The sequence below is a fragment of the Odocoileus virginianus genome, chromosome 22 (genome assembly GCF_023699985.2).
Source record: "Odocoileus virginianus isolate 20LAN1187 ecotype Illinois chromosome 22, Ovbor_1.2, whole genome shotgun sequence".
Lineage (NCBI taxonomy): Eukaryota > Metazoa > Chordata > Mammalia > Artiodactyla > Cervidae > Odocoileus > Odocoileus virginianus.
In genome coordinates this window covers 12,363,083-12,507,261 of record NC_069695.1, presented here as the reverse complement: position 1 = coordinate 12,507,261, position 144,179 = coordinate 12,363,083, and the positions used below count along the sequence as shown (strand labels likewise).

At 40.6% G+C, this 144,179-nt stretch overlaps 1 protein-coding gene and 1 long non-coding RNA gene across 6 annotated transcripts; one reads left to right on the top strand and one right to left on the bottom strand.

The window, feature by feature from the left end:
- Positions 1 to 54,183: 54,183 nt before the first annotated feature.
- Positions 54,184 to 136,406, bottom strand: SMAD2 (SMAD family member 2). Of its 5 annotated transcripts, none has more exons than XM_020898533.2 (11): positions 136,323 to 136,406; positions 105,212 to 105,500; positions 79,497 to 79,586; positions 78,254 to 78,447; positions 76,734 to 76,868; positions 74,389 to 74,463; positions 62,124 to 62,177; positions 60,700 to 60,912; positions 58,196 to 58,333; positions 57,736 to 57,880; positions 54,184 to 54,913 (listed from the first exon to the last, which is right to left on the bottom strand). In XM_020898533.2, the coding sequence occupies exons 2-11, from the start codon at positions 105,445 to 105,447 to the stop codon at positions 54,790 to 54,792; spliced, it is 1,404 nt and encodes a 467-aa protein (XP_020754192.1). In that variant the 5' UTR covers positions 105,448 to 105,500; positions 136,323 to 136,406; the 3' UTR covers positions 54,184 to 54,789. The 5 variants fall into 5 exon arrangements, with proteins under 5 accessions (XP_020754192.1, XP_070308697.1, XP_070308698.1 ...); XM_070452596.1 differs by lacking the exon at positions 136,323 to 136,406 and adding an exon at positions 135,669 to 135,998; XM_070452597.1 differs by lacking the exon at positions 136,323 to 136,406 and adding an exon at positions 135,225 to 135,486.
- Positions 136,407 to 136,474: 68 nt separating this feature from the next.
- Positions 136,475 to 137,648, top strand: LOC139030365 (uncharacterized). Its single transcript, XR_011482707.1, has 2 exons — positions 136,475 to 136,563; positions 137,239 to 137,648. It is a non-coding gene; the product is annotated as an uncharacterized lncRNA (long non-coding RNA).
- The last annotated feature ends 6,531 nt before the right edge of the window (positions 137,649 to 144,179 follow it).

The window sequence follows — 144,179 nt, the reverse complement described above, 5'->3', positions numbered from 1 at the left end:
GGCCCCTAGCAGTACATCTGGTCCGACTGACTGGCTGCCTGGCAAAAAGGACGGAAGAAAGTAGAACACAGGACTCTTGGCCTCCCCAACCTGAACATCCTTCATCAGAAACATGCAAAGCCAGTCCAGGCTCTTGACCTCAGTCAACCCAAGCCGTGGGTACCAAGAGAGGAGTCAGGGGTACTGAGAAGACGGAGTGTTCATCTCCACTGGGGAGACTGGCTCCACAACTGTCTGTGTGGTCTTTGTGTGGTCTCTGGCAAATCATGTCACCTCTCGGGGCCTCAGTTTCTGCATCTTTGAGTTGGGTGTAAACAGTGCCTGCCTCTCAGGATAGAAGTGGAGTGAAACAATTAGTTCAAGGGAAGTCCCCTGAAAGATGCAGAGCTCAGCCTTTAATCTGAAGTCAGGGTCAGGGTTCCTCAGCCCTTCCATCCTCATGTAAGCCTGGAACTCCTCCCCTCCCACCCACAGCCTCTGTTGGCGCACTGTCCCACCCGACCAGACCAGGCTCACTTGGTTCCCGAGTCTGGGCTCCCAAGATGCCTCTCAAGGGGGCGCAGGGGAAGCTGAGTGCAGAGCAGGTGGGTGGGGAAGAGGTGATCCGACCGTCCACGCCTTTCCTTCCAGCTTTGGACCAGCACTGTTCTCATCCCCCTGAAGGGGAAGGCAGATGCACTCAGATTCCAAAACCTCCTTTCCGGGTCGTCTCCTAGGATTTGTCCAGCTGGAAGTCAGCCCAGGGATGTTCCCATAGCCCAAAGGATGCTATGCACCCCAGCACCACCAGGTGGCCTCAGGGAATCAGACCCTGCCTGTATCTCCACTCCTGGGACTCGAGACAACTCACTATTTTAAAAGCCCAGAAACCTCGAGTGGAAGGGACCTTAGGAGTGAGAATTCAGGCCAGGCTTCTCAACTGCTTAAGAAGCTGATGAAAACCATTGACCAGTCCCCAGGAAGATGCCCCAGCATGTATACTCAGTATTGTCATACAAGTTCAGAACAATCCTGGACACCCCTTCCCCCGCCCCTCCCACCAAACACCACCACGGAAGCCGTGGAATTTCTCGCAGTTCATCCTAGGAGTCCCTGCCCCGATCTCGGCCACCTACCTCATTGTCTGGATGATAAGTGAGTCCCACTACCTCCTCTCCCCGAGATCAAACCGCATGCCGATGCTCATCCTGGTGAAACCTGAGTAAACTTCTCCACTATGGAAACTGAAAAGAGAGTCACCAGTGCTTAGCCTATTTGAAAGGAGGAGTTTATAAAAAATGAGGAGGGATTTTAGTGGTTTGGGGAATTATGGACTAATTGTCCAGGAGCCCCAGGCATGAGAAGTTTTTTAATCAGTAACTGACACTCCTTTTCCCAAGAGAAACCATGGTTTCACCTGCATATTAGAGCACAGAGATGGGGGGCTGATTGGAGAGGGAGGAGGAGAAGGACATGGGGGAGACTCCCCCTTCCTGATACCCTGTGTGCCCTAATCGTGTCAGGTCCGCACAGACACACCGCCATCCCAGGATGGCTGGTTTATCCCTAATAAAACTGCAACTGACCAAGAGTCTAGGAGAAGGAAAAAAGCAAACCAAAAACCTAACCATTGGAAGAAGGTGGGTGACAGAAGTGAAGGAAGACCAGTAGAAACAGTTCCCAGGCACCTCCCCGCCTTCTCCTTGGCAGCTTCCACAGCAGGTAGCCTGGTCCAGGAGTCAGCTCGTGAGCAAGCAGGCCCTTGGGGCTGCTGTGAGTCAGGGACCCGGCCCCTGTCCTTCCAGGGCTCCCCGCAGAGTGGGGAGGTCAGACACTAACAAAGAATGAGTGTGAGTGGTGTGGCAGTGGCCGTGTGAGTCAGGCCAGAGGAAGGATGCCGTCCACTTGGAGTGTCGGTGAGCCCTCCAGTGGGATGGGACTTGGAGAAAGAAGGTCCAGAGACGGTGGTAGGTGAGACTGCGTAATGGTGGCGCAGAGGCTGGAAGACAGGAGGTGCAAGTGGGTACTGAGGGTGCCAGGAGGCAAAAGACAGGACACAGAACACTCTCCCCGTGACCAGCCACCTTTGGCGTCTTCCTGCCCCAGAACCTTGACTGTACTCTGGCCCACATCTTTCACTCTCCTCATCCCCCAGCCGCCAATACCCCTCACAACGCACGTTTGGGACTCACTGGAGGAGACCAAGCCTGCCCACTTCACGTTCACTCTGTAAGCTGCTCACGTGCGTTCACCACGTGCCAGACACCCCTGGGGGCGCTGTTCCAGCACAAGACACACAGCAGGGCGAAGAGAAACAACGTTGTGCCTCTTCTGTTCCTGGCAAAGAGCTTCTTAGAGTTAGGTCTTTGTTCCCAGCTCCCTCTCCGGTTCCCACCCTCTTCGGTCTGCTATCAGCTGGAGAAAGGAACCGTTGGGTCCAACCTGAGTCAAAGTGCTCACCGCTGGGCCTGTCAGTAGCTGAGATCAGGATGAGACCATGGGTCCTAACACAACATCATGGATGGAGTTGAGGAGAAGTAGTTCAATGCAGAGGGCAGTCTGACCAGTGTCCAATGCGGGCCCTCGGGATAGCTAGTCTAACCTTTCATGTTTCAATGAAATAACTGCACCCATAATTAATCCCAGTGGGGACACAGAGGCCAAGAAATATGACGCTCTGGAGACACATAAGGGGGATCCAAAAGAAAGGGGGGGAAGAAAGTCTTCTTTGAGGAAGTGATGTTTAAGCTGAGATCAGAGGGGGAGAGTAGGAGGAAGCAGGTGGAGAAAAGGGGAAGGACAGAGCTTTTGGGGAGAGGGAGCAGCAAGGGTGAGGCTGGCTGGAGCAGCGGCCCCGTAAACAGTGGTTATCAGTCTGCACCGTTTCAGAGGTGCCCTCCAGGGTACTGAAGACATTAGGGACCAGGCGGAAACACTACCACCTTGGAAAAGGCGGGCAGATACCTGCCCTGTCAAACCCCAGAAGAGACATCCACTATTCGTGGAGTGTTCCCCAGTGTGGGTAGCAGGTGACAGAACTCACATGGGTTAAGAGAACCATATTCTGTCCGGTTTATGCTATTCAGAACTGCCAAAACCCATAGAATAATAATTCTGAAGAGCAGCTCTAGAGCAGGAGTTGCAATCCTGGCTGTACAACTGAATCACCTGAGACACTCGGTGATTGTCTTTGCAGACCAAGCAAATCACGATAGCTGAGCACAGGACTTCGTCATGGGGACTGAAAAGTTCGTGCGTGCGTGTGAGCTCAGTCATGTCTGACACCTTGTGGCCCCACGGACTATAGCCCACCAAGCTCCTCTGTCCTGGGAGTTTCTCAGGCAAGAATACTGGAATGGGTTGCTATTTTCTTCTCCAGGGAATCTTCCCGACCCAGCAATTAAACTTGCATTTCTTGCATCTCCTGCCTTGGCAGGCAGATTCTTTACCACTGCACCATCTGGGAAGCGCTTGAAAATCTCCTAAAAGATTTTGATTTCTAACGAGCAGCCAGGGTTGAGAATCACTATCCTAGTGCAATACTTTTTTTAAAAAACAAGTGGAATAACTAAGACCTTCTACACAATTATTTATCTTAGAAATGTACCCACATTTCTAAGTTCACATTACACACATATAAAGTGAAGATACAGCAGTGGTCATAGAAATTTCATGTTTAAAATAGGGTTGAACTTCAGGGAAAGTGGGTCCTACTTTCTCTTGCTTAGTCCAGGAAAGCAGTTATTAAAAGTTGATCTATAAGGTTTATCATTTAAAAGAAAATAGTGTTATGGGTTACCACAAGCAAAAGAACGACGTTAGATCCCTTCTTTACATGTACACAAAAATTCACTCAAAATGGATCAAAGACTTAAATGTAAGAGCAAAAACAATAAAACGTTTAAAGACAAAAAACATAGGAGTAAATCTTCATGGCCTTGGGGTCTTGGGCTGAACAAGTTTCTTAGCTATGACACCAAAAGCACAAGTAACAAAAGAAAATATTGATTAATAGGCTTCATCAAAATTACTAAGTTTGTGATGCAAGCAATACCATTGAAAAAATGGAAAAAGCACTCACAAAATAGGAGAGAATATTTGTAATTGCATATATGATAAGGCACTTGTGTCCAGAATAAATAGAGAACTCTTACAACTCAACAATTAAAAGATAAATAACCCAAATAAAAAGTGAGCAAAGGATGTGACTAGACATTTCTTCAAAGATTTATAATAGCCAATAAGAACATGAAAAGATGTTCAACATCACCAGCCATCAGGAAGATGCAAATAAAAGCCAAAATGAAATACCACTTCACACCCACAAGTATGGCTAGAATCGTAACGACAGAGGATGTGGCAAAGATGTGAAGAAATTGGAACCTTCATACATTGCTAGTTGGAATGTAAAATGGTGCAGCTGCTCTGGGAAACAATTTATCAGCTTCTCAAAATGCTAAACACAGCGTTACTTACCATATGACCCAGCCATTCCACTCATATAGATCCAAGAGAAATGAAAGCATATGACCACACAAAAACCCGTATGTGAAAGTTTATATCAGCATATTTGTAATAGCCAAAAATACAAACAACCTAAAAGAGCATCAACTGATGAATGGTTAAGTAAAATGAGGTATATCAAGGCAATGAAACATTATCCAGCCATTAAAAGGAATGAAGAATTGATACATGCTCCAAACATGAATGAATCATGAAATCATGCTCAGTGAAAGAAGCCAATTACAAAAAACCACATATTGTATGATTTCATTTGTATGAAATGTCTAGAACAGGCAAATCTGTTTGAGATAGAAAGTACATGGGTGGCAACCTGTGGCTGAGAGGTTGGAGGGAGATAGAGAGTGGCAACCAGTGGATACAAGATTTCTTTCAGAGGTAATGAAAATGTCCTAAAATTGACTGTGGTCATCGTTGCACAACTCTGTGAATATACTAAAAAATATTGAGTTGCACAATTTAAGCAAGTGCATTGTGTGGTATGTAAATTATATCTCAATAAATCTTTTTTTAAAAAAAAACAGCATTAATCCTCACTTCCTTATTCCGGGTGGGACTGGGTCACTGCTTTCTTACATTTCGTGTTTTCCATCCCGTTACTCTTTCTGTATTCTCATCCCACTCGTCCGCCTGGGTTTACGCCTCTTATCTCGGGTCTGCTCTGTTTTTCTGTCTCTCCTCCCTCTCTTATCCTTCCCCTGCTTCATTCCTCACCCCCCAAGAATTCCAGAAAATTCTCAGAAGCGCTGCTTTTGCAGGTTTGCTCGTGCAGAGAGTTGATAAGTCACGAAGCTGGTGGTTTTCCAGCGAGTCGGCCAGCTTCACAGTTTTCCGCTTCTCACAGTCATGAGTGACCCCAGTACACTTCGCACATCACGTAGATTGTGTCTTCCAAGGAAAAACAAGGCCGGGGACCGAGTCCGGGGAGCTTCCTGTGTCAGAGCCTCTGGCCACGTGGATTCCCCCGGAAGTGGAACAGTTCAGGAAGCAGGCTTTTCTGAAATCTCTTAGCCAGTTACCCCATCCTCTAAAGGGGACCAACAAGAGTAAGGCAAATCATGACAGAGGGGACAGCTGACAAAAACAGGAAGGCTGAGCTCCCCAAGTGTGAAGATCGCATTTTCAAAAAACGGCCGCAGAGATAGTTTCTATCCTGCCGGCTTGTCCAAATTCTAGGTCAATCCTCTTACAGAAGATAGGGTCTAATTCCCCTCCTTTTGAATATTGCTTCCCTATAGAATCTTTCTTCTAATGAATGGAATCCAGAAGAAGCGGTGCTTTTTGATTTCTGAGGCCAGGTTGGAAAATGTGATGTGTTCTGCCTCTCTCTCTCCACTTTCTTGGAAGCCCAGGCCTCATAGAAAGGCCACACATGTGTTTCAGTCAACAACCAGCTAGAGTCTCAACCCAGAGCCAGCATCACGGAGGGTGGGAGGGAGGGAGGAAGGAGCCTTCGCATACTTTCAGTTCCCAGCGTCCACACCCAACCAGCTGACAAGTTGAAGAGGGATGAGCTATCCCCAAGTCCTCCCCATATGGCAGATTCCTGAGATGTTAGTGATCTATTACTGCACAACAAATTACCCCATAACATTGTGGCTTGAAACACTTATTTTCCCACAGCGTTTGTAGATCAGGGGTTTGGGCATGGCTTGGTTGAGTTCTCTGTGTCAGAGTCTTTCAAGGGCTGTGATCAAGACGTCGGCTGGGACTTCAATCATTGCGAGGTGCCACTGGGGGTGGGGGGGCGGACTACACCTCCAAGCTCGTTCACGGGGTTGCTGGCAAGACTTGGTTCCTTGAAGCTTGTGGAATTATTGCCTTCAGGTCCTGGACAGGTGGGTTTCATGTCATGTGGAGGCTTACTTCGTGCAAGCCAAGGAGGAAACAGTAAAAATGGAGCAAGGAACATCACAAGTAACCGCTCATCATTCTTGCCATATTCTCTGTTCATTAGATGCAAGTCATAGCAGAAAACGCTTTCACACTGAGCAAAATTAACATCTTGTTATTTTAATCCACTGGGCCTTGGGATGGTTTATTGCACAGTGTTAGGTAACTAGAAAGCACCAAAACACAGGGAGAGGGGAAAACTGAGTAGGAAAACTGTATTTATTGAATATTTGCTGTGTATCAGGATCATTTGGCAAGCTGACGCTTAGACAGGTTCAGGGAGCTGCCACAGCTATTAATGGCATAAGGAGGATGAAACCAGTTCTTTTAGATTCCACAACCTTTTCACTTTTCCACCCCACCTCCTGTCCTTTGAACAGAAACCACCTCAAACCATTGGAATATCAAATAATGTTTTACTGATGGCTTTTGTGTTTTCCAAATTTCTAAATTTAACCAGCAGAGACTATTTCTAGGTGTATTTCCCCTCTCCCACTCCTTCAGCTCTCAGTTATGAAGAACTTTTCCTGTTAATCTGTATTTTCCTCAAATTCTATATTTTATAAAGCTGGCAGGACCAGTCCTCCAACCTTAGCTAGATTTTCCTCCATAAAAACAAGCTTTCTGGAATACTATTGCTTGCCCATGGTGAGGACATAGATTCCAGGAAGTTGCTTTTAATGCTAAAAAAAGAACGTGAGGCAGACATCTGCTTGAAGACAGAAGAATGTAAAATCCAACTGCTCCTACTACTGGTGTCTGTGTCAGCACCCACGACCCCCTCCAGTCCTGCAAGAGGGGCTTCGGGCTGAACGCATAAAAACTGTGTGCTCACTGATTCAGCGACCCAGGATCAGAGGGAGGTAGACTTTTCACTGCAAACCTTTTTGCATAGTATTTGAAATATATAGTGTGCATGTAAAGTACCTTTAAAAAAAAAACTGCTTAAAAATTAATCTCAGATGAGAGATTTCTGTTAAGAGAAATGGAGGTATTTGTCAGGATGGAGTCAGTGATCACTACCCTCTCCGAGGGGCTGCTTCTGGGCCACCCTATGTGTGATTAAGACTGTCCTGAAAGCTTCCAAGGTGAGCTCAGGCCTGGGAACTCAGCAGAGATGGAAAGAGCATGGAGATGTTCTCGTTAGGGCCTCCTGCCTGTTGGGGAGACCAGGAAGGTTTTTCCAAAAGTAGTGGTGCATTAAGGGGGACCTCTCCCAGGGCCCAAGAGTGGACTCTTTGTCTAACACTCTGAAATGAATTATCCGAGGAAACACTCGAGTAAATAAAGCACAAGACTTTATTGGGAAGGGGCACCTGGGCAGAGAGCTAGAGGGTAAGGGAACCCAGGAGAACTGCTCTGCCACACGGCTCGCAGTCTTGGGTTTTATGGTGATGGGATTACTTTCCAGGCTGTCTTTGGCCAGTTATTCTGACTCAGGGTCCTTCCTGCTGGCTCACACATGGCTCAGCCTAGACGGATACGAGCAAGAAGGATTCTGGGAGGTGATAGGGCATGTGCTGTCTCCTTTCGACCTTTCCCAGATTCTTTCAGCTGATAGTGGCTTGTTAGGTCCGTGTTCTTTACTAAGACCTCCTGTCATAACATAACACATGCAGATGGTTACTATGGTGCCTGGCCTGGGTGGGTGGTTTCACTCAGTGTGTTTCTCCTAAGAGTAGCAGATAATTCACAGTCATGCCCTAGATGCTCAGGGGTTGAATGATAATCTAAAAGATGAGTCAAATCAAAGGATGGTCCCATTCTTTTGCAGTCTAAGTTATAATGACATTAATGATAATGAGAATTACTATTGTGAGTGCTTAGTCAGTTAACATTTAATTAAATCAATGATATGATTGAAATTACATCTACCATTTTATTATTTGTTATCTGTTTCTTGGTTTTCTGTTCCTCTCTTCCTTCTCCCTCCTAGTTTAGACTATTTAAAATACATTTTAGAATTATTTTATGTACATATTGATCTTTTAACTAGAACTATTTACATCATTTTTAAAGGTTACACTAGGAATTACACTCTACACCCTTGATTTTTCACACTGTTAATATTGTAGCATTTCATATAAAAACATAGAAAATTTGCAGTTGTATTTTTCCATTTATCCCTCATACTACTCCACCCACAGCACTTTTCACGGTTACTGCCATGTGCATTACAACTACATATACTGTAATCTGTAAAAAATATTATAATTTCCTTTTAAAGAGTCATATGTATTTCAAAGAAATGGAGAGAAAAAACAGCTTTATATATTACCCAGATATTTACCATTGCTAATGTTCTTTAATCCTTCCAGGCAGTTCAAGTTTCCCTCTGGTATAGTTTCCTTTCAGCCTGAAGAAATTGCTTGGTCTTTCTTCCAGGGAAGCTCTGTAGGCAATGTAAAAGAACACCTACTTTGCCTTCTATTTTATAGGATATATTTACTGGATATAGAATTTTGAGCTGACAGTTCTTTGTCTTGACACTTTAAAGATGTTTTTCCACCATTTCTAGCCTCCATGTTTTCCCTTATAAACTTGGTGGATGTTAAAATTATTGTTGTCCAGGATGCCATGTGCTGTTGTTCTCTGGTTTCTTTCGAATATTCTCTTTATGTCCAGTTTTAACTCTAACGAACCTAGATGTGATATTCTTTGCCTTTGTCCTATGTGGGCTCTCTGGGTTAAATCTACAAATTTATGTCTTTTACTAAATATAGAAAAAGTTCAGTCCTTATTTCTTCAAATATCTTTTTGAAATATTCTTTCTTCTTCCTCTGAGACATTTATATGAGAATTTTTGATATTGCCCTAGAGGTACTGGAGACTTTGTTCATGTTTTAAAATCTTTTTTTTCTCTTTCTTCTTCAGATTGGATAATTTCTATTGGTATACCTTTACATTCACTGACTTTTCTCTGTCATCTGCATTCATATTAGTCCTGAGAGTTAGAGTTCTCATTATTGGACAATGAAGTTACAAATAAGCAAGAGAGGAAAGCTGAAATGAACAGGTTGATTCCTATCACACTGAACTAGGGTTGGACATCAGTAGAAACTCATTTATTAGGATGATGGGAAAGAGAGAGAAATAGATGTGTTCACATAAGTTAGTGTACATACACACAGTCCCAAATCTATTCACTGACTTAGAAATAATGACATCCTCATAGCAATGAGTGCACCTAGTGTCCAGATCTTGGTTTGAAAGGAACAGGACCCCTTGGAGAAATGATTCATTCCAGGGCTAGGGCAGAGGAAATAAAAGAGAAACTTTTGAGCATCTTGTGAAGTAAGGAAGTGCTCAAAAAAAAAAAAAAAAAAAAGAAATTATAGGGGCTTCCCAAAAGACACAAGACCCTGGAAAGGCTCCTAATACATTAGTTTTGAATTATATCCCAAATAATAAAATAAATATGTTTTGTCCCATAGTAATATAAATCAATTGTTGACTAAATAAATGGGTGAAAGATGAGACAATTTCTGCCTTCTAAGAATTCCAAATAATCAATGTAGAACAAAAGAAGAAAACAGAAAAACACCATGACATTACAGTAACAACAGCTGCAGACAAGATTCAGCAATGAATGCTGAAAAAAATGGGTGAAGGTTTAAGAAAACCCAGGGTGTGGCTTCCAAATATCTTCTTCAAATATTTATTCATTCTTGTCGTGGAATATGTTCACAAATTCTTAAACACTTCTCCCTCCAGGAAGGGGACTTTAATTTTTCTCTGAGTGTGGGCTGGATGTAGACTCTTAGTCAACAAACAGAGTTTAAAATGAGAAAAAGAAAAAAATAAATAAAATGAGAAAAAGACTAACAGTATAGTGGAGAAGCCTGCAGGCACCCCTAGAACAAATTTGCTCCAAGTCAACATCACCAGTAATAAGACACATTGACACCATGTACCCTCTGAAATGATACAATGAAGACATGTCACCTCCCTGGTATCTTCCCCAAGTTGCTGTTTAGATGCTGTCACGTCTGACTCTTTTGTGACCCCATGGACTCCTCTGTCCATGGGATTGCCCAGGTAAGAATACTGGAACGGGTTGCCATTTCCTTCTCCAAGGGATCTTCCCAACCCAGGGATTGAACTTGTATTGCCTACATTGGCAGGCAAGTTTTCTTTACTGAGCCACCAGGGAAGCCCCTGGCCTCCCCAGAGTCTAATCCTGAGAAAGCTTTAGACTAATCCAAATTGCAGGAAATTCTGCAAAATATCAGACCAGTACTCCTACAAAGTGTCAAGGTTATGAAAGACAAGGAGAGAGTGGGAGTCTATCACAGATTGGAGCTAACTAAGATAAATGTGAAGATTAATGCACTGTAGTGTCTTGAGCTGGATCCTAGAAGAGAAAAGGAGCTTTAGTAGAAAAATTGAGATAAACCTTCCCTTTAAAATGTATAACTTCTTGAGCAACAGGACAGAGTTATTCAACTCCCAAGGCCTTAATGTAAAGCTTTCAACACCGACTTCTTGATGTGTTTAAGTCAGACATAACAATAATAATAGGGCCATTTACTGCACGTTAATGGAGGCCAGATACTCAGCTCAGGATTTCACATGCAGTGTGCCATTTAATCCTCCAAACAACATCATCAACAACATCGTCAACTCTGTTTTACAGGTGAGACGTCGAGCTCAAAGCAGTATAGTAATTTGCCCAAGGTCACACAGCTAGTAATTGCAGGAACCAAGACATGAACTCAAGGAGTTTGGCTTCAGCCCTCAGACGCTTTAACTACTATGCTTGGTCTGTGGGAGTGTTTACTAAATTATTGCCTTGAGGAATTAGGAAACTCCATTACAGGAATACTTTGAATCATCCAAAATAAGAACCATAAAATACAAGAGGAAGAAATGTTTATATAATTCTTTCTGAAGCAGCAAAATCTATACCCTTGTTTTCCAAGCTTTAGTCTTCCTCCAGCCAGCTCCCGGGTTTCTGCCATGGCTGACATAACCTGTGCTCTTAGTCACTTAATATCTTTTAAATCGACTCAATTGTTTTTGCTTAAGTAAATTATTCAGAAAGGAAAGTGACCTCATGTCACTATTGTAAATGGAAAAGCAGTATCATTTACCTTAAGTAAATGGTAACCTAAAAATAAATACCATAGAAACAAAACAATGTCGATAGATTACAGTTAGATACTGGTGCTTGCCAAGGGCCTGAGCCTGAATGAGCTGTGTTCTCTCTTTACTGAAACAAGGAAGACTTAACAAATGTTGGAGACCTGTCCGTGGCAGACCAGCACCAAAAGGTAAGCAGAATTACCCAAAAAACTGCAGTCTTCTTTGTCATTTTGGAATTCAGTGACAGAAACCCCACAGAAACTTAAACAAAGTAGAAACTATTTCTGTCTTACACAAAAGACCACAGGTAGGAGGAATGGCTAGTGTGACACCCAACAGTGCTGAGAAGAGGCACACTCTATCTTGTGGTCCCATCAGGGCAGCCCACATGATCACTTCAAGGACCAAGATTGCTGCTCCAATGCCAGCCATCACTTCTGCTCTTCAGGGAACAACAAGAGGAAAAAAGAAGGAAAAGGGAATACCTCTGCTGTTTGAGAATACTGCTCCACTTTCACTTGCATCTCATTGGCTAGAACTTATTTACATAGACTGGGAGACAGGGAAATGTTGATTTTATTTTGGGCAGCCAAGTATCTAACTTCAAAAAGGGAGGGGGATGTTGAAGCTGAAACTCCAATACTTTGGCCACCTGATGCAAAGAGCTGACTCATTTGAAAAGACCCCGATGCTGGGAAAGATTGCGTGCAGGAGGAGAAGGGGACGACAGAGGATGAGATGGTTGGATGGCATCACCGACTCAACGGACATAGCTTTGGGTGAACTCCGGGAGTTGGTGATAGACAGGGAGGCCTGGCGTGCTGCGATTCATGGGGTCACAAAGAGTCAGACACGACTCAGCAGCTGAACTGAAGTATCTAACTTCAAAAAAGGAAGGGGGAAATCTATTATTAGGGGAAAAGGGGGAAATGGATAGACAGTAGCAATGTCTGTAATTTTATGATTCTCCATGCCCCACCCATCTTCCAGGACTCATCTTAGGAGAATCACCTATGTGATTCCAAGCCCAGGCCTTCAGCTGACCCTTCCACTTGCTTCTGAGGTTGGCCTTGACCCTGCTGCTCCTCGGCCCATCTGATCTAGGAAAGTACTTCTCCCTCCACTAAGGTTACACTTTGTTAGTAGGCCCCATAAACCTACCCTGCCTCAGAGCCCATCTCTTACAGGGCTCCCCGTGCTAAGTGGGCTGTGAGATGAGCACTGCTCAGGGAGTCATCTGACCTGGGGTGCTTTCTGACTGCCCCTCTCTGGCCATGCTGCCATCCTTGATTCACTCCCAGAAACTCTTCATCACTGAATGTAACACTGAAGAGCCAGAGGCAGAGGTCCTGGCCATGGCCTGGAAGAATCCATGGCCCCAGACTGAGTTGTGGGCTCTGATAACTCTGCCCTGACACTTGAGGAGTTTCACACGTTATAGGAAAGTTACACCACATCCAACACAAAGACATACACAAGAGGCCTTCTCAACATGAAGACAGAGACAACATTTGCCAAGGATGGTGTTTGCAACCATAAGCAAGTTGGAGATGGAAATCCTCTTATATCAAGTGACCTTGAATTATAGTCTGCAGAGGAGAGATGTGACTTGACCAGGGAAAGGAGGGAAGTTATGGGCCAGAGATGAGTCACAGATGCTGGGGTTACCACCCACCTGGACCACTGAGACTGGTACCACCACCCCAGGCAGGGTGGAGATCATAAGGTTTTAGAGCAGGAGGCCATCTGAAGACCCCCCAGCCCCATAAGTCTCCACATTTTCAAAATCAAAGACATTTTTAAAAAATCATCAACCCAACAGACTTTTGTTTTAATAGTTCCATGACAATTAAGTTGTACAAATTAATAATTAAATCACGTTTCCTGTATTTTGTGCCTAAGACCCATATCTGCTGGTGAGAGGGCCTGGTGAGCCTGGGCAAAATGATAAGACCAAGCTGAGCTTCCAGATGCTGGACAGTTGCCTCCCACGCAGGCTCAGGCTAGAGGAAAACCCATCGCTTTAGGTGGGAGGTTGAAAAACACCAGGAAAGAAATGGTAAGCCAACCCCGCGCTTGGCATCTTTGCTGGTCTCCAGGCTCCCACCAGGTTGGAAAGAGCTAAACTTCACAGTCAATCTCCTCAATTTACTGGTGGGAAAACAGCCCAGGAGGGGAAATGGCTCAGCCAAAGTCACCCAGTTACGGATGGTGAGCCATGTCGCACGCCTCCTGACTCATGACCACTGTCCAGCCCACTTCTACACCCTCCCAGTTGCTCAATCCCAAAACTCCAGCCAACAGTCTCAGAGCATGGTGTGGGAACCAGCTTAGCAGAGTCATGGGGAAGACAGGGGTGTTCCCAAAGAAAGGTGAATCATCCACACCCAAGTGTACCAAGTAGCAGGGATGCCTGGATCAGAAAGCCAAGCCTGAGCCAGAATGCCATGGGTGCCATAAACAAAGCAGCCAAACGTGCCAGACTAGTTGTGATTACCCTGATGGTGTGTCTGAAGGCTGAAGTCTGTGACAGGTCCCAGGACACTCACCTGGCTTCTTAGATGATCTTATGCCGGTGATAAGTGAAAGCATTGTTTTCCCCAAACACTATCCAGATATAACTCAGGAACAGATCACCCAGAAAGTAGTTGTAACCTGTCATGCTTAATAGGAGAATAAATTGCGATATGTTTTTATTCCCAGGGCCTGATGAAGTCACTGAGTCTCTCAGAGAAATTGTCAAACCAGCCTGTGACACCATCTGGGAAACCAATGCATTAGCTCAGCTTTCTTAGTAGCCACGTGACCTTGAGCAGGCTCTGGGGGTCCTCAGTGCCTCAATCTTAAGTGGGAAGATTTGTCCCTGTAGTGGTTTGCTAGGACTGCCAAGACAAAGTAACCACAGATGGGGATTTAAACAACAGAAATGTATTCTCTGTTCTGGAGGCTGAAAGTCCAAGGTCAAGGTATCGACAGAGTCGGATCATTTTAAGGGCTGTGAAACAGTTTCTGTTCCCTGCCTCTCCCCTAGCTTCTGGAGGTTTGCTGGCAAATTTTGACGTTTCTCCCCTTGTAAATGCATCACTCTGATCTCTGCCTTCATCATCACATGGCATTCTTGGTGTTGTGTGTATGTGAATCTGTCTCCAGTTTCCTTTTTTTGTAAGAGCATCAGTCATATTGGATGAGGAGTCCACCCTAGTGACCTCAACCTAATTCATGACATCTGCAATGACCCCATTTCCAAAGGAGGTCATATTCTGTGGTGCCAGGGAGTAGGACTTCAACATATGAATTAGGGGAGGACCCGACCCAACCAAGAACCGCTCCCAGCTCTCCATCTCGGCACCAACTGTAAGGGTCACAGAAGGCCTCGCATGTGAAGGTACCTAGAGGCAGGTAAGGCCAACAGGATGGAAAAGTCTGTGTGGTTCCTTCGGGCTGTGGGGGCCACTGAGATGTGGCTGTAACTCTGAGAAGCAGAAACCCGGAAGCACAAGGGTTTCATGGCTTCTCTGGACAACTCGGCAGACAGCCTGGTGGCCATGTTTCCATAAATGCTTGGTATAAAAAGGCACACTCAGGCAACGGTTTTCACAGAGGCAGGGCCTCTTGGTTTGTCCGTGACTGAGGAACATTTGGTTAGTTTTCTGCTCCATCCGAGGGTCTGCTGCCATCAACAGCACAGTTGCTTTAAGTGGGACTGATTTGATGCCCCACCTCTCCTCTATCCCACTCATGTTAGAACTGAAACAGAAAGAACTGAGGCTAAAATAACTCAAACCCCCACATGGTTTGGGGTGAGTGGACAGAGGTTTTCCATTTCCTATTGCCGTGTATAAATAAGCACTGATCACTCTGTAGGAAGCAGCCAATTCCCACACAAGATGAGGGTCACCAGACCCCCTGAGATGCCCCTGTTCACCCTGCCAGCTGCCTGGGCCACCCTCTCCTCCACCCATGCTCCCTCCATCCTATGGCACAAAGAATTGGCGTAATTCATCCAAGGCCCCTCAGGTAAGTGGCAGAAACAGCATTCAGACCCAGCCAGTCTGGCTCCGAAACACCATAATTCCTTGCATCAGACTGAAGCTGGACCACTACCCAGACCAAAGGCTCAGATGCATGATGTGGTATTGACTCTGGAGACAAGCTTGGCCTGGGGGATGGGTAGAATTTTCCACATTGTGCTTTAGAGTTTTTCACCTAAGTGTCTTGAAGAAGGGAGGCCAGTGGTGGGTGCAAAGGCTAGACCCTCTGGAGTGAGAGGGATCCTTCATGTCCCCTTGGAAAACCTATTGGAAAATATTTCAAGCATATAGACAAGGGTAGAGTATTAAAATGTACATACTATTTAGCTTTATCAAATTTAACACCAAGCCATTTTTGCTTTAGATGTTTTACTTTTAAGAAATAAAACAAGAGATGAGTTGAAGTTTCCTGCACATCGTTCCCCTCTCCTCAGAAGAAACCACCATCATAAGGTTGTGTTATCATTCCCATGAGCATTGTATACTCTCAATACCCATGTATGCACCCATACATATCTTACAGTACTGATGTGCAGGTCCTAAAACTTTTTCCCAGTGGAATCATACTGGACATTCCTCAGTCACTTCTTTCCACTCAACATTTTGCCTTTGCTTGTCTCGTGTTGATCCCTGTGGCTGCAGTTCACTCATTTTAACTTCTATAAAAGTAGGCCACAGTTTTAACAATTTGTTTTCTGGTTATTTTGCATTTTTTTTTAATGTTAGAAATGACCTTGTATTCTTGTACCAATGAGGCTCCCACGCTGTTCTGAAGCAGAAACCTAGAAGTAGGATGCCTGACTCATGGGGGAGGAGCATCTTCAAGTCTTCAGACAGTCACTAGACTTCCCTCCAGAGTGGTTCTACCGATGTAGCCTCCCACCTGTAGAACTTTGAACTCTCCACATAGTTGCCTACACTTGGTATCATCAGCCTTTAAAATTTCTTGCCAAGCAAAATGAAATGGCGTCTCCCTGAGATTTTAACTTGCATTTTCTTTTACTAGCAGTGAGATGGAGCATCTTTTCATGGCTTTATTTTATGGGCGTGAGTCTTCAGGTGTCTTCCTAGTGAGCTTCAAGGGGAAGTGCAGAGTAGCCAGAACTTAGATCTTGGGCCTGGTGCTCGTTAACTCCAGAAGCTCTCCTAACTCCTGGGTAAGAAATTCACTGTTGTCTGAATAGCCTGGAGGACCTTGTGAAGGGTGAAGAGAGAGAGCAACAGGGGAGAAGTGGCCTGTTTTGCCCTATCTGTCTACTAAACAATGGAAGTCCCACACAGCGCCCCAGGCGCTGACCTATTGCATGACTGCCAGTCCAGGATGGCAGCTGCTATCTTCTCTACAGAAGCCTTCTGGGGAGGATGTGAGCAGAGGAAAAGGCAAGATCAAGAGACAGCTGCCCTCATAAACCAAGGTCATATTGTACAGCTCAGGGAACTGTGCTGAATATTCTGTGACAAACCATAATGGAAAAGCACAAGAAAAAGGGACTCAGAGGGCGAGGCTGAAATGAATGAAAGCAGCTCAGTCAAGTCTGACTCTTTGCGACCCCATGGACTGTAGCCCGCCAGGCTCCTCGGTCCATGGAATTCTCCAGGCCAGAATGATAGAGTGGGTAGCTGATCCCAAGGCTGATGGATGTTTAATTTTGTCCCATAGATTTGGCAACACACAGATCCATGGAGAGCTCCACAGGGCAGTGCCAAGATAGCGTGTTCAGGCTCAGGGTCGGAAACCCGCCCGGAGTGAGCTGAGGGAGCCGAAGGGTGTGCATACGCCGCTCTTGACAAGCTCAGCTGCAAATGAGAGCAGAAGGGCAAGGAGTCGAGGGAAGGTGTTCTTTCGCAAAGAGAGAGACAAAGCATGTAGATTCAAGGGAGAGAGAGATGCAAGGACGGGGCTGCGAACCACTGGAGCGAGGCTTCGGGCGACCCACCACCCACCGTCACAGGAGGTGGGGGAGGTCGCGTAGTGAGGCTGGAAGGCTCGGAGGCCAGCGCTCACCTGATGGCTGTTCTGCTGTCTTCTTGGGGCAGGATGCTTGGTCATCAGACCCACAGGAAAGTTGAGACTGAAGCCAGCTTGAAACAGTCCTGGAGAACAAACTTGTTAAAGACTGCCGCCTCCCCACCACCACTTTGCAAATGCCTGTTCTAATTCTGCTGTTCTGACTCTGCTTGGATGCTCAGGAGGCTCCGGATGAGGAAGCCGTGCAGTATGGCAACCCTGCGCTCAAGTTGGAAGTCCCTGAGACACCGAAGAGAGGGGAACTATCTCCCTCGGAGCTGCAAGCCATCTCTGAATAAGAGCCGGGGTCAGGACTCGAAGCAAGGACCCAGGAGTGGCCAGTGTTTCTGTGTGAAAATGCCTTCATGCCATAGGGAAGATATGGAAGGGTCAAGGACCAATGATGACAGGCTTGATTCAATAGTTTAGTGGTTTGCTTTCTCTTGATTCCACAAGTAAACACTTTTACTGTGTTCTTTTTTCCATCAGCTGAGTACATAGTATGGCAGAAGAAAAAAGAGGTGGCTGATATTTTTTTGGTTAATTACTAATACTTATCTCCTGATTTCTCTTTATTGCTTAAAAAATTAATATTGACTTAAATATTTTTCACTCCCTCTCCTTTTAAAGGTTTCTCAACCCCTCACTGACTGTCTGGCGAGACAGAGCAGCAGTTTTAAATTTTTTTCCTTTTCATCCCCATTTAACAGACAAAGAAGCTGGGGACCCTGAGGAGATGTGATTTGCAAAGACTATGCAGCTTGTGAAAGGCAGGGTTTCAACTAAAGGCCATCATCTCTGGCTCGCAGGGTTGGGGTCCAAGTGATCAGGGGCTGGGAGTTCTAGTGCTGGCAGAAAGGACACCAGGATGAGACATCTCCAGGATGCCCTGGCGACTCCTTGGGCGCCCTCTCCTGGTGGTCGGTGTATGAGCAGGATATCTTCTCCAAAGAGGGCGGCCCTCTCAGGGCAGAAAGCTGTGGAAAGCACCTCTGATGCCAGAGAAAACCAGAGGCCTGCCAAGCTTGGCCTCTGCTTAGAGGGCACCAGGCCAGAACAGAACTTGGCTTTCACTGAGCCATGAGCAAAGAGCCAAAGAAAACAATGAGGGGACCCACAGCCCCTAGAAGCCAGCCCCCTGCTCCCAGCCCCTCTGCAGACAGCTCTAGTGACTAACTCCTCCCCAGGGAGCGGCCGGGGAGGAAATAGTGCAGGAGCGCACGGGAGAAAGTCTGTATGGATGGACGTCAAGCAGGTCCTGGTCTCCAGGAAGGAAAAACACCACTGAAATCACCACGGTTGGCAACGGCGCTGCTCTCCAGGGTCCCAGGGTGTCTGGTGAGTGGCGTGCAAGAAGGAGAACGAGAGAGGGGGGCACGGGCTCAGCCACACCCAGGAGTCAGCTTCCCGGCCACAGCTGGACAAAGGGTCTGCTGCGACAAGCCCGGGATCGTGGACCGTCAGCCACCACAGGGCCAGGAGTGATTAAGATGCTATGGAGAGAATCGTTTAGATTTTGCCTGCCCCAGGCTAACGTTTTTAAGGACTGTCATTTTGAACTTTTTACTGAAAGAAGAGTCTGAGGCCTGATTCTCTTCTGTGTGAAACGTCATCTTTGCAGCAAATAACAATAACAAAAAAAGATAATGAATCAAACAAGGAAACAATGAGGATATTCAAACCATGCTCTCTTATTGCCGGAGCCCACCGAGCTTCAACCCCTGATGCTCCGAATGTTACCTAAACACACGCTTTTGCTCCTCGGTGTTGGCACAGTTAGGAAAGGAGAATGACCATGCTGGCAGGCCAGGCTCCCTAGAACTTCCCAGCTGATCAGCTTCCGGCTTGAGAGAGGGGAGTCCAGAGATGGAGTTCTTGGGATGCAGGGCACTTGGCTGAAACTTAAGGCTCGTCTGCTTTTACTGGACCACCTGGGCACCTGGAGACCCACTCTACAGTGTCCAGCACAGGTCCAGAAATTCACTCATTGCTCCCTTGGTCTGTGCATTCATTCTCCTGCTGTCCTACGAGCATGTGCCAATGGCCGTTTTGTGCCTGATACGGGGTTGGGCTCCTGGGTGGATTCACAGAGCAGAGATGTTCTCCGCCTTGAGTAACTGCAATGTGATGCAAAACAGGCCACCGAGCTGTGCTGTGGGGACACACGCATCTCGGGCTCCTGGCCTCCGTCTCCCCTGCCAAGACACCTGCTCCCTCACTTCCTTTGGGTCTCTGCTCACACTCCTCTGTCCCGGAGGTCTTCCCACATCACACGCCATCACTCCCTGTCTCCTGACCTGGCCTTATCATGGCGCTTACTCGTCCTGATCTCGCATGTATTGATGGTCTTGCCCAGAGTGTCAGCTTCATGGAGGCAGAGACCTTGTCCTGCTCTCTTTCGAGTTCTCAGCTCCTATACAGGGCTTCTCACCAACAGTGAAAAGTAAATGTGAAAAGAAAGAGCAGGAGGAACGGACACTGCTGTGACTCACCAACTGTGGCACATGTGAGAGGGCTTCCAGGTGGAGGTGTCCTAAGGCCGGGACTTACAGTAGGATTTGCTTGGGGTGGAAAAGAGAGGACCAGACAGCCAAGCAAAGGAAGTGGTACCTACAGGATTAAAGAGGTTGGAAGGAGGCAAGCCTGGGGGCAGGTGGGAATACGGCTGAAGGCCCTTGAGGCCAAAAAGGGGTCATGGCCTCATCCCTGAGCTGTCCGGAATGATCCAGAATGATTAAGCAAAGGACAATAAAGGGACGGGTGTGCTGGGGTGGGGAGAGATGGAAGGAGGCCTGTTGGCCAGGAAGCACTTGATTTCGCAGTTTTCAGATGGCGCCAGCAGGGAGGCAAGCTCTGGGGAGGGGGCAGGGGGTCCCCAAGTACGGCCCAGGTGGGGCCTGGAGGGCTTCATGGAGGAGGTAAGCCCGGTGCAGGCTCTGGAGCCCACACCAGATGGTAGGGTGGCCGGAAGGGGGAAGAGGGCAGGGCAGGGCACCAGGCCAGCTCCCCACAGCTGACATGCCCACTCCTCCCACCTCTGCCTCCCCGTGATCACCAGCATGTTCACTCCAAACAGTCAGTATGGACTGAGCCTAATTATCCAGCCAGGAAATGCCTGTGTGGACAAGGCCACGTCTCCTGAAAGCCCCGGCCCCGCCCGGGCGGCCTTGAGTGTTCCCTGCCCGCTCTCCTCGTCTGGTGCCAGCCCAAGGCCGGGGACTCGCCCCAGACACAACTCGGCCCTCACCCCGCTCTGGACCTTCTTAGCTCCACCCTGACCCTCCACAAGCCTGGCCCCCTCCCCATTACTGACCCTCCCCACCCTCAGAGGAGGCTTGGGGTTTCAGTCTCTCTGGGACCAGCAGGGCCTGAGCGAGAAGGGATGCAGGGCTGGGCTCCTCCTGCTTCTGTCCTTCAAAGGCCCCCCTTGGCTCCACTGGCCTCTCTGCGCTTCCTTCCACCTGCACACAGGGCCTCCTGGTGACCCACCAACAAGCCCACGCCAGGCCTTGAGGAGGAAGACAAAGTCTGAAAATTAGCATGTCCAGAGATACCACCCACCTCGCTTGGGGCCGGGGGAGACACATCATACTTACACAGCACTGCTCCTTATAGCTCCAAAGTCACTTTTTGGTGCAAAACCATAAAAAATGCATTATGTATGACTTGGTATCACATTTGATATATTTAGATAATTTTTCAGAAATGAAAACTAGCAAAACCTCTCTGGGAAAAGAAATCCCCATTTCTCCCTCCCCCCCGCCCCCCCGCCCGCCACCACCACCACCGCCACCAAACTTTCAGGTTATTTTTGTGCTTTCCCGGCTCTGCTCCGGGGAGGGAAGGAGTTGGAGACACCACCACCACCCCCCCCACAACCCAGGAGCCCACCCCTGGGAGAGGGGAGCGTGCAACTAGCTCTTCCTGGGTGTGTGGCCCCACCAGGGATGTCAAATTGATTAACTTCATCATGGTAGTGAGCTGCCTAATGTTTTTCGTTGCAGTATCTCGGCTCTAAACGATCGTGACCCAAGGCAATCTACAGTTACTTCCATTTTTTTTAATGAAGTCTGATTTAATAGTCGGAATGGTTAATGGCATCGTCTGTCACACATAATAAAACAGAGCCTAATTGTATTTTAAAAAGGCCCTTTTGGAATGAACAGAAGCAACAACTTGATTGCCTTGTGAGAGAGGGCTTTGCTATGTGCTAAGATGGCTACCCAAGGGCGCCACTTTCTCCCTGGGTCACTGTTTCACCCTCCCCCACAGTGCTTCCTTCTAAACAGGCATTCCTAATTCCCCAGCCAGTTAACACCCTTGGCCATTCTGCCAGCTTCCTCAGGCTGCCCCATCCTTGGGCTCCCAGGGTTTTACACACCCCTGCATACGTACAGCCCTTCAGGCCCTCCCCTTAGAAGTAAATGGCCCAACACCCATTTTACAGCTGGGAAAACGGAGACCGGCTCGCCCTACTGCCCCAGAGCCCCAGGGTGGTGAGTCAGGGCCTCTCTGGTCTGGCTCTATCTCCAGCTCCCACCGCTGACCCTCCCCACCCAGGCAGCCCGCCCATGCCGGCTCCTCCCCTGTGACAGAACAGGGCCCCTGTGAACAGGCCAGAGCCCTGGCCTCTCCGAGTCACCATGCTCCGTGGGGAAACTGGGGCAGGGATGAGTGATTCACCCGAGAGCCCAAGGCTTGTTCAAAGGGACCTGAGATCAAGTTTCAGTCCTTGAGCAAATAACATGCTTACATGCTTGCCTCCTATAAAATAAGAAAGCTTGGGAAATCCTACAGAAATCTGGCCATGGCCACTCCCCCATCCCTGCCTCCCGAGTCTCCTGGTCTTCTGTCCTCAGCAGCCTGTATTCAGGGCCCTGCCTCCTCCAATCTCTGCACTCCCTGAGTGAGCCCACTTCGGAGACTTCGGCGAGGTTTACCAGTTGGCCAAGCAGGTGTCCCAGGGAGGCCAGGCAGCTTAGCTGATGCCACCCTGAATGCATAGTAGCCCTCCCCTGGGAGTGACGGAGATCTCAGACAGGACCGTGGACTTGGTGCTGTGAGCCATGTGACCTTGAACGTGAACTCCCTCTGTGAAACTCAGTCGCGCCTGGCTCGCCCTCCCCTCAACAACCTCTGGCTATGGGGGCATCTCCACAGCCCTCCCTTCAGTGGGCTCTTTGTTGAGGGCAGGTGGGGGTGCCAGTTAGGCCCACAGAGCCCCTGTGGGCTGGAGAGAGGCCAGAGTCCCATAGATGAAGTGTCTGGCGAGGGGAGCGGCTTGAACCAGTCACAGTGTGCACCCTGCAGGCTTGGGAAACAAGGCCTGTCTGGACACTCCTGCCCTTCATCCTGGAGCTTCTTTCAAGTGCCCGAGGCTGAGCAGAGGCTGAGAAGCAAAGAGCATGTGGACTCTTGTCCAATGTCGTGGCTGGAGGCGGGATGGGTAAGCTGGGAGATGCAACTGCCGCTGCCCCTCTGAGCTGGGCGCGGGCTGGGGCCCATCTGGCTTCTCTGAGAAGGGGAAGGAGGTTGTGGGAATGGGGACCCTTCTAGCCCCTCGCAGTAAAGTACAGGGAGAGGGGGGCTTAGAGTCGAAGGACCGGGCTTCAGCCTGCCCAGCCTCCAAACTGTGTGGTTTGGACCCTGCTCCCGTCTGGAATGGGCAGGTGGTGATCATCCGGAACTGCAGGCTGTGGGCAGGCCACACGGGACTGTCCTCACCCGCGCCCGCGGAGAATCTACAGCAAGCAGAAGTCCTCCCCTCCCAAAGGGCAAAGTGGGAAAGGAACCTGTGTTCTCATTCGCTCGCTCTCTCCCTCCTTCAATCTGAAAAGGACAAAACAAAAGTCGGTGCCTAGAATAGCTGTGGCAGAGGCCCCGCTAGAATTGAAAAATTAAAATTCCTCTCCCTCGTGGAGAGAAAGCTCAGGGCCCTCACTGTTACCGGAGCTGCACCTGGACACGGGGGCATCTTCTCCTCAGGGATGTGAGGAGAAGTGCTTCATCCTGACTGGCTCTGGCCGCCCTCTCATAAATATCAGGGAGGAGCCTTGGGGTGAATCTAGCATCTCCCTTATCTCCCTCATCATCCAGTGTAGGCTTCATTAAACACACCCTCAACGTCCTCCCTTCCCTCTGTCAGGCCTCCCTAGCAAAACCCCAAGGCTGGTTACACCAAGAGTCTGTCCTCTCTGGACCTGCACTCAGGTAAGATAATAGAGCTGAAGAAAAGCAAGCAGTATCAGTCAGCATAGGTCATTCGTTGTTCAGTTGCTAAGTCGTGTCTGACTCTTGGTGACCCCATGGACTGCAGCATGCCAGGCTTCCCTGTCCTTCACTATCTCCCAGAGCTGGCTCAAATTCATGTCCACTGAGCCAGTAATGCCACCCAACCATCTCCTCCTCTGTCGCCCCCTTCTCCTCTTGCCCTCAGCGTAAGTTGTGCGGCAATAACAAGCAACCCCAGGTCTCAGCGCCGACAGAGAGCAGCTTCACTCCACGTCGATGTGGATCTGCTCGCCAGCAGCATGTGGCACCATCATTCCGTGTTGCCTGAGATTTGTTCTCAAGGACAACACTTTCCCTTTGTTCTCCCCCTACTTCACTGGTCATCTCCTGTTAATCTCCTTGTGCTGTGCTGTGCAAAGCTGCTTCAGTCGTGTCTGACTCTCTGCAGCCCTGCGGACTGTAGCCCACCAGACTCCTCTGCCCCTGGGATTCTCCAGGCAAGAATACTGGAGTGGGTTGTCATTCCCTCCTCCAAGGGATCTTCCCGACCCAGGGATTGAACCCATGTCTCTTACGTCTCCTGCATTGGCAGGTGGGCTCTTTACCACTAACCAGAAGTTTGAGATGAGTTGAATCTCCTTACTAGGAGCTTTGCTGTCAGTGTCTTTAACTTATCTTTCCAACCCTTAGACTTTGGAGAATCCAAGGATTAATCCTCATACGCCTTACTGCTCACACTCACTTCCTCAGTGGGCTCGTCAGGCATAAGCATTGAGCACCACCTTTGCCAATATCTCCTCCGCTTACATCTTTGCCCAGTCATCACCATTAAATTTTAGATTTGTACATCCAACTGCCAAATCAACAGCTCCACTTGGACAAGTGAAAGATATTCAAAACTAAACTCTTGATTTTAACCCCCGAACCTACTACCCCTGGCCCCTAGTCTCCCATCCTAGTTATTGGCAGTTCCATTCTTCAAGTCATTCAAGTCAAAAACCTCCAGCATGTCTTGACTCCACATCCAACTCATCAGCAAACTCTGTTCGCGCTGTCTTCAAAATACACACAGAATCTGAAATTTTCTCATCGCTTCTGCTACCACCTTGATTAAAAACAACCAACCTCTCTCTCCTGGACTATTACTGCAAAAGCCCTTTAACTGAGTTCTCTGCCCCTGCCCTTGCCCTTCTTCAGGAGAGAGTGATTCTTTAAGTTAAATCAAGGCACTCCTCTTCTGAAAATCCTCCAAGGGCGTCTGTCGCTGAGTGAAATCCAGTGTGCTCACCACAGTCTACGAAGACCTGTGTGACCTGGCCCATTGTAGCTACCTCTGTGTTCTCACCTCACACCATGCCTGTGTCCCCAGACTCACCAAGCAACTTCCACGTCACTTTGGACTGGCTCTTCCCTCCTCCTGGAATGTTCTTCTCCCAGAGACCCACATGGCTTGCTTCCAGGGGTCTCTGCTCAAATGTGACTTTATTAGGGAGGTCTTCCCTAACCTTCTATACAAAATAAGATCCTCACAATTTCAGACACTTTATATTCCCCTGTCCAGCTTGATTGATTTTCATATTATTTGTCATCATGGCCCTTTTCTGTCTCTCTCCCCAAAATAGAACGTAAATACCAAAGAGAAGTGATTTTATTTGTTTTGCTCATTGGTGTAGCTCCAGCCCCTAGAGCAGTGCCTGGCATGAAGCAGGCACCTAATAAATATTAGTATTTGTTAAATGGATGAATGTGTGAATGAATTAATGGGGGAGAGAGCAGAGTACAGTGACAGGAAGTAACTTACTCCCTTGCAACACAGGGTAAACGCTATTTTAGGCGTCTATTTTGTGAGACATTGAGCTTCTTCACTATTTAGTCTAGTTTCAATTGAGTTTCTGTTCTTTCCAGCCAAGGGTATCCTAGATGAATCACTGCCATTCAGGCCAATTGGCAGGGAGCAAGCGTGCACGGGCCCCAGCAGGGCACTCCTGCCAGCCGTCCTCTGCGGCAGCGTGGGGTCAGCGAGCTGCCCCTTCTAACACACTTCCTGGGCCTCTGCCCTAGCTTCTCATCTAATGTGCTGGGACAATGTCTCAGAACACGCCACCAAGCTGGCTGTGCACCACAAAACCCATAGCCACCCAGCGTTCTGGGTCCCTGGGTAAGAAGCTTGCAGATACGGGAAAGGTTATAATAGAACTCTGGTACTTTCCCCTGCACACCTAAGAACAGCCTCCTCAGCCCTTGCCCATTCTATTACAGGGACCAGGTCAGTGCCAGCCTCCCCTGGAGAAAGATGGGAGAACCAGGCAGTAGCAGGCCACTGCTGTGACCCAAGCATGCTACGCGCATTTTACCTAGAAAGGAGTCTGCCATAGCGTGCTGGTTGTCTCCTAACACCTACCCCTCTTTTTTTTCTATTGTTGAACTTCTCTTCAGCTCACCCTGTTTAGGCTTTCACTCCCATCACTTCATCAATCGGCTCCTATCACCGTCACCAGCGACCTCCAGGATGCAAACCTGGGGATGACTTCCTGGTTCCCCCTCCAACTTAATCTCTCAGCATCAGCAGTACGTGGTGGTCTGACCCTTCCTCAAAGCTCCGCTCTCACTTGGTTTTCTTTCTTCCTCTGCCTGTTCGCCTCTATCTGCCTGTTGGCTCCTCCTCAGTTTTCTACACTCTTGATATAGGAGTACTTAGAAGTACTTCTGTCCCTTCATAACCACCTCCTTGAAGCTCTTGTCCCATGACTTCGTATTATCTCACTGCTATGGATTGAATGTATGTGTTCTCCCCAAATTCACATGCTGAAACCCCCAATGTGGTAGTATCTGGAGGCAGGGCCTTTGGGAGGTGATTGGGTCATAGAGGTGGAGCCCTCACGATGGGATTAGTGCCTTATAAGACGGTGAAGAGACCAGAGCCCTCTTTCACTTTGCCTTTTGAGGACAGGACAAGAAGGTGGCCATCTGCAAGCCAAGAGGAGAGCCCTCACTAGATCCTAACCCCGCTAGCACCTTGGCCTTGGCGTTTCCAGCCTCTGGAACTGTGCAAAATAAGTTTCTGTTGTTTAAGCCACCCCAACTATGGCATTTTGTTACTGCAGCTCAAGCTAAGACACTCTTATATTTACCACTTCCAATATTCTTCATCCTTTTCTACTGGTATCATTTCCCTTCAGCCTGAAGAGCTTCCTTGAACATCTTTTCTGGTATGGGTCTGCAGAAACAAATTCTCTAGGCTTTTGTTTTTCTGAAAATGTCTTTATTTCACTTTCATTTGTTTTTGAGATATATTTTTGTAGGATATAGAATTCCATGTTGACACATCTTTTATCTTTCAACACTTCAAAGGTTTACTCATTGTCTTTTAACTTTTATTTTTCTGATGAGTCAGCTGTCATTCTCACTGTTTTGCCCCTATATGTAACATGTCTTTTTCCTCTTGCTGTTTTTAATACTTTTTTCTTTATCTTTGGTATATTGTTTAACAGTTAAACTATGTGTAATTAGTATTGGTTTTCTTTGTATCCATTTGACTTAGGATTCACTGATATTCCTAGATCTGTGAGTTGCTGTTTTTGAGGAAACTTGGAAAGTTTTGGCTAATATTTCTTCCAATATTTTTTCTGTTCCATTCTTTCTCTTTTCCTTCTAGAATCCCAATTACATGCAGCCCACACTTTTTTTATACAAGTCACTGAGGCTCTGTCCTTTTTCTTCCCCCAATATGTTTTCTTCTGGGTGTTTTTGTTTAGATGATGACTTGCCTTCAAGTTCACTAATAACAATCCTTGGTTGCAACCAATCCTCTGAATTTTTTATTGCTTACATTGTACAATCCAGTTCTCTGGTTACAACATAATTCTTTTTTAGTGTTTCCATATTTCTCCTGAAATTTCTTATCTCTTTACCAGTTAATTCATTATTCCTACTGACTCTTCAAAAGCCTTATCAAATTTATTTTAGAGTTCCTGTCTGCTGATGGCAACATCTCTGTTATCTGTGTCTGCTTCTGATTTCTTTTTGACTATGGGCTACATCTTCTTGTTTATTTGGATTTTTTGTGATTCTGGACTTTATATAGGCTATTGTAGGTGATTTCTTACAGAGACCCTAGATTCTGTTATCTTCCTCTGAAGAGTATTGTGTGCTGTTCTGTTAAATAACTGATTGATCACCTTTATCCTGAGATGGCTTAATTTTAGGTTCTGTTACGGTGAGTCTCTTTCAGTTTTGCCCTTAATCGTAGAGTGAACCCCTTAGTCTTGGGGCATATCTTAACTGCCAGAGTCCAGGCTTTCTGGAATTTCAAAGGGAACCTGAGACCAAGCCCCTCTACATTCAGTGGGCAGCTGCAAACTCTGCCGAGTTCTATCAGTTTTCCAGTCATCATTTTCCTCTGGGCACCTTGGAGTTTTGACCCCCACATGCTTACCTAAGGAGTCAGGCAGGGATTTGAGAAGAGCTCGTACACAGACTACGGGACTCTCTGCTCTGTGACTTCTTTCCACCTCAATTGTCAGCTTCTCTAGAAACTTCAGCCCAGTATGACTGCTAATTTCTGCTTTAGTTCGATTCACTATATAGTGCATGGGCCAGGGAGGACCCTCAGGAAAATAACCTGTATAAACATGGCTCTCATGCTGTGTGGTTCCCTTCTCTCAAGGGTTGAATCTGCTCTAGTATCTGTCTGTTGTAGGTCACTCTCCCATGCCTCCAGAGTTTATAATTACTGTCAGCAAAAGAGTCAGTCTGATGCAAGCTACTCTGTGGTTAGCAGAGGCTGAAGCTTTATTCTTTGGGTTTTAGACACTCTATCATCATACAACTCCTGAATTTATATCTATAGGCTCAGTCTCTCCCTGGTATCCAGACTTGTATATCCAATATCTTCTGAATTGTCAAGCAGGCATTTCAAACTATACATAAGCAGAAGTAATGCCTTGATAATTTCCCCCGCAAGATTTCACCCCGTGCAGTCACCCCCATCTCAGTAAATGGTACCTCTGTCCTTCATGCAAACGTTGAACACATCCTTGGCTCTCCTTTTCCCTTACATCTCACATCTAATCCATCAGCAAATTCTTACGCATATTCAGAATGAAGTAATACCTCTGATATTTGCATAAAAATAAAATAATAGGAGTGTAATCCTATGAAACAATATCAGCCATGAGATGTAAATTGTAGCAGCTGGGTGACAGGTAATGATCATTTGTTATCCTGTTCGCTCTGTTTTTATAAATATTTGAAAAGAATACACACAGACACAAAATCAAACCACTTCTCAACACTTCCATTATTACCATCCTGTTCCAAACCATCACCACTACCTGGATTATTGCACATGGTTTCTATACCTTACCTTTGTACAGGTATACTACTCAAATACTCTCACCTCAAAACCTTAATAGGTTTTGCTTTCCAGTATGGCAACCCACTCCAGTACTCTTGCCTGGAAAATCCCACGGACTGAGGAGCCTGGTAGGCTACAGTCCATGGGGTCGCAAAGAGTCAGACATGACTAAGTGACTTCACGTCACTATATTCACCAAAGACCAGCGTAAAACCCTAAGACCTCACGATAGTCAACAAGGCTCATTGTTATATCCTTGTCTTCATCTTACTCAATTCTCTACCATTTGATCATAATTACTTTGTAGAATGTCCTCAATTTTGCTTTTTTTGAAGTTTCATTATGATTTGATTCAGGTTATATATTTGGTAGAAAACCCACTGATCACTTTTTAAAAATCTTTTTTAAAATTTTTAACAGTTTTGGCTGTGCTGGGTTTTTTTGTTATAGCTAGCAGGCTTCTCTTGTTATAGAATTCAAGCTAGTTGCCCTGCAGCATGTGGGATCTTAGTTCCCCATCCAGGGATCGAACCTGCATCCCCTCCATTGGAAGGCAAATTCTTAACTGCTAGACCACAAGGGAAGTCCCTACTGATTACTTTTTAAAGAAGGGTTCCACCAAGACTCTCCACTGTAAAGATACCATTTTCCCTCTTGTAACTGATAAATGATATGCGCAAATATGCCAACCCCTGATTAACTTTCACTCAACGGTTTTAGTGCCCACTGATGGTCCTTATGATTTAGTCATTGCTCTGATGGTTACATAATGGTGATTTCCTGCATTTACTGGCTGGTATTCTCTGTAAGTAAGTGCTCTCCCCTCTCAGGGTGGGTATTTTCTAGCTGCTGCATTTAGTGTTGGCTTCCATGAAGTCTGAGGCGTTAAGCTTTGGTCAGAGACTGGAACAATGTAAGAAAAGTGAACTAGCGGCTCCAAGGATAAGAACGTGGCCAGCAAAGGAACAGACAAAAGTAAACCCCTGGAGGTGCGCCAAGCCTGGTGCACCTGAGACAGAGTGAGAGGGTCTGGAAGACTAGAGCAGAGAGGATGGGAGGAGAGAGGTGGGAGATTAAGTCAAGGCCAAATCTTGAGCACCTACTGGGCCATGCTCCAGGAGTTGGGATTCTAAGAACAAAGGAAAAACAGTGATGATCTTGAGCATAGGAGGGCCATAATCTGATTGACTTTTTTAGAAGATCAAGTCCTCTCACCATTTTTTTCACCTTTCAGATGGAAAAGGTTGAACAAGTTTGATTAATACATTGGGCTGATAAGGGCATGTGGCAAAAGAAATATTCTCATTCATAACCTGTGGTAGTACATACTGATAGAAATTTCATGGAAGGTAAGTGCAATAACTCAAAATTATAAGTGGAATTTGATTCAGCAAGTCTACTACCAAGAATGTGTCCTACAGATATACTTGTGGGTGTGTAAAATGACACAGGTCCAATGTTACTCCTTGTAACCTAGTATATAACAGTAAAACACTGGCAACAATCTAAGAATCACCAGCGGCCATTAAATATGGTGCAGTATCCATAATAGTGGATGCAAAAACAGAAATGAGAGTGTACTTTGCTGACTAACATGAAATATTTCCAAAAAATTATAACTGACAAGATTAACTTACAAAACATTTAAAATGTAAACTCTAGATGTCATGAACTATATCTTGGAAGCATATAAAAGAAGCTGATGACATTGATTACCTCTTAGGAAGAAGAAAGTAACTTTGACGTCCACCCTGTTAGGCTTTTTCAATTCTATACTTTATCAGTTCTGTTTCCTGTTCAAAAAGAAGATAAAACTAAGAAGACCACTCTGGCTTCTATGTGGAAATGAGCAGAAACAGAGACCAGCTGGGGCTGGGGGCGTGGTCCTTCACAGAGAACTGATGGTTACCTGAGCCCAGCTGGTCCTGGGTGAACTGGTGTATCTTTCACAGTCATTAGAGCCCCTTCTTCTCTAGAAACTCCGGGTGTTACTGTCTCTCAGAGACTGTTTCTGAAAAAAGGAATAATCCCAGTAGAATCTCCTTGTTAGGCCCAGAGAAGAGAAGGGCCTTGCCCAGACCACAGAGCTAGCTGGTGATGAGTCGATAGATCTTAGGTCTTTTGAGTCCCAACCCAGTGCTGACTCATTTCTAATTACTAGAGTCTTGAAACCAAAGCCCACTTGCCTCCTGTCCCACTTTCCAAGCCTCCACCTTTTCCACACCCTCCTTGCAAACCCACAGGCATCACAGCTCCTATGGCTTCTGCGGTCTTTCCTCTCTCTAGACTGCCTTCTTGCCTGCTGCCCACCCCTGCCTCGAACCTCAGTTATCCTCCCCTCCTCCCCTCCCTGAGGCCCTCCACTACACACGAGCACCTGCACACAGGGCTGAACTCTTTCAAAGACCACCCCCGAAGTTTCTCCACCCAAACGGCCTCCCAGGATGAGCCATCAGACCCCTGGCTTCTCTCCCAGGCGCCCACCAGCATCCTCTTCCTCCCATCAGGCTCCAAACTTGCCCATCCTATATTCCCACCTCTTTGAGTCCTTTTGGCTAACCAATGTAATTAATTTCATTTCTACTTGCCACTCTCAATAGGGTGTTTCTCCTATCAGTGCCCTGAGTCTGAGGCATAAGGGGCAGATGTTTCAGGCAGCTTGCATTCAGATCCACCAACCACAGAGCTAGGGCACTCCCTATCACACCACCACGCCACCACCGCACCCCACTACATGTCAGAATGGGACCCAGGCCCCTAAACCCTGTGCTGGCTCTATATTCCTCATTCTACTCATTTAGTCTAACACTTAAAGTAAGAAGTCAATGGATTAATCCTACCATGGTTCATAAATATCTGCATGTGAACTAGAGACTCTGGGAGCCACAAAGGAGAATAACTAATTCTTCAGTTAGGGAATGACAGTCACTTGGCAGCAGACCGGGGTGTTTTTCCGCAATAGGCTTTCACCTAATTCCAGAGATATTAAACACAGCGTCTCTCCTTCTTTTCCTGGAATGTGGTTGGGCTTGAGGGGTCTATGGCTTGGGTAGAGTTTTGTACTCCGGAAGCCTTACTGTACAAACACTGTCTTGCTCGTGCGTGGCGACACTTTGGCCCCATGACACCACATGCGACCATGAAGAAAACGGAGCGGACAGGCCTCGGTGTAGGCAAGTAAAAAGCAAGTAAAAGCCACAACCCTCAGGGTGGAAATAAGTTTCCCATGGGCTCAGAGGGACCCTGCTCTGGGCGTGAACGCCAGCCTCTCTTGTCTGGTGTGTTTACGCAGCGCAGCCACAGAGCGACGTTAACAAATGCTTTATGGATGATTCAACACACACTGCGCTCAGTGCCATTCCCTGACCTGTCTAATGTGCTGTCCTTCATTAGCAACGTGTGGCTCAGGGCGCTGTGCAAATTCACAACCAGCTCGGGGCACTAAAGTGACATTTCCCTCCAGCCGTCACCGTGCAGCTGGGGTAAGTTGGCTCACAGCTTGTCTCTCTGATTTTCACTGAGTCAGTATGTGCCTGCAGCAGGTGCAGAAGAGGTCATCTCAAGAAGGCTGAATCAGGAAAAGTGAATAAATGAATGAATGAATTTATCTACATTTTAAAACTTTACAGCCGCTCCCTAGTTTGCCGAGCACTTTTGCAGTTTGTTACCCCTGGCAATCCTCTCCTGTCAGTTACAGCCCGGCAAGAGGACCTAAGATCCACACAGACAGGGCCCTGAAGACATCAAAGAGCAACAGGGACCCCAAGGGGCTCTTCTTCTTATTTATTTGGCTGCACTAGGTCCTAGTTGTGGCATGAGGGATCTAGTTCCCTGACCAGGGATTGAACCCAAGCCCCCTGCATTGGCAGTGCAGAGTCTTAGCCCCTGGATCATCAGAGAAATCCCCCAAAGGGTTCTGCTGTCCAAAAAGACTAGAAACCATGAGGGTATGTGCTACACTCCCCTTTTACATTTGAGGGCACAGCTCTATAGAGACACAAAGTAGAAGACAGAGCCCCTGCCCTCACGGAGCACGGGGAATGTGACTATAAAATACAGTAGTCCACCCTTATTCATGGGAGGTTCTTTCTAAGAATCCTAATGGATGCCCGGAACAATGAATAGTGCCGAATCCTACACACAAACAAACCCATGATGAAGTTTGATTTATGAATTAGGTACAGTAAAAGAATTGCTAGCATCACTACTCTTGTGTCTTGGGGCCATTAAGTAAAATAAGTGTTACTTGAACTTCTATATAGTCCTGCTATATTGAAACAGTTCACCTGATAATCTAACTGGCCACTAAGTCAATAAACAATGGGGTATACTGGACAAAAACTAAACTAAAGAGCCTCTTTATGAAAGTGAAAGAAAAGAGTGAAAAAACTGGCTTAAAATTCAACATTCAAAAAAACCAGATCATGGCATCCAGTGCCATCACTTCATGGCAAATAGATGGGGAAACAATGGAAAGTAACACACTGTATTTTCTTGGGCTCAAAACTCACTGCAGATGGTGACTGCTGCCATGAAATTAAAAGATGCTTGATCCTTGGAAGAAAAGTTATGTAAACCTAGACAGCATATTAAAAAGCAGAGACATTATTTTACCAACGAAGATCCATATAGTTTTTCCTGTAGTCATGTATGGATGTGAGAGTTGGACCATAAAGAAAGCTGAGCACTGAAGAACTGATGCTTTTGAACTGTGGTGTTGAAGAAGACTCTTGAGAGTCCCTTGAACTACAAGGAGAGCAGCAAACCAGTCAATCCCAAAGAAAATCAGTCCTGAATACTCACTGGAAGGACTAATGCTAAAGCTGAAGCTCTAATACTTTGGCCACCTGAGGTGAAGAACTGACTCATTGGAAAAGACCCTGATGCTGGGAAAAATTCAAGGCGGGAGGAGAAGGGGACGACAGAAGATGAGATGGTTGGATGGCATCACTGACTAGATGGACATAAGTTTGAGCAAGCTCCAGGAGTTGGTGATGGACAGGGAAGCCTGGAGTGCTACAGTCCATGGGGGTCACAAAGAGTCAGACATGGCTGAGTGACTGAACTGAACATTAGACAAAGGAGTGATTGCATATCCCAGGTAGGATGGAACAGGATGGTGCAAGATTTCATTAAGCTATTCAGAACATGTGTAATTTAAAACTTCTGAATTGCTAATTTCCAGATTTTTCCATTTAATATTTTTGGACCACGGTTGATATGGTTAGCTGAAATCATAGTAAGAGAAACTTCAGAAAAGGGAGGATGACTGTACCACAAGTATTCTTAAATCAGTGGATCTGTTATGTTCTGATGAGAGACACCCTTCCAAGTCAAGAGGGGCAAGGCAGTGTCAGGGATTAGAGCTCAAGCTCTGCTCCTCGAGCCCTGGACTCAAATCCCACCCTACCACTCATCAGTCAAGGGGCCTGGGCAAGATTCCAACCTGTGTGGTTTTCAGTTTCCCCAACCTTTGAAGTGAGGATGTTACCAGGAGTGTCGTAAGGATTCAGGGAGATAATGTACAGCCCTTAGCACAGTTCCCGGCACCCTGGCCACACACCTAAGACAATGTGCCTCTGTGAGCCTTGCTTTGCTGGAAATATCTCTGGACTTTAAGAATTTATATGAGGGCTTCCGTGGTGGCTCAGTGGTGAAGAATCCACCTGCCAAGGCAGGGGACATGGCTTTGATCTCTGGTCCAGGAGGATCCCACATGCCGCGGAGCAACAGAGCCCGTGGACCATAACTACTGAGGCTGTGTTCTAGGGCCCACGTTTCCACAACGAGAGAAGCCACTGTGATGGGAAGCCTGCCCTCCATAACTAGAGAGGAACCTCCGCTCACTGCAGGTAGAGAAGAGCCTGCTCGGCGACGAAGATCCAGCTCAGACAAAAATAAATAAATGTAAATAAATAAATTTAAAAAATAATTTATATCAGAGGTAATTTACAAATGACAGAGAAAAGAAGTCCCACGGCTTTAGTTCTACCTTTATTGCTCACAACGAACAGCCCCTTACATGGTCATCCACTGGGTCACTTGGGCTGTTTCCCACGATGTGCCCTCTCCTAGTCAAGAGCTACTGATGGTGTCACAGGCAGAGCTCAAGGGAGGATTCTCAGTCAAGTCTTCCACAACAGCATCACAGGAGTCAGTCTGTCCTCCGCATCTTTGTCGTCGTTGGTGGCCAGCGGGGAGGGAGAAGCTCTGTGTTGCCATGGAAACAGGCAGTCTCTACACTGCAGGTCAGGCCTGCAGATCCTCTAGTCACCCCCACCCCCTTCCTTTTATTCAGTTCCCTAAAGCACGTGGTGGATGTCAGTGGGTGGTAAAGGGAAGTCAGTTATCCAGGCTAGAAGCAGGCAGGGTCAGGGGATAGGGGTGGGGGGATGACACCCTTCATTCTGGAAACTGAACCAGAGAGGAGCTTCCAGAAACCCGCAGGGGATTTTAAAGTAGGCGAGTCAGTCTAGATATGTGCTGTCGTGAAGAACAGCCCACCCGTCGCCCCCCTTCCTGGGGGCTAAAGAGGAGCCAGAACCAGAAAGACAATTAAGCACTCTTTTGACTGTGCGCCAGATCTCCCAGGTCCAGGTCAGAGCTCAAACACGGGGCCGTGACTCCAGTCTTTTAAGAGCTTTGTTGGATGACATCCAAGGTTCAGCCTTGTCTGTCTGCAACTCCCTTTAAATCTTCTGAGGCTTCCCCACACAGAGCACTCCCCCACCCCCTCCTCACCTGATGACTAAGTAGTGAGGGAGATGTCATGTTTCTACCACATACCTGTTATTTGGGTAGAGAGTTCTCCATTCTCCACCCTGAAGAACAAGCTACCTACTTCCTTTCGCTTCCTGGTCTGAGACATACTTGGATATGGAATGCGGTGGACTTCTACAGAAAACATTTTAAGAGGAGACTAGGAACAATTTGGGGTGTTTTTTTTTTTTAGGCATAATGTTTTTATTTAATTCTTTTTCAATCGAAGTATAGTTGATTTACAGTGTTGTGTTAATTTCCATGGTACAGCAGAGTGACTCAGGTATACACATATATACATTCTTTGTCATTCTTTCCCATTATCATTTATCCCAGGATACTGAATATAATTCCCCGTGCTATACAGTAGGACCTGTTACTTATCCATTCTATATGTAATCGTTTGCATCTACTAACCCCAAACTCTCAGCCCACTCTCTCCCTACTCCTCCCCTTGGTAACCACAAGTCTGCTCTCTATGTCTGTGAGTCTAATGATTTAAATGCATGATAGATTTCTACCCCATTTGCCAAAAGCCATCCTAAAGAGGGCCGATGAAAGTCTGCTAAATGCTGGTAATTATGTAGTGGAAACACGTACCCTTGCAGACATGAAGTCAGAGGGCTCCTACCATCCTGGCCGCCTAGACCAGTTCATCAGAGCACAGTCACTGAGAAGCCACTGCCAAACAACACAGCCAGATATTGCAGGGCCTTGGAATGGCTCCTCATCCTAGGAAGAAGTAACTTGATGCCGGAGTTCGAGGAACCAAGCAAATTCCAAATTGTTCACATACGAAAAGAAACTAAACAGCCACCATTCAAGTCATTTCCCAGTTCTAGAACCTCCTGGGTTTTCTCTTTGCCCACTCCTGCTCTCTACCACTCATCCCCTGCACCTCCTTCCTCCACGCTCGCCGTCCCCACTGGGCCTCTGCTCAGGCTTTGTTCTCAAAGTCAGTGCTGCCCACCCTCCCCTCCCCACTTTGGTCCAGCCTCAGTGCTCCTTGTAGGATCCTGAGGCATTCTGTGCCTCAAACTGTGCTTTTGATCTGATTCCACACTGCTTTATGATCGGAACTGGCTACATCCATGACAACATCTCAAGTTCTCCCAAACAGGTAGAGTCTTTCTCCTGTAGTATCCACAGTGACCAGTGTTTCAAAAGACTAGTTGATCAAGCACCATATTTGATGTAGAAATGTAAATAAAAATAGCCCCAGGCATCCTTAGGCGCAACTAACTGTGGCTGAACCCTCCCTCTGGCACCATCGTCTAGATTCCACATCTTCCTCCTTCCCTTGATTTGAGGGGCGCCGCTCCTGGTTTTCTCAAGTCAAAACAGCTTCCTTGTTCTCCAAAGACACAGTTATCGACCTGGAGGTTTTCCGGTGGGAGCGAGCACCACTGTCCCCCAAGGTTTGGAGTGCCACGGGATGCTCCTTAGGACCACACTGCCGTATCTGCAGCTTCCACTGAGACCAATCTAACTCCTATCCCCCAGCCCTGAGCAGAAGGTAAGGACTAAGCCAAGTTCACTTGGTTTCCAGGGAAAGGATGAGAACCACAAGGCTCATGGCCCCTGTTGCTTTGTAAAAAAGGCTGCCCTGGAACCCAGAGAAGTGCCTTAGCACCTGCAGGTACCATTCACTTCCATGAACTGGGTTGGACTGATCCTCAATCCCACCTCTCCCCCTGCTCCTACCCCAAACTCACCCTCATTTCAGGGCTTGCCAGAACCTGGAGTCACCAAGGAGAAAACGAGAGCAGTTGATCAAGAGGGAACCCTGTGGAAGGCAAAAGAAAAAAAAAGGAGTGGTGGAAGGAAGAGAGAAGCATACTAAGCATTTTGAGGGAAACAACTTAAAAATTAATGAGCTCTCACAAAAGAAAGGCATCACAAGAGGATCAATCAGGAGAGTTTTTCTGAGCCCCTGTCAGTTGATCAAGAAACCTTTATTGCATGCCCGCTAGGCATAAAGGCACTGCTGGGAATGTTCAAGTGGACACGATGATGTAGGATGGATTTTTTAAAAATGTTTGGGAAAAACTGATTTTAGCCTCTGACCTCGAGCTTATAACCTAAGTGGTGCTGATCGAATCTAAACCATTCTTCCCAAAAGCCCTGATTCTGTTAAACTGCCTGTCGTTTCCATTCACGTGCACCCCTGTCACCCCATGTGCTCCCATGTGAGTTCTTGTGTATCTACATTCTCATGAGGTTCCAAGCGCTGCTGCCAGTTGTTGCCATGGTGGGAGGGAATTTTCAGTAGCAGTGGTTAGGGAAGACTTCACACAGGAGAGATAATTTAAACTGGGTCAAGAAGAACGGATAAATTTGGAAGTGCAGAGAGAAGGCTGGAGAGCTTTCCAAGGCAGAAAGGAGCTCACGATTTAGCAAGGAAATTGAGTGTACCTAGGCCTAATTATAACATGATAAATGCTCTCCTACCAGTAGAGGCAAATGACAGAGGGAATGCTTAGAAGGATAAGGAAGTTTGGAGCGAATGAAGAGAGGTCCAAAGAGATGTGAACTAGACTGAGGGATGACTAGAGTTATATCAGATTGAAAAGGGAAGGACATTCAAGTTACTAGTACCAGAACAGGCAAACACGGAAGCCAGAAAGAGCATGTCTGGTACTAAAACAATGGAAATGAATCTGTGCTATTAAAAGAGTGGTTAGCTTAAAAAAAAAAAAAAAAAAAAAAAGAGCATGTCTGGGGTGAGAACATCTATGTAGAGCCAACACTTTGATGATATTAAAAGAATCCATCTTCCTCCTATAGTCTTCCTCCTGCAGTCTTCCACTAAAGCTAGGCCCTGATGCTTAACAATGGCAGGACAGAAAAGGATATATACTAGATTAGTACCATAACTGTGACATTTAGAGTCTTTTTTATTATTTTACTGTTCTCCGGCATCTCTAAGATGAAGATAAGGAGTCTTGAATGTCAGGTTTTATTGAGAATGAAAAAGGAGATCTTAATTCCAAGAGTTCCATTCACATACCAAAAGCAAAGCTTGGACAACTGAATGCGGAGTTTTCTCTAGAACAGAGATAGGGGGAATTCGCGATATGAAGTAAGGAGAGTCATTTCATTAGGGAGAAAGTGGAATGACTCCTAGAGCAGGGACAGAGGAGGATTCAGAAAGGAAGAGTGGGTTGTAAAGAAATAATGCCCGGAACTTCACCTTCCTTCCTCTCAGAGTCAAAACTCGTGTGTGTGTAGAGGAGGCAGGATGAGGATGGAGAGTGAGACCAAAATAGCATGATGGGTGAGAGGACCACTTTCCTAGGCGTAACCTGGTGAGCCACTCAGAGAAGTCCTTCTTATGACTCAGAGACATATGCAACACAGCACCGCTTGGAGGCACGAGCTCAGGACTGGCAGAGGGAACAGACCAGGGAGTCTGATAATAGCCTGTTGGCTGCCCAAACTTGAACAAGATGCTCAGGACATCCCAAAGTTCCAATCTCCTCCTTTCCCAAGAGTCAACCAGATGAACAGTCCTAAAGCTGGAAAATGAAGGCTGTTGAACAATGGAGACCTTGAAACCAAAGGCAACAGCAGACTGGGGTCATGAACGGGACATACCAACATGTGGACAAAAGCCACGGAGTCACTCACAGGCACCAGCAGATTCAGTGAGGGCAACAGCCACTGAACAGAGACAGCAGGAGGGCTCACCGGCGGCAAGACTGCCCAAGGAGCTAAGCACATGCACTGCGGAACCGCTTCCCCTGTCACCCAGAGATGACTTCTACTCCCCCACCTGCTAAAGCCACCTCAAGGAGGAAAATTGGAAGATGCCTCGAAAAGCTGAGCATTTATTCCAAAGAGGCAATTAGATGCTCAAGAATAAGAGAATGAGTTATCTTTGATTGGCAAGTGTAAGGTCATTTCCCACTTCCCACACCCTCCTAAATAAAGCGAGATGGGGCTCACGAGGAATTTTAAATTAATGATATGAAATGAAGAAAGTGCGACTTTCTTTTGCATGGTCTGAGATGCAATGTGTGGGAGGTGGGAAAAGAGAATGGCACGGACAGGGCAAGTCTGAAAGCCCACAGGGAACACGGTCTAAAGCCGGGGTTTGCTCGCTGACCATCACTTCGGGCTTTCTAAAATGCAGCTCCCACGCTCCTTTCCAGACCTGCTAAGTCAAGATTCCTCAGGGGAGGCCAGGGAAGCTGCATTTTAAAAGCTTTCCTTGTGACTCCATTTGGGAAACTGGTCATCAAAACCCTGATATTAATTCAAGAATTAGCCTTGGACAGGACACAGCTTCCTCCCAGTCAAAGGGAAAAGACAAATGCAGGATCCAGGGGCAAGTGGAACAGAAAGGTGACTTTGGTAAGAGGGTAGGATGGAAGATCAAGGGTGGCTGGTACAAATGGATCTCAACACACGTGGCTGGGAACAGCGGGACAGAGTCCTAACAGGGTTGCAAGGACATTTGTCTGCACTTTCCTGTTGTCTTTTAGAGTGGGAGTTACTGAGTATGTACAGGCTGTAGGAAGGGGCAAACGGTGACTGAGAATTGAAAATCTGAGAAGGAATAACTGATTGGAAGCCCTCTAGAGAAGCCACACAGAACCAGCTGGGCTCTGAGCCCATGGCTTAGTTTTGACATAAGACAAGTATTCCTCTGCCATTGGACTGAGGAGGGGAGGTGAAGGAACTGGTGGTGAGAAGGAAAATTCTGGAGCATCACGTGGTGCTAGCAGGGGGGACACCCAAGGGACAGTAAAGGCACCTCTCAGCTCGGGGCCTCTTAGAACCTGGAGATAAGATCAACTTTCCTTGCAAATTTTAGCTCCTAGTCCATGTTTAGCAAAGACAAAAATACCAAAGGCTTTTTTCAGGGTGGGCTGTGGAAGTGGATTGGAATGGAAGGAAATTCTTTTTTTTTTTTTAAACCATATCTACGTATTGTTCAGAAGTTTTGATTTTTTTTCATGAAAAAAAATATCCTTATATAAGTGTGTAGCTTTTTAAAAAAAATACCAAGGCATGACAGTTTTGGATTGTATGTAAAATATATACTTTTGGATAATACATTTTTAAGTTGGAAAATAAGAAAAGACAGAACTTCACCTAATAACTGCCTCAATGATTTACCAAAACATGAACAAGAAAGTAATCACATGGTTTACTGTAATATTACTAATAGATTAGCGTGGCATGTTTAATATGTATGTCCAATACACTTTCTATGTTTATTATATCTAAACACAATGCTAGTTGATGAATAAAATTCCTTGGTTCCACTGCACACTTTTATTTTAGGACGCTTGCAACAGACATGACAAAGAAACGTTTGGTTCCAAATACACCAGCCAAAGTAAATAGTCAAGGTGAGGCACATTAAAAAAATGCATGAATTGTCTAAAATCTGTCAAACAGCAAATTTTTGTGTTGCTCAAAGCAAGTTAAAAAAATACATGTCAATTATGGCTTGCTTAATGCATTTTAGAGATTTTTCTTATGATTTGTAATAGCTTCCTCTAACTAAATGTGTTGCTGGAGATGCTTCAAACATTTCCTGTTAAAAATACATATATCCAAAGTAAGGAGGAGAGGGAAAAAATGACACCATGCAGTGGTTTTCTCTGGTTTTTATCTGGGTGGGTGACTTTTTTTTTGCTGGTGTTTTTGTATTTTACAAAAATAATGGGTATTTATTATAAAGTTAAATGAAAGGAGCTCCATCTCTATGCTTCCAATAAAAGTCCACAAAATATTTTCGTGCATTTTCATGAACGTGATCATCAACAGTAGTAGTGACCATTAAAGGGAAGTGTGGGGAGCTCGTTCAAATCTGTGCTCGAGGAGAAATACCCAGTCTCCTGAGATATACGGTAAGGAAACAGGGGCACACGAAGTTGAAGGCTAAAACGTCAACTCCACTTTCAGGGGCTACCAAGCTGGGCTGTGTCACAGAGAAATGCTCACTTCCCAAGCTCCTCAACAGCAGAGACTCAGACTCTCCAGACAATTGCAATATTTGTGATCAAGAGGACACAGATAATTGCAGTGTTTCCTTTTTTTAAAAATGTGTGTCAGAGTTACGACATACTGTGATCCTTCGTTCTTACTGGTGAAGCTTTCCTAAAGCATGCCAGGTCTCCAGAAAGGGCCAGTGTGAGGCACAAGAGGCAAACCGCTCCTTTGCACATAAGAAGTCCCAGCAAGGTTTTGAAAGTGGCGTGAATCACGTAACATTCTGTCATGTGATGATGGCCAGGGACAACAGCAATTAAGAACCTAGAGTAGACAGAAATTACATGGCTTTGGTTTTAACTCACCTTCACGGTGTGTGTTAGAACAGGTTTCTACTGAATGCTCCGTGGAGTGAATACAGGTGAGCTGAACAGATCCCAGCGTGGGACCATCATCTCCTACTTCTCACTGGCAAGTAAATACAAAGCCTGCGCCTGCTGCACGGATGGCCTCCGGGCCTGATTCACACCTCCAGATACACTCCTCCTCCTCCTCCTCCTCCTCCTCCTCCCTCCTCCTCCTCCGTGGCGCCTTTCCAGGCTGAGCTGAGCCGGGGGCTCCCTTCTGGGGAAGTCGGCAGGGAGGCAGGGGACCGCAAAGTGGCTTGTGGGGCTGAGCCCCCCCGCCCCCTCATGAAAACACGCCTGGGATGCAGGATGACACGCAGAGAAGGGCTGAGTCAAGCGAGCCAGGCAAACCTGGAACTACCCAGAGATGCCCTGTCTAAATCGCTGACCTACCTAACTTGTAGACTGCATGTGTGTAACTGCACGCCACTGGGCTTTTAGGGCTGCTGTGCATTACTTCTGCGGCAACACAGAACTGCTCCCATGACTTGTCATCTCTTGGTACGGGATCTCGCGCAGCTTCTCTGAGACAGGTTTGGTGGCAAAGACCTGCTTGCCTGCCACCACCTCCTGAGGCTCCATAGACTGTGGATTCAGTCCTCCAGCACTGAGCTCCTCTTCTGGGTGATCCTCCTAACCACCCTGAACAGCAACTTCCTCATTTTGGAAGATTGAAGGAAAGGAGGAACTTGAAGCAAACTGATGAAATTATCTAAAGTTACCACAAACTGGCAGAATCAAGGCCCAAACCCAAGACCTCTGATTGAGTTCAGCTGTATTTTCCATTACATCAGAAAAGATAACCAAGGCTTACAACGAGCAGAATGTTATTCTGTCCAAAGTCATTCAAGACAGAAAAAGTTTGTTTAAAAAGGCAACTGAGTTTTATTTCATTATTCAAGATAACTGAAGTAGTTGACCATTACAGGGTTGTTTTCTTCAAGCATTCCACCCTTACTTAGCACCTTGTTGCTTAAATGTCTTTTGAAACATTGCTATTCACAGTTGAGAAAGAGCCAGACAACCAAGAGAGACTAAATTATATAAATCTCCCACCATTTCTCATCTTAGATTTTATCTTCAATACTCCTCTTCGGCCAATCACTAATTATGCAAATGGTAAATGTGAAGATTAGTTGCTCCTTGGTGGCAATAGAGTGAAATATCAGTGAAAATATAAATTAAAAGAGGATATATGAAATATGTGTCCATTTTAAAGGTGATCTTCTGAAAGATGTAATAACAAATCAGACTCTCAGACATCTCTCCCTTTTGTGATTTTGGCTCTTAATCCAATGAAATGTTCTAAGATAAGGCAGTTTTCTAGGGTTACTTTAACTGCAGAAATTTTTAAGGGTGGGCTGGAAATAGGAGGAAGCAGAACAGAGAATTAAGTAACATTTTAGTGAATGAAAGTCACAGACATTACTAGAAATTTTATTTCAAATTTAGTTTAGCTTGATTTTACTAATATATTTGATAAGCACCTAGATACTGGGATGATAAAAGACAAGAAAACAGCTGCTTAGTTAAAAAAGTAGTTAAACTTTTAAGAGGACATTTTGTCAGTGGTTGTTGCTTTAGAATTTAAAATTGAATTTTACTTTGCATCGTACTTCCTTTATGCATATAACTTGGAGTAGAAAATTCCCCCTTTAACAACTTCAGAACAAAGCAAGAAACCACAGTGGTTTGTAGGCCACTAATTCTGTTACAGATGAAAGCATTCAATTATCTCTATAAAATTCAATTCCTTAGAAAATGTGTTTGTGATTGACTAAGTACATTTTTAAAATGTGGTGATACCACATGCTATTATTCAAGATCTTGATTTAAAAGTTGGAATAAAGTAGCTTGTGGTTTTTGTGTAAAACAAAGACTCTAATCTATTTTTTTCAATGTAAAAATATTTTCAATACATTATCTTAAAAGAAAACCTGAATGAACTTTTGGGCCAACCCAATAAAAAGGCAACCTAGAATACTTTTGATTCCAGATGTTAAGCTGGGTGTGTGAAAATTATTTTTTTCCACTGCAGCCTAAACATACTTCAAAAATGAAAACTATTTCAAGTGAGTCATCAATTATATTAAAATCTTATTTACATAGCATCTATATTTAAAATACTGTGATCAAATACTGCCAAGAAGAAATTAGTATCACTTAAGAGTCAAGATCTCTCAAGAAAAAAACCCTTAAACAAGATTTAAAATCAGAGTTAATTCTAAGCTCAAGATGGGTGGTCTCAATGGAATCGCTGTTGGGCAGTGGGTAAGGCCTGATGAGGGCCACTTCTCACCATGAAGGTCTGCATATGATATATACACAAAATTCTGCATAAAACCTCAGAGGGCTCTCTAGGATCCTCTCCAGCTGAGGAAAGTGTTAAATTTCGCTCACACACATGTATATGTACATGTTTAAGTCCCCCCTTCCCCAAACAAGCACTCCACCCTGGGCTGGGGCTATGGCTGGTGTACTAACGTCCTCAAGCCAGCCAGCTCAGTAGCACAACCTCTATACAGAGTGAGACCCAAGGTGTAGAGCTAGCTATGGCTTTTACTCCTAGCTATCGAGGTTCTATTATTAGGTGTGGGCTTTGCAGTAGCTCCCACTCAGCTTGTGGCTGTCGGCTTCCTGCTCACCACACATAGGAGCTCAGTAGTTGTCCAGCTTTCATGCACATTCAGATTCACAAGTTCTGTTCCAAGACCTCATTCTGACTGGCCCCAAAATTCCTCTCCATCTCTTTGTGATGTTATCTCTTTCCTAAACCACTTTTAAAGCAACCTTATTAGGTATTAATAGGTGCAAAGGCAGCCAACAAAACAATTGCAAGATTGTAAAATCTATGGCAGATACGTATCCCACACTCAATTTATTCTGTAACAAAGTCATGTAGCTTGGACCGAAGACTGGGACACAGTAATTTACTCTGTGTTGTCTTGCACCTCCCCAAAGATCATGCGGTCTTATCACAAACTTACTACCTGTAAGTCTGAGTCAATGTTCTTGCCCTCAACTAATGTGGTTGACTTTAAGAATGCAAACTAGCATCTCGGTATCTACTCACTGCAGCAGCAAACAGCTTTTAAGTATGCTGTTTTCTTACATTGGCAAATTTCTAATTTTTAGGTTGGGCTTATCTTGTATTACTTTGATGAAAAGGATGAGAGTGTGTTAAAAAGAAGCTGGACAACTGCATGGTATAAATATATTCTTGAGCAGTAGATGAACGTGGTCTTCACTCTAGTTCCTGGGCACACCTGGTGCCGAGAAGGAGTGCATCGAAATACATTTGTTTGGTATTAATAGGCGTGCTTCCCACACTGGGACTTTCCATCTATTTTGAAGCAAGTGGGATAAAAGCATTTGCCAAATGCAGGTAAAGTCCAAAGATGCAAACAATACTTCTCTCGTACTCTTCGGCCCACTGAATACGTGCAATTATGGACACGGGGGTTTGTCCTAAAAATCTCATGGTGCAGATAACCAGCATCACTATCAGTAGGTTAACACACAGGAATGTTCCCAGGGTGAAGTGACGACAGGAAAAGGATCTGTTTTAGTCACCTGTCAACTGAAGTCATGCTGAAAATCAATGGCTCCTTTTAGATTAATAGAGCTGTCTGGTGTAGCTAATTTAGGCAGGATTTAAGTAGGTTTCCTACCAATACAAAATTGTTAACAAAATCAAGCTAGTCTCTGGGTTGTTCAGTACCAAGTAGCATAGTGCATTTTAGCTTTTGAAGTCCTTTTTGAAGCATCCTAAAGTAAGCGTCTTAAATGGTCTGAAGTAAACAGCCTGCTAACGATTCAGAAGTATTGATTCATCCTAGGAACTGAGCTCTCGCAAGGCACAAAGAAAGTCTGGTTGATGTAAAAAGTTTGTTTCTCAATTATTTCATAACAATGATACAATTATGAGTATGTATTATATACTATTTTTCAATGAAGTCTTTTAAAAATACCAATTGCTTTTTTTGCTAAGAGTACATTTTGAAGGTTAATGTGAATTTCACCTTCTAGTCTGTTGTTCATGAACAATCGTGTGTATCAGATCGTTAGTTTGGCACAGGAAAGCTCTGAAATAAACTAAAATGCCTAATCAACTAGCTCTGTGAGGTATGTGCTGTGTGCGTGTACACCAAGCAGTGTATATCTGTCTGCCAGGGGAGTGGGATAAACTTTTCATATAACACACCAAACTTAAAAAATAAAAAGAGGCACTCAATAGCATAATTCCATTATGTGAGATACACACAAAAAACTTTTTGTTTCCATATCATTTAGAGTGTGGTCAGCAAAATATAATCCCCTCTTAAAAAAAATCAGTTTAGATCAAGATCAATGAAAACAATAAAAAAATTAGTCCCATAATAACATGGTAAACAACTCAAATGGCTTTTTTTTAATGCTAGGAAAAATGCTCACCTTTCAATGGTGACAGTACTGTTAACACAGGTAGAGAGCCAACAAGATAAAAAGTGAAACCACATACAGACACACACAAATATATAAAATTGGACCAGAAATCACAGGACATTTAAGCAGTGTTTTCTTAAGTAGAACTATTTTTTTTTTTTGTACTTTAAATAGACTAAAGTATTTGGTGTGGGTGGAGGGAAGGAAATCAGTATTTCACAACTTTAACTTGAAAACCAGCTGAAATAAAGCCTCAGCTCACTGTTTAATGTTAAAAAAATGGAACATCATACTTCTGACAATCATAAGATTAAAGCTTACAAAGAACACATCTACCGTCTACATCACAGTGCACAGAGAGGATGCAGTCTGCAGACTGCCACAGGGGAACAAGAACAGACTCTGCACCCTTCATATTGCATTACAAAATCAACGCCGTCTTAGAGGAGTCCTGCCTCCCGTGGTCGGTGTCGTAGCTGGTAAGCACCTGAGGGCGCTGCTCAGTGTGGATCAGGACACCAGTTCCTTGATCTGCCATTGGCTGATGCATTTAGTAATCGCAATACGACATTCACTGAGAATAAACATAATAATGCCACATTCTGAGCAGGACAGTCTGGGGAATGCAGTAGAAGATAGAGCATCAAAGGCCGTATCTTTTCCTCGAGAGAAAAAACCCACGCTCCTCAGTTTTCTTTTACCATGAGAATTTAAATTTCAGATATAATAATTTAACCCCATAAAGACATGATCTGTACTTACATATACACACAGGTTCTGAAGAACTTCACTGTCTAGTTGCCTCTTTCCTTTCATTCAACCACTGGTATCTTCCCTGGATTACTGTTAGTCTCACTACCAAGAGCACATTGGTGCCATTGGCTATTATTTGTCATAAATCTCACATCCCATCCACAGTAATAAGTGACCGGAGGACACGTGCCATAAGGCAGGTGAACTTAACTGAAACTAGTACAATGTTTTAAGGTGAGGTTAAGTCACAGCAACAGCCAGGGCTATCAGCCCCTCCTTGCTGTGTGGGCCTGGGCTTTCCTGGGTTTAGCACTCACGAAGGCTTGCATCCAAGGGGATCACCTCAGTCCCAGGCATGCCAGGGCAGGTCGCCACCCTAAGAGCATACTCATTCCTCCCTTAGGGTCTCTAGAGGAAGGGTCAGAATCTTCAAGAGCATATAGGGCTACTTATGAGGGAATCAGCTCAAAAGTCTTCTTAGGACACCTGCTAATCGCTAGTTCCTAGAAGTCCACAAATACCTTACTTTAAGAACAGGTGGATCAAACCTAAAGAAACTGGTGAGCATGTAACAGTTCATCCTTGAAGCCCGTTTTCACATAAATCCTCTAAAGGTTCTTCAGGTTTTGTCCAGTTATATAGTATTTTACTCTATCTTTTTGAGATTTTTCAGAGCGGAATGAATAATCCAGTTTTATATCTTTTCATATTCTTTTTTTTGGGTGAAAATACTCTTTGCCAACTATTTCCCACATTCTGGCTTCATATGTTAACAAGAAGACTGCCAACTGGAGCCATTTCCCTCAGATTATAAAGGCCCAGAATTATGTTACTTTTAACTGTGCTCTACCAGAAGGTCTGGCCTTGGGGAGAGACGGCAAAAAAAATATTCTCAGATAGGCACATTTTTATTTTGCCTACAACGCTATGATCGAGCTCAACAACTGCACAACTGCTTTCATCTTAATCTTTATAGTTTTTCTTGTTTTGCCGTCTTGTATTACAGAAATGGTTTGTGTCACAGTTTCACTATCAGTAATAAAAAGATATAAATATTTATGCCTTAAAGGCCCAAGGTCAAACAGCAAAAATGAAGCCTGAGGTAAAGCTGGTCTAAGAAATGACCATTTTGGGTTCTACAGTTTGCCAAAAAAATAGGGCATTTTTAAAAAATGTAAAATCCATGCATGTGACCTACATGCTATGTAAGAGATAATTCTTTCTCCTGATTTAATCTGTGTGTATACTAGTTACATAAAACTGACAAATGACTACATTCTTAATGCAGGTACATACATTCATCAGAAAAGGACCCTAATCTTTTTCACCAACAATTTTTTTTTGTTTGAACAATCCAAGAATGTGAATAAAGTGACAAACAAGTATCATCTTAGGAATTATTGAGAAAGGAAAATCTCTTTGGAAGAAAAATACTTTAGGAAGACTTCTATGCTGAGAACCAACTTTATGCCACAGCAGTGTAAACGGTAGGACTTCATACAGAACCAGAAATACAGCAAATTACCTAGAGACTAACACTGAAAAACAGCCAAAAACTTTAAAGCCACAGGGAGAAAAAAACAGTCAAGTGTGAAATGAAAAATATATAATAGTTAAGTATTTTTACAATTCTAAAACTTCACTTCTGTCCTTAAATCAATATATTATGAATTTCACGGTTCATGAATAAATAAGCATCTTTAATCAGAAGAGAAAGTAAAACCCTTCCCACTACCCCACCCACCCACCCCCAACCTTGTAAAAGAGCAGACTAGAAATTCTGGGGACAGTAAGAGGTTTTTTGTTTTGTTTTTTTTTTAAAAGAGGGTAGAAGAATATTATCAGGAGTGCAGGAAGAAAAATCTAAAAGTCCTTTGTGTGGAGTTAATGAATACTCACTTCCTCTTCAGCGGCATTATTCTTTCAAAGGGCCCTTACATCTCAACCAACGGTGAAAATCTGGGTCTATTATGGATCTCATGGCAGCAAACCAACTGACACTGAAGTTAACTCAGGCTAATAATACACTCTGGTCAGATCCTCCGTAAATCAGAAATGACCCAAAGAATTTTGGAAAATTCATTTCTGTTGAGCACAGCTAAGAAAGTCATCTTTAGGCTATCCTTAATTACAGGAAAACTTGACTTGGTAGTGGTACTTCCCAGGTTATCTAAAGCAGCAGTTATGCCAGGGGGAAAAAAGCGTAGGGGCAGGGGGCACACAACCTAACATTACTATTAAGAAAGTTTTTAAATGTAATCTTAAGTCAGTACCTTCCACAGAGACCACTCAGAGCTTCTTTTTGATGTCAGTTTCAGTTCTGATTCTTAATTGCCAAGCTGCCTAAAAATGGCATACTAACAGAACCACGAAATTAGGACACTAGCAGAATAAAAAATTTACCCTGATGGTCGGTCCATGAAAGGAAGATGTCTGCAAGCAACTTAGAATTTTTTACTGAGATCTAAACAATAAAATCATTGAACACTGTTAAAATGTGTGCAAACAACCCCTACTGTTAAGATTTTTATATGAGTGTATATGTATATATAAATCCATACATACACATTATATAATTTATTCCCTACTAAAAAGACTTAAGGCAGTTTATGCTATATATAAAGTTAGCTATAATATCCAAGAGAAAACAGTTCCTACCCAAAAAATTACGTGAACACATCAGACAACTTATCATAAAAGCGATCATGAGGCTATCTGTATCTCGTATAGCTCACATTTCCTGGTCGAGGCTCCCAACACAGGAATTCCACTCCCAAGAGAAAATTTGTCCCTTGATCCCCACAAAAGGTAGTCTGAACAGACAAAATATTTATAAAAACTTTGAAATGGAAGATAGTAAAAAGAACTCAGCAGAATTCTGACAACCTCTGGACATCACACACTATCGTCATTACACTTGATTGTACTACATACAACAACTCAATATGCTCCAAGTTGGAAACTGGGCTGGTATTATGGGGAAATTATTGGCTGCAACTGCTGGGAAAGTTCATAATCCTAAACACAATTTAAACAGAATGTGATGATTCATGCTATTTGATCATCTTACACACACATACACATTTAAACTGGATAGAATTTCTGAACCATTTATAAGTGACTTAGCTAATCTGAACATCAACCTTCGTGGTGAAAAAAGTTAGGACCCTGGGTATGAACAGCACCATCCTTTTTGGTCTTTAGTAAAGTTCAAAGGAGAGAAACACTCTGATGTATGCAGATAAAACATGGTTGGAAAGGAAGGGGGCAATCAGCAAAACCACTAGGGATACGTGCTGTCAAGAGAAGGAAGAAAGAAAGAAATTCAGCTGATGAATAAAAAGGGCTCAGTAAAACAGAGTTCATGAAGGAAAGAAAATAGTCAGTAAATTGTTATGTCTAAATCTCAATGCGCTGCACCAGAGTAAGAGACAAGATCATGGGTTGCTTACGTCCACAGACTACTTAATTATCTAAAGAGATACTGGGGGAATGGTGGAGGGGCAGCAATCTGTGATTCAGAACCATTCAGCTATGAAAGTCAGGACTGTACATAAAGACAGATGTTAAGAACAGTGAGGATTGTCTTGCGTTATATTACATACCACCATCAACCAGACCAGGAAGGTGCTGATTACTGAATAAATGCTCAAAGTATTTATTTTTTTTAAAAAAGGATGTTAAAGATATATTTGGACAGTTTTTGGAAGAGGTAGAGAAACCAACTGTGTACATGTTCTCTTTTATTTGATTTGAACTAGCAAGAGACTAGACGGATTGTTTTCCACCTTCAAAATCTTAGTCTTGATGAAACTGACAATAAAGGCACAAATAAAGTGAAATTAAAATAATTTTAACAAAGGAGAAAATCTGGCAATGTCTAAAGAACAGATGAAGTAATAAGCAAAAACCTTAAATATGATTTAAGGTTTTAAAAAACCTTTAGATATTAACAACTTGCAAGTATATATTCAGAATACAGCATAAGAGCACAGAACAAGAGTATTAAGCTTTCAAGAAAAATTAGGCAGGTTTTCTTCTGACAAAGTGACGGGTCCTGAGGGAGAAAGACACCCCCACAAGACTAAGACTCAGTACCAAGCCCCGGTCATCTTACCACTCAGCATCCATCACACTGGCTGGGCAAAGAACAGGCACCAGTAAGTGCCCACTGAATAAATGTATATCATAATGTACAATTACAGTTAGTTAGTATGGTGTAGTTCAAACCCAGTCAGGAAAGCAAACTTTTTTTAAGCAGCGAAACTTTAAAAAAAAGAAATCTATGTAGAACTCCAATACAGAATAAAAATGAAGCTGCCACTGGCCAGCCAGGCCAAAGTCAGTGGGAACATCCCAGCCACCAATTCCCTAAACCAGCCCTAAGGTGTATGTAATCCAGTGTGAGAACCCCCATTTATTTTGGAAATGTGATAGAAAGCATGATCCTTCAGTTCTCATGTTGTTAAACTGAGGACATTACCAGCACTGTGTAGAAAAAATTCTTAATGATGTTGCTAATTTAAATAAAGATAAAATTCTACAGAGAGATCTTATCACTTAGAAGAACGAAAACAAACCCTATAAAGAAAAAAATAATCAGCAAAAATTAGGCCACAGTGGACAAAACAAAATGCAAACCCAACATCTCATTAAAAAGCAAATTAAGACCACTGAACATATTCATACAAATGTAACCACCACCACCATCAAGTCAACTGCTTGACTGGTCTAACTACTGAAAACAATAGGTGCTTCCAAAGAGTTGAGTCCCAGCTTCATACTGTACAGAAGAATCCCACCGTAACTGTAGAGATGTGATCCATCACTGAAATGCTACAGATGGTACTGCTTTGCTTAACATGTCAATGCAAAAGTAACAGCCAGGAGTTTCTACCATTTTGAGTCGTTCTTTGACCCCAGACAAAGAACAGTATTCCCTAACATCACACAACTTCTCAAGTGCAAAGGGCAGAACCTCCACACTTTCAACAGGTCTGACGGTGGTGATACCTGGGACATTTATACCATCCACAAGACAGGCTGGACAAGCAGTAATCAGTGGGCAGCAGGACGTCTGGAAGCAAGCAGCCAGTTGCTACAATGGTGAAATTTGCCCAAGGCAGAATTAAAGAAAGGGTTGTTCCATTAAATGGCAGTGACCTGGTACAAACTCTTTATAGTAAGGACTTGAAGAGGAAATACTAACAAGAATGACACATGAAGCAGTCCATTACAAAATAAGGCCACCTTCAACTATTATAAATTGTAGAACCAATCTGATCCTCAAGTTTGGATCTGTGAAGAGGTTTTTGTATAAAGCATAAACACCTAATAAATGATGAGTTTCCTTTAAAGTACGCCTTTGCATTTGATGCAATTTTCTTTGCCGAGAAAGCCTATTTTTCCCTGGCTCTCCACATGGCTGGCTCCTTCCTCACGCATCACTTCTTTACAGAAGCTTTCCCTCTGCTTTGCTCTATCACAGTACCCTGTTTATATCTCCTTCATAGACAATACGCTAGTTAAGTGTTAGAGTAACTGCTATCTCCGCAAAGGCAAGGGCCATAGCTGTCTTGTTCACCTTTACCCAAAGGCTAAGAAAGTTCCTGGCACACGTAACAGGTGAACAATAAATATCTGTAGAGCGAAAAATGACTCTACGAAGTTTACATGAACATATACATGCATACACAAACATAGGAAAACGGGCAATATCTGACAGAAAACAATCAAATGCTGAAAGTATTGAAAATAAACACCTGTACATACAGGTGAACATGGTTTTAAAACACAAGTACCAACCAAAGATAATCTGTCTTTAAAAATATGAAAACTTACTAGAAGGGGACTAGGGAGTGGTTACTGGCTGTTCCTATTGAGATGCAAACAAGAAAAGTTTAAACTGGAATGAGTTAACAATAAACTAGATAAAATAAGGATTATCTGCTGTCGACTTTCAACAGAGCTTTTGACACCTCTAGTCATGCCTGTCCCTGCAGAGCATGAAGTACGGTGGCTTCTAATAGTCACCACATATTCAGCATTAGTTAAGAACAGCTCAGACCACAGGTATTCACAAGATAAAAAACTTGCTAAACGGCTTCTCCCCCAAATTTTACAATTCAGAATTCATAATTACGTAAAATAAAATAGATTTTATAAATTTAATACAACATACCTTAAAAACAGATGGCTCCTATCTGCTGATCAGACCTCAGCATTACTTTTCTAGGTATTCTGCCAAAGCAATTACATTTACAAAAGGTCCATTTCATAAGACAATCTGGTAATTAAATCCAATGAAATTCAACTCAAAAGAGCACTAGGTTTGCTACTGAAATATTTGAAAGTATCTTTTAAAAAAGAGTGTTTATATTTATAGATTGAATTTTCAGAAAGGATAAATATATCGAAATAATTGCAGCATATCCCTGAAAATAATTATACTGCCACCTGTGCATTTTTTATGAGGTGTAAAGATAAATCAAAAGACTGCCAGGTTACATAAGTCTATTATTACCTGTTGAAACTGAAATTTGGTGTAAGACAAAGGGACTTACTCCATATGAATTCTCATTGTACCCAGAATTAACTGGTGCTGGCAGTATCAGTGCAATCATTGATGGTGATGGATGCCATGCTACACTGTTTTGGTGGAAAAGTAGAAATGGAGGAGAGGTTTAGAAAGATTTCCATAAAGTTTCCTTATAATAAGATTAGGCAGTAAGTAAACAAACACAGAAAGAATGAATATTTAAGACCCACTGAACACATTAAGGTCAAGGATTTCAAAAGTTAATCCACTTTTCTTCCCCCAAGAGTTTATTTTTGGTAAAAGGCAGAAAAATTAGTTTTTCTACAAGGGAAATCTGCTTCTAAATGATAATTTGAAAATCTTGATATATATTATATATTAAAAAAGACACACAAAAATAACAAAGAAGTGGGAATAACAGATTAGGTACTGTAACTTTATAAAGGCTTGCCTAAATCAAGAAGCAGCACACACACGCCTAATTTATGCAAACTAAAAATGTGTATAAACAGCACAATACTGTGATACTGGATCATGATACATTACCTGTACACATAACTACTACTGTTATTAATAAACCTTTGGGACACTCAGTTTTATGCCCAACAAGACATCAGTAAGTCTTTAAAATCTTCTCTTCCTCCTTTACGGGAGAGTATTTCTAGACATTAATTTTCCCATCTAATATTCGAACATAGGAAACCAATTCCACAAGGTGCTTTAATTGATGAGACCTCAAGTGCTGTTTTCTCTTGAATTTTTGGATAGTAAACAGTCCACAGGGACCACACACAAATACTATGACAGAAGAGTTGGTATATTAAGTCTTTTGATGGGACTTGATTGGTGATGAAGCTTTATGACATGCTTGAGCAACGTACTGAAGGGGATCCCATCTGAGTTAGTACTTTGTCCAACCACTGCAGAGGTCCATTCAGATGAAGTTCAATCCAGCAAGGAGTGCTTGTTACCGTCTGCCTTCTGTTCAAAAGAATGAAAGAAAATAATCACGAAATCAAAAGAATAACAGGGATATGGAAGAACTAAGATAAACCAACAGGTTTTATATACTAATACCTAGATTCTTTTTTGAACTAGTATTAAGTTTGGACATCTATCATTTTGAAAAATGTTTAATCCTTAAAGTCTAACAAAGTATTTATAATGCTATAAATAATCACTGCCAGGGCAAGAGACACAAACCAGCACTGTCCCAAGCAAACCAGAATATATAAAGTCACTTTACTTATTAATCATCCAAAGAACAGAAAATATTCATATAGAAAATGAAGTCCAAATGGAACAGATTTCAAACTTAAAGTATATCAAAACAAAAATTCTGACCCAAGCTTATCACAGAATGTTCAAAGCTGGGGTTCAACATCCCCTGACAAAACCAACAACCAACCTTCCTTTTAGCAAAATCATGCAGGCTTTTAATAAGAAACATCTCTAGTACTTCAACTAAATGAGCTATCCTCTGAAAATAGCAAACTGTTCAAGGATATCCTATCACTTCCACATACTGATTTTAGTTTCTTATTTATTACACACAGTAAGTCAGTAAGTCTGTTTGCTTCAACATGACAATCCTGCAAACATGAGAAAAGGCCATTATCAACTCTTCACCTCCAAGCGACACATACTCAATATAATTTACAACTACGACTGTATTTCAGAGGGTGTGGTTTTCTGCAGCGGTGCCCTGCTGCTCCCTTCAGATTCTCAAGTGTTCTCCAGCCCACTTCCGGCTGTAGGAATCTGCATCTCTGTGCCTGAGAACCTCTGCGCTGTCCACAGATGGAACAGACCTCAACCAATGACCCAGGAATCGGCATTTAAATGCCCCGTTTCCTTTCCCTCCAAGTGGGGTAATTCTGAGTGCTCTTGACTCTTTTCCCAAAGTTTTCCTAAGGGGACAGCTCTAGTGACCCACCCACTACAGGAGGTGGCTTGAGAACGGTGTTAGTAGTGTTCCCGCCCCTACCTCTCTTCCCTACTTCCTCCTTCCTTGGTAGTGTTCCCTCCATCTCCTGAGTATACTTCTAGCAGGCAAACCCTTTTCTCAGGGTCTGAGCCTCACATTATCTGTGCCCCTGCCTGATTATTCACTTCACTACTAAACTCACTTAACTGAGACATGAATTCTTTACACATCTTTATTTCCCCTTACTACGTCTCCTGATTTTTATGCTGGGAATCAAGCTGGCACTTAAAGAAACTGAAAAATAGTTTAGAAATACAAACATCAAATCTATTCCTCAGCACCTGTGTCATTAAGGATAAAAGGTTCCACAGTTCACAGACATATGAGTATCTAAGTTACTTTGATCTGCAAATGTTAAAGGAAACTACTTTATTATCCAAAGTAGATGTACCTGACCTCCACTAGCCATGAATACATACTGTATATTACTGCTTCTTGTATAGATTTTATATTATGTCTAGGTTAAAGAACAGCAGAGACTACAGTGAATGAAAGACAGTATCTCTTTCCACCAATCAAAACTGATCTTAACAGGAGACCCATAGATATACATGGAATTCTCCCTGACCTATGTGATTCATGTTTAATGCCACTCCATTTCTACCATGTTCCACAACATTATAATCTTTCGAAGGAGAAAAAAAATGTGTGACCTAATAAACTGATATCAGATAGTACTATCTGAATCTAATTTTAATATCAACTCAATCCAAGTTCAAATGAAAAAAGAAACTCAGCATTGTTTAAAGTTATCCCACCTCAAAGGGGAAATGATTAAAACAAAAGAGAGCTACAGCGAAGTCAAAAAATGAATTCTTGCACTAATATAACTTGGACAAAATAGTGACAAGTCTCACTTTAGATACAAATATATAACACATTGTATATTTTTATAGAAGTTGTCAAACCAGTAGATCTCAAATCTCATCATCACAAAAGTCATACACCTCAAAATTTAAGACAAGGGATCAAGTTCAAATGAAACAAAGCCAAAGAAGGGCCCAAACTGCTGAATGAACAGGAGTATTATTACTATACCACATGCATATCTATTCTTAAGCAGACATTCAGACAGTAAGTAATGTGAACTGGAGAAAGACTGAGTATTTTACCTGTAGTTTTATTCATTATTATGTTGATGAACTGTCCCCTTTCTTTGATGTGGAATCCAATCGACTGTATAACCCTGTATAACCTAGCAACAGCCTAACTGATCTCACCCCCTGATGACAGACTGCTTCTGGTAGAACTCAACTATGTGACTGCTACTGCCGTCCTCAGAGAAGAGGCAAGGAGAGCTTTCCTCAGGTCCCGTCTCTGCCACCGACAACGTGTCCTTGAGCAAACTATTAAATCTCACCTAAGCCTGTTTCCAAATAAATGTTTAGTGTAGACCTTTTTTTTTTTAAACTTTACAAAGACTGCAACCTTATAAAGAAAGAATAAAAACAGCAATTCTTAGATATGCTGAGAGGCATGAGATACTGCATTTAAAGCACAGCACAGTGCCTGGTACCCAAATACCCCTTTTATTACTGAATAATAACCCTTCCAATACGCCATTTACAGTATTTAACACTCTGCATTCTGTTACAGTGCCTGTCCATACACGTTTTAATTCTATGTTCTATAGTGCCAGCATAGGAATTTGCAATAGTTTTGAATCTAGAGGCCTCCAACTTTCTTTTGTTATTTTACATAAAGATTTGCTCTCTATAAACTTCAATGAAAATACAGACAAACTTCAGAAGATTCAAAAAGTGCAAGAAAAAGAATTACATTCTAGAAATTTAAGAACTGAATACGTATTTCATACCGGTATTCTGCTCCCCACCCTTTCACAAAACTCATTCTTATGGTGCACATTCTAGTTAGCTGATACACGGCTTCAAAACCCTGATTAACGGACTGAGCCAGCAGAGCAGCAAATTCCTGGTTGTTGAAGATCTTCAGATTACAGCCTATGATTGAAAAAATATATAAAAACATTATGTACGAAGAAGATCGTATAAGAGAATCATTTTAAAAGAGCTACAGATACTAGAATGGTGGTGGTGGTGCAGTTACTAAGTCACGAAACCCCTTGGACCCTCGCCAGCCACGCTCTTCTGTCCATGGGATTTTCCAGGCAAGAATACTGGGGTGGGCTGCAATTTCCTTCTCCAACAGACATTTGAATATGAGCATGCAAATCATCTCCTGATTCCGAAAATTAATAGCAAAGAAAGACTCAGCAAATTGACATGATAGGCGTATTTATATTGTTGCATCCATACCTGGTGGAATTTTACACACGGTTGCAGGGTGCCAGCCGTATCTCTGATTACAGTTGGGGCTCTGCACAAAGATTGCACTATCACTTAGGCACTCAGCAAAAACTTCCCCACCTATGTAATATAAGCGCACTCCTCTTCCTAAAACGAAATATATATGGAATTAGTTTTACAACATTTACTACTTCAATATCACCTCTGAAGGATTCTTAGAGGAAAAGTAAAATGGTATAAAGTATCTTGATGATCTCTCCCATAGCTACGCTTTTCTGAAATCTAACTTTGAAACATACTACTGTATAGTTTTCCAAGTATTTTTTCAACAATGATTTTATTGATTCGTAAAGATAATATGTGCTCATTAAAAGTACTTAATGTAGAAAAGTAAATAAGCAAAATAAAGAATTTCAAACAAACCATATTTTTGAATAAAGCAATTTAATTCATTTGAAGGAATTAACTAATGTCTAGATTAATATGCCTTCATTATAATACATAATTTTTTTTTAAAGAATCCACTATGCTTAAGAAAAAAAATAATAAAAATTACCACCTGCCCCTTCTCAAACTATATATTATGGTGGTAACCAGATCTCTATTTACAAAAGCAGAATGAGGTGAGTAAAAATTATATTGGGAGATTTTAATATACCTCTTTCAGAATTTGACAGATCAAATATACATAAAATATAAGAAATACAAAGATTAAAAAAAAAACGGGAAAAGCAGAATTCTCTTTTTTTTTTAAGCAGCATTCTAAGACAGCACTTAACATTCTCATCCCTGGTGTGTTTATCTTCTCAATTATTCAGTCAAACACTAAGTAGTGCTTAAAGTAATTTTTCAGATGTATAGTTCTTAAATCAAGTGACCCCAAGAAATGAAGACTATCTTTGGTGGGCCTGACTTAATCAGGTGACAAGCCTTAAAGGGACTGGGCTGGTCCTGGCGAGAGTGACTCAAAGTGTGAGGGGAAGAACTTAACAGAGTCTTCACTGCTGACTGTGAAGATGGAGCGGGCATGCAGGTGGCCTCTAAGAGCTGAGAGTAGCCTCTAGTGGACAGTCTGTAGGAAATGAGGATCTCAGTGCTACAACTTCAAGGAAGTGAACTCTGTAGTAATCATCTGTGAGCTTGGAAGGGGACCTCAAGCTTCAGATGAGGTAGGGTAAAAAAGCAGGGTAAACTTACTTATTTAGAAGTAAATATGGTAGGGATAACCTCCTGTTAAATTTCTATACAGAGCCCTAATGAGAACATAGAAAAATCAGAACTATTTTCGTTAAAGAAGGGTAAATATTCAGAGGCCTTTGTCACCTACAAGACATCCGAGTACCTCAGTGAGATTATGTAAAATTTATACATCAAGCAAGATTTGAGAAATTTCACATGGAGCCAACTAACATCTGAAGTCACGAGCACTTTGCAATATCACACTGACTCTTTAGTGATCAGCATTACTTTTCATAGGAGGTAATGGTTAATGAAAACAGAAGCACACTATTATTAAAAGCAGTTTCTTTAAGGTGATGAGAATTATGTTCAGTTATTTTAGTAGCACTCAAACTATTTTTTCCCTCATTGTCAAAAAACAAAAACAAACAAAAAAATCCCAATGTCCCCAAATGTTGCTGTTCATGTCTTAAATATATGCAAACTTACCATACTGTGTGCTAAAACTAAAGATTCAAAAAAAAAAATTCATTAATTCATTTGAAAATCAAAATAGTAAACTTACTACATATTAACATAAACAAGTTTATGAAAAATAACTATTTCCCAAAGTAAGGAAAAAATTAGTGAGAAGAGTTTTATATCTTTGCAAACCTCCTTACTGTCTGGCTTAAGACAGCAGAATTCTCATCAGAGTCTGTGTTTAACTTCTTGCAAAATCACAAGCTTTGTAGGCTCTAGATACTTCACTGTAGAATTACGACAGAGTGAGAGTGAATGGCAAGCGGCACCTTAGTGCCGTTATGAGAGCAGCTCTCCCCTCATACCCGTTCAGAGAGGGCACCTGGGGCTGCCACAGTCTAAGCTTCTCTGAACCATTCCTGAACAAGTTCATGGTGGTTTTTGTTTTAGATATCTTGCTTCAGATTAATAGTGTGCAGATCTGATATATGAATTCACTGAGGCACAGAAAAAACTAGGAGATGTAAACAAACTGAAAAAAAATCATGATTTGCTAAAATTACAATCCTAAAATCTGAACATGACAATTTTATGACTGGTAGAGGCTTAGCAAAGGAATTTTAACACATATTTACTGACGGACTTCCCAGTGTCGAGGGTGCCAAATAAAGAGAAACTCAAGATAAAAGTTCGCAGACGGAGGAAGGATCACCAGGATCACTATTCAAGGTGGTGAAGCTGTGCAACGTGACTGCACTTAAGCTGAGAGAAGGCAGGCTTTCTTGCACACAATCTCTTGATGTGGTAAACCACACACTGCTCACGTTATGAGTATAAGGCATTGGTTTTTCACACAAGGAAAATAAACATACCTATATGTCTTCTTGTCATTTCTACCGTAGCATTTCTGTTTACATTGGAGAGTAAACCTAGGCAGAACCTCTCAGAATTTGATGGATCTGTGAAGCCGTCTACGGTGAGTGAGGGCTGTGAGGCATGGAAGGTCTCTCCAACCCTCTGGTTTAATTCATAATATGCTATTGAACACCAAAATGCAGGCTCTGAGTAAGTAACTGGCTGCAAGTCTGGCAGGGGGGAAAAACAAACCCGTAAAAGAAATGTTGTGTGAACAATTCAAGCCATGTCAAGCCAAGAATAGATTGAATATCATTATCTTTACGTGTCCTATGCCAGCCTACACTGGCAATAGCCCAGGAAACAGACTTAACATCTACATCACGAACCCCAGATTCTAAAGATCACAGCAGATTTTCAATTTCTCAAATTCCCCCTATCTCCTTAAGTCATCCAAATCTTCAAACATCTTTTTTAGATTTTATGGTGGATTACTTGTTCTACTAGTAATTTTACCCCAGTTGCACCACATGTAACTAAGTCAATTTGCACTATAAAGTTAATTTTGGGTAGGATCGAGTAGAACAAAGCTAAAGCAGGGATTAATGCATCAACAGCCAAAGATTTAAAAAAAAAAACAACCTGTCACGACAGGATATAAAACATATTTTTTACATTTGACATTTTAACATGAGATTCTCACTGAGTTACCCCAATTACAAAAAGAGAAAGCCCGCATATATACAAGAAACAAAAAGTAATACAACACAAAGTATGCAAGCGGAAACAATATAAATATCATGGGAACCAACATATTTCATGGGAAAATAAGGACCATATATATATATTTAAGCGCTGTAACTTTGATTAAAATGCAAAAGGAATATCACAGAAAAAAATGACAATTTTGTAGAATAAATTCCAATGTGTAGAAACTGAAGAGAAATTGTGAAACAGTGTATAAAATGAAGACCAAGGTGCATATTACACACAAACATACATATGCACATGTATCAATACAAATATATATGTATTAGCAATCATACATATATATCTCCCATATCATATGTATATGTGAGCAATATGTCTCTATATATTACAGTCTCATATTAATAATTGCTATTACAAAATATAATAGAAACTAAATATACCCATAAATAAAATCTAGGCATATAAGACATAAAATTCCTCATGAATAATGCATATTATTTCTATGAATAAAAAATTAACTTCTTATACTCATATGTGCCAGGAGAAAGGTGTTTTAGTAATATCGAGGCACATTATCAGTATCATTTTTAAAAAAGCACTAATTTGAACAATCATCTGTTATTCTTGAGATCTCTTTCTCCTATATACAGAAAATAATTACCAGAAAGGACATTTAAATAAAAAGGTGGAACAGTGTAAAAACAGTAGGGGGAAAGTACTTGCAACTTACCCAAACTATGATTAACAGGGGAAAGAGTAGTAGGAGATAATTCTGCTGGAGATCCTGAAACAAAAGGATTCAATTTTAAAACAGCTTAAGAAAGTATTTTCAAAACCTCTGACCCAATAATTAAATTTATTGTATCTAGTTGTATTATCATAACATAGATAATTTGCCAAGAATTCAAATGCTTAATGGGACATTTAGTTTCAGGAGCTTCAATATATAAAAGATAGAAAAAAGTCCTGGTTTCAAGTTACCTTCTTCCAAAGGCATCCAACGTTGCCAGTTCTTGGTGCACCTTTCCAGAAATATTCTACAAACCATATGAGCAAATATATTTCTGTGCCTCCTGCTTTTTATGTACAAATGGTAAACACAATTCTGAACTTTGCTTTTGTATTACATATTCTATTATCAACTTCTAGAGATGCTGGTACATTTCCTTACTATTTACTTACACATCTATCCATCTATCCATAACATTACATTATGGTATATTATGATCCCATGTTGATGCGTGTTCAGGTTATTTTCAATCTTTTGCTTTTAAGAACCAAGATTCCAATGAGAAACTAATCTTGCACATTTTGCATACTCTGAATTGTATCTGAAGGATAGACTCTAAAAGGGAAACTGCCAAATCAAAATTTGGATAAATTTTGCTGAAATTGTCATCTTCAAAGGTTCAATCAGTTTACACTCCCAGTCACAAAATAGTGAGGGGAGGCTCAAGTGTTATTGCTGATAAACAATGCTGAGAACAAGGTCTTAACAAGTATAGTTTTAATCTGCATTTCCTTATAAATGACACTCAGCAGCTTGATATTTGTTTATATTTTATTTCCTTCCTGTAAATAGTCTGTTCTTTTCTTTTGCTCAATTTCCTATTGTGGTGTTGATCACTTTACTCACTGATTTACAGAAGGCTCTTTATATTTTAGCAATATTAGTGGTACGGGATGCAAATATTTATCTGTCTTATTTTTCAGTCCAATTTTGATTAAACAGTACTAAAAAACTTCTATGTGACATAATTAATCAATCACTTTGGGATATGTTACATTTTGATAAAAGTGGTGATGGGGAAATTCTTTTCTTACTCTTAACTTTAAAGAAATACTTCTAGTATCTGCCCGTTAAGTATGATGCTGGCTTTGAGGATGAGAGATAAAATTCTATATTTAGAAATTTTACATAAAAAATCATAAGCAGTAAAGATCTATAGATTTATAAGCATAAATGTTATGCTGCCTCAAAAGTCAAGCCAGAAGCTTTATGTCTTTTCTACGCTCTGTAACAGTTTAAACAGAATTGGAACAACAAATGCTTTAGTAGTTTGGTAGAACTCCTGTGTGAAATCAGTAATTTTCTAGGGTGTATTCTAAGACATTACTCCTTCCATGAAAGATGACTGTTAAGACAGCTCTACACCCTGGAGTCAGTTTTGGTAAGCTATATTTTCTTAGAAAAGTATTTGTTTCTTCCAGTTTGAGGTAAACTGGTGAAATCTAATCAAGAAAATAAGGAAGGGGCACAAACACAAAAAGTTCAGAAAAAGAAGGAACACCACAGACAGAGGACAAAGAGTCAGACCTTACTTCACTCAATTTCAGGCAAAGTTTGAAACATGTTTGCTGTAAACTGTTGCTAAATAATCATAACTGTAGGATACACTTTGTTTTCTCATCATCATCCTCTACATATTTTGAGAATGTTACCCAAAAAAGCAAGACCTACAGCTCCCAAGTGTTAAAATTACAGCAATGGCACAGATGTAGAACAAGCTCAGAAGCCCCCGGGTGTATCTCTCCCTCTCCACACAACAACCATGAACGAAAACACCAGGCAACACAGGTAAAACAGCAACCTCCCCGTAAACAAACGCATCAAAAAATAAAGAACAGGTGATGATTCTTGAGAAGCCAGAACAGCCTTCTATAACAAAGTTCTTATGTTCTTTTTTTGTTCCTCAGTTTGAAAAATCTGCTGGCAAGTCATAACAGGTACAGCTATGAAAGGTCAAAACATATTTAGAACAATGAACTAAAACCCACTGCTGTTTCCTGAAACTAAGATAAAATAAACAGAGCCACTATTAGAAATGGAGGAAACGGTCCAATTTTTCATATCTTTTAACTGCTTACTCTCTCTATTAAATACTTATTAGAAGTGACCAGTAGAGTCATGGTTTATTAATTTCGGCTGAGTCCAGTCGTATGTGATAAAAGTTAGCACTGAAGATTACGAAAAGTTGATTATAATCACATCACAAAATGTTAAGAAGTTAAATTAAGATAAAAATGTATTAGGTACCAGAAGTCTTTAGAAACTTAAAAGAGCCAGGTTAAATGATGATTAATCTGTTATTCGTTTATACAGGCTTCTACTGAAGTCTGGGACTCGCAGTTATAAGAAGTAATAATCTCACTATTTAAAGCTAGTTTCTATTACTTGCAGCTAAAACATCTAGAGAAATCCTTGTGCACACAACCCTGTATACAAGTTTGCAAATATTTGTAGGATACATTTTTCAACAAGGAAATGTTGAGCAAAAGGAATGTGAGGTTAAATTTTTATAAGTACCCTCCCTGGATGTTTAATCCCACCAACAATCTATGAGCATTTCTTCACACTATATCACTACCTTTTGACATATGACAATTTAAAAGATTTAATGAGGCAACTCTGACATTTAAAATTTTTCTTTATTTTTATTTTGTTATAAATAGTGCACTCATGTCCTTTACATCCATTTATCCATTAAGCACTGTCTTTAACCTCTTGACTTGTAGGAGGTTTTAAATCTAGAAACCAATTATGAGACTTCTTTACATTTAAAAATATTTCCCCCAGTTTTTTGGTTTATCTTTCAAAATAAAAAATTTTTAATAAAATTATTTATAGAGCAGTTTTAGCTTTACAGTAAAATTGAGCATTAATAATGTACAAGAGTTCCCATTTACCCTCAAATCTACAACCTCCCCTGCCATCAGTGTCTCACATCACAATGTACATTTACTACAAATGAGGAACCTACATAGACATTATCACTCAAAGCCCATAATTTATATTAGGGTTCATCTTTGGTTGCTGTACATTCTATAAATTCTGACAAATGTGCGATGACATGTATTTACCATCACAGTAACATACTGAACACTCACACTGTCCTAAAAATCTCTGTGCTTATTAATCCCTTCCTCCCCTGAACCCCTAGCATCACTGATCTTTTTACTGTTTCTGTAGCTGTCTTTGTCTTTTCCAGAACATCATATAGTTGGAATCATACAGGTATGTCACCTTTTCAGATAGGTTTCACTTGTAATATGCATTTAAGGTTCCATGTATTTCCATGCCTTTATTTGGCAGATTTCTTTTTAGCGCTGAATAACATCCCATTGTCTGGATGTGCCATAGTTCATTTACTCATTCACTTACTGAAGGATACCTTAGTTGGCAATTAATGAATAAAGCCACTATAAACATCCAAGTGCTGGTTTCCGTGTGTACGTAAGGCAAATTTTCAACTTTAGGTGAATACCAAGGGGCATGACTGCTGATTGTATGGTAAGAATGTGCAGCTTTGTAAGCCGCCGCCAATCTGTCTTCCAAAGTGGCTATACCATTCACTCTGCATTCCCATCAGCAGTGAATCAGGGTTCCTACTGCTCCACTTCCTTGCCAGAATTCAGATTCTGGTCATTCTAAAGGTATGGAGCAATAATGTTTTAAATGTCATTTACTTAAGTTTATCAACCCTTTCTTCTGTGGTTTTATATCTTGCATAATTCTTGCTCAGATTATTTTAAAACTTCAAGTTCTCTCTAAATGGGATTCATTTTGATGTGACTTACATATTTAGTATCTATAACTTTTTGAGAAATACTAAAATTAGTTTGAATTTCTTGAGCAAAATTAATGGCAAAGAAATGTATATTTTACTTTTTTTAAGTTTCAGTATGTAAACTAACCATAAATTATTATCATTCAAATAAAAAAATAGACATTCTTTCAAAAGGCATATATGGGAGGACAGAAAAGTTAAAGGCCTTAAAATAATTTCATTTTATAATCTTTAAATTCAAATTACAAAAAACAGTCCCAAAGAACTAAAATTATCTACGATTTTGTTTTTATACCAAAAAAAGGCTTAAACATATGCTATAAAAAAACCTCATTTACTGAATATAGAGAGCAATCACATTCACAAACCTTTCAAAAAACTGATCAACATGCTGGTTTATTTCTTCCACCATATCCCTACCTGATCACCAACCAAGTCCTACCCTTAGGAAACACTGCAAAAGCAGGCATTTCTCTCCATCTCTTTTGAAACAAGCCAGAGGAGCCTAGTGCAGTAGTGTAGTAGTCAGGAACAGAATTTCTAGAATCTGAGATCCTAGGTGCAAATTCCTGTGTCTTTCTACCTATCCTCCTATGACATTCATTGCAGTACTGCTTTTTATTATTAAATATCTGCTTTAATAATTCAAAATGCTGCATCATAATTTTAATCTGTAAAATACTGTCGAACTTTTGACACAGAATGGTAGAAATTTGAGATTAAGCAAAAATAAGATACAGGAACTATGTCAAATCCAGTTAAAAAAAATAAATACTTCCTTCATGTTTCTTTATTATGTTCTATGTAATTCCAAGTTTTCTACAAGCATGAATTGTGTTCAAAATGAGAATACAGTTGCTCTTCTTTTGTTTTTATTAGTAACTTGTATAGGGTTCCCCTTATGGTTAGAATATAGAAGACTGTTGGAAAAACCCTTACTCCTACAATAAGAAAGTATCAGAAACACTAAAAAATTATATTTTTTTACCAAAAGTGACCCCAAAACTACAGATTCATTTAAATTGTAAGTCATTTACAGAAATGGATGAGCTCTTCCTACAGTAAGTAGGGAGTGGTAACCATTTTCATTGCTGGGAGTATCTGCCAAGTTAGCACACACATGACTGGTCTTGCCAAAGGACAAACCAGCTAAAAATTTAATGGCCACACACAGGCAACTGGAATCTGAGAAGCTCAAGCACAGATACAGTCCTGTTCGTTAGCCAATTCTAACTCCCATATCTGACTTGTTGAAGGCAAGTGAAAATCCTGAGTAAACTTCACCTCCTATCAGACTAGAAATGAGGGAAGGTGTTCACAGTTTATGAGGTCAGAATGCGGACATCCTGTCTGGGTCCCTGATACACGCAATAGAGATAGAAAACAAGCGAGATCTCTGAACCAACGAAAGCCTGGGTTTTTTTACACACGATGTTGATGGATGTTTCTGTTTATGTGAGACACATTTTATAACAAGAGTCACTTCATCAGAAGGATGTAATTCGAAATGTGTACCATTTTAATAACAGAGACTCAAAATACATGAAGCAAAAACTGACAGGACTGAAAGGAGAAAGAGATAAACCCAAAGTCACATTTAGAAACGAGTCAGAGTTAAGGATTTAAACAATATCAGCAATGACCTCAACCAAAAATGACACCTAGACTAACACTACAACTGCACAAAATTCTTTTCAACTGTAAATGGAACTGTAAATCAAAGTAGGTATATCACGCTGTGGCATAAAATAATTCTTAGTAAATTTCAGAGGACTGAAATAATATACAGTATGTATGAAACATAATGGAATTAAGTTAGAAATCAATAAACTATCTAGAAAGCCCCTACACTTCTAAAAAATCATGGATCAAAGAAATCAAAGAGGAATTAGAAAATACTTAAATGATAACAACAAATAATAATGAAAAATAACATTAAAATTTGTGGTATGAAGCTAAAATAAGGGTTGGAGGGCAATTTTCAGTTTTACAAGCTTACATTAGAAAAGAATCAATGGGAAAAAATAGAAAAGAATCAACGATCTAAATTTAAACTACGATGCTCTAAAAAGACCAAATTTAATGCAAAGTTAAGTAGATGAAAATAATGAAGAATAGAAACAAATCAAGTAGTAAAAAGAGAAACACAATAGAAAAAAATTTAACAAGCCAAAAACTGAGTATTTAAAAATATTAACTGATAAAGCCCCTGTAAGATTTATCAAGAAGAAAAAAAAATAAATTATCAGTATTATAAGTAAAATATGAGACATCAAGATTTGCATGATCTTAAAAAAAAAAAAAAGACTTGCATGATCTTGTAGACATCCAAGGGGATAACAAAACATTAGAAATAACTTTATAGCAATAAAATTTACCACTCAGATGAAAAATATCTTTTAAGACACAAGTTACCAAACCTACATAAAAAATAGAAAATAGAGAATCTAAACAACTCTCAATTTAAAAAACCCTTCCCTTTAAGAGATGGTTTCTCTAGTAGGAGCTATCAAGTAGTTAAGCAAGAAATAATAACAATCCTATGCAAAATTTTTCAGAAAATAGTAGAAAATCCCATCCAATATAGAGTCTATTACTGACACTAAAGCTACAGAAAAACATTATATGAAAACTGAAGACCAAAATCTCTTATAAACATATATTTGAAAATCCTTTAAAAAAATTATCAAATCAAACCCATAAAGACTTTTATTGAAGTACAACTTATCATAAACAAATAAGGTCAAAACTGGTTTGTTATCAGAAAAATCACTTTGTGAAATTCACTTCAAAAAGGAATAAAACTGTATGATCCTTTCAGGAGACACAGAAAAAGTATGGACAAAGTTCCACGGCCATTCATCACAAACTATTCAAACCACCAGGAACAGAAAGAAACATCCTCAATCTGATAATCTATTAAAAATCCATAATTAACATCTCACTTATTTGGGAATTAGTAAATGTATTTGCCCTATGATCAAGAACAACGTAAAAATATCCATTCTTAGTATTTTTATTCAACAGTTTACTGTAGCTCTTAGCCAGGACAGAAAAAGAAGAAAGCATAAAAATGAGAAAGCAAGAAGTAAAACTGTTTTCAGAAAATCTTAGGAATCTACAGAATACTAGATACAAAAAGTGACTTTAGCCAAGTTCAGGGGAAAAAAAACCAACAGATAATAATCAAATTTTACTCTATATTCTAGGAATAAACAATTAAAAAATAAAATTTAAAAATAAAATAGCTCTAAAAGGTTAAAACAGTAAAGCATGCATCTCATAACAGCTATACATCTATGCTAAAAATTATAGAACACTGCAGAGATGGCACACCCTGTAAGACCATTACTCTAAAGTTCACAAACCTGACCCTTTTTTCCTGGCAAATTACTCTCCTATTTTGAGACGATCCTAATCATGACAATGAACTGCTCCTACTCCGAGATCTCTCCCTCAATTTACTTCTAATCTTCATGCAGTCAACTTTCTTCTTTTTCTTAATGGTTAATTCATCTTCTTTATATTTTCTCTAAACACACTCATACAGTATTTACTATGAGTTAGGTACATGTAGCTACTGTTAACAACCCTATGAGGTAGGTACTATAATTATCCCTAGTTTTCAGATAAGGAAACTGCATGCCTACATCGTCAAGCTAGCATAGAGTAGAGGGACAATTCAAGTCCAGGTAGTCTAGTTCAGAGGCCAATCATGCTATCCAGCAGCCATGCATCTGGTTAGAGACGCTGTCTTCTGAGTATAGCATGTGAACCTTATCTAGGGGTACATAAAATGAACAGATTGCAAGAAGAAAAAGTTAGAACTAAACCAAACCTATATTTCTTATGATGTTCATTCAGCCTGATCCCTAATGTCCACAGGTTTTAAAGAATGAAGGCTTGACCAGAGAAATTAAAAACACAAAGCAAAGAAAAAGTAACATGTGCCTGCTCATACAGTTCTGTATTTTACTTTATTTGTCCTCTGACTTTATTTATTTATTTATTTATTTATTTATTTTGGCCCCGAAGCTTGCGGGATCATAGTTCTCCCAACAGAGATTAAACCCATGCCCTCTGAAGTGCAAGCACAGAGTCCTAACCACTGGCACACCAGAGAATGCCCCCTCTGATTACCCTTTTAAAAACTATTAACTCCTTCTATCCCAGGAGGGTTTCAAAGATTAATTTAATCATGTCTTCCCTCAGGAAAAGTATGGACCAGAGTTTAAAGAGAGGTCAATTTTGTCCTAAACTGGGATCCTGCAGCAGTCAGAAAATTCTTGCCATTGCACTAAGAGAACAATAGATAGCAGGCAGAAGAATAGTATTAAGCAACTTTTTAGCGTCTCATGAATCAAATACTCACAGTCACTGTCATTACAGTAAATACTTTTAAATGTGTCATTTTGAAAAAGATAGCAACATTTCCTCCATTTGAAACAGAATTAGAAATATCAAGTTATGTTCAAAGTTAGCCCCAAAACAATGAATTCATTTTGATTCAGCTTATTCCCCCTTACTGGGTTTTGACCCATTACTATAACTAGTAATTACTGTTGTTGTTCAGTTGCTAAGTCATGTCCGACTCTTTGGGCTCCCATGGACTGCAGCATGCCAGGCTTCCCTGTCCTTCATAGTCACCCAGAGTTTACTCAAAGGCGTGTCCATTGAGTTGGTGGTGACATCTAACCATCCCATCCCTCTACCACCCCCTTCTCCATTTGCCTTAAATTTTTCTCAGCATTAGGGTCTTTTCCAATGAGATGGCTCTTCCCATCAGGTGGCCAAAGTACTGGAGCTTCAGCAGCAGTCCTTCCAATCAATATTCAAGGTTGATAGCCTTTAGGACTGACTGGCTTGATCTCCTTGCTGTTCAAGAGACTCTCAAGCGTCTTCTCCAGCACCACAGTTCGAAAGTATCAGTTCTTTCACTCAGCCTTCTTTACAGTCCAACTCTCACGTCTGTTCATGATTACTAGAAAAACCACAGCTTTGACTATATAGACCTTTGTGGTATAGTCATGACTACAGATGTCTCTGTTATCTCTGTATACACTGTCTAGGTTTGTCACAGCTTTCCTTCCAAGGCAATCATCTTTTAATCACATGGCTGCAGTCACCATCCACAGTGATTCTGGAGCCCAAGAAAATAAAGTTTGTCACTGTTTCCATTGTTTTCCCATCTATTTGACATGAAGTGATGGGACCGCATGCCATGATCTGAGTTTTCTGAAAGCTGAGTCTTAACTGAGTTTTTTCACTCTCCTCTTTCACCTTTATCAAGAGGCTCTTTAGTTCTTCCTCACTTTCTGCCATTAGAGTGGTATCACCTGCATATCTGAGGCTGTTGATATTTCTCCTGCAATCTTGATTTCAGGCTATGATTCATCCAGCCTGGCTTTTCACATGATGTATGTAAGTTAAATAAACAGTGACAATATATAGCCTTGACACAGTCCTTTCCCAATTTTGAACTGATCTGTTTCTAACTGTTGCTTCTTGACCTGCATACAGGTTTCTCAGGAGACAGGTAAGGTGGTCTGATATTCCAGTCTTTAAGAGATCAGAGTCTGTTCTGATCCACACAGTCAAAGGCTTTCTTACAGTCTTGAAGTTAGGGATGTCCTCGGCATAGAGCAGCTCGTTGGAGGGCAAGTCCTTGCCCAACTTGTGTTCGATATGGAGCAAAAGTTCATGAAGGTCTGGGCCACCATCACCAGGCAGTGGCTACCACCATCACAATGGCTATCCGTGAACCTGGTCTTGCAGATGTCAAACACGAAGTGTGTGTTCTTGATCACACTCATTCAGAAGCACAGGGGCAGCTGCAGGCAGCTGGGCACACAGTCAGCCAGGCATTGGCAGCCCTTGGGACACCAGGAAAGGGGCTGGCCTGTGGCCAACCCATCCTCCCAGATCTGGCCTACATGGTGACCGTGGATTTCCATGCAGCCAGGAAGACAGGTCCAGAGTCAGGCAGTGAGTGAGGGTTGCTACTGCTGCACCCTCTCCCCACAGTCCCAGGATGAGGTGTGCATACCCAGAGGTGCTCTCACGTGGGGTCACCCATGGGCATGGCCATGGTCCTCTAAGCCTGAGCACTTGCTCAGGACTGGGTTGGCTACGGGAGACGCAGCCCTGCAGATAGCTAGTCTCTGACCCCAAACACCACCTGTACGACAGCCATCAGCTGGGTTACCATCAGCCTCTAGCCACATGTCACTGTTTAAATCAAATAAAGATAAAATTCAGGTTCTTGGCTGTACCAATTATGTCAAGTACTCCTAGTAGCATGTGGCCACGTGGACAGCACACACCTAGAACCTTCCACCATTCCAGAGAGGTCCCTGGACTGTGGCCCACCAGGCTCCTCTGTCAATGGGATTTTCCAGACAAGAAAACTGGTATGGGGTGCCATTTCTTCTCTAAGGGATCTTCTAGACCCAGGGATGGAACCCAGGTCTCCTGCACTGCAGGTGGATTCATTACTGACTCAGCCACCAGGGAAGCGCATAACCTGTGATTACACTCATGTTACTGCTCCTCATGTTTCAACTATATTATCCAACGGGCACTAATTGGAATCCTTATGGCCTTTTGTGCCTAGTTTCTTTCACCTAATATAATACTTTCAAAGTTCATCCACATTGTAGCATGTACCAGTATTTCATTCTTTTATGTGGTTGGATAATATTCCCAAGTACGGATATAACTCATTTAATTTATCCATTAATCATCTGATAGACAATCTGGGTCATTTCTACTTTCAGATTACTGTGAATAATGCTTACATTTGTGTGCAAGTTTAGTTTGGACATGTTTTCAATTTTCTTGGGTGAAACTGCTGGGTCTTATTGTTATTCTTTATTTAACTTTGAAGAACAGCAAATCTTTTCAAGGTAACTGAACCATTTTACATTCCCACTAGCAACATATGAAGACTCTTAACTTCTCCTATCTTCATCAAGACTTCTTCTTCTTCTTTTTTGACTACAGAGCTTCCCTGGTGGCGCAGTGGTAAAGAATTTGCCTGCAATGCAGGAGACCTGGGTTCGATCCCTGGCTCAGGAAGATTCCCTAGAGAAGGAAATGGCAACCCACTCCAGGATTCTTGCCTGGGAAATTCCATGGACACAGGTGCCTGGCAGCTACAGTCCATGGGTTCACAAAGAATCAGACTTTTTTATTACAGCCATTTTAGAGGGTGTGAAGTGATATGTCATGATTTTATTTGCATTTTCCCTGATGACTAATGATGTCATCAGAGTATATTTTTATGATATTCACGTCTAAGTGTCACAGAAGCAACTGTCCATCATAGGGCAAAAAGGAACATGACTGATTTAGGAATACAGTTATATGAGGTCCAGTGGTTAAGACTGTGCTGAGGGTAGGGAATGAAGAACCCCACAAGTCATTCAGCCAAAATTAAAAAAGAAAGAAAAAGATTTACAACATGCTATATCCAATGATCATCATCTACTTTTCCTGGTTATTTACTATTCTGAAAAGCTATAAAGTATGATTAGCTATAGCAGAAGCTTCTTTACTTGGAAATCGAAATAATGAAAGAATTTAAGCAACAGAATTATTGTAAAGAGAACCACCCAAGCCCCTGCTATTTAGAAAATCACTTAGATTATCATAAATACAGAATGCTTTAGTATAAACTGTGTAGAAAAAGCTATGCTGTAACTTGGCAGGTTGTGATATTAAGCTGTCCAATCCTTAAGATACAACCAGGATGGAATAAATCAAGATCTACAATTACAGGGACATCACAGCTACCTCACTGGTAACCTATCAGTTATGATGTGTTACATGCACTCTATTATATAACAACTTTTCTAAAGTTTTGATGTGTGTAATATTTATTACATGTCAAAATTTTTTCTTCACTGTGTTTAAAGTTGATAGCTGAGTATTAGAAATTGAAGCAGGTCAAGTACAATATACAGGGTACTTTATGTAAACAATCTACTATAATTCAGAACTATTAAGTTAAAAGAGCACTAAAAAGCTGATCCCCATATCTTACTTCCAAGTTCCTCTGAAAACCTGTTATTGGGTTAATTAATTAGAATCTTTTATCACAAAGACATTTATTCATAAAGTCCCTAAAACTTTAAACAGAAGCATAAAACACTTGAAAAGTATCTGAGTGTTCCCCGATTTTTATTTAACTCTAATAAGAGAAAATCCTAACAATTATTCTGCAGAGTAGTACGTGTTAATCTTTCACTGACAAAGAGGGTCCTCTTTCTAACTGCTCAAATATGATTAAATCAAAATAAAAGATTTCATTTTTTTGATAGGTATCCCAACTTTTCTAAATATAAGGGTTAGTAATAATTTTAGTGAATTTCAAACACGACAAAACTGTGTATTTAACTACTGAGTAATTTTGAAAATATTTTTTACCTGTATCCATACTTTGGTTCAACTGTTGATCACTTGTTTCTCCATCTTCACTGATATATCCAGGAGGTGGCGTTTCTACAAAAGTTTAGAACAAATCAAGTACAGCTTCAATTTAATCTCAATGCCTTTTCTCCCAGCTACCAAAGATAACCAACAAATCACTCCAAATAACATATGAATGTTACATAACATCACTATAAAAAGCAGTATTGGATACTGAGGGCTTATGATTCAGGTTCCGATCCAAACCTTATAGGTGAATCCTTAAAACCCACTTGTAATACAATTGAGCTCTCTGTGCATATTTTCTTAGCTATTTTTACATATCTGGCTTGTTCTCATTTGTATATTTTCTGGGGCAAGGGCCAAAAATATAACTTCAAAGATGCCTCAGTTCTTTATCAGTATGTTTAAAAAGAAATTAGTAACCAAAAGAAATTTTTTTAACCAATGGCCATCATAAACGGGTACTTAGACACACAACATAGGCACACAAGATTCAGAATTACAAAGTAATACAGGCTGACAAACTACACTAGGTTCTATAGGGCAAAATATGGTAATATAGTTCAGGAATGGTCTAGCCTGAATTCTATCTAAAAAGTGGATTGCTTGAGTGATTTCTAAACAGTTAAGTCCTGAATGCTTGAGGTAGAAAATTAAATTCAAATGAGACTGCTACACAAAACCGAGGTCAATTACTTTCTGAAAATACATAAGATTCTAATGTGTCATTTCCAAAATGGTTTATGAACAAAATGTTTATATTCAGACAGTACTTGAATATCTAAGCTTCATGTGAAATAAAAAATTTATACAATTTTACCAATCATAATTCCAAGCAGGAAAAAGAAGTTTAGGTGATGCAGGTTAAAGGTCTCATCCATGAACTCTTGTTGACAATCTCTCTTCAATAAATTAATTTTAAGTTTTAACTTAAGTATCAAACTTTTCATTTTAAATGCCAGTGCCCCCAAATTTTTAATATGAGAAGAAAATAAATTCCTTCATAGTAATATGTGAACAACAAAGAATATAAAAATAAGAATATATACAGTTATGTGCTATTTTAAGTTAAATCAAATAAAATTAAAAAGAGCTAAGCTTTGCCAGTTTAACCACCCATGTCTCAAAGGTGTAAATAGGAAAAAATACTAAACTGATAAATATGCTATTCTTTTTCATTTTTCTCCATTATCATTTATATATAAAATAGTAAACAACAAAGGTATAATACTAGTGTCTTGGAGGAAATGTTACAATTTCTTTCACAGTGGAATAAAAAGTGAACACCAAGGTTTTGCTGTCAGTTGGAGCTGGGTAAAGACCCACTGTCCAGAAAAGCAGGTTAAGTATAATCCACATGTGATTTTCCACTTTGTAAAAGACCCAAATCTAATCAAAGATGATGGAAAATCAGCCCAAATATATCCACAGGTAAAAGTGAAACATTTTGACTAACATCCTTCTACATAATCACTGGGTAGGTATCTTACAAGAGCGAATGCTTACACCTCAGTTTCCTAAGGATTGCTGAATTATACTGATTTCCACTTCAGACTTAAGGACTCCCTCAATCCAACACACTACTCACATGTAACTACTTCCAGTCAAATTCCTCTCCCTACAAAATGCCTAGTGTTCACCCTGCTTCCCCTTGTCCTAGCCCCCATTTTCCACAATAAACTCTTTGCTCTGTACTAACTCCTCAAAATGTTTATGTTTCCCAATAAAAGCAGCTTTTATTCTTTAAATCTCCTTTTGGAATAAATAGTAGTAAAAGAAAAAAGCATTAAGACAGTCAGAAAACACTTTTTAACCTTAAAAATAGCTGTTTTTAAAAAGTCTTCTTTTACCTTATGTTTTCAAAATTACCTCCAAAGAACAAGCATTATTTCCATGATGAGACACATTAAGGCAATTTTTTTTTTTTTTACTATAGCTGAAACTGAAAGTTCCTTTCACATTTTCAGTGGTATAAATAAAACATAAAAGTGGAATAGATAAATACTGCACACGGAGAAAAAAATTAAAACACCAAAAAATCCAACATACAGCTATATGCTCATGCTTATCCCTTTAGTTTGTACTGGACACATAATGTAATAGAGCAGAATTTGAGAATTATGTGGTTCATTTATTTTTCAGCATTACTGAGTCCCAGATGAAAAAGAACTAAAATAGAAGTTTCCTGATTTTTCAGTACAACATACATGTTGCTATGTCTGTAGAATTAAAGTTTTTAAAAAGCCAAACCATAACTTACTTATTTATTAATAGATGAGTGTTTATGAACAAAATCTGTATCTATCTCACAGTTTAGGAGACTCAGAAGGCAAAAATACCTGGGATATAATTACTCTGCGGCTCGATTCCTGCTGGGAAGTTAGTGTTTTCCGGAATGGAGTGGGTGTAGTCGTCCAGAGGGGGCAGCTCTGTTAAGATCTCCGTGTGCCGGGGCACCAACACCGGCGGCAAAACTGAAAGAGCAGAAGAAACCCAGTTAACGCCAGAGCAGATGAGAGCGGCCCTTTTATCAAAAGTCTTCACACACAGAAAAGAATTAGCCCGATTAATTTCTGAAGTTTAGGACTGACTTATTTGGTATTATTCGGCTATTGAAAAACTGACAAACCTGACTATGATTTTAATTTACCACGAAGTCCACAATCTAAATCTCCAAGTTCTGATTTATCTTGTACTTTTGGGGAAAGAGTGATCCTGATCATATTATATGACCATCAGTCAGTCAGTCAGTTCAGTCTCTCAGTCCTGTCCGACTCTTTGCGACCCCATGAATCGCAGCATGCCAGGCCTCCCTGTCTATCACCAGCTCCCAGAGTTTACTCAAACTCATGCCCATCGAGTCGGTGATGCCATCCAGCCATCTCATCCTGTTGTCCCCTTCTCCTCCTGCCCCCAATCCCTCCCACATCAGGGTCTTTTCCAATGAGTCAACTCTTCGCATGAGGTGGCCAAAGTATTGGAGTTCAAAGTATTGGTTCAGCTTCAGCATCAGTCCTTCCAATGAATACCCAGGACTGATCTCCTTTAGGATGGACTGGTTGGATCTCCTTGCAGTCCAAGGGACTCCCCAGAAGTTCATAAATCCTCATTGGAAAGGTTGCAGTAAGATTTGTAAAATCAAGCTTTTTTCCCCTAAACATAGCAGCATTCTATTAAGTTTCAAGTACTAAGTAAATTGAGTAAGTAAACTGACTGAAAGTCCCGCTGTGAGTTTTACTAAACTGCTTAGTTACAAATGATATCATTAAAGTACATCAAAAAAACCAAAGAGTGAAATGACTTAAAACAGTCAATGCAGCAGAGAGGTAATGAGACTTATTCAGTTCTAAGCAGATTGTGTATCTATAGGATTAGAATTTCCTAGATAATGTACTTTGATGTGAAATGTTATTTCAAGAAACTAACATATCTTTCCCTCTAAGCTATATTTTTCCATAACATATATCAACATTTTTTTAGTATTTTTAATTATCGCCAAAAAATTTACTGAATTCAAGGCAACTTATTAGAGCTTTAGGCTCCCCTGGTGGCTCAGATGGTAAAGGATCTGCCTGCAATGCGGGGGACCTGGGTTTGATCCCTGGGTCAGGAAGAAAAGGGCATGGCAACTCACTCCAGTATTTTTGCCTGGAGAATTCCACCGACAGAGGAGCTTGGTGGGCTACAGTCCATGGGGAAGCAAAGAGTCAGACACAACTGAGCAACTAACACTTTCACTTTCCACTATTAAAGAGTTTCATGCCAAAGTTTCCCTGGGTCAATTAGGTGTAAGTACCTAATACACTTAAATTCAAGCATTTAACCAAAACAAGGGGAAAAAAAAAACCAATTTTCCTACCTGGTGTCTCAACTCTCTGGTAGTGGTAAGGGTTTACACATACTTCATCCTTTTTAAGATTAAAAGCATATTCGCAGTTTTCAATTGCTTTGAGTTCATGATGACTGTGAAGATCAGGCCAGCGCCATAATCGGCAATATATTACATGAGGCAGTCCTTTTCGATGGGACACCTGAAGACGACCATCTAGAGACCTGTTGGGAAGCAAGAGGAAAAGAAAGATGGGAACTTTTAAAAAAAAATAAACATACTCAATTGGGTTAAACTAGTACACTAAGAGCATAAAGAAAGGAATGACAGACATTTAGTTAGTTTTAGTAAATACAAGGAAGAAAAATGTACTATCTAATGGATCTGATATAAAGGTAAGCAGCAGCACTAGGGTATTTTTCTTATAAACATGCTACATAAATGACTCAAATGTCAATCAATGAACAGGTAGCCGTTTGGGGAAAAAATGTTTTTTTTTTTTTTTTTAAAAGTCTCATACAGCTACACGTGAAAAATGTTATCAACATTTTATCTTTAGTGACTCAAACTCTTAGGGAGGATTAGGGCATTATTTCTGCAGGTGCCGGAATCATCAAAAAAGGAACTAGTGTGAAGAATGGCAAATACCAACAATGATGTAAAAGTAACTTACTAAAACTAACATAACTCATTACCCGGTTGTGACTGTTTTGAGTACTGAGGTATATTTTCTATAGCTCACACATAAATGCAGATGGTGATGAAAATGATGCGATGAAATGGACAAATACCAATATGCTCAAAAAGAGAATAAGGTGATTAAAAAAAAATAAATAACCAAAACGAGTCAGCCTAGCATTATATGTGACATAAGGGGTTCAGTAAATAACCATGTACTTATTAGTATAAAGATGAGATTTAGATGACAGCAAGAAATTTAGCAAAAACTGGTTATGTATCTACTGAAAAATTAGGCCAACAACAGATTATAATCTACCCTCACACTAAAATGAGAATATAGTTATCGAAGCTCCTATTCTTTAGGGGATGCAGTAATTTAAAGATTCAAAACTAGAATTTCATTGATCAACACGTCAGCGGAAACATTTAATATATTTTTAATACTGGCAAGCAGTTATTTTAAATGCCATGCCTTATTTTACATTAAGGAAACATCCTAGGCAAAATTATACTAAGCAACCCACTTTAGGTCTTCCAAAACACCCTCCCTCCCACAAGATCTCTAGGATTCCATAGAGGGCAGCATATTCACCTGGTTTGTTCAGAGAAGCTGTAAAGGCCTGTTGTATCCCACTGATCTATCGTATTTGGTGTACTCAGTCCCCAAATTTCAGAGCAAGTGCTGTGCATAAATTGAAAAACAAAAAGTTGACGTGAACATGGAAGCATGGTTATTCAAATTACCATGATGCAAAACATGGAGAATGTGCAGAACACTTCCTTCACCCAGAAAATATACGCCACTTCACTTTTTCACGGGCATTTAGTGCTGATTTCTATATTTTCTATATGAAGGAAGCCAATAAAATGGAACATGTGACTCCAGATAAGTTATGATTATGTTTTTAAAATGTGAACACCAATGCTCTCTAGCTTAATGAAATCATAACTGTGCCTTTTCCAATTTCCTCTACTCACAACAAAGGATCCTATGCCATTAAGTCTTACTAACAGTGCTTCATTTTATAATCCAGTTTAAAAAAAAAAATCTAAAAATGGATATCAACTGGTATTTTTAACATAGATAAAATTTCAATTAAAACAGACATATATCGTTAAAATTTCCAGGTTATTTGTTCAGGATACATACATATTCAGTTTTACTGAAAATTATTATTGCTCTTATTACTACAAAGGACAAGGAAATGGATTTTGAAGTCATCCTAGCATAGCACACTACCTGAAAATTTTTAAGAAACTGCTACAAGGATTAAAGATATGTGAAAGCATTTGTAAAAGATACTATGACTATGACAAAATTGCTGTATCAAAGTTGCTGTATCTAGTTTTTCTTCATCAATTCACCTGAAAGACATACACCAGAAAGATTTTTTGAAAAATCTGATTTGAAATTTCAAAAATCATAATTTTTCTTCCACATTTCTTTCCAGAACAAGGACAGCCCAGATACAAATCCGCCTATTTTCCCTGCCACCACTTCATCTGTATGAGAATTCTGAGAAGAGGAGAAAAGAAGAGCTTAATAAACAGTCTGGAATCGAACTACTCTCTGCCAAAGGGGTCTTGCCAAAGATAGCAGGTCATACTTTTTTAAAAATGAGGGTCAAAAGACAATTTCTGAAACTCCATTCCAACTTCTTACATGTTATGAAATCATCAAAACTTAAAGGAAGAGAAAGAAACATCTCAAAACAACTTTTGAGCATCCTTTGCTAACGGGCTCACTCACTCAGCATTTCAAAGGGCGCTGGTGAAAAGCGCTGCCTTCCTGAGGCTGGGCAACTCGTCCAGTCCGGTGGGGCTACTCAGGGCCTCCTGCAGGGTCACTGAGCTGCATTGGAGGCTAGCGTAAGTGTAATGCAGGGTGGCTTTGCAAAATGCATTTTCAGACACTTTGGAGTACTTTCTTGAGACATTTTACTGATTCTCTTGGGGTTTTTTAGGCTTCAGAAGTCTAACTTCCACTTCTCAGACTACGAAAGTCAGAAAAGGCCAAACCGGAGGCTAATTCAGACCTTTTCTTTTCTCCCAAAGGTGTACTGACTAAAAAACCATGACGTGAATGGTTCTTTTATTTAAGATATTTATCAACTATCTACTGGAAACATAACAATAAAACCAACCCAATTCTAGAGTTTCATGAATCTGAATTCAAACCTCTGAAGGAACAGTATACATCTTCCTCTTCTCTTTAAAAACAGCCAAAAGAAAATGACCGAGAAGAGTACATAATGTGGATATGTACATAATGTGGATATAGCCTCTTATGAGGCTAAAATAAATATTTCATTCAAGAAACTCTGGAACTGACATGAGAAGCAGAAATGTAACAGGGCATGAAGAGCTTAAGTTGTGTTTTATTCAAGCCCTGAAATATATGAGAGAACAATAAACAGTAGCTGTTAAAAGCATGCAGTCAATCTAGAGGCAGACAGAACTGCCTCCCAACTCTTAACTCAGCTACTTTTCCATTGCCATCAGAGTATTTAAGCCTCAGTTCTACTGACCATTGCAATCTCTCTCATGCAAATTGGAAGGTTTATTTAAAAATAATAAATTTGCTTCTATCAAGTAAAAATTTTCCTCATTTATATATGAAAATTTTCTTAAAGAATCAATCTATATCAAAATATACAAAATACCTAGGATAAATGTAATTATAAATGTGTCAAAACTACAAAAATAAATGTTTTAATTATTAAGGAACACAAAAATCAACCAAAGAGAAAAACATACATCTTCCTAAATAGGAAGCTAACATCATAGCAATATCAGTTCTGCCAAATTTACATATTTGATGGACTCTCAACAAAAATTAAAAAAGATTTTTAAGACTCAAACAAAATTACTCAACATATATCAAAAAAAATTACAAGAATGACCAAGAAAACTTCCACGAAGAAGCAACTGGCTCTACTAGATCCTGAAACACATTATAATCTTCAATAGTGGCAACTGTATGAAATTAATAAAGGAATACAAAACAGAATAGAGGTCCTGCCAGTAGGGCAGCCTCAATCGGGCAAACCTTCCTTTGGATAAAAATGATAGCCTTTAAACAAAATATAATAAAATTAACTATTTGAAAACAAAATAAAATCAACTATTTGGTAACAGTGGAGAGACACAAAGCAGACAGAAACTGAAGGAAAGCCAACCTCTATGGGGGGTGCAGCACCAGGTGAGATGCATTTGCGCGGTCTGTAAGGCAACCCTCAGTGGAAGCTACCCAGGGGAACTAGACCTTAAGCAAAAAACGGCAGTTTTAACAACCTGCAGAATCAGAGGGTGGATGTGGGGTTATCGGAAAGGCTGGACAAAGAAGAGGGAAATCCCATAATGAAGGAAAGAAGCCACAAAGAGGAAGGAAAAAAAAAAACCACATCAGAACAGGAGTGTGAATCCTGGCCAGACCCCAAACTGTCCCTGTGGGAGACGCTGTGCAGGCCTGTTCAAAACCAGCACTTGCAAGTCTGAAAGAACGAAGCTCGGATTTCAGCTACTCCTTTGCTCAGAAGCAGTTTGCACTTTCAGGTGACCCAAAACTATTTGTAAGAACAAAAATCAATACTCTTCAGAGAAAGATAAGAGAATTTAGTCTCTATGATATTTTGTCCCAAATATCCAATACAAAAATCACAAAATACTAAACATGAGAAGAGATAAGAAACTGTTACCCCCTGGTTAAAAGAATAAACAGCTGTTAGAAACAGACCATTAAAATGAATTAACAGACAAAAATCTTGAAGTAACTACTATGAGCATGTTCATGGACTTAATGAACCAATAGGAATCTCAGGGAAACTGTAAAAACAAATGAAAACTCTGTAACTGAAAACTACAAAATCAGAAATTAAAAATTAACCTGATGGTGGGAGAAGACATAAGAGTCAGTGAATTTAAAGATGGATCAATAGACATTATCTAATTAGAACTGAAATAAAAGACTGAATAACAAAATAAAAGTTTCAGTAGCCCATGCAGTCCCCAAAAGAGGGCAATTAAGAACAGACAAAAATATTTGCAATAATAAAAGCTGAAACTCTTCAACTTCAGTGAAAAACTAAACTTATACTTCCCAGAAACTCAGTGAATAATAAGCAGTTTAAAAATAACACACATGAAACAACCAAAAACACACTAGGGCATATCACTGTCAAACTGCTAAAAACAAACGTTGAAAAGAAAATCTTTAAGCTGGTGAGAAGTATGAAAACTCTTTCCACAAAGGAATCCATCCAAACCTTTGCAGTAGAAGACTTGACCAAACTCTAACATGGCTTCTAGAAGCCTAAGGCCTCGTCTGTGGTGTGACACAGACCCTCTGGAGTTCTGTCTGGAAATGCTCAAGACTGCCAAAAGAATTTACCATTTGTCCCAGCCAATACTGATACACAGGCTTCTGGCCTCCTTTTCCTGAGCAGCATCTATTTTAAAAAGCTTACAATTGTAAATCCTTCCTGTCTCTTTGAAATGTATATATGACTCTACAACTCAGGAGGGGAGGACCTGAAAACCATTCCTTTGAAATGTAACTGATCATCAGGAAAAAAGGGCCTCTGTCTGCCTCCCAGTTTGCCCTCTAAGCAAAGGCAGAAGCCTAACTTCTGATGAATGCCTTTCGGCAAACACAGATGGCCTAAATCAGTGATGCTAACCAAACCTCTCGCCCACATGCTGTATATAATTTTTCACTTCCCGGACTCTGTTGCAGACCCCACTCTTGACTCCCGTGCTACTCATTATTCCAGTCACTTCTGTGCAAACTAGAACTGGGCTCACATCTTACCACCATGATGGCAATAGTTACTGAATAAAATTTGCTCTTTATCACCTTTAACCAATGACACGCAGCTTTGACAGCGACCAAACCACAACAATTCATACGTGGAGAGGCATAACAACAATTTCTCATTAGAAACAACGGAAGCCTGCAGGTAATGGAATAGCAGCTTTAAAGAGACCAAGGGGAAGAAAAAACCCCTCAACCTAAAACCATAATCAAGAAAATTCAGGATAAAGAGAAATAACAGATATAAGTTAGATCACGGGGGAAATTTTTAAAAAACTAGGAAGTATAGGTATGTAAGCAAATACAAAAAGATAGTATTCATTTCAGCTCTTCATTTCTACAGAAAGATGATGACCAACTACAAAAAAAACCCCTATAGCTAAAAGTATACAAGTGTAATTTAAATGACAACGGCAGCAGAAAAAACAGCAGGCGTTTTAGAATCACTACACTACTGCAAAGCTAAAAACACAGACTGTCACTGGGAAAGCAATCCCCTCCTCAAACAGCCAAGAGATATAACTAAAGAGTATAAAGAAAACTATTAATAAAATGAAATACTAAAAAATAAGTCCAAAGGAAAGAAAGGACAAATAACAGATGATAACTGAAAACAAAATGTAAGGAGTAAAACAAAGAGTAGGTCCAACCCTATCAGCGTTAACACTATACATAAATACACCATATACTCCAATTAAGAAAGACTTGTCAGAATGAATACAGTATGCAAAATGTCTACCAAAAAGGGTGTACTTTAAATATAATATATAGATGGGCTGAAAATACAAGAGTGGAAATATAGTTCATATAAGCAGTGAGTTTAATAAAGCATAGTACCAGAAATAGTAAGACTCATGTCTAAAAATATTACCAGAGATAAATAGACATATTTCATTGAGAGGGCCAATTCATCAGAAGACCTGTATGCATTTAAAAATAAAGTTCAAAATACATGAAGTAAAAACCGACATATCTAAAGAAAGAAATGAAGAAATCAGTCATCAGAGTTATCTCACGAACTCTTAGGACAGTCAGACTATCCAAAAAAAAAAAATCTATATATCATAGTAAGAGCTGTACAATACTATCAACCACCATCTAACTGACATTTATAGAATCTGCTTCAAGTACACACGTAATATTTAACAAAGAGAGCAAAACAGTGCCTGAGAATCAGGGGGTGGGTGCTAAGTGCCTGGTTGTTTAGAAGAGGTTAGAAAATTGCCTAAATTTTTCTAGAAATGCTAATTTCTTCCCAGAAATGGCTTTCAATTTACATCACTAAAAAAAACCAGACCAAACTTAGGACAATTTTCTCCTTCCTTCCAGTCTTTGTGTATGGAGACATGTAGTTCAAGACCTCCCAAGAGGACTCCCATCAGTTTTCATCATCATGTATTTTAAAAAGAATGGCATGTAATGAGAAGTTATCCACAGATCCTATGGCATGTTGTTAGTCACTAAGTCATGTCCGACTCTTTTGTGACCCCATGGCCTGCAGCCTGCCAGGCTCCTCTGTCCATGGGATTTTCTAAGCAAGAATACTTGCCATGCCCTCCTCCAGGAAATCTTCCCAACCCAGGGGTGCTCTCATCTCAAGTCTCCTGCATTGGCAAGCAGGTTCTTTACCGCTGGAGCCACATGGGAACCCTGAGGGAAAAGATCTGCAAAAGCAAAACATCTGGAAAAAGACGAATTACCGATACAACATGAAGGAATCTCAGAATTATTTGACTCAGAGAAGCTGAACATGAAAGACTAGATTCTGAATGATTCCATTTACATAAAGTTCGAGAAGGGACAAAACAAACTTAAAGTGCAAAAAATCCCAACAGTAGTTGCCTCTAGAGGGAAAGAGAAGGAAGAACTTCCTGGGTGACTGAATGGAACCTTCTTATCTTGATCATACCCTAGTGATGGACAGGGAGGCCTGCCGCGCTGCAGTCCACAGGGTCGCAAAGAGTCGGACTCGGCTGAGCAACTGGACTGACTGACTGTATGTGCATCTGTCAAATCAAAAACTGCTGAGCACCGTGATTTGTGCTCTTTATGATTTGAAAATTTTACCGAAAAATACAATACATTGTCTGAAAAATTCAATGAAATAATAAAAATGGAAAGTAGCCAACAAAAAAATTATATATTAATTTAGTATATAATAAAGTTCCCTATGAATTGACAAGGAAAGATCTCTCAAATAAAATATTAAGTGGAAAAAAAGTATAGTATTTTAGTAAGCTACTCGGTGTAAAAAACAAAAAAAGGACAGTAAAAATATCTTCCAATATCTGTGTAAGCATACAGGAAAGACAGACAGACACACACACACACACACTGTGAACCGGAGTTACTTGAGGTGGGGAGAGGGAGGAAAGAGAAAATTTTTCAATGTTTGTTCGTTCTGTTTTTACATATGCATGCATATATATGTGTACACATAAAATATATACAGATTTTTTAACTATGAAAATGTACTGCCTTTTACCAAAATTAAGCAAATTAAACAAAAGAAAACTGCCACAGAATTAAATGTTAAGTCAAGTTGCCTTGACATTTCTATTAAAAGATATGCTTCCAACCTTAGATAACTAAGAAGAAGAAGTACAGATTGTTATTTTCTATTCTGCACCATTTCAGCTCACTTAGGGCACTGGTTTAGAAGATAACAAATGCCAGTCGGAGGCCTGTTTATTCTGCCAGCAAAACGTCCTCTCTTTGGTACCCATTTTCTTCCACATGCATTTATGTCAACGGCCTGCACCCAGCCCCATTTTAACTTGACTACTAATACTTTAGGTATGCCTAGCAAAACAGGTCAATTTTTAAGACCTAGTAGTCTAGGGGATTTGAATCAGGCAGTTTTAATTACTCCTCTTCTTTAAAGAGTCTTTCTACCCAAAGTTTTTATTTATGAACAAAATAAACCCCATAGACCTTGAGCCTCTAAAGGTCTTTGTATACCTACCACATAGCAAGTGAGGTAGCTGGTGACTAAATTAGTATTTTTATAACATAAAATCTGAATCAGAATATTCCCGGGCACACTAAATCATAATACTTTAAATAACAGCGAGGAAAATGGCTCTGTCAGGTTTTCAGTTTGTTAACAAGGAGTGGCAAGTTATAACTGCAAATATGGACAGTTCCCAAAAGATATTAAAAGAAGTAAATGCAGGAAAAATGTCAGAAAAACAGCACTGATTACAACTACTTTATAAAACTCTTCTGTACATTCTCTATTTCAATAAATCCAAAATGCAACATTATCTTATACTAAATAAGGAAAAACTTTCAATTTTATTTATATGATGCGTCCCAAAGTGAAGAAATGTACATCTGAAAACCAGTGAAATAAGTAATAACAATTACTTTTATAAGTTAGCCAGGCCATATGCCAGGCATCATTAAGACTTAATATATTATGGACCTCATAAGAACCTGCAAGCTACTTACTATCTCGCTTTAAATTTAAGGAAACTGAGCCTCAGAGGGACAGTAAAACAATCTCCTAACAAGTGGCAGGGCCAAGATTCCAGCCCACTCTTGTCCAACAACACTTTCCACTTCACCAAGAGCTTTCTGAGCTTTTGTTTTCACAGCACCTCTGTCAGCATTTCTGTGACTAAAACCTGGGGATCCCTGGGCACCTCAAATACAGTACTGTTGGGAGTTTGCAATAATTTTTTTAAGTTGTATTTTCATCCCAAGTAAATAGTAACATAAAACTTCTGGACACGTGCTCTGGATAACCTGGTAAACACCAGTCTCGCTCTGCTGTATCATCTCAGCATCTCAGTTTGGATCAGGGTTTGACAATCACCTCAGCACCAAAGGTAAGTAGAGAGACTGACTTAACATGGGAGTGATGAGACCACACCAAAAAGGCCAAGTGGTATTAGGACGTGCTAAATAAACTATGCTTCCTAGTAGTCTTAGAGAAAAGAGGTACAGAATTTAGCAATACTGGGCAGATGATAATATGCTGACCTTAAAAGAACCTTAGTCATTACCACAATCACAATGGAAACAAAAAATCAATATTAACGAATCATTAACTTGATGCTAGAATTTTCTCAGTTACAGAACTCAGTATAAATTAGCCTTTTGATAATCATAAACCTTCACTAAATTATGTTTCTACACATTTAAACAACATTAGGAAGTCCACAAGAAATGTCTACATATCACTTGAAAGTGAAACATATCAATGCTTCACTGTTAATTAGTAGTAAGGAAGAGAAAGATGGGTCTGAAAACATTAAACGGATAAAAATTCTTGATAGGAGAAATTCATATGTTCCAAAGAAAGTATTACACTTTACCAATTACAAAATAAATTGTAATAATAGCACTGTCCCATACACATTAGCTCAACATCTCCTAAATTTGACTATCTGACTTCAGGACAGTCTAAATACTCAAAAGTTTAAAAAAATTTGCATGCTAACTGGTTAAAGACAAAAACTGGTCTCAGATAAATTCAGCCTGGTCAAAATTTGATATAGTTCACCAATGCAATTAACACACAATAATATGCTGAAATAAGATATAACAGACCAAGCATAAGTCATCTACAAAGTTGTCCTCACCTAGATTCAGTCATATGAGCAAGCATGTCCATATCAGAATCTCATGCAAAGGCCTGCAGACCTTGTACTAGAGATTTCTCCACAATAAACCTCATTATGTTTTACTAATACATTATTTTTCATGACTTTCTTGCCTAAAGATTATATTTCTTCTACTAATCAAAAGCAGTAAGGATCTAGACCAGCATGAGGAAACCCACATATGTAACACTGAACACTGAATAAAATTAACAGAGTGGCATCAACAAAAGAAACTTCACTTGAGGCTCCAGTTCGATTACTGACGTACTCAAGAGAAACGAGGGGTTTCCCAGGTGGCACAGTGGCAAAGAATCCACCTTACAATGCAGGAGGCACAGGAGACGCTGGTTCGATCCCTGGCTTGGGAAGATCCCCCAGAGTAGGAAATCGCAATCCACTCCAGTATTCTTGCTTGGAAAATTCCATGGACAGAGGAACTAGTGGGCATAGTCCACAGAGTCGCAAAGGGTCTGACGCAACTCTCAGCATGCATGCATGATACATGAACTTGTATGAGATAATTTCTATCGACCCGTCTAAAACTCTACTTACAACAGAGGAGTCCTTCCGTTTTGTGTGTGACCAGCAAGGCTAAAAGTTTATATCAGCTCAGGAATCAAGAGCTGGTAACTGTAATGAAAAATAAATTATAGTCTCTATAATTCTATACACTAAATGTGTCTGTATACTTCACTTTATCACCATTTTACAGCTGAGGCATGGGAACAAAAAACAAGAAAATGCCTATCTCCAGATAGTTTTTAACCTTCCCACTATCACCAAGAAAGGAGCTTTAGGAACAACCTTGTTCTTAACAAATTAGCAAAGGATATAAAGGAACAACTAAGAAATTTTCATTGGCTACAGAAAACTTAAGAAAAAACTGCCAACATTTATTTTAAGCATTTGCTATGTACCTGGCACTATTCTTCATATGTATTATGTAATTTATACTCAACCCTATAAAATGAATTAATATGAACATTATTTTCATATAAAAAAATAAATGTGAGCAGTTAAATAATTCAAAAGGTCACAAAGCTACTGAGGTAACAGCCAGGATTTGTATCAACTTCTGGCTGGCTTAAGAGCCTAAATTTTTCAAGGTATACCTTTGCAGAATGACGGTTTAAAATCTGTAGTTTTAAGCTTTTCTATGAACATGTATTAACTATATTTTCTCATTTCTGTATCCTTGACACGCTGGCATCTGGAGCTTTGATTTCAGAGAGACTACCCCCCTCCCAGGTCTAGAGACAGCAAGGGACTCCCTTGAGAGCGCATCTTTCAAACACAAACCAACAGATTCAGAGCTCACACCTCTACTATTTAATCAAACTCTGACACACCAAGCGAATATTCTTCCTGCCCTACATCAACCTAGGGGTATGTACTAGACAACTAGGAACCACCTCTATAGTCCAGAGGCTGACCAAAATTACTAAAACTACCTAGTCCTAAACGTAACTCAGCATATCCACCCAGCACTGTCATTCCTTCCCTGGAAAACTCCAATGAAAGCTTGGAGCCATGCCGTCCTTGCCCCAGTATCTATTTATCAATCCATCTTATTTTTGATGTATTCAAAATTAAGTTGTAGATACTTTAAATCTAGACACTGAAAGCACGCGTATATTGTTAACTAGAGTTCACTGTTTACTCTTTCTTAGAGGTAACATTTACACAGAGCCAAACAGATCTTAATGGTACCATTTTGTTAAGTTCAAATTTTATCAAATACATGAACTGGGTAACTCAGTATCCTGACAAGAAGTCCCCTCTTGCCCCTTTCTCAGTCAATCCCTATCAGCCCCTCCCCACCCCCAAAGGCAATCTTTCTTCCCCTGTGATGGTGGCTGTGCAGTGGTATTTCATTGTCGTTTCACAATGTGCGTTTTCCCAATGACTAACAATACCACACACTTTCTATTTGCTTAGCAGTCCTTTCCATATCTTCTTCTGTGATGCATCCAAATCCTTTGTCCATTTTTAAAATAGGCAATTTCCTTCTCACTGCCAAGTTAAGAAATACTTTATAAAGTGCAGATACAATCCTCGTTAGAAATATGTTCTGCAAATATTTTCTTCTACTCTATGACTTGTTTATTCATTTAATGGTTTTTGATGAAATGCTTTTTAATATTGATGGAAGTCTAACTGAATGTCCTCTTATTGCTTTCCATTTCCTTTAAGAAAAAAAAAAAAAAAACACCACTGCCTAGACGTCCAGGTCACAAACAGCTGAGAAAAGAAGAGAAGAGAAAGGCAAAGGAGAAAGGGAAAGATACACCAACTGAATCAGAGCTCCAGAAAACAGCAAGGAGAGATAAGAAAGCCTTCTTATGTGAACAATGCAAAGAAACAGAGGAAAACAATAGAATGGGAAGGACTACAGAGATCTCAAGAAAATTGGTGGTATCAAGGAAACACTTCATGCAAGGATAGATACAATAGAAGGAGAGAAATGGCAAGCACATAACAAAAGCAGAAGATATTAAAAAGAGGTGGCAAGAATACACAGAACTATACAAAAAAGGTCTTAAGGACCTCAATAACCACGATGGTATGGTCACTCACTAGAGCCAGACATCCTGGAGTGTGAAGTCACTGGGTTTTAGGAAGCATTACTAGAAACAAAGCTAGTGGAGGTGAGGGAATTCCAGCTGAGCTATTTCAAATCCTAAAAGATGATGCTGTTAAAAAGCTGCATTCAGTATGTAAGCAAATTTGGAAAACTCGGCAGTGGCCACAGGACTGGAAAAGGTCAGCTTTCATTCCAATCCCAAAGAAGGGCAATGCCAAACAATGTTCAAACTACCATATGATTGTGCTCCTTTCACATGCTAGCACAGTAATGCTCAAAATTCTTCAAGCTAGGCTTCAACAGTAAGTTAACCGAGAACTTCCAAGATGCACAAGCTGGGTTTAGAAAACGCAGAGAAACTAGAGATTAAATCTGCCAATATCCACTGGATCACAGAAAAACAAGGGAATTCCAGAAAAGTATTTACTTCTGCTTCACTGACTAAGCTAAAACCTTTGTGTGGATCACAACAAACTGTGGAAAATTCTTAAAGAGATGGGAATACCAGACCACCTTACCTGTCTCCTGAGAAACCTATATCCAAATCAAGAAGCAACAGAACTGGACATGGAACAACTGGTTCAAAATTGAGAAAGGAGTTTGTCAGTGTTGTATATGTCACTCTGCTTATTTACCTTACACAGAATACACCATGCAAGATGCTGGGCTGGATGAATCACAAGCTGGAATCAAGACTGTGGGGAGAGAAATATCAGCAACCTCAGATATGCAGATGATAACCATTCTACTGGCAGAAAAGTGAAGAGGAATTAAAGAGCCTCTTGATGAAGGTGCAAGTACAGAGTGAAAAAGTGGGCTTAAAACTCAACATTCAAAATACTAAGATGATGGCATCCGGTCCCATCACTTCATGGCAAATAGAAGGGAAGAAAGTGGAAACAGTAACATTTTATTTTCTTGGGCTCCAAAATCACTGCAGATGGTGACTGCCTACAGCACTGAAATTTAAAAGATGCTTGCTCCTTGGAAGGAAAGTTGTAACAAACCCTTGTGTGTTTAAGTCGCTTCAGTCGTGTCTGACTCCTTGCGACCCTCTACACTGCAGCCCACCAAGCTCCTCAGTCCATGGGATTCTCCAGGCAAGAACACTGGAGTGAGCTGCCATTTCCTCCTCCAGGGCATCTTCCCGACCCAGGAACTGAGCCCACCTCTCTTATGTCTCCTACACTGGCAGGCGGGTTCTTTACCACCAGAAGGTTCTGAGAAGCCCTAGACAAACATAGACAGTGTATTAAGAAGCAGAGACATCACTTTGCCGACAAAGGTCCGGACAGTCAAAGCTATGGTTTTTCCAGTAGTCATGTACAGATGTGAGAGTTGGATCATAAAGAAGGCTGACAGCGAAAAAATTGATGCTTTTGAACTGTGGTGCTGGAAAAGGCTCTTCAGAGTTCATTAGACAGCAAGGAGATCAAACCAGTCAATCCTAAAGGAAATCAACCCTGAATATTCATTGCCAGGACTGTTACTGAGGGTGACTTGGCCACCTGATGCGAAGAGCCGACTCACTAGAAAAGACCCTGATGCTGGGGAAGATTGAAGGCAGGAGAAGGGGATGAGAGAGGACGAGATGGTTGGATGGCATCACTGACACAATGGACATGAGTTTGAGCAAGCTCTAGGCAATAGTGAAAGACAGGGAAGGCTGGTGTGCTGCATTCCATGAGGTCGCAAAGAGTCAGACATGACTTAACAACTGAACAAACGTAATTCAATTTGTTCACAACAAATTGGTCACAACAACAAGGTCACAAATGTATTTTCCCATACAAGTTTGATAGTTTTAGCTTTTAGATGAGAACTCTGATTCATTTAGAATTAAGTTTTTTGAATGGTGTAAGGTGGGACCAAGGTTCCGTCATCCACATGGACAGTCCAGTTCTCCCATTATTTGCTGAAAAAGACTTTCCTGTCTCTATTGGATTGCTTTGGCAAACCTGTCAAAAATCAAATAACTATTTGTTGGTTGTTCAGTTGCTAAGCTCTGACTGACTCCTTGTGACCCCACCAACTGCAACACACCAGGCCCCTCTGTCCTCCACTATCTCCTGGAGTTTGCTCAAATTCATGTCCATTCAGTCAGTGATGCTCTCTACTCATCTCATTCTCTGCTCCCCCTTCTCCTTTTGCCTTCAAACTTCCAGAGCATTGGGTCTGGCTTTTACCATCAGGTGGCCCCAACAACCAAGAACCCACATCTCTTATGGTTTTATAGAACCAGCTATTTTAAGGTTCTCTATTTTATCCTATTTATCTGTTTTTATGACAGAATCACAATGTATTATTACTGTAGCTTCACACAGTCAGATAATTTAAGTCCTCAAACACTGTTGATCTTTTTCAAAATGGCTTTGGACAATCTAGGTCCTTCCTATGTATTTCCATGTAAATTTTAGGATAAGTGTGTACATTCTATGAAAAACACATACATATATTTTTAGGGTTTGATGGAGATTGATTTGATTCAGATTAAACTGGAAGAGAACTTAATACTACTGAGTGCATCAAGTCACAGATATATGTCAGTTTACTGCATGATAGTTACAACAGGAAGGCTGTCTCAGAGGTGTCTCCACTGGTCTCCTCCTGAGAAAAGGTCCCATTTTCTTTGTTCCTCAGAGGCTGAGTAACTTAAAAGACTGTATGCTGGACATGGAACATTACATGACGGGGATGTCAGATTCCTCCAAGAGTTAACTGGTTTTGTTTGGGCAGGTAATTTAACTTGTTTGTACTCAAGCTGCAAAACTGTTGTCTTCAAACAATTCCAATCAGTTTCCACCTTCAGCCAGTCGGCACTGACTCCACCCCACACACACACGGCTGTAGGGGCCAGCCTAGCGACCTCGGCAGAGTCTGAAGGAAAACCTGGACTCCTCTTCAGTGGCTCGCTCATGCTAGAACTCTCCCGCCACTCATCAGCAGCTCTGGGGGTCCTCAACCCTGATCTCTGCTTTTTCAGGCCAGAAAAGGTGAAATTCATGTTGAAATTTTAGCTACTCTAGCCATTCTGCATGGATAACAGCAATAAAAACAGAAAACTTGCCTGTCACCTCCTTCCAAGGGTCAAATCTCCTTCAAAATGTCTATTTTGTTTACCCTGGAGTGACTTATTTTTCTTTTTATTCTGTGCAGAGTTGATAACGTTTATCTGAGGGAGTGTGAGTCTGATAAAAAGAATTATCTATGTGAGAAGAATTCTCTCCCTATTTATTTAGTCCTTAATTTTTAAGATTTTGAAATTTAAATATACAGATCATCTTTTTAAAAATGTATTCTTAGATGTTTTAATTGTATTGATGCTATTTACAGAATTTTCTTAATATTAATTCCACTTGTTTGCTATTAATGTATTGAGTATGAAAATACAATTCATCTTGTAAAATACAACCTTGCTAAATTTACTCATTTGCTTTAGTGACTATTTTCGCAGCTCCCTTGTTTCTTACATAATCACATCATCTACAAAATGTAAGTGCTTTGACCCATTCTTTGAGCTCTTTATGCCTCTTATATTTCATTTCCCTGCCCCACTGCACTGCCTAGGTCCTCAACTATTGATAAAATAATGAACTGAAGAAGACATAAGAAAGGATATCCTTGTCCTATTTCTGCTCTTAGGGAAAACATGTTATTTTGTAAGTATAATCTTAAGCTGTCAGTTTTTCTTAAATGTGCTTTATCAGACTGAGGAAATGTCTTTACATTTCTCATAAGCTGGGAGTGTTTGTCATGAATGGATGATGAATTTTTATCAAATGCTTCTAACCAAGTACAGTGATCACATTGCTTTTCCCCTATGTTATTGCTCTGAATTACACTGATTAATTTTTGAATATTATAAACTACCCTCTCACTGTTGAGCTAAATCTCACTCGGTCAAGATGTGCTGCTCTTTGTATATTGCTGGAGGATATGTGTTTTGTTAATTTTTTATACCTTTGCTCATGACTAATATTAATCTGTAAATTTTCTCCTTTTTGTGCCATCTTTGTCAGGTTTTGGTATCGGGGTTACAATGACCTCATAAAATAACTGTTTTTCTGAGTTTCTGTGAGATTGATGTTATTTCTTGAGCAAATGTTTTGAATTTACCAGTAAAACCATCTGGACCTGGAGTTTTCTTTGTGAGAGAGATTTTGATTATGAGTTCAATTCTTTTTCATTGATATAGGGCTATCCAAATTTTCCACTTCTTCTGCACCAGCCATAGTAACATGTTCTTAAATTTGACCATTACAAATTACTGGCATAAAGTTGTTTAAAATATATTAGTAGTATGCTTTTAATGCCTGTAAGATCTAGCATAATATTATCTCTATCATTTCATACACAGCTAATTCATGGTTATGGGCTCTTTCACTCTTATGTCCATCAGTGTTATAGGAGAACTTATCAATTCTACTGATCTTTCTAAAGAATCAGCTTTTAGATTTATTATCTCTGTTGTCTCTTTTCCAATCACTGATTTTCTGCTATTTTTTATCTTCCTTTTACTTACTTTCTATTTTCTTTGACCTTTTCTCATTTCCTAGGTGACACCTTAGATATTTTCTAGTATAATTATCTAAAGCTATAAATTTCCCTGTAAGCACTGTTTTAGCTACATCCCACTTATTTTACATGGTGCAATCTGATTACCCTTTAGTTTTGATATATATTCTAATTTTGCTCACAGTTTTCTTCTAAATAACCCATGGGTCAAACAATTATGATAATTTCCATTTTTTAATACATGTCTTATTGGTATTGATTTCTACTTTTGTTCTGTTCTTGGCAGAGAACATATTCTGTTGACTTTTAATCTTTTAAAATTTACTGAACCCTGCAAATAGTGTTTCCTGGTGACGGTACCATGAGTACTTGGAAAGACTTAATACACTGATTTTAGGTCTACTTTTCTATAAATATCAAAATGGTAGTGTAATTTAGATCTTCTATGCCTTTACTCACTTTTTTAGTCTTACTTAACTCTCTATAACCACAAATTTGTGATGCTGATACATTAATTCTATCAAGTTTTACTCATATATTTTGAAACTTTTATTGACTAGATACACATTTATGGTTATGGCTTCTCAGAGATGTCATTTTATCATCTTCTGGCTCCGCTGTTTCTACAAAAGGTCACATGTCCTTCACATCATTATTTCCTGGTATGTAACATGTCACACTGTTCACTGGCTCCTTTCAAGATTTTCTCTTTCATGGGTTGACTATGATGCACTTAGTGTAGTTTACTTTCATTTACCCCTATTGAGTTTCATGAGGAATCTGACTCTATTTTGACGTTCAACTGTGGAGAGTATCAGCAAGTTCCACCATGTCTTCAACCCTCTGCCTCAAATGTGAGCAAACTGGTAAGGAAATCCTTGTGGCTGGTGGGAATTTTAAACCAAGAAAGTTTGGGTACACATAGGAACGCAGGAATTATCAACCCAGCCCCATGACTCCCATTACTTCCTTCTCAAAGTAATTTTTGAACCAGTCTGGAAGCCTGTCCTGCTTTTCCCGAAAGATTTATCATATGAACAATAATCTTTTTCATTCCCTTTTAATATATGTTTGGCTTCATCAGTCTCACATCAAAATCAAATTTGGGGAGGGATCTATCCCACATACAATTCACACAGATCAAGCACTTACTATAATATCGGACACAGTACTAAGTTGTTACACATACTAGATCATTTAATCTCCCAACAACCCATAAATAAGGCAGTTACCCACTTGACAAATGAGATCATCAAAGCACAGAGATAAAGTGACATGTCTAAGGTTGTACAACTAGCAAGTGGTGGGGACAGAGGCTGCATTCTTAATTACCAACTCTATTCTGCCTCTTACATAGTTCAATAAAAACAAAAACATGGCAAGATAAAACTAAACCAATAACTCTGGTACAGCATTTTAGATAAGTAAAGCATTACAGAATGTGCTTAACTATAAAAACTAGGGCAGTCACTGTGAAAGTTAATTTCTCAGGAAAAAAAAATAATCTTTGGACAATGAAATCAGTAGATTCACTCCCAAATTAAAACAGGAGGAGACGACAGAATTTCCATAGAGTCCAATAAGATAAAAGGGATACTTTTATTCTTCTCGGTTTGGAACAGCTCTTCTTTGAAACAGAAGGAAGGACCAAGTAATAATTGAAAAAGTTACTGACCTTTCTCTTTAAACGTTATCTTAAAAATACTACTTTGAAATCTTGCTAGGTGCTTTTATGCTTTTGAAAAAAAGCAAAATATCCCCCACACAAATAAAATCGTCCCTACCATTAAAAAGATTTAAATATCAATTCTAAAAACAGTTGCTCAAAATATTTCAAGTTCTTCCAAAAGGGGGAAAAAAAAAAAAAAAGAAACTTTTACTTAAAAAAAATAAGCCAGCACCAAAATAGGCTCAAGGACATTTATTTTAATAATATAACTGATGGATTCTTTAAATTTATTTTAATACATATTCTGTTTTTAACAATTTAAAAAAATAGTATCCTAAAAGACAAGAAATCCTAACAAAATATAACTACATGGTCATTTCAATCTCTTAAATGTGTAAAACTTAAAATAAGAATTGCACTACAGAATAGAGTTCTGTAAAAAACTCAACTTATTAATCACACATTTTTGTGATGCTGTATGTGGCTGTAAAGAAATGATTTTTTAATTTGACGATTCTAATATTAGCATCCTACAAAATAAAAACTAACTCACATTTGTATAGCACTTTCAAGTTGACAATGGGATTTTACATATAGAGGTTAAAATGTTTTACATAGTTAATGCAAATTATATAAGCAATCACATAAAAATTATGGGAAAATTACTGTAAGTTAATTACTTTGCATTATAAATTTCTATTCATTATCTAACTCTGAACTTTTACATCATCCTTAAGAAAAATACAGCCTCCCTTAACTTCCTCTCCCCCACTGGCCTAGCAAACTTGGAGTAAACCAAGTTACGGAAAAATTATGTCCTCTTAATACATAAAAAGCCATAAACATAAGTAAGGATCATAAAAGAAAAAAGTCTGGGATGAGGGAGATAATCAAGAACCTTACATACTTTAGTTCTAATTTAGGCATTATTCATGATAAGTTTCATACGAGTCTCAAGGCAACTGATTCACATTGTTTATAATAACCCAAAAGCAAAGCTAAAATAATACTGGATTCTGAGAACAGAGATTGAACAGTTCAAGGAGAAAAAAAATGTGATGGTAATAAAAAAAAACTCTAGTTGTAATAAAATCATCCCTGGGGAGAAAGCATCACTGGATAATTTAGCAGGTATACAGTCAGATTTTTTGTTAGGAAAAAAAAATATTTTGTTAAAAAGCTATGCACTTCATGGAGTATGTAACATTCCTCCATTCTCCCCATTCAGTCTGCTTGTCCCCAATGTCACTAAATCCGGATTCCCTAGTTTTCAAAAGGAGAATATAGACAGTTTTTTGAAAAGCTGTTGAGTATTCCCATATCATTACCCTCAAACAAACTCCTTTTCAAACTGTTTTCCTCATTTCTGCATAAAATCTCAAAAAGGTCACATGGTTGTTCTAGTACACAATATATATAAATATATAAAGCATATAAATATATATAATCAACAAAAACCTCTTTGAAAAAATTTATATTTTACTACTCTGATCTAAATCGAAACTTACTCTGTCATTCAATTTTGCTAACTTCAACTCTTCCAGAACTCTCCAGCTGTTACTTTTAAGGGCTCTGCAGGTTCTGGGATAGCAAGAAGAGAAGATTTTAGAGGAGGAAGGAAGAGCCCTATAAGGTCAGAAGCCCAAATGCTACCTTTTTCCTGCAGTTAGTTCCTGCTGCAAGAGTTTCTCTGGCTGCTCGGCTTGGGTCACTTTGACTCTCCAAGTTGAGCCTCTTGATCTTTTCAAGACAAGTCAACTTCAACTACCTTAGGAAAGTCCACCTGGCCCGTGGGAGACTTCCACTGATACAGGAGCAGCTCAGCTGCTCTCTTACTTTTTTTTTAGGCTTTTTCAGGTGACAGTCAAGTACCAGTCTATTTATCTCCCATACCTCAATTCAAACTGAGGAGTTCCCTGTTGCCCCTCAATCTGGATAAAAGAAGGGAAATGTCACAGCAAAAACCTACTTTCTACAAGTTTTCATATGGGATCCCTCTCATAAACTCTTTATCATGAAGAGGAGGTCAGTGATAGGTTAAACCTAACAATACTTGTCTCAGCTAATCTTTCCTACAATTCCTGCATGAATGGTACAGCACCTCAATTCTGATTGTAGGTTACATGCAACCAGTTCTCAGATTTGGGGGTCTCTGAATAAATATCATAAGAGTCTCACTTTAAGTAGCTGTTACAATTTTACTTCAAGGTAAGATGTAAGCAGGTCATACACAGCAAGCTAATGTTTCCTGTTGCAAAAACTAGAGGGAAAAAGGTAACAAAAAATATTTATTCAAAGACAACAGTGAGTAATTAAAGCAATGAGATCCAAACGAACAAAGACTGTGAGAAGAGAAGACACTTTCTGGTGAATAGAAAACTGTCTGGTGCCATTTCCTTCCCTGGAGTCACTTGCACATTCCAGGTACAAGCTGAGCACCAGGTTCAGTCTGGGAAAAGAAATTCTAATGAAGAAAATAAACACAGTCAAACTCTGACAATCACAAGATTCTCCCCGCTCAAAGATGTCTGCCTGATTTTAAAAATGCAACCATCAGGAGGATCAAGCACCATACTCAAATTATGGAAGAAGAGTTGATATGAATCTCCCACAATGCTTGAGGGACTGGGTGATAGAGACCTGCCTGGATTTCAATCAAAATCCCAGGGGCATCTTATTTGCAGAAAAGGAACGTGTCATATATGGCTGAGTGTCTTTGCTGTCCACCTGAAACTATCACTGTTAATCAGCTATATTCCAACATGAAATAAAAAGTTAAATAAATGAAGATACTTTTCTATCTAACAACAGAAATAAATAAATAAAAGGTATGTGCCAGTGCAGACTAAAACAAATTAAAATGGCAACCAAGCCTCAGCCCAGATCAGCCACTGAGATTAAAGTGATCAGCCTGTCTACCTGACATAAGAAAAAGTTAATGACTCTTTGGGGAAAGCATCACTTGTAGCATCTATAAACATGGCTACAAATTTTAAAATGTTTATTATTTTAACTAGGCTGATTCTAGGCTGTTAAGTGAATTCTTCAAAGCAAATACATTATGTGAATTGGACAAGAAAAGTGGGGATGATGTTTACTGTAATAAGTGTAAAAATTTAAAATAGATAATAGTAAATCTGGGTAATAATTCTGTAACTTTATAAAGGAACCTAGGTTCTAGGGCAGGTATGTTTACTCTGATAAGGTAAATGATAAAAATGCCCCATGGAAGAATGTATTATATACACAAAAGGACTTTGAATACCAGGATCCTACAGCATGCGCTACCTCAGAAAAAATCAAAATGTAAATGTAGGCATCAGATAAAGGTTAAGGGTCTTAGCAATGTGTCTTTCAAACTGTGTTTCACAGGAGCCTAATGAAGTGTTCATCAGAAGTGCTTTCACAACTTATACACAGATCACACAGACAGAAAATGACAAGTTGGATGCTGAGGCTGATAGTCTCAAAGTTCTAGTTTGCATTTATATACTGTTTCACTGTTTTGACTAATTGATTTTATAAATAATAGTTATACGAAATCATGATAGTTATCTGGCAGAAGCGTTTACTAAGCAAAGATAGACAATTATAATTTAATATGAGTTTTCTTAGAAAATCTGGAAGGAAAATGAAGACATGGCATACCTGAGAACATTTCAAATAAATCATATTCATGACTATAGTGCTTCAGCAAATAAACCAACAGTTATAGTATTTCAGAAGACCCCAGCAGAGTACTGTGAAAGAACTCAAGATAGTACTGACCCCTTTCACAGATGAAGAAATAGTCAAAAATAGTTACATGCCTTAGGATTCACATGCATCAGTACTGAAGAAGCTTACAAGTCATCAAACTTCAAATTTAGAGTTCTTTCTGTCATAGTACTCCATATATATTATCTCATACACACACATACATCGACGTATGAGGGAGAAAGAATCATTCTCATTTTCTTCTGAAATAAAAAACACTAATTTAAGAACTGAAGGATACTACAGTTTGGTTTTTAAAGACTTTTCTTTAATTCTTCCTGGGTTATCCAGAGAAGCAAGAGTAGGAATATGAAACTAAAAATAAAAGCTGACAATCTGCATAAAGTTTACTTCAATTACTCTGATGTTTAAAAATTTGGAAGATGGAAAACAAAATCCAAATGTCAGTGACAGCATTAATAAGATACTCAGTATCCTAGAAGGATATGTAAGACACTAGTAATACAACTGGGTGAGGAGATGGGTGATGACAGGAGGGGAGAGAGGAGTTTTCCCACTGGATAATGTGTGTTCGAATTTGGAATCATGTACAACACATACTACTTTTATCTTTTTAAGTAACAAACTTTTTAAAGGAAAAAATGTAAACACATGTATCAGAATGTTAAGAAAGCGGAAAATATTGTTTCCCTGTAACAGGAAAGTTGACTTAAAGGGTTTTAAAAAATATAGAATAGTCTAAGTATTGCCAAAAAAGTTCTTTTTAAACATTTAATTAATTGTGCTGACTACAAAAGTAAAACATACTTTCATAGATAAATACTAGGGAAAAATTATAGGACATTTCTCTTTTTAGGTAATCCATAAGTAATCACTATTAACAACGTGGCATTATTTCTTCTAAAGTTTCAAGATTAAGCATTAACACTTTTATGTTTTATCAACTTGAGAAAATTCCTATTCCTAATTTGTTAATATGAGCACTGGATTTTATAAAAAGCTCTTTCTAGATCCACTAAGATCAGAGCTTTCATAAATATGAATATGCAGTGTCTCCTATTAACTAACCTCCCATGAATCATACTAGCATTCCTGCAGTAAACCTTACCTACTCATGATTTGGTGGTTTTGCTTTTATAATTTAAGTTTTATTTATAATTTTTGCATCTATTTTTACGAGTAAAATTGGTATAAACTTTACTTTTGCTATTCAATTTTACTTTACCGTTCATCCCTGGTATAAAATGAGTTATGGAAGTTTCCTTTATAGTCAAGGAAACTATGGGTTATGATTGAATTTATCTAATTCTTTGCTATTAAAAACATCGCTGAAATGAACACCAGAAATCTTTGACCATATTCCTGTTTCTTTAGGATGAACCATCAAAATGTCATAGATAGTCAAACACAAAGTAACACCTGAGGAAAGTCCTTATAATTTATATTTACGAAAAAAATTCTGCATTCTCGCTTATTTGTGTAAAACAAACATTATCAAATTAGCATTCAGACCTCACAGCCTCGTTTTTAACTTTACAAGCTCTCCATCTCCACTGCTGTTTTGATTTTGTTTTTCTGTAGATAACATGCACTGAAAGCCCATTTTTCTTCTTTTGACTGATTTGTTAAACATCAGTTGCCGTTCTGATTTCTGACTGAGTTGTCTTGAGATGGAAAAGCTTCATGAAACTTTATTTATACTATTCAGCTCACTGCAGCTTAGTAGGTTAAGTTCTACTCATGAATTACTTTGTGTCATGAGTAAAAGGAAGGAAGCAGTGACACATGTGCAGCCACAGCTATCCTTTCTTCAGAGACAAAGTGATGAAGGCAGAGCTAATTATATGAGGGGGGTGGGAGGGATATAAAGTCAGGCCTATGTTTCTACCCACAATTTAGTCCCACTCTAACATTAGCAGATGGAGGTGGAGGGAAAGAAACTGTTGAGAGTCAATGAGACACTGACCATTTAAGAATATTTGCCATTTTAAAAATTTAAGCAATTTATGCTTCATGTTCATCAATACATGATGAAAACATCAAGACATCAACACCTAATGGTATTTTATTAACAACTCACTTGCAATTTTAAGCTAACAGACATACAGTAAATCCATTTTGCATTACATCTTATATAATTTTGCTTAAGCTGAGGTTTGGATTCCTCCACAACGGGCCCTTTCTGCACCCACTTTCCCTGTTTTACAGCTGACACCATGACAAGTTGACCAAATGTTTAAGGATATTTAGTAGTTAAGAAATGACTAATAATCTGATACAATTTTCAACTATGAACAAGAAAGCAAACTTCAAAAAATATATGGTTCCAAACAGTACAAGAAACTTAAATTTTTTGATAGACAACAGCCAATATTAAACCTACATTTCTTGCGGTATTAAAAAAAAAAAAAACGCACCAAATTAGATAAGCAAGTTTCTAAGCTTCAAGGAACTTTTATTAAAGAGTGAAAAACAAGATAGTGGACAAGCAACACTTCACTTTCATTAATCAGGTGAAAGTGTTGGGGGAAAAAATCTTTAAATGAAGAAAAAGTCCTAGAATGTTAAAAAAAAAAAAAAAAACCCTCTGAAACCAGAGTGTAAAATGAAAAATGGACAAGGAGGAAAAGAAATCTGACTGAGGGGACTTCCATAGTTTAAATATAAAGTCTATACATTTTAATCAAGAGGCTGCTACCTACTGAATCTCCTTAAGAGACAGGACTGCACGACCCTCCTCGCAGCTTCGCTCCGCCAACACATCACCGCACTGGCAGCAGGGCCTTAAATGGAGCTGTGCCAAACCATGGCCCCATGTCTTCCTGGACCGCACCGCTCCCTTGGATGAGGAGGAAACATACTAACCAGTCTCCACCTCCGCTCTTGACAGTCTCACGGCCCTTTTCCTCACTTCTTTACCTAAGACTCTCTGATGTTTCCCCCATCACCCACTCACGCTCAGGTTCAGTGTGAACCCCCAGCACGGGATGCAGTGCTTCCTCAACTCCAGGCAGCCTCTGAGGCCCGCCATCTCCCGTCTCCTCCCCTACACTCCCAGGACCCCAGTCACCGGGCCTCCCCACCGCCACACTGTCCATACTACTGCGCCACTCTGGGTGAATCAAGCTTCTCCTAAATTCCTCCTTGACATCCATCCAACTCGGCCACCAATCTTTCTTCAGGAGGAAAATTTTCACAAGCTGCAGAATAGAGAAGGCTTCCCACTTTGGACACTACTCCCTGAGCATACATCTTTCAGAATGCCTACTGTATGTTATAAAACTATCTTTCTTCTTTTTTCAAGTTTACCTCCCTTACTAGGAAGTAAGCAACTCAACGGCAAAGACTATATGTTGATATTAACAACTGTTCACTGAACTGAAATGTCAGGCATCTATAAACATTTCTAAAATGAAAGATTGAACCAGGAAAAGCGACTCTTACTTAAGAAATACATGAAACAAGCAAGGTAAAAGAAATGGATAATTAATCTACCAAACAAGGCAGGAAACATTCTGTTAGTATTTGCAAGTAGATAGGCTGGTGTTACTAGGCTCTATTATCAACAAGCATCCACAGTGTATTTCCCAAAACTCATTAGAAACATGTCAAGTAGAATGGTTTCACATGCCATATGGCTAGCCTATGTGTATGACACTGCAAACAATCATTTTACAAAATGCAATAAACTGACACTCCCTCAAACTCTATAATGTGCACAATTATAGCAGTACAAATTAAAACCACTTGCTACTTTATTTTAAAAAACACTATTTCTGAAAGTGGTACTAGTCTGAAAATGATTAAACTTATACTAATAAAACTTCAACCTCTTAGGTAACACATCCTAATACAAGAGGCAGATCTTCAAGACAGGTTCTGACCAACTATGACACACAGGAAGCTGTCTTACATACGGTTCTTTGTTAAAAGTAATACTGTAACTCAAACAAAAACTACAAAATTCATCACAATGTGAGCTGCTTCTGTTAACTCCTTACTGAAGTTTTGACCAAAGGAGGAGAAAACAGTCAGTCACTACTGTGCTAGTGATAGAAAATCTTTGACTCTTTATTCAAATTTGATCACAGAAATTATAAAAGCATACAATGGAGCATTTAGGCAATGAAGGTAAATGAAGACAGTGGAGATAAAAATACAATCTAAGTATTTTATTTGGCTTGATTAACCTTCTCACTATTCAAGAAAATGATTTCTAAAATAAGTCTTAATGAGTCAAACAAAATTAATGTGACAGGTTTAAGAACAGCTATCTTATTTTAATAATCACTACTGATGGGTGACTTGAAAGTAACAAAACTTCAGTAACGTTCCCTTAGATTCCTTTAAGCAACTTTCAACAGTAAGGCCCTCAAATTTCTTATCTAACAACACTTACCTTGGTATGGTAACACATTTAGTATTACAATTCTGAGTGGTGATGGCTTTCTCAAGCTCATCTAATCGTCCTGTTTTCTTCAGCTTCTTCACCAAACTTTTAACTGCTTTCTCACACCACTTTTCTTCCTGTCCATTCTGCTCTCCTCCACCCGCTCCTCCAGATCCACCAGCTGACTTCTTCCATCCCAACAGTCTCTTCACAACTGGTGGAGTGAACGGCAGGATGGACGACATGGTCTTACTGAAAGCGGTGGTCCACTCTAAGAAAATATCCTCCTTAATCTAACCTAGAAGAGACACCGAAAGAATAGTTTAGAGCCTAACTTTACGATCAACCACTAGTTTTAGCACAGTACCAAAAGCCAATTACAAGATGAAACAAATTCAAATTATTACTTTCACAAAAGACGTTCAGAGTTATCTTTTTCACCCTTGAAAATATCTTTACCAATTTAAATGAACTGTGAAAAAAACAAATTCTTCTAAAAACAAGATAACTTTATAAGTGGATAAATATAATACTTTTGCAAGTAAAATCTCTTATCTTTATCAACACCGGACAAGTTTCTCATTACCCATACTACTTTATTTTTAATTTTTAATAGTATCAATAAAGTATTTTCACCAAAAGAAAGTTTTCCTCACTTTTTGGCATTTCAATCTATTCTCAAAACACGTTAACAAAAGATACTTTTTAATTTACAAGCCCAACAACCCCAAAGTTTTCAACTTTCATAGCTAAGTATCATAATGGAAAATCTAAAGTTGTAACCAAGGAAAAGGTATCAAGTGTGAAGTAAACAAGAAGGAAGAAATAAAAGTAAAAAGAGTCTGTGAAGAAAAGACTTGGTTCACTTTTACCATCCCCTAAGAAGACTATTAATTAAGCTTATTTTTTAAAAATGTTCATTTTTATCTAAGTAACAACATGTACAGGAAATAAAGTCAAATACAGCTCCTCTTCTTACACCAAGGTACAAATTCCTTAAAGTCTTTTAAATTTATTCTTGCTATTTATACCTCAGTAATGATAGCCCTTGAAACCATCAAGTTTAGATATACTTATCGACTTTTCTACAGGAAAATCAGGATTTACACCACAGTCACTTGCTTTCCTCCAACTTTAAAAATAACTATCTCCCAACTGTAGTTTTCTACCTGATGAGATTAGCAGTGAACTATTACACAACCATGTGCTCCTTTCTGGACAACTCTCTTCCCTACAGCTAGAACTATGTCAGTTTCTCATCTGCCCAGTTTCCTCAGCAGCTACCGCAAATTCTTCCCACTCTCTCCACAAGCCCCTCAATTACAATTTAATGTCAATGGCTTTAATCTCAAAGTAAGAGAGAAGATAATTTGCCACTTGAGGACAGAACTGGAGAGTTCAGATTTGAGAAGAATGGAAAATATTTCAAAATCTAGCTCTGAGAAATTCAGTAGAAAATCCAACTGCAGCAAAGTGAAATAACAAACTTGATCACGTATTTGCTAGATTATATATCAGAAAGTAATCCATAAAGGAGTTCCACTTCTAATCAGGATGTAAAAGATCACAACAGATCATCACTTTCACCCTAACAATCAATACAAGACAGAAAAGATATAAAATCATGGTTTTTCTGAACCCATCAGGAAGTTTAAGATTCAAAGTAACCTGAGTGGAACTAAATTACAAAAAGTGTTGAGTCTTGATAGAAAAAGGAACCCACAGATGGTCTCTTTCCTGGCAGAGTGGCTATGGAGGAATAATCCCACCACAGGGAGAATAAGGAGAAATCAACCTAAATTTTAATACATTTTAACAGCAACACATAAGCTGACAAGATATATTAGAATTCCAAGGATTCCACAGAACAAGTCTGCACTACTCAACCACTCAATCCCACAGACCTGCGCCAAGTGTTGGCCAAAATGTGCCAAAGGGTAGAGGACAAGGCTTGAAAGCTGAGATAACCCAAGAAGCTAAAGGTCTTCCTCAAATGCCCTGCAGAGGAGAGGTAAGAGAAATTAATCCAAGAGACTCCAGACATTGAGCTGCCTAAGCTGATGTGGGACAGGACAGCTGAGACAAGAACTTCTACGGAGATACTCTGTAAATTGAACTACCAAGGCTAGGGTAGGAAAGGATTGCTGACAGAAAGCACTGGAAGATACAGGAGCCTGGGGTAGCACTCCAGAATCACAAGAACCCAGAGAAAAGCAGAGAAATCACCCACAGTTCAGAAAGCTGATGGCTCAGATACAAAGCATAGGGAGAGAACTAAAATTACAATAAGACAACAAATCTTGTAGAATGTGAAGTCTTAAGCCTACTCTCAAAACACTTGAGCTAATCAAGCTGAAGTTGCAAACAAGCTGAGAACTAGGTCAACCACACACACATCTTATCACTTAGCCTCACAAGAAATGATGGGCCATTGCATTGATTTTACAGAAACATTCAGCATTCAATCAAAAACTACAAGACAGAGAGAGTAGCAAACCATAGTCCAAAGAGGACAGTATTAATATAATCAGATCAGAGGGCCTAGATTTGGAGATTATCAGACATACTTTTAACTGTGATGAACACTGATGGGAAAGACAGCATGAATAACAAAACAGAGATTTTCATCACAAACACTGAAGCTATAAAAAAAAAATCACAGGGAAATGTGAGAAATGAAAAATACAATATCAGAAATTAAAGATCTCTTTAGATGGATTTAGAAACAGACAGAAATAAGCAGTGAATCTGAAGACAGGCCAAATTAAAGTGCTCAGATTTAAACACAAAGAGAAAAAAAAAGTGTGGAAAGAAATCCCAGAACATCCAACATCAAATGTGAACTTGGGTTTAAGGGGAGTATAACTGGGATCCCAGGAAATGAATGGGGCAGAAAAAGCATAAGAAGAGATAATGGCCAAGAACATTGCAAAAATGGTATCAGACATCAACCCACAGATGCAAAGGAAACAGCTAACAGTCAATCTGCTGAATATTTCAACCCACTGAATATTAAAGATAAAAGTAAAGATAATGGAGAGCTCCTCCCCATTAAGTGGCATCTCACATGAAACAAAACCTTCAGCGAGGAGAGGAGATGCAGAAAGCCTCCCACATCCCAGGCCCAAAGGAAGATTCCCCTGCCTCAGAGAGAGGAGCAGAGCCCGATCTGGGAGGGTGGCGGGAGCAAAACTGACTTGTGCACCTGCCACGTGACAAGCCGTTCATGTGTAACATCACGTCGGTCCACTCCTAGAGGAAGGCAGGAAATAGCGCTGCCCCCAGCAGCAAACGTGCCCTGATGCTGAGGAATGAGTACGAAGAAAAGCTATCTGAAAACGCTTCCTAAGACCTACTTGACTTCACACTCAGCGTGCCTGGCTCTAGGTGAGTGACCACATCATCACAGTTATCCAGGTCATTAAGACTTTTTTAATATAGTTTTTCTGTGTATCCTTGCCACCTCTTCTGCTTCTGCTAGGTTCTTAACATTTCTATCCTTTATCACGCCCATTCTTGCATGAAATGTTCCCTTGATATCTCCAATTTTCTTTAAGAGATTTCTAGTGCTTCCCTTTCTATTGCTTTCCTGTATTTCTTCACACTGTTCACTAAAGCTTTCTTATCTCTCCTTACTATTCTCTGAACTCTACATTCAGTTGGTATATCTTTCCCTTTCTCCCTTGCCTTTTGCTTCTCTTCTTTCCTAAGCTATTTAGAAAGCCTCCTCAGACATTACTTCATGGCAAATAGATGGGAAAACAATGGAAATAGTGACAGACTTCACTTTCTTGGGCTCCAAAATCACTGCAGATGGTGACTGCAGCCATGAAATGAAGACACTTGCTCCTTGGAAGAAAAGCCATGAAAAACCTAGACAGCATATTAAAAAGCAGAGACATCACTTTGCCGACAAAGGTCCAGATAGTCAAAGTTGTGGTTTTTCCAGTAGTCGTGTATGGATGTGAGACTAGGACCACAAAGGCTGCTGAACACCAAAGACTTGATGCTTTTAAACTATGGTGTTGGAGAAGACTCCTGAGAGTTACTTGGACTGCAAGGAGATCGAACCAGTCAATCCTAAAGGAAATCAACCCTGAATATTCACTGAAGGACTGATGCTGAAGTTGAAGCTCCAATACTTTGGGCCAGCTGATGCGAAGAGTCTACTCATTAGAAAAGACCCTGATGCTAGTAAAGACTGAAGGTAGGAGGAGAAGGGGATGAAAGAGGATAAGATGGTTGGATGGCATCACCGACTCAATGAACACGAGTCTGAGCAAGCTCTGGGAGATGGTGAGAACAGGGAAGCCAGGTGTGCTGCAGTCCATGGGGTTGTTAAATCAGACACAACTGAGCGACCAAACAACAACTTCAGACAACCACTTTGCCTTCTTGCAGTTCTTTTCCTTTGGAATGGCTCTGGTCACCACGTCCTGTACAGTGTTACAAACCTCCGTAACACTGTAGTTCTTCAGTCACTGTTTACCAGATCTAATTCCTTGTACCTATTTGTCACCTCCACTGTATAACCATAAGGGATCTGATGCCGCTCATACCTGAATGATGCTGTGGTCACTCACCTAGAGCCAAACATCCTGGAGGGTAAAATCAATGGGCATTAGGAAGCATTACTACAAACAAAGCTAGTAGAAGTGATGGAATTCCAGCTGAGCTATTTAAAATCTTAAAAGACGATGCTGTTAGAGTGCTGCACTCATGTCAGCAAATGTAGAAAACTCAGCAGTGGTCACAGGACTGGAAACGGTCAGTTTTCATTCCAATCCCAAAGAAGGGCAACGCCAAACAATGTTCAAACTACCGTACAATTGTGCTCATTTCACATGCTAGCAAGGTTATGCTCAAAATCCTTCAAAGCTAGGCTTCAACAGTATGTGAACCGAGAACTTCGAGATGTACAAGCTGAATTTAGAAAAGGCTGAGAAGCCAGAGAGCAAATTGCCAACATACACTAGAACATAGTGAAATCAAGGAAATTTCAGGAAAACATCTACTTCTGCTTCATTGACACTAAAGCCTTTGATTGTGTGGATCACAACAAACTGTGGAAAATTCTTAAAGAGATGGGAATACCAGACCACCTTACCTGTCTCCTGAGAAACCTAAATACATGTCAAGAAGCAATGGTTAGAACTGGACAAGGAACAGACTGGTCAAAATTCGAAAAGGAGTTTGACAAGGCTGTCTATTGTCACCCTGTTTATTTACGTTCTATACAGAGTACATTATGTGAAATGCTGGGCTGGAAGAATCACAAGCTGGAATCTAGATTGCTGGGAGAAATACCAACAACCTCAGATATGTAGGTGATACCACTCTAATGGCATAAAGTGAAGAGGAACTAAAGAGCCTCTTGATGAAGGTGAAAGAGGAGAGTGGAAAAGCTGGCTTAAAACTCAACATTCAGAAAACTAAGATCATGAGATCCGGTCCCATCACTTCATGGAGAATAAATGGGGAAAAGGGGGAAACAGTGGCACATTTTATTTTCTTTGCTCCAAAATCACTAGAGATGGTGACTGTAGCCATAAAATTAAAAGACAAGTTTGGTCTTCTTGGAAGGAAAGCTATGACAAACCTAGACAGCATATTAAATAGCAGAGACATCACTTTGCTGACAAAGGTCTGGATAGTCAAAGCTATCCAGCAGTCATGTATGGATGTGAGAACTGAACCATAAAGAAGGCTGAGCAGCAAAAGAATTGATGCTTTTGAATTGTGGTGCTGCAGAAGACTCTTGAGAGTCCTTTGGACTCCAAGGAGATCAAACCAGTCATTCCTAAAGGAAATCAACACTGAATATTCACTGAAAGGACTAATGCTGAAGTTAAAGCTCCAATACTCTGACCACATGATGTGAAGAATAGACTCACTGGAAAAGACCCTGATGCTGGCAAAGACTGAGGGCAGGAGAAGGGGGTGGCAGAGGATGAGATGGCTAGACAACATCACTACTCAATGAATTTAAGCAAACTTTAAAGTTTAAGCAAACTCTGGAAGCCTAGCATGCTGCAGTCTACAGGGTCACAAAAGCCAGACAGGACTTAGTGATGGACAATAATCTGAAAATGGGCCAGAAGCAAGCAATTGCCTTTGGCTAAATTCTGCACTAATACAAAGCAAAGGTCTGCCACTACTAGAAGGAAAAATCCTTAACAAAATATTAGCAAATCATTCCCAGTACCATATATAGAAAATGTAATACATCATCACCAAGTGAGGTTTACCCAAGGAGCAAAACTGGTTTGCCAGTTTAAAAAAAAACAAAACAGGGACCGGGATGGGGAATACATGTAAATCCATGGCTAATTCAATGTATGACAAAAACCACTGCAATGCTGTAAAGTAATTAGCCTCCAACTAATAAAAATAAATGGAAAAAAAAAAAAAAAAAAAAAAAAAAAAAAAAAACAAAACAAAACAAGCACTTCATTTACAGTATACAAGAAAAATCCATATGACTCTCTTAACTGATGCAGGAAAAGAAAAGCATATGAAAATGTTAATTTAACATCTATTGTTGTTTACTCACTAAGTCATGCGTGACTCTTTTCTGAACCCATGGATTATAGCCCACCAGGCTCCTCTATCCATGGGATTTCCCAGGAGAGAATACTGGAGTGGGTTGCCATTTCCTTCTCAGCAATTTTCCTGATTCAGGGATCAAACTTGAATCTGCTGCACTGGCAGGCCGGTTCTTTACCGCTGAGCTACCACAGAAACAATTTAATATCTATTCACGATTAAAAACTCTTAAGAGAATTAGAAACAGAGACAAGGAAGAAAGGATAACTGAAAAACTACAGCTGGCAACATATCTAATGATCAAACATTAAGTCCCTTTCCATTATGACTGAGGATAAGACAAGGATGCCCACTGTCACCATTTCTATTCAATAATGCACTGGGTGTTCCAGCCACTGCAATAAGGCAAGAAAGAAGTAAAACACACAAAGACTAGAAAGAAAGAAGTATATTCTCTGGTGATATGACTGTCTCTATTGGAAACTGCATAAAAATCTATAAAAACACTCAATTAGTAAGTGAACCAATAAGGTTTTAAGATAGAAGGTCAACATATAAAACTAACTATATCTCTACATACAAGAACAAACAGAAAAGGAAATTTAAATACAACACATAACTGCAACAACAAAAAACCTATAGGTCAATCTAAATAAATATACTCAGGGCCTTTATGCTAAGAAATGCAAAATATTACTAAGGTAAATGAAAGAAGACTGAAATGAATAGAGACCATGTTTACAGACTGGAAGACTCAATATTATGTAAATGTTTATTCTTCCCAGTTTGACATATAAATGCAAGCCCTGTTGAAATTTCAGCAGGATCTTTTTTTTAAAGAAATTGATATGCTGATGCTAAAATTCCCATGGAAACAGGAGATCTAGAACAGTAAAACCAATCCTGAAAAAAGGATGATTTTGGAGGACTTATACCAACTTATTTCAAGACTTCATAATCAAGATCATAGAGTACGCATAAGAAAAATAAAGAGAGTGAAATACAAGAGTTCAGAAATAGACACACACATATAGTCAACTCATTTGTGACCCAAGTGAAGTGAAAGCCGCTCAGTCGTGTCTGACTCTTTGCAACCCCATGGACTGTACAGTCTGTGTAATTCTCCAGGCCAGAATACTGCAGTGGGTAACTTTTCCCTTCTCCAGGGGATCTTCCCAACTCAGGGATTGAACCCAGGTCTTCAGCATTGCAGGCAGATTCTTCACCAGCTGAGCCACAAGGGAAGCCCAATACTGGAGTGGGTAGTCAACCCCTTCTCCAGCAGTTCTTCCACATCTAGGAATCGAACCCGGGTCTCCTGAATTGCAGGCGGATTCTTTACCAACTGAGCTATCAGGGAAGCCCTTGCTATCAAGGTTACCAAGGCACCAAGTTAATCTATTTTCAACATTTTTTCAACAACATGGAAAATAGTAAGCCTCAATCACTATCTTATACCATCCTCAATGGGAAAGGAAAATCTTATCTCTAGAGGGAAACAAAAAATACTTTTATGTCCTTAAGATATAAAGAGCACTAACCATAATAAGAACTGTAAGTAACACAAACCTCATCAAAACTTACAATGCTTGCTTACCTAAAGACACCTTTAAAAAAATGAGTAAGCCACAGATTAGAGAAAAAATGTTATAAGTATATATGGCAAAGGACTACTATTCAGAATATGTAAAGAACTGCAAGTCAAAGAAAAACGTGAACTCTGTTTTTTAAAAAAATTGGCAAATTGGTATTTCATGAAGAGGATACAGGAGTGCAATAAGCACATTAGGAGATCTTTAATCCAACCAGTCCATCCTAAAGATCAGTCCTGGGTGTTCATTGGTAGGACTGATTTTGAAGCTGAAACTCCAATGCTTTGGCCACCTGATGCAAAGAGCTGACTCACTGGAAAAAACCCTGATGTTGGGAAAGACTGAGGGCAGGAGCAGAAGGGGATGACATAGGATGAGATGCTTGGATGGCATCACCGACTCAATGGACATGGGTTTGGGTGGACTCCGGGAGTTGGTGATGGACAGGGAGGTCTGGCATGCTATGGTTCATGGGGTCGCAAAGAGTCGGACACAACTGAGCGACTGAACTGAACTGAATATCAACCACCTTCAGAAAAATGCAAGTTAAACCCACAATGCATTTCACATCTAAAATGGTTTAAAAATATTTTGACACCACCAAATGCTGGTGAAGACGTAGAATGTATTAGTTTGCTATTGCTGCTGTAGCAAATTATCACAAACTCAGTGCCTTAAAACAATACAGATTTACCAAAATGAGTTTCAATAAATTAAAGGAAGTCAAAGTATCATCAGGATTGGTTCCTTCCGAAGAGTCTAAGAGGAGACTTTGCTTCCTTCCCTGCTCAGCGTGTTGGCCTCCTGTATCCCTTGGCTTTGCCCCGTTCCTCCATATTCGAAGCACATCACTTCAGTCTCTGCTTCCACTGTCATACTGCCTTCTCTTTCTGTAATCAAACATCCTTTACCCTCCTGTAAGGACACTTGTGATTACATTTAGGGCTCATTCAGATATTTCACAAAAACCTCCACATCTCAAGATCCTGAACTACACCTGGCAAGTTCCTTTTGCCATATTATGTAATATTCACTGGTTCTGGGGATTAGAACCTGGGTGTCTTTGGGGACCATTACTCAGCCTGACATGTGTAGCAACCAGAACGCTCACACCCTATTGATGTGAGTGTAAAATGGTTCTGGGCCTTTGGAAGACTGGCAAGCTCCTAAAAAGTTCAACATACATCTATCCTATATCAAAATAATTTCACTCCTAGACCTATATTCAAGAAAAATGAAAACTTAGGTTCACAAAAAGAGACTTGTACAAGAAATGTTCACAGCAGCCATATTCACAATGCCCCAAACTGGAAATGGTCCAAATATCAAGAAAACTGGAATAAAAAAAAAATAAACTGCCGTATATTCGCACAATGGAATACTGCTCAGGGACAAAAATGAGTGAACTACTTATACACTTCACAACACAGATGAATCTCAAAACTCTCATGCTGGGAAAAAAATAATAAAGTTATTATTTAAGAACAAAATATACAAAATATATACTGATTCCACTTATGACTTCTAACAAGTGGGGAAACTAATGTAGTGACAAAAGTCAAAATAACTGTCTCAGGAAAAGGGAGGAACACACAGAGGAATGCCTGGCCAGAGGCACAAGTACCTTTCTGGGGTGATAAAATTGTTTTCTATCTTACTTTGAGAAATAATTACATGTGAGTACACAATTACCAAAACTCATAGAACTGAAAATTTAAGGTTTGGGCATTTATCACATGTAAGTCACAACTCAGAAAAATTAAAAAGCACCTAAACAAATACACTAAGAAGTTCCAAATAAGCAAAGTTAAAAGGATTTAACTAAAAAACTTGTCAGACCTTCACTATGCCAGCTCATCCTGTAAGGTTCAGAAGGGAGGCGGCAGCTGGCCGACAAAGTTAGCAAGGCTCCATGTGTCTGCCACAACCTGGAGGTGGGTCTCCACAGACACATCGAGGTGCGTGCTGGGGGCAGGGACAGGTGTGCCGGGCGGAGGGAGTTACTAAGAACAAAAACCGAGAGCCCAAATGACATCCAATCAGACTTAACTGGGGCAGTGGTGGCAAGGCTGTTGTACAAGGGGAATACGTTTACTGTTCAAAAAATAATTAAGTATAACTCTCAGAAAGGACTCTGAATTCTCAAAAGGTCATTCTCAGCAATGAACTTCCAGCTAAAGATACTGAGGCCTTGGTATAGTTTGCTAGAATGGTCACAACCTAATTATCAATAATCATTATCATATTCACCCCCCTGAAAAGGAAAAAACAATTAACAGGTCCCCAACCTAATTCAGGAGACTGTCCCAAGGGTCCCAAATTTCACAAATTCACTTGGCCATGGTAACTCTTTTATGGGGACGCCTCTGGAATTCCACATAGCAACACTGCCCTGACATCCTTGATAGCCCAACTGTGATTTAGATGCTAAAAATCTGAAAGGAGTCAAAAATTAGATTATGTGACTTCCTTTAAAGTTTTCCCACTGTGAGTTAAGTAAAGAACAATGAGAACTGGACAGTAGATAGCACCATTAAGCTGTCTAGAGTGGGAGATGCTGTAAAAATGCACATAAATAAGCATACATAAAAATGCTATATATTATAGTATACTAAATATTATAATTGAAAAATACTATAGCATATAAAACTACAACCTGACAAAATAAAGCAGACACATAAAACTTCACCAAACACATGTAGATGTTCGCAAACCAAAGCAGACATTTGCAACTAACAGGCAGCAAAAAGCATATTTGGCCACGTTTAAACTCTGCTGAGTTCCTACTGTGTGTCACAAAGCATGCTCTGGTGGAGCCAGCCGCATGAGCCTCAGTACCATGTGACAGTCTTATCCGAGCGCCCAGAACAGGCTTATTAATTCATAATTCAACCTCTGGAAGGGAGACGTATCACAAAAGCGACAACACAGCAGAAGTGTGACGAGAGAGAGAGAGAAAATGAACAGCAGGCAGAAAGCTCAGTATGTCTGAGAGACAGGAAACGGTTTAGGAGTTACAGAAAAAGAAAAAAAAAATGCAGGTATTGCTAGAATCCAGTTCAAGGAAGCAACAACGGAGGAGAGGGAGAGCGAGGCCAGTCCAGCTTAAAAAACCGAAGACAGAAGTTACCGCTAATATGAAGAGCGTTCCTTTAGTCACTGCAGAAAACAATTCACATGTGTTATTGGCCAACTGGATATTGACAGTTTAGGGAAAAGCAGGGTTTGAAGATAATGGCCACTAACCAGGGTAACTAAGCAGCACAGAATGGTGCATTAATCACTATTCAGAGCACAGAAACAGAAGCCAATCTGAAAACGTAAGGTTACAGGGTGAGTATTAATACATGGCTTTACTCGTGTTCATCACATGAGCAGGGGACGGCAGAAAACACAGCAGAGGCTCATTGGAGGGCAGGCACCCGCGCAGGCAGAGCCAGCGGTCCTGCGGGGAAGGTCCGGCTCAGAGGAGCCAGGCACCGCCTGAGCTCCACACCCATTTTACCCTCAGAATAAAGCTCTTGTTCCCAAGTTAGAGAAAAGAGCCCTGTTCCTTGCGAAGAACTGCCAGAACAAGCAAATACAAGATGCTACCTGAAAGTGCCTCTATACCTTTAGTTCAATTAATTCAGCCATGAGAATTACAGCTAGGAAAATGAATAAAAATTAAACTTTTATATTACCAGCAAAATGAAAAGGATTCCCAGTGTCTGGAAGAACCTGAGTAAACAGGGTCTCTGTTTCACTTTTTTTAGGAAAAATGTTTCTTGTGAGTTAAGATGTATTCTTAGGGATCTGAAAACTTTCTATAAAATCTTCTATAAAAACTTTTTTCTTCATGGAAATGAAAACATGAAAAGTTTAAGCCTATTCTGGGTCATCTGAACAGCCTCATGACCTGCTACTGCCTCGATATCAGGGTCCCATGTCTTGGAAAGAGCAGTTATGATCTCTTTGGAACTATATGATCACTTAAAGTTACCAGCCTTAACTTGTCATGTCTTAGTAATCATGGCTGGTTAACTCCTGGCTAATTATCTCTGGAGACTTTTTCAATTATGCAATAAAATAATTTTTTCAGTAATGCTAATACACTTTAATTAGTTGGGCATTTTAAATAGCTACGGTATCATATATGCAGCCAAAAGTTCTGAAATGTAAACAGACTGAGTTTAGATTTTTATAAGGTATCAATTTCTGCATGTTCCAACTTGAGGACAAAACAAAGTAAGAAAATTAGATTTACGATCAAGTTATCAAAATATGAATGAATCTTTTACATAATACAGATTTCCTTCAGTAGTGTGGTAGCAAGCTCTGGACTAAAGTCAGAAATGTTTTTCTCAACATCTGCAAGAATTGAAAAGTTCAGATACTAACCCTGCTCCTAATTCCAGCTGTGATACTTAATAGTGCAAATTTCAACAGAACAAGAAAACTTCACAAAGAAGAAAGCTTATCAAGTGATATTTTAGTAAAATTGGGATTCCAAGATTACTCACTGGAAAGTTTCAGTTAAGAGGTCTGATTATCCCAAACTCCGCAAATAAAGCCCTCAAGTTATTAATAACTGTAAAACAGTTTTACAAAATGGCATTCCCTACATTTCACTTCTTCAGTCTTCAATTTGCTATTCTTCGTATACTGCTTTTTATTCTGATAAAAAACCCTATCAACTGAATGTGTATTACAAAAAAAAACCTCTCCAAATCCTCAGAATGTTTTTTCATTTTCTTACACTGTCTTCTAGCATACAAATTTATACTTTAATCAAAATATTTTATAATACAATTTTGTTAATTTCTAAAGAAATCTCTTTCTGCATTCAAATATAATAGAAAACATGTACTGTTTACTCAGTGACAACACATTAAGTCTAACAGTCAGCTAAGCATTAACTCATTTGATTCTCTTAAGAATTCAGTGGGGTGGGTACTATTATTTACAAATGAGGAATCTGAGACAGATACTTTGATTTTATAAAGATATTGCTCTGATATTCTTGTAGAAGTCTACATTTGCTTTTCACATTTGGTTTTTAACTTACCAGGACTTTCCATTTAAGGGGTGAGATGGCAGTCTAAGTGTCTCCTTTAAGGACGCCTATCTTACCAGCATGTGCGTGTGCATCCTCAGCCTCTCAGTCGTGTCCAGCGCTTTTCGACACCATGGACTGTTAGCCCACCAGGCTCCTCTGTCCAAGGGATTTCCCAGGCGAGAACACTGGAGTGGGTTGCCATTTCCTCCTCCAGGGGGTCTCACTGGCCTGGGGAGGAAACTGCATCTCCTGTACTGCAGGCGGGTTCACCACCACCCAGCCACCTGGGAAGCCTATTTTATAAGCACCGTTTATTAAAGTTTATCTTCTCTTTACTAATTCAAAATGCCCCTCCTGTCACATATCAAATCCCTGTAAGTAAGTGTCTCATTGGGGACTTCATGTTCTGCTCACTGGTGTGCTTATTTACTACTACTGCTTTCAAACAAGTTTTGACATTTGAAAAGTAAGTCCTCCCTCACTTTTTTTTAATTTGGATGTTACTTTTATATGATGGACCTCCCTGGTGGCTCAGTGGTGAAGAATTGGCCTGCCGATGAAGGAGACTCGGGTTCAATCCCTGGGTTGGGAAGATCTGGAGAAGAAAATGACTACCTGCTGCAGTGTTCCTCCCTGGGAAATCCAGGGGCGGCTGGCAGGCTACACCCATGAGGCTGCAGAAGAGTTGGATGCGACTTACTGACTGGGCTTTCCTGGGGGCTCAGCTGGTAAAGAATCTGCCTGTAATGTGGGAGACCTGGGTTCCATCCCTGGGTTGGGAGGATCCCCTGGAGGAGGGAACAGCTACCCACTCCAGTATTCCGGCCTGGAAAATTCCACAGACTGTATATAGTCCATGGGGTCGCAGAGAGTCGGACACAACTGAGCGACTTTCAATTTCACTTTAGTGACTAAACAATGACTTTTAATTTGATGTTGTCAAATTCCACCAAAACCCTATGGAACTTTGGACGGGCAATGAATTTGTATTAATTTATGACACTATGTATTCTTATTTAAGAAAATGAGAAAAAACAAAAAAAAAAATAAAGTTTTACAGTCTGAAAAAAAAAAAAAAAAAAAAAAAGAAAATGAGATATTTCCATTTATTTTGGACTTAATACCCATCAGTGAGTTGTCTAATTTTCTGTATAAAGGTGTTACACATCTCATTAAATTTACTTTTTCCTCCAGTTATCGTGAATCTTACTGTGGCTAGTGTTTATTTAAAAAAAAAAATAAGTATTTCAGTCATACAAAAACATATATTGAAATACCCTTGGATCTCCCATCCAGCTCTGTCAGCTCAGCATTTTGCAGTATATGATTAGATACAAGACATGACAGACAGATTTAGCTAAAGTCCCCTATGAACACCTTTATTATTCCACTGTCCTTCGTCTTGCTTCTCAAGAGACAGCCACGATTTTTACTTTCCCCAATGGTCATTAAAAGGTTTTGATACACATGGTATCCATAACAATAAAGTTTTGCACACTTCACTGCTCATGTCGCTTCATTCTTCTATTAGAACTATTCATGCCGATACATACAAATAATCTGCAGCTCCAGGGCATTCACTTTAGCTGTCATACAGCATACTGTATGACTCCAAAACAGTTCAGGGTTTAGTCTCCTTCTAAAGAGTAGGTTGTTTCCAATTACCCACTCTTACAAGCTCCCATCAGTAGTTTGGTATATAACTTCTCATTCATATATGAGAGCTCTTTAAGGACAGAAACTTCTGAACTTCATGATCAAAAAAGAAACCCCACAGCAAGAAAAACGATTTTTCACTGCAGCCTCACACACACACTTAAAACAGGCATTTTATTATATGTTATCCTCTGCCATCTCTCTTAAATTGAGGGTTGTGAACTACTGATGACTATGAAATCAACTTAGTTGATCCTGAGCACTGTCTTTTTAAAAAGAACAAAAAAGAAAAAACAAAAACAAAATACAGTAGAAAATATCACACTCAATTTCAAAAATTTTAATTCAGCCTCTGTCTCATATAGTATCAATATATTTCCCACCATGGGTCTGTAAAAAACGTATGAAAAACAATGCCTTAGGACAATATACCAAAAAGTGGAAACGCTGCCTGGCAGGACATGCACATATACATCTTTACCAAGTACTAACAACATGATTACGCTAATTGTCATTCTTACCAGGGAAAAGTGAGTTCCTATTTTACCCACTATCATCAACACATTACTTGGTCCCTCAAACTTTCGTCAAAAGCATGAGTGCAACAGAGAGGAGGGCTGTCAACACTTAGCATTTCCCCAATTACTAAGAAATTTGAGAACGTTTTCATGTTTATTGATTCTTTAGGATCCTGTTCCCTTGAATCTTTTGTTCACATTCACCATCTTTTCTTTGTCCATGCTTAGTCACTCATCGCGTCCGACCCTCTGCGACCCCGTGGACTGTAGCCCACCAGGCTCCTCTGTCCATGGAATTCTCCAGGCAAGAATCCTAGAGTGGGTTGTCATTTCCTTCTCCAGGGGAACTTCCTAACCCAGGAGTCGAATCGGGGTCTCCTGCATTACAGGCGGATTCTTGATCAGCTGAGCTACCTGGGAATTCTTTATATAATCATCTTTTGTTAATTACACAAGCCACATATATCTTCACCTAGCAAGTGACTTTTAATGGCCTTTTTTAAATAAAGTATTTCACTTTAAAGAGCTCAAATTTATCAGTATTTTAAAATATGTATACATATTTTAAATTATGTATCCTTCCATATGCTGTCACCTTTTAAAAGTCAAATTGCAAAGTTTTGCTGTTCACCGTTGCAATCTATTTTGGTGTGTGATGTAGGGTAGGTATCTTCTCCTCCCCAAAAGAAACAATCAAGTACACCAGTACCATATATTGAATCATTTCCCTAGTGATTACAAATGCTACTTGTGTTTCTAGGCTTTTTTTCCCTTTCCTTCCATTAGTCTGTATCTGAAACAAATACCATCACATCTTAAACCATTAAAGCTACAGAATTATGTCTTGGTATTGGACAAAATGAATTCTCTTTCACCTTTCTGCAATTTTACTTGGAATGACACTGACTTTATAAATAAGTAGAGGAAAATTGATATGTATGATACTGCATCTTCTATTCATAAACACAAGTATATCTTCTTATAATTGAATATTATATGGGTCTTATTTTTTCCATTAAGGTCCCACGTTTTTACTTTTTCCTAGGTATTTTGTAGTTTGTGTTGCCATTTTAAAGGGTGTCTTTTTTAAATTCAGATTTTGCTTGTTGTTGGCATATAGTAATGCATTGGTTTTTATATACAATTGAGCCTTGAACGAGATTAGAGATGCTGAACCTCCATGCATTTGAAAATTCGCATATAACTTTACAGTTAGCCCTCTGTATCACAGTTCTACATTTGAAGATTCAATCATGAACGGGGTAGTACACAGTTACTGGAAAACACACACACACACACACAGAGAAGTGGACAGGCACAGTTCAAGTGTCAACCATATTAACTTTAAAAAAAAATCAACTTTATTGAAGCATAGCTTACATACAATAAAATGCATGAGATGTTAAAAATGTAATTCAGTGAGTCCTGATAAATACATACCTCCATATAACCACCATCCTTGTCAAGATACAGAATATTCTCACAGTCTCAGAAAGTTTCCTTGGATCCCTTCTGAGTCAATATACCCTTCATATTCCTGATTTATATCAAAGTAATTTTTACCTGTTACAGAAATTCACAAAGTTGAAATCATGCCACAGGTACACTTCTTTTTTTTAACAAAGACCATTTACTCAAATTAACCAAGTTCCCTTATATTCCGAATTTTCTAAGAAGTTCTGTCAAGAATAAGTACTGAATTTTATCATATGCTTTCCTTCACCCATTGAGATTATCATAGAGCTTTCCTCTTTTGATGTGTTAATGTGATGAATTTCATTTACAGGTTTTCTAATGTTTAACCATTTTTATGTTTTGAAAACAAACCCTAATTAATCACAGTGGCTTTTTTGTTATGAGCAAATACTAACATTTTATCCAAAACTTCATTGCTGCGCTTATTACTGAGGTGTAGCCTGTGTGTTTCCCTTCTGATACTACATCTGTCCTGACAGCTGGTGGTACTAAGATTACAGTAGCCCAGCAAAATGATTTTTTCTCATATATTCATTCACTGCATCTCTTCTAACAGGACCCAGACCACGTAACATCTTACGTGACACTGGAATTACTGGTTCTTCCTAAGTTTTACAGAACTTGCCCATCTGGGATTTTCACTTGGGGTTTCGATTTTTTGAAATTTTTATTTAATTTCATTTCTTTGTATTTTCTAACCATGAATTAAGATTTTAAAATTATAATCAAGTTTCACATCCTTAAGCCACTTTTGGTAATTTATTTTGCTAGAGATTTCCATTTAACCTGTTTTCCAACCTAAAGGCAAAAAGCTCTTCACAGTGTTCAGTTTTGAAATTTCAGTTTGTCCACAGTCCTATCCCTTTTTCATTTCTAATATATTTGTGCCTTCTTTTTCTCCTCTATCAATCTTGGCTAACTTAAGTCTTTTCAACTTAGCGCCTTAGGTCTAGTCACTTCAATTATATTTTTCCCAAATTAATATTTCTCAACTTTATTTCCTTCCTTTTTCTAACTCATTATATTGTATAGTTAATGCATTTATTTCTCTTTACTAAACATTCTTCTTTTTTTTTTTTCATTCTTAATTCTTTAATAAACATTTAAAGTTCTAAATTTCCCAGGCAGGCAAATGAGCTTTTGTTGTATCCCAGTTTTGATAAGTAGCATTTTCATCATCCTAAACATTTCTCATTTTTACGATTCGTTCTTAAATTTAGAAACATTCTCCAGCACACCACTATGGATTTGGGAGTTGATGCTATCCTCCTGTTACGTTTCTAACTTAACTGCACTAGGGTCCCAGAACATGACTTGCAGGGTACAAATTCTTAGAATTTGTCAACATTTGCTTTGAGGTTTGATACATAACCAAGTTTTATAAAATTCCACAGGTATCTGAAAAGAATATATCATCTGTAATTGTTGCATGCTTGCTAACTGCACATTTCCAATCCTGTATAACCTTATTTTTTATCTATCTTTTCTTAAATTATTGTGACATATATCAGAATCTCCTAGTACAATTATTACACATTTGTTGATTTATCCTTGTAATTCTGCCAGTGTTACTGTATAGATCACTACAGACTGTCCCTATCACACCCACCTTGCCCTGCACCCAAATTCTTATGCAGAAATCTAATTCCCAATGTGATGTTATCTGGGGATGGGGCCTTTGGGAAGTGATTAGATCATGAGAGTGGAGGCCTCCTGAATGGGATTAATGCCCTTTTAAGAGAGACCCCAGGGAATTCCCTTGCCCCCTTCTGCTGTATGAGGTTACAGCAAAAAGACAGCTGTCTATGAAGTAAGAAGCGAGCCCATACCAGACACCAAATCTGATGGCACCTTGAACTTGGAATTCCCAGCCTCCAGAATTGTAAGAAATAGATTTTCACTGTTTAATAACGTACCCAGTCTACAGAATTCATTACAGTAGCCCGAATGGGGATTATGCCTAGCACAACTTTTTGCATTTCTTTACTTTAAAACTACGTCATCCTAGTTTTAAGTGTATCTACTAATACGAGGCATTTAATTTTTTTTTAAATTTTCATTCTCCTTTAACCAGTAAACTTAATCTGAAATTATGTACTGGTTTATGGAGATATCAAAGCTAACTTTCTATCATCTTATTTTGTTTTCTACTTCCTGAGCAATTTCTTTGATTCTCTTTTCTCCTTTCCTGGCTTCTGCTTGAATGATCACACATTCATCATTTCAACCCCTTCATCCCCCCTGACTTGGAGTTACACATTCTGTTCCAATTCTTTCAGGAGGCACTCCTGAAATTTTTAATGTTAAAACTTTAATCAGTGGTTGTAGGTGAAGACAGCAAACAAAAACCAAAATCACACACAAATAAAGGAATTTAAAAAGAAAAGACAATCTCATGAGGATAGGGTGAAGAGTAAGAAGAAAGGCAAAATTCTGATAACTGGAAAATGGATGGATGAATAACAACTGTGAACAGATTTCAGAAACTACTACTAACTCTAAGCTACCTGTAGAGAACCATTCTATTTACACAGCAGAATTCTCAAAAGGTTAAGTCGTGGACACCAGCAGGCATAGCAGGAGCTGAAGACCGGAGGGGGAAGGCGATGAGAGAGACAGGATTGAGCAGGAGATACCTGAGAAGCAATCACCTCCTCAGATCTGCTCCCCCAAGGGGTAACTGCACCTCTCCCTCTGCAGAAGACTAAGCCTTTATTCTTGGCAGAGAGGACATCAGTCTACCTGGACTGGGAATGGTCTGGGTCCTGTCAGGAGAAGAGATGGAGTAAATGGACTCCATGCAAAATGCAGACATTCCCCAGCCCTTTCCTTCATTGAGTTCTGGTTCCCAAAATACTAGAAGCCAGACCTTTACCCATTTAGCCAGAACAAGACTCCTCTCTGGGGTACCTAACCAACCTAGGAGGAAAAACAGACAGACACTGAAATCAAGACTTTACCAACAAACAGTCCACTCAGATTATTCTTCAAAGAAACTGAAAGGAGACATGCCTCACCCATATGTTGAGTTTCCAATCAGCTTTTCAGACCCCTACTTTCTTAATTAAGAATTACTTGGATTATCTGAGGAAAAATGAAGCAAAAACAGAAAAACAGCTTTAAGAAGTTTACATACAGAAAGAAAACACTGTCAAAATCATCACTACACCCAGAGAAACGAGAGAGAATATAGCAACCCTGACCAAGAGGAGCATGTTTTACAGAGGAAACAATCTTTACAAAGGGAACCATTCAAACACTAAAAGAAGAGCTCTTGGATTGCCCAATGTCCAAACATCAGAGATGACAATGGAGGGAGGGGGAATTATCAAAGAAATCAAGAAATATCCCCTGAACTGAAAGATGGGAGCTTCCTGATCGAAAAGGTCCATCAAGACCCCAGGCCAATGGATCAAACATGCCCACATAAAGGCTGGTGGTTGTAAAATTTCTGAATGCTGAGGAGACAAAGGAAGAGCCAAAAGTTCCCAGATATAAATTTTTTAAAAGGTCATATAGAAAAGAATCAGAATGGATTTGATTTTTGGAACAGTAACACTAAGTGAAGCCAACAGAGCAACGCTCTCATAATTCTGAAACACAATTATTTTCAACCAAGAATTCTATTAGCTACCCAGGATTGAATAAGGGTATTTTCAGACATACAATATCTCCAAGTATTTTCCACATACACTCTCTCTTAAAGAAAGTCCTGAAGGGAAGGATATGTTTTACGAAAAAAAGGGAGAGCAAAAGAATAAGAGATCTAACAAAGGAGAAAGGCTAAGGAACCCCACGAGGGTGGAGGTGGACCCCAGGACGACTGCTGTGTACCAGTGTGAGAAACCAGTGCAGATGGGAACGGGCTCAAACAACATGCAGCAAGAATGATACCTAGCTTCTCTCCAAAGTGGACAAACATCGTAAAAGTCAATGGAAGCATGACTGTCACTGATGAGACCCACTAAATGTTGAGAATGAATGTGACAATAAATAACCACCTGGTCTGTGTTAACCAACATCCAGATTTCTGATCCTATAGATTAGAATGAAAAGGAAAAAAACCTGCCTGTTAAGAGGAGCTCTCATATGTTCAGACATGTTTATACACACATGGAATTTTAGACCCAGTGCCATTCAACAAAAATAGGATGCAAACCACACGTTAATTGTAAACTTTCTACTAGCTACATTTTTCAAAAAAGTAAAAATAGTTGAAAGTCATCAGTTAAAAGTAATCCGCCAATAGTCAGACATGACTGAGTGACTGAACTGAAATGAATCATTTTAGTAATGCAATCAGTTCAGTCCAGTCACTCAGTCGTGTCCGACTATTTGCGACCCCATAGACTGCAGCAGGTATGAACTTATCCTACCATATCTAAAAAAGGTTTTCCCAGGCGGTTCAGTGGTAAAGAACCCACCTGCCAATGCCGGAAACAGAGACAAGGGTTTGATCCCTGGGTTGGGAAGATCCCTTGTAGTAGGAAGTGGCAATCCACTCCAATATGCTTGCCTGGAGAATTCCATGGACAGAGGGGCCAGGTGGGCTGCAATCCACCGGGTCACAAACAGCTGGACACGACTCAGCACACACACAAACATCTAAAATACTATTTCACTGTGTAATCAGTATTAAAGATGAAAATACTTTATTTACAGTGTTGTTTTTTTTTTACTTAAACAAATCCAGTGTGTTTTATACATGCAGCCCATCTCAGTCTAGACTAGCTACATTTCAGGTGTTCAAGGGCCACATACAGCTGGTGGCTATCTACTGAACAGAGCAGCTCTAGAAGGATACAGAACTGGATAGCAGGAGGTAAGAGATCTGAGGGAGAGTTACTTTTCATCATCTACTATTTTGTTCCTTTTGAATCTGGCATCATGTGCTCTTATTATTCAAAAAATGAATAAAGTGCATTTCCTAAAATATATTATAAATGTAGATATCCTCTGACCTACTTCTAGAAATCTCTTCTATGGATGTATATAATGATGCAGAAACAAAGTTATTTGTTGCAGCACTATTTTTAACACAAGACTGGAAATAAACGTCCATCAACAGAGGACTGATGAAATATATTATAGACACACATACAAAAAAAATACTGTGCAACCAAAAGAAAGCTAAAAAGTAATTATATACTGACAAGGAATAACCTACAGGATGCATTATTAAGCCAAATACAGGGCCACTTTTTGTAATAAAAGGTAACACATGCACAAAGTTGCTCATATATGCATAACGCTTTCAGAACAATACAAGAAAACCTCCTAATGCTACTTGCCTTTGGAAAGGCAACTGAGTGGCAAAGGACAGGCACAGCAAAAAGACTTCAATGTATCTTCTGAATTTCAAGTTTGAATACAATAATGTATTACCTACTTAAAAAACCCACTATTCAAAAGACAAAAACAAAAAACCGACTATTCTACACCTAACTAGTGTCTGCTTTTTATTTACCATGCTTGGCATTCATGGGATACTTAAGCCCATCTACAAAGATTAGTGTTTTTCTAGTTTTTCCATAGACAAGCTTGTTTTTCTCAGAGTCCACAGAAGTTTCAATGATAATGGAACAGATACATACATATATGTGTGCATTTTAGTATACAGAATTTTATCTCCTTTTCCCAAATGGCCATAGCATCCCAGACCCAGCTACTGGATTATTTATCTAATAAATTCCCCAAGGTTTTTACTTGACACTAACTGATTTTCTAAGCTTCTGATACCTGGAGACTTTTTTCTCCCTTGCCTCCCACTCTAAATCAGCTATATATATATATATATATGTGTGTGTGTGTGTGTGTATATGTGTGTGTATATATATATATATATAAAGCTGTGCATTTTATTCAATATTTGAAGAAGGAGAAAAGGGCCTTATCGAATGTCTCTTTGTATGATTTTAAGATATCTAGATAAAGGAAGTACAATCAATGATGGCAAACACTGACGTAGTATGATAATGGATAAAGACTGCTAAACTGGGCAGTTCAGAATTCAGTGATGACTTTTCTAAGGGCAGCAGGAAGGCGAATATGGAAATGGGTCACAAAAAACACAAAGTTCAAGTCTAGAACAAAGAAAGTCATTCAGTAAACGTAGATGTCAAACATCTTCAAATTACAAGTATGAAACATTTTCCAAATATCCATATATTTATTTCAAAAGAAAATCAAGTTAGACATTTCAACATAAAATACGTGAAATGTGATGGTGCTGCCTCAAAAAGAACACCTAAGTTCCTGCTGAAATAATATAAAATCGCTATTAAATTTTCGACAATCCACATTCAAACATGTATCACACAAGATAGGGAAAAAAGCAAGATGTATTAATGACCTGGATTTTTGCAACTGTTTTAGTCAAAGAAACCAGGACAATAGAAAGCATTAATGAACACACACACACATAAAAACCAGTTTAAAAAAACATATTTCTCAATCTTCACTGTAACTGTCTTATTCCCAAAGTTATACATTAGTAAAGAAAGGCACTGCCAACTGGAAACCCAAGTTGGCCCCATGGAAAGCAATGGGTAATGTGCCTTTTAAACAAAAGCAAAGAGAAACATCCATGTGTTCAATTTTATGGACTGTTAAAACCTAATGTCAGAGCTTGAATTTAACCCTAAAAAGCAGGTTATTAGTTCAGAGAAAGTCCACATTAAAGGAGGACTGCTGTGCAGAGAGTCTATCTGTTCTTCAGTTCAGCTACATTCCTTTCACTTTTAATGAGCTGTGTGGAATCCACAGGTCTATATTCAGCTTATAAACATAAAATTACACTCTCCTTTATCATCCCCGAATTGTAAAAAAGGATGCAATTATTAAGAGACTACACAAGCCCAGACTCAAATCAGCACAAATATTCATTACTCCAACTTCTCTTCAAATTCCCAGAGTCTGTATTGACCTTCTGCTGAAGCAACAACTTACGCCCACATCAACTGGGTGCAAGTCCTCAGGGTGTAGAAGTCCAATTAAAACAAAGACTAGAGAATGTCCAACAGAATTTTCTTTAAAATTAACTAAAATTAAATTCAATATTCATTTCCTCAGTTACAGCAGCCATATTTCAAGTGCTAAATAGTCACATGTAGCTGGTGTCTACTATATTGAATGGTGTGGGTCTACAGCAAAGATTCTTCTCTACAATCTATTATTCCTCTAGAGCTTCAAAGGCTTCCTGGGGGTAAAAGAATGACAGGAAAACTGTACAGGCAGGACTTCAGTAACTGCCACTTTACTTACATTCTTTAGAGATTCTGTATAATATTGCTGTTGCTGGCAGGAGCCTTCCCTTCTGGTTGCTGTTGTGTGCACAGGTCTGTGTGAGGTTTAAAAACTGTTTAGAGCAAAAATGACCAATGCACAAACCTCAGGCCAAAGCAGGACCCTCCTGATACTTAAAACATTACACAAAAAGTTTAGCTGGCCAGCTTACCTGAACTACAGCCTAACCACCTGTCTATAAATTAAAAACATGGTCTAAACAAGAAAGATTTGCATTCACTGCCATAGATAGAGCATCTCTAGTCAACAAAAAAGTTTCCATAGTTCATTCAAATCAAGGGAGAAAGCCCATGTGCCCAGCTTCCACTGCACCATTTATCAGGAGTTTATTCTGTGAACTTTGAACACCTGATTCACCACCACACATTTTGTAATGAAGGGTGTGATTAAAACAGAGCATTTCTTTAATATTTATGAATCCTTAACCATCATCTCTTAATAGAAATTTTGGAAAAAGCTGAAGTAACATATGCAAATGTACTTAAACAGGCAAACTACAAGATCACAGATTTACCACACTGCATCCTCAGAGTTTTTGAATTGAAAGACTCAAGGTAGTAAATTTGATGAACTTGCAGTGGCTCCTCCCAGTTATTCTTCCTTACTAGCTGAATACTTTAAACCTGAAGTTATGCCTACACTCTCCAAGAGAAGGGAGGTGGTGGGAAAGGACACTACAGACTGGTTAAGGAAATGCACGTTTCCAGATGCAAACTGGACATGGGTACTGAAAAAGATCAAAACTAAAGTCTGCATTTACATTTCATTGTTCCAAAGTAATCCCAAGATTTTGAAAAATTCCAGAACTACCTAGAAGAGTTAGTGACAGTTTCATAGTAAAATTTTAATGAGAATGAATCACTTTAGGATTTGTTTTCTTAAAAGCACAAACCTAAAGACAGATCTAAATGACCAGGCACCTGTTCTCTATCAGTGTGGCTCACTTACTATCCAAAAGAAACCCATACACTCTAGAATGTATGGCAAGTGTGTAAGCCACGATTACCTCAACTACCTTAATATTTCTGGCTATCTATAACTAGCCAAACCAAAGGCAGGGTCCAAACCCATCTGACTTGGCAAAATTACATTCTTCTACGTGAAACTACTGAAACTGAAACTCAGAGCTATCCTTGAGATGTCTACCTATCATCAGTATTGAAGTATGTCCTAATTGAACAATCACAATTATACCAATCTGAAGAAATGATCAAAATTAAATCAGAGATAAGCAATAAGCCTCAAACTGTGCATTTTTAAACACAAAGGACTGGTTTACTCTTGTACTACTAGTTTTTTTTTAAAGTCCTCTTTTTTTTTTTCCCCCAAATAGCTAAGGCTATAATTACAAGGTCACCAATTAATATTAACATTCGATGGAGTAGATGGTTTAGAAAATATAACCCAGAGATAGGAACGAGGAAGATCCAAAAAAGTTATCAAGGCTAATATTGAACAGAAATCACTTATAAGAGGCATGAAGACCTCAATAGACAGACTAGCCAACTGTCCACACTGGTTCTAGAAATCACTAGCATACTTAATCTTAAAACCCAAGTGAACAATTGTACATGACATCCCTGTAGACTGACAAACAGAATGACTTCCTCTGAAGAACAGGTGTGGGTGCTATACCATTCAGATCACCCTTCTTTACTACTGGCCTAGTATGAAAGATTTTTCAGTCTGGAATGAAGGCCCCCAGGATGGCAAAACAAAAGAAAAGCAGCTTGGTCACAGTAGGTACTGTGGATCTTTCATGAAATAATTCATTAGAATCACATTCTACTCCTTTAAGAACATGTGTTAATCATCCTGAATGACGATCTAAAGTGTATTATGTCGATTGCCACGCTCTTTAAATAGATTTTCCCAAATATGATTTAAGCTAATTGATGAACATTCATTGCTGTGCTTTCAGGTCTGGTCCTGCACTGAATGGTTCCAGACAGGCTAGTTAGGCTCTGAGTATTTGTTTCTGTGTCTTGTGGATTATCTCCATTATCCTCACCAAGCTGCTATCTGTTTCACCTTACAATGGACAGTAGGCCAACAGTTCCCCATCTTCCTAGTCCACTCCCCACTAGACTGGCCTCAGACTCCCACATTACCCACAATCTATTTGTCTCTAATCTACTGTGGGTTAGAAGTAAGATAACTTTGCTTGTTAAAAACATAGGAAATAAACGCCAACAGGCTCTAATTAAGGGTAGTGATGACTCTCCCATGACTAGGGCTATAAGGTTTGGACTTGGGACAATTTGGCTACCCTTGGCCTTTCTGCTTAATGTCTGTTTCTCATATGTATGTTCTAATAGGTCAAGGAGAAGAGGGCAGGAGAGTCGTCTGAATTAGAAAGAAAACAAGGGAAAACTACAACCAGAAGAGAACAAAAGAGATATCTGAGAAGACCCTTATGTCTTCTCAGGCACTGTTTTAGATACCTTCATACCCTCACACATTTACTCTTTCTAATAACCTTAAGAAGTAGGTGCTATCAGCTCCATTTTCAGTCAGAAAACCAAGGCTCAGGAGTTAAACTAATTTGTCCAAAAAAACTGAGAAACTGACTGTAAGCTTTGGTCTCTCTGACCCCAAAACCCAGGGCCTTTCCACTACACAGGTTACAGCCCAATCCTCATTCTTGGTTTAGCTAACTGTTTTTATACTTTATTTCTGGTTCTTTCACTCGAACCTGACCAGTTCAGGTTTGCTTTCTTTCCCTAACCATTTTCTATAGTGAAGCAAAAGTCGCTCAGTTGTGTCCGACTCTTTGCTACCCCACGGACTATACAGTCCATGGAATTCTCCCGGTCAAAACGTTGGAGTGGGAAGCCTTTCCTTCTCCAGGAGATCTTCCCGAAGCAGGAATCAAACTGAGGTCTCCAGCATTGCAGGTGGATTCTTTTTCTTTACCAACTGTGCTATCAGGGAAGATATAAAAGGCAATGGATAATCAAACCAAGGCCAACTTAGGCTTAGCTCTTCAAGTGTTCACCTGCTCAGCAACAAATACTAATTTCTGAAAGACTGGTCATACCTTCAATTTGTAGAGACTGTGCAAAGCTGGTGACAAGTTCCCTCTTTCCAAAAAAAATACATGATCTGTTCCCAGAGACTACGAGGGAACACGTGACCCCTTCCCCAGTGCTGTGCAGTGCTCAAAAGAAAGCGGCACAAGCATACTTCAGGAAGTGGCTCAGTCCCGTGGTACCATCTCCCTCAATTTGTATCAATACATTAACATGAGTTTCTAAACACTGGAGGACAGGGCAAGGCGACAGCAAGACTTCCCACTTTTCGAATTCCATTAAGGAACAGCGTATACTTGTTCCCTGTTGTTTTATTGCCTAGCTCAGGTTTTGACACACAACAAAACATTTTACTGTTTAATATATGAGTAAATGTTACCTGTTCATTAAATACAAGTTACTTGTTGAATAAATGCATAACCCTGCCTGGGCTGGTTTTGAAATCTTTTTATTTCACATTTTCTGGCATACCTTTGTGATACTTAGTGGAAAACATCTTTCCTCCTACAGATAAAAATGGCTCCTCTACTCCCATCAAAAGACATGCCCCTCTCCAGCCTCTAAAAATGACTCTTGTCCCAAGAATATGAATAAGGCTCCATCTGCCAGACTGCACTAAATACAGATTTTATATGCATTACAGAAACACCTGTATAAAAAAGCTGCTACAAAAAACGAGGCCTTAGAAGTCCTAAAGTACAAAACCAAACAAGGATAAGGAGTGCTTTCGGACCTTTTAAAAAACCCGAAGTTGAAAATATCTGCAAAATAACTATTCAATAGGTCTTTGATCAGCAGGTCATGCAGCTGAACTATTCGGTCACTCAGATTTTCCCTCAATGTGAAGTAACAAGATTTCAGCAACACGTTTGAAGAATTTACAGTATGAAAATGAAAAGGGGACATTTTGCCATCTTGAAGTAGAAACCACCTTTGTTCTTACTAAAGAGAATTTCTGCTGAAATATACAAAACTATCCCCAAATTCCTACTTAAGAGTTAAAGCACATACCAAGCCTGACAAGCCACAAACAACAGGAAATTACTCTGCACAGTTTCTTGCAAACTGTTATTTCATGAACCTTACAGATGTGTGTGTAGAGATTTGACCATTTATGACTAGGTACAGGTTAGTTACAACTTTAAAAAGCCAAACTTTGCTGAACACTTACAATGTGAAATCACTTTAGAAGGTACAGCTACAAACTATAAAAACCAAGTTCTAACAGCAATTTCATACTAAAAAAAAAAAAAAGCCCAGAATGGATGTTTCCAAATACCTTAATTAAAACAGACCAATGAACTACTTCAAACTCAACTTTAACATTAAGGGTTTAAGTGGGCACTCATCTTAGAAATGCCCATAGATTTGAACTATTCTTATTTACTACAGCAACTAATTTTACAGCATAAAAAAACATAAGAAACTTTAAAAACAAAGTCAGTGTTGGTCTCTGACTTTGATATAAATGTTTGCTAAATGAACTTTTGATAGAGAAAATTCTATCAATATCCTGTATATATTTTTTCAAGGCAAATGAAAACCATCTTCAAACTATGACACATTCATGAAGCTCATTTTACATTACTTCTTTTATCTCTGTGAATATTTGCTTCATTTACTTGTTCACAACTTCCCAAATTTAACTATTTAGCTTAGACATCCCCTAACCCTAACTTTTTTGAGGGATCAAAACTAGAACAGCTAACGTATTATGAAAATAATAGAAAGAGTATTATCTATTAGTCTCAAGGAAAGCACCCTTAACAATCAGTGGTGAAGGTTCAATTCATATGAAATCAGAAGATAGAATTTTTGAAAAGATGGAATTACTCCAAGCAAGTTCGCGAGATCACTTATTTATTCACAACAAACTTAGCTGTGTCGTGTTGAAACTTTAAAACACCACAATTTAGGATACCCCAAACTGTAACAAACACAAGATTGATGGAAAAATGCTACCTGATTTTCGTTTTACCTGGAAATGTTTCTTTTTAAATAAAGAGTTAGTTGACAACAAACCGGTAGTATTTAGCTTTTTCAAGGGTCAAGAGGAAGGAATAACAAAAGCAACCTAACTACTGTTTTTTCTTTTGTTCAGGATCAAAAGGAAACCATTAACCACGAAAGGATTAAGTAAGTAGAAGACAAAAGTACTCAATCCAAGGGCAGTATTCCCCAAGAGAGAAGAAAACAATTAAAGCTGCAGGATTTGAAAACCAAGTTTGAAATACGTGAAATCAATTAGCGTGCTCTCTAAAGGCGTGTGATTAAAAAAAAAAAAAAAAAAAACTAATAGGCTCCGCTCACGAGCAACTTTCACAAGCGAGTGGAGAAGTTATGTGGACGGAGTACCGGCCGTGTGCGTGTTTGTGTGAGAGCACACGCTCGCGATTCTGAACCCCGAGATCAGAATAGTTAACAAAGGTTACAGCACCAGGGGAGGGAGGGGGAAAAAAAAGTGGAAGCAAAGTCTCGCATGCTTCTAACTCGGGCTTCCCAACAAGTCCCCGAAACCAAAGCTCCGTCCCTGCGGGATTTGAAAATCACCACCACAAACTACCGAGGGTGTCCGCCACGGAGGAGGAGGGGACGGGCCGGGCCACACAGCCGGCCCCCGCCCCGGGCCGCGCGCGCGGGCGGGCGAGCGAACGGGCGGGTGGCTCCCGGCGCCGACCCCGTCCCCCCGGCCGCCCCGCCCCGCGCTCCGGCACCCCCCGAGCGGCTCGGCGCCTCGCCACACCCCGGCCCCCCGGCCCCCCGGCCGGGCCAGGTGACACGGCCGGCCCGCCTCACCGACCCCGAGCCCCACAGAGACACACCCCGGCCCCGAGGCCCCGCCGGACGCCGCGGCGTTACCTGGACCGGGGCTCCGGGTCCCGCCCCGTCAAGAACCCGGGGGGGGGGGGGGTCCGGGACCTTTGTTCCTTCCTCTTCCGAAGGGGATGGAGGGACCGGGAGGGGAGAGGGGAATGGGCCGACTGGAGGCGGAACTGAAAACACTCTGGCGGCCGCCCCGCCCCCCCAGCCGGAGCCCGGCCGGCGGCCCCGGCGCGCGGGGAGGGGACGGGAGAGGGGGCGGCGCGGGCCCGGCCGCCGCCCGCGGGGAGGAGGGGGTGGGGACGCGCGTCCCGCCGCCGCCGCCGCCGCCCCTCCTCCCCTCGGGCGCGCGCCCGCCCATCTCACCCCCACCCCGGGCGGCCCCCGACGGCCGAGCAGTCCTCCCCCGCCGCGCCCGCCGGCCCCACCTCCGCTTCCGCCCTGCGCCCTCCGCCGCCGGCCGCAGCGGCGCGGCGCACCCACCTCCGGGCGGCTCGCTCGGCGCTCGCTGGCTGGTGGCTAGGAGCTGCTCCTCCGCCGCCGCCGCCGCCGCCGCGGCCGCGCGGTAGCCCCGCCTCCCACCACCGGGTCGCGAGCCCCGCCGATTCGCCGGCGCAGCCCCAGGGGGCTGGCACCCTGCCGCCCGCTGATTGGCGCCCCCGGACGCCCGTTAGGGGCGCGAGGCACGCTGGCCGAGCGCACGGCCTTGGGAGCGCGCGCGCGGGAGACCTGGGGAACGAAGAAAGGGAAGGGGTTAGGCCCGAGCGCCCAGGTTAGGGCCAGGGCGCGAGCTGTGGGCTCTGAGAGGCGCGGGCCGCTACCTCTCCCTACCTCCTTTCCCTCCGGCCTCCCCGGCCTCCCCGCCCTCCCGGCCGGACCGGCGGCGCACGCAGCCAATCAGCGCGCTGGGTGCTCGGGGTGTGAGCCGCGCGTCGGGGGCCTCGAATCGGAAGGGAGACGTCGCTCGCTGATTGGTCCCGCCTCCCCCGTAGAGCGTGAGGCGAGGCGCGGCCGGGAGGGCGGCGGAGGGCTTAGGCGGGGTGGGACGCCCGCGGTTTCGGTTGGCTTCGTCTCTCGCGCGCTCGCACGGGAAACTCTGGGAAAGGGAGTGGGGGGCGGGGAGGGGAGGCGCGTAACCTGCCGTGAGGGCGACCACCCGTCCGTCGTGACCTCGGTCCTGGTCCTCCGTCCCCGTCTCTGGCCGGCACCACTGGGTGGGGCCTGTCGGAGGCCGCCGCCCGGCCCACCTTATCTGTAGTCAAGCCGGCAGTGGAGGCGTGCTCATCCTCGGGGTGGGAGGCCCCGACGGTGGGCGAGCTAAGGGGCCGAAAAGGGGTGTGCCGAAGCCTGAGTCCCGGAGCCACGCGGGGCGCGCCCGGTGCGAATGAGTGGGCGCGGCCCTCGTGGTGGTAAACGGGGGCGGGGCCCGAGATGTAAATAAGCCCGGGGCAGAGCTCTTTGCTTGGGCTGTAGGGTCTGGTCGGGGGGCGGGGGGTGACTGGTATTTTTCTTGAACGGAACCTTGGTCCTGTCTTCGTTAAAAAATGGTGCTCATCATGCGTTCTCTGAATGCTCCTTGTGAAGTCTAGAACACAAGTGCCTGGCACGATGTCCCTCAATTGCTGAGTTAACTGCTCCCTTCTTCATTTCTGCACTGCTCAGGCGCTGTTCTTAGGCCCCATCCTCCCACGTCTGCACTACAAAGCCTCTAAGCTGCTAGAAACTTTGGTCGCCTTTTCCTTGCAGACCCCAAGCCTCTGCCCGAAATCTTGAACCCAGCCAATCACATCAAGCGTTTATCAAGCATGTACGATGTTAGGCAGAGAACACCATAGAACCTGAACTTGGGGTCTCACATAGGTCGTTGGTGGCAGACACTAGACCTGTAACACGGTTTTCTTGGTTCCTGTCTGGCACTCACTCTCATGTACACTGCTTCGTGAATTTAACAGAGGACTCAAGGCAGAGCAGCACTGGCAATACAAATCGGCAAGCAGGAACTACCAAATGACCATTTCAAATAGACTTTCTGAAATATATTCTTTCTTTTCAGAAATGAAGGCTTCTCTTTGGAGGAGACCTACTGTTGAACCTGGAGAGATATTTGGTCATCCTCAGTGTCACGGATTTTCCAAATATCCTTTTTTAAAAAAATCTCCATTTCTACTATCTCCCTCCTCAAACATGGAAGTGTCACAAACATCAGAAGTTTGTGATGAAGAGCATGAACCCCGGAGTTGGGCAAATTGTAGTTTTGAATGCAGCTGTGCTTCAAATCTGTGACCTTTGGCAAGTAAAATTCTCCAGTGATAGCTGCTTAAATATAGTTGTGTGAGGGAGGTGGGAGGGGGGTTCAAGATGGGGAACACATGTATACCCATGGCTGATTCAGGTCAATATATGGCAAAAACCATTACAATATTGTAAAGTAATTAGTCTCCAATTAAAATGCAGTTCAGTTCAGTTCAGTCGCTCAGTCGTGTCTGACTCTCTGCGACCCCATGAACCATAGCACACCAGTCCTCCCTTTCCATCACTAACTCCCGGAGTCCACCCAAACCCATGTACATTGAGTCGGCGGTGATGCCATCCAACCGTCTTATCCAATTAAAATTAAATAAATAAATATAGTTGTGTGATGATTAAAGAAAGTAGTAAATATGAAAGTGAATAGCACAGGGTTTTGAAGTTCGAAGAAAACCAATAATCGTTATCATTTCTTCCCTTCTGTTGCCTGCAGGCACATAGGTCAAGATGAATCCACTCAGCAGAAATCTTACGTTCAAAAGTTTACCTCCAGAGTGGCGTCTCCTCTTGTAAATTTAGAGGCAGTTCTACTGACCTCTTTCTAAAAACAGCTTGTGAAGGAGAGCTAGGAAGCCAATTGGTGGAGCTGTTCCACCTCTTAAGACTTCCCTTTCCACTTCCCAGTGCCACCAAGGAGGATGCTCTAGGGCAAAGACTTCGATGTAGAAGTAGGAAGCCTGTTTATGATTTGTGGTCCTTTTTCCTACTAACAGACCACCAGTTTTTACATAAAATAGCTTATAAAAAGCTACCTGGGTCACACAAGGATTTTCTCCTATGTGACCAAGCTGTGCACTTGGGTGTCCATGTGAGTGAGGACAAGTAGAAACAGAAGCAGATCTGACTGGAATTCCAGAAGAATCTGCTCCCGGTGTGAGAGTTAGGTACTTTGAGAGGCATATTAATTCAATGGATAATATATTTGAGGTCTAAGACCATCTCTCCAAAGTGTCAGACTTTGGATCCCTAACTCTTCCATTTAGGAAGCCTTCCAGGATTTGTATGATCAAGAAAAGGGGGGGAGGGGCAATCTTGCTACCAATGTGGTCCCCAAAAGGCTTAGGAAAGGAGCATGCCTTCTGCCCCTCAGCTAGAAATGCATCTGAGCCAAAGTGGGTCAAGATAGAAACTGAAGGCAGATGGAGCAGGGAGCGCCATGGCAGCAATCAACTTAGAAATTCGTTAGGGTCCCTCAAGATCTGTCAGTGGGCCCCAATTGTATAAATTACATTCAAAACCTTATGTTTATATGAAAGACACCTTGTTTAACACTTTATTATACACGATACTGAAAAACCAAAATCAACAATCTACTTAAAAGTAGTAAAATGTTCCAGAAAGACACAAGGAAAATGGTAACAGTCTTTGCTTCTAGAAAGAACCTTGAAGTCATGAGTGGACAACTTTTATCATCAATTCTTCTGTAGTTTGAGTTTTAAAGAATGTGTGTGTGTGTGTGTGTGTGTGTGTGTGTGTGTATAATCTCCATGTATTGATTTTTCAAAGGCTGGAACTCTCATTCCTTCTCCTTTCTGCTAAATCTGTCAAGCTTTTCCTTGTTCCTCCAGCCCTAAGGGTATCACTCACCTATGAATTTTCTCTCGTGGTCAGAAAGATTTACATACCATGACTTTGCTTTGATTAATGTCTTGATCTATTAGTTTAGTCTTGAGTAGTTTTTTAACTTCTCGTGTGTGTGTTTTGTCTCGTCATTTAGATTGTGAATTCTTGAAGGACAAGGACAGTAAGCATCTTGTTCTCAGTTGTTTCTCCACAATCTGAGATAAAATACCACATAATTGAAGAAATATGAAATACAGCATTTGTATAGCAGAAAGAGGCTGTATGTGTGTCAGAGGTCTGCAAGCATTCTACACAGTTTTGCCACTTCCAGTTTGTATTTGCCCTCAATAAAACTTTTGAGTATCTTATGAACATCCAATCTCTATATTTGTTCATCCTCATGGAACGAAGTTGTGGTATTACATCTCAAAGATTCAGTTATTTGCGACTGAAAGGATACTGATTAATGAGATAACCTAAGTAAAAATTGTAAAGAACAAATGTGTGGGGTTATTTTTTTGTAAATGAAGAAACCCAATACCAACTGTATTTTTATCTCAATACAATGAAATTTCATGTTTTAAATGAAGTTATGTTGAAGATGCGTACACCTGCCTCTACAAACACACATTCACATGCTGATTTTTACGTAAAATAAAAAATATGTAATATCTGATAGGAAATGCTGGCGATAAGAAAGCATATACAAGAAAAAAAGAATTTCAGCAAGTATTTATCAGATATCTCTTATATGCCTATCGTAAAAGCATCGGTTCTTCATGGTAGAGAATTCTCATTCCGTGGCAAAAATCACTCAAGAAAATAAAACATGCAAGTGGCTTTTTGATTTAAAGAAAATGAGATTGGAAAAGAAATGGCTGTGGTTGAAAGAAATACATTTGGAGAAAACAAGTTATATTTCTCATCATTATCCAGGCATCTGATAATTAATATTTCTATCTGTACAATTGAAAGCATAAAGAATCACTGGATAATTTATCGTGAGATAACTAATCCAATGATTGTTCAAATATTACTTGGAAAATTACAATTCAGTGAAATGAGCATTCCCATAAAGGCATTTAAATGTTATCTGAGATCTCTGTATTTGAAATAAACTAAGCAGGGGCCACTGTCTAAATCCTAGAAGGACAATGGACAAATTATTTAAAGTTCTATTGTGAGAGGGATAATTTGGTAGTCAGATGTCAACAATAGGGCCTTATGCCTTGATTATAATTGTCTGTGTGTGACAATATTGACTGAGGCAGGCTGCTGCTAGGCAGGATAAGTGTATGAAGGTATAATAAACTTAGAAAATTTCAAGCTTTTTAGCATAATTGTTCTGATGAAGACTGAAGAGCTTACTTAACATAACTGACTGGAGTAGACAATAGATGCATAATCAGTGTCCTAATGATTGAATTAATGAGCCCCAATTGTTTGTCCTTACTGTAAGCAGTCCTCGGCTATGAAAAAGACATTTTGCTAAAAGAGTCTGACAATTGTGTTGGCTGATGAGTGGCCAGAATGTAATTAATGATGGAAGAGAGCTGATTACTACTGAGTCCTAAAGACTTCAACGGTGGATTTCAAGGGGTGAATTACATAGCTACGGAGAAGTTTCCTATCAGCTCCCTCTTGCCTTCATACAATAGTGGAACCTGATCAAAGCTCTTATTTGCAGCTAAGGAAACTGAAGCCCAGGCTTTTCCAAAGAGCTGTGACTGCTTTAGGGGTTATAGATACAGTGCCTCTGCTGCTCTGACACTGCCTGCCGACCTTGACCTGTCCCTGGTCTACACCCTCACCTCGCCTTTGCTTCTCTCTTCAGGCTCCCTTTTACCTTCTGTGCACATGTCCTAACCAAATTTCACACTGAAAATGTGGCAGATTCCTCCACACCTGAACTCCAACACTAGACAAATACATCTGTCTCCAAATCTATTCTCCAGACATTTCCTATGGAAAACCTGCTCCTCTGTCCGTGGAAAAATCTTCTAGCAATTCTCTGTTCTAGATTAGAACAACCCTTCTACACACACACACACACACACACACACACACACACACGTGTCACACTCTCATATCACCTTTAAACTTTTTTCTTCAGAACTCTTATCATTTTCTGGAATTATATCTATTTATTTCTTTACTGATTTATCATGTCACTTGTCCCTGCTGAATGTAAGCTCTGTAAGAGCAGGAAACTTGTCTGCTTTATTCACCAGAGTATCCCCTAGTCAAGCATGCCTATTTCGTTCACCATATTATCCCTAATTCAAGCATACCTGGGAGGTACTCAATACATAGTTTTGAATGGATGGATAATTTTCCCTCAAACTCAAACATGTGAGCAGTGAACTCATTATCTTCTGTTTTCCTCTCTGGGTGTGTTCTATCCCAGTTCCCTAGAAAGCAGAAGCTAAATCAAGGATGCTGAATGCTTTCTCTGGGAGATATTATCCCAGGTCAGGGACAGGGAAAAAGCAAGAAAAAACGGAGAGCAACGCATAGCGATGCATGACTGTGCTGAACACTGCTTCATAGCAAGCTTTGACAAGTGCAACCACTTGGCCAGACAGACAGCATGGAGCACTCATGCTTTGGAACATCTGGGGAAGGAAGGAATTTTATCTTACGTCTCTAGTCACCCACTGGTCACCCACTGCCCCACAGGGGGCTAACTTTCCCATACTTCCCATGTGTGATCTATATCCTTGGATAGCCGCTCAGAAAGCAGGTCCTTTCCCTGGAGGTCAGAAGTGGTAGGAAAAAGCTTGGTATGTGGCTGGTCTGCCTCAGGCTGTCAAATCACGAGGGACTTAACTAAGTCACTCATGGTAGCAACTAAGACAGAGCAAGAGGCCCAGAAAATCTGAGAAGACACTTGAGTGGAGCCTGCTGTGGAGCAGTTGTTACCACAGCAAACATAGGAGCAGGTCGGCTTCCTTCACTGCATTATAGCAGCGCACACTCACAGTAAGTGATAAATATTTGTTGAAGGAATGCATGTGTAAATGGCATCACCATCTCTGACTAATGTAAGCCAGAACCTTGGAAGTGTCTGTGATCTTCCTTCTCCTTGCCTATATATCTAATTGACATAAATTCCTCTATCTCCCTAACACATCACCAATCCAATACCTCTTGTCCAAGGTCACTGCCTTGATTCAGATTTTCAGCATCTTTCGTTGGAATTCTCGCTATAGCTCCTTAACTGGTCTTCACATCTTTAGTCTTCCCCTCCAATTCAGTCACCTTCCTGCTGCCAGAAATTTTTTTTATAATGTGTTTTCTGAATGCAAACCTGATAATGTCACTATCCTGATTAAATTGATAGTTCTTTTTTTTAAGATAGAATCAAGTCTCTTTAGCATAACCCAAAAGATCCTTCATGATCTGTCCTAGGCTACTCTCTTTAGCTTTACACCGCAGCCCTCCCCACCCTGCCCTTGTACCCTAGCCAGGCAGAATTCTGGTGTTTTTCCCCACACACCATACTCTTCCATGCCTCGGTGACCATGCCGTGCTCTTTGTTCTGCCTGAGATGCATTTGTGCTTGATGAACCTCCTCTTGTTTAGTCGCTCGTCACTAAGTTGTGTCCTGACTTTGCGATCCCACGGACCGTAGCCCACCAGGCTCCTCTGTCCATGGGATTTCCCAGGCAAGAGTACTGGACTGGGTTGTCATTTCCTTCTGCAGGCGGTCTACCCGACCCAGGGATCGAACCCACGTCTTCTGCATTGGCAGGTGGATTCTGGACCACTGAGTCACCTGGAGCCCTGATGAACCTCTACTTGTACTTCAAAACACTGTTTCCATGCAGCCCCAGTTCATCCATTGATGATCCATCCACCCACCCACTCATCCATCCAGGGTTCATTGTAACAGGTTTATTAGTTGCAAGCAGCAAAAGAAGCTGACAGTTGCTGAATTAAGGAGAAAGGGAGTTTGTGAAAGGATACTGGGTGACTGACAATTGCTGGGAAGTCTGCAGAGACAGGCTCAGAGAGTCAGCAAGAACAAGGAAGTCTAGGCAGAAGCTAAGATCACAACCAGTATCGTGGTACAATGCTTCGAAGGAGGTGACCACCACCATTCAAAACAGGATTCCTCAGCTTAAACTTCCAGTTCAACAGCACTGGACCCAGGTACCATCCACCACTGGGACTACCAGCATTCTTGGTCCTGGAAGGCAGATGTCACTGCAGTGCCTATTGTTGCCGCCAGAGTGGATTCTCCACCAAACCTGCTTTGTATCACTAGGGCTCTCTCTTTGAAGTCTGTGGCAGACCCATTAGGTTTACTAAGTTTAACACATGTTCCTTGCTCTAATTGCAGGCAGCTCTGGGAATGTAAAGAGGTGACACTTTTGGACATTTATGTTGTAAATGGGATCTGCTTCTCTCCAGTAATCTTTATATTACTCCCCCCCAAAAAAAGAAAGGGGATCAGATTTTGGGAAACCCCAAATGACAAACATTCTCAAATTCTCTCAACGTATGAATTGACATCTGCCTGTATTAGATTCTATTGGAAGCACTGCTGCTAAGTCGCTTCAGTCATGTGCAACTCTGTGCAACCCCATAGACGGCAGCCCACCAGGCTCCCCTGTCCCTGGGGTTCTCCAGGCAAGAACACTGGAGTGGGTTGCCATTTCCTTCTCCAATGCATGAAAGTGAAAAGTGAAAGTGAAGTCGCTCAGTCGTGTCTGATTCTTAGCGACCCCATGGACTACAGCCTAACAGGCTCCTCCATCCATGGGATTTTCCAGGCAAGAGTACTGGAGTGGGGTGCCATTGCCTTCTCCCTTGGAAGCACTAGGGATACAAAATTGACTGAGGTGACTACACCCACTGGAATGTATGATCAAAAAGAAAATAGCAAATATTAGCAAGGATGTAGAGAAATCGATGGGAGGAATGTAAAATGGTGGACTTTGGAAAACTGTCTGGCAATTCCTCAAAAGATCATACAGAGTAACCATGTGCTTAGTCACTCAGTCATGTCCGACTCTTTGAGACCCCATGGACTGTAGCCCACCAGGCTCCTCTGTCTATGGGGATTCTCCAGGCAAGAACACTTTAGTGGTCTGCCATGCCCTCTTCCAAGGGATCTTC

Coding starts and splice junctions, on each gene's coding strand:
- SMAD2 (XM_020898533.2), bottom strand. CDS start 105,447: ATGTCGTCCATCCTGCCGTTCACTCCACCAGTTGTGAAGAGACTGTTG. Junction 74,464..76,733: donor GCAGAGTAATTATATCCCAG/GTATTTTTGCCT, acceptor AAACTTTTGTAG/AAACGCCACCTCCTGGATAT. Junction 57,881..58,195: donor CGTGTGTAAAATTCCACCAG/GTATGGATGCAA, acceptor TTTCAATCATAG/GCTGTAATCTGAAGATCTTC.